General features: G+C 39.9%; 2 protein-coding genes, 1 long non-coding RNA gene and 2 pseudogenes across 7 annotated transcripts in view; 2 read left to right on the top strand and 3 right to left on the bottom strand.

Annotated features, from left to right (window-relative positions):
- Positions 1-18,156, bottom strand: part of Zic4 (Zic family zinc finger 4) — a 20,608-nt gene extending 2,452 nt beyond the window's left edge. The window contains exons 1-6 of one of the 4 annotated variants that reach the window (XM_085689534.2): positions 17,922-18,156; positions 17,168-17,420; positions 13,717-13,801; positions 7,221-7,838; positions 2,418-2,733; positions 1-276 (exon numbers count right to left, since the gene is read on the bottom strand). The exon at positions 1-276 is cut by the window's left edge and continues 2,452 nt beyond it. In XM_085689534.2, the coding sequence (XP_085545660.1) occupies position 276; positions 2,418-2,733; positions 7,221-7,838; positions 13,717-13,786 (1,005 nt within the window). In that variant the 5' untranslated portion in view covers positions 13,787-13,801; positions 17,168-17,420; positions 17,922-18,156 and the 3' untranslated portion in view covers positions 1-275. Of the gene's footprint in view, positions 277-307; positions 2,734-7,220; positions 7,930-13,716; positions 13,802-17,167; positions 17,421-17,500; positions 17,605-17,921 lie in introns of those variants that run through there. The other 3 variants (XM_085689535.2, XM_085689533.2, XM_085689532.2) reach the window with 3 other exon arrangements.
- LOC146894629 (uncharacterized) lies at positions 5,018-10,091 on the top strand. The gene is made up of 2 exons (XR_015001831.2): positions 5,018-7,054; positions 9,758-10,091. It is a non-coding gene; the product is annotated as an uncharacterized LOC146894629 (long non-coding RNA).
- A 2,279-nt stretch (positions 18,157-20,435) lies between the features above and the next one.
- On the top strand, positions 20,436-25,216 carry Zic1 (Zic family zinc finger 1). 2 transcript variants are annotated; one of them, XM_085689531.2, is made up of 4 exons: positions 20,436-20,537; positions 20,901-22,204; positions 23,634-23,797; positions 24,499-25,216. In XM_085689531.2, the coding sequence occupies exons 2-4, from the start codon at positions 21,223-21,225 to the stop codon at positions 24,694-24,696; spliced, it is 1,344 nt and encodes a 447-aa protein (XP_085545657.1). In that variant the 5' UTR covers positions 20,436-20,537; positions 20,901-21,222; the 3' UTR covers positions 24,697-25,216. The 2 variants fall into 2 exon arrangements, with proteins under 2 accessions (XP_085545657.1, XP_048308546.2); XM_048452589.3 differs by having other exon boundaries at positions 20,468-22,204.
- Positions 25,217-85,006: 59,790 nt separating this feature from the next.
- Positions 85,007-86,661, bottom strand: LOC125412041 (large ribosomal subunit protein P1 pseudogene; annotated as a pseudogene).
- Positions 86,662-96,073: 9,412 nt separating this feature from the next.
- Positions 96,074-118,217, bottom strand: LOC148122262 (methionine aminopeptidase 1 pseudogene; annotated as a pseudogene).
- Between the last annotated feature and the right edge of the window lie 25,962 nt (positions 118,218-144,179).

The raw sequence follows: 144,179 nt of genomic DNA, 5'->3' as shown, positions 1-144,179 counted from the left end.
GATTTAGTCCGCGTCAAACAAAAATATATACTTGTATACACAAGAAAAAAGGCCTGTTAGACGTAAATATTATGTCCTTAATGAAAAGCCTGGACGGGCTCCAGGCTCGGCCTTTCAGGATTTCAGTGAGACTTGCCCATTGCCATAGAAATCCTAACTTACCATGAAGATGCACCGTGGCGAAGAAACACTGCTTTGTGAGAAAGCCCTTTGATGTCGCAGGCGCAAGATGCGGGCGCTCAGCTGCGCAGGGCAAGATTACCTTGCAAGAAACATCTGTAACAAGCAAATGAAAAATTAAAGGCGATTAGTGATCAGCCAAATATTTTTATTTCATTTCGTTATTTTGGGCTGGGGTGGAAAGCAAAACGAAGTGTTTTGAAACAGGAGAGAAAGAAAGGAGTCCTTTGAGAGGAGGAGTAGCTTTAAAATATCAGCAGAGGCATCCAGTCCCACAAATGCTCTGTGGACCTTGGCAACGAAGTTAGTGCTTGCCCATGGGAACAAGTTCTTTGCCTCCACTGACTGTCCCAGGCTGCCTCTGGGCTAGGTTGTAACTCAACAACAGGTTCACTAGAGATACTTTGGAAATCACCCCATTTCAGTCAACGTGACTACTTTCCTGGACAGAAGTTGTGGGATCTGTGGAAACGGAGTGAGAATTTTTCCTGGATTCTGAGAAGGAAGGGATAGAGGACAATGCAGCCAGCCGGGTTCTTATGCTAAGAATTGTTTGTCCAGCTTTTATTGTATCCAATGTGCCTCTTTGGGGTGACACTGGGGATAATCCGAGAGCTTCATGGGAAGTGGTCAAGTCTCTATCACAGGGTTATATCCCCAGCCTCAGGACTCAAGTTGTAAAATTGAGTTCCCCCGGACCTTCCTTCCGGGCAGAAATACTTCCCCTCTCCCACATATTTATTTCACATTTGTAGATACCTAGACAAGTCTGCCTGTATTTCCCCTCTCTCCTTTAGCCACGGTTCTTTCCTTTGGGGTTTTTCTTTATTTCAGGTCTTAGCTAAGAGTTTGAGGCAGCTCCTTCTTCCCTACAGAGGGTAGCAGACTAGAAGCAAACCCCTGTGTTTCTCCCCCTTGACAACTGCAGAGCTCCTTGCTCTCTACCTCCACTAATACCTGATTTCCCCCCCCCCAGTACATCATAACCAGCACATCAAATACTTTGAACTCCTCAGACCCACTGGGTGTTCGCTGTATAATAATGTTGTTGTGCCTTGTTTCTCAAGTGCCCACAAACTTTTTAAATAAGGCTAACATTGTGTTGTTTCTGACAAAGGCTACTAGAATTGATGCTGTTCTTTAAGGTACATACACATCCCTGGTCGTGGAGACCTTGATTCAATGATGACATCCTTCTGCTCCATATCCCTTGCTCCAGTACCTATGAGGTTCTACAGCAGTGCCTAAACAGTTGGGGGTGGGAAAAGGAAGCCTGGACGCTTCACAACTGAGAATTCTTGAAAGCCTTCTAGAGTTCTTTTGTCCATGCTCCCTATTGTTTTGGGCTCACTCCCTACAGCAAGTATAAAATGTAAATCGAGTTTGAGGTCTGGCCGAACAGACTTATCTATGTGTTCTGACAGGCATTGGGATTTGAAGGTATGTGGCATTCCAAGAGAAGGGGAGAGCACCCCCACACACACACTTATCTGCCTTATAGAGGTGGCTGGAAAATGCAGGACTTCTCTGGTTCATTGTTTTTGCTATTTGCTTATTTTGTTGTTGTTGTTTTTCAAGATTAGCTGAGGAACAAAAAGGATATGGAGGCAAAGGAAAAGACAAATGGGCTGCAAGAAAATGGTTGTGGAATTCTGTCTGCCTCCTCCTGGGCTCTGAACTCCTCTGGTTGGGATTGATGGGTAAGGGGAGGGGAGGTAAAAGGAGTCTGTGACTGGGAGTTGGAGAGACAGTGGCCCAAGCCTCAAAGAAAATCTTTTCCACGCTTCCATACCAACTGGGAAAATTTATGCCTTTACTTTTGCCACCCGCAGTTGCCAGAATTATGAATAAATTCTAATAAGTTTTTGTTGTTGTTTGTATCTGTCTCTTTATCCCAGACATTGGGTTCATTGGCAAAGGAGAGTACAGGATGTGACCGTAGAATGACCACATTTATGTTTTTGTATACAGATCTAGTATCAGCATAATCAATGTCTTCCAATAACTTTCAGTGGTTGTCTATCTGCTTGCCTGCCCTTCTTCCCTTCCTTCCTTGCCTTCTCCTTGAAGCCTCAGGGGCCGGGCCTACTTTCGACATAAACCAAAGCAGCACGCTGGGAAGTAGCCCTGATACTGGAGGCGGTGGTGGCTGCGGCTAGGCCCAGAGGTGGCGTTAGGCTGGGGTGGGGGCGCTGCAGAGTCAGCCTCCACTGAGCCAGGAGCCCGAACACACGTACCATTCGCTCATGTCTGTGCCACGCACCGCCACCGCTGCTGTGCAGGCTATCGGGGGCTCACGGCCGCTTTCTAACGAGGGAGACGTGAGAGCAGACGGTATTGCTGAGTCGTAGCCAGAGCTGGGTGGCGGCGAGCGACCATGAACTTTCATGTGCTTTCGCAGAGAGCTGGGGTGCGTGTAGCACTTGTCACACCCGCGCACCTTGCACATATAAGGCTTGTCGCTGGTATGTACGTGCGAATGCTTCTTGCGGTCGCTGCTGTTGGCGAAACGCCGTTCACAGCCCTCGAACTCACATCTGAAGGGCTTCTCGCCTGGGGGAGGTAACGCAGAGACATTAGAAGGGTGTGGGCTGCGTCCCAGTGGTCCGGATTGTACCCCTCCCGTTGTTCTTTTGTTTTCAGAAAAAAAAAATCCACAAAAGATTTTCAGAAATTACTTTTCTCTGTGCTTTAGGTCTGACACCCTTCCCCCACCCAATGAGGAGACGCAGCCCACTCCCCCAGACTGCCACCCCTCCCCCTCTTCGTCCTATGCCTATGGGGGGGGGGGCGCCGGAGGAGGAGCGACTAGGACTCCATCATAGGCATTGCCATTCTAGAGAACCCTGATCCACACACGTTGTTGTCGTCCAACTTTTATCTGCGTGGGGGACAGAAGCACCTTCGTCCAAAGAATCTAGTTGATGGAGGAGTTCACCGTTTGCTGGACTCGAAGTTGCTGCTCAGGCCATCTGTCTCTGCCCTAGTGAGCCTACTCCAGCAATCCGCCGGACACACTCCATCCTCGTCCAAAGTGTTTTCTAAAGTAGGTTTTGTGCAAATGCCAAAGCAATGAGAAGATTTGAGATGATGAACCGTGGATACACAAGCGTATGCGTAGTGTGAGAATATTCTAAGCCATTATTCACCTCAGAGGTGAATCCATTTCCCAGGAAATAGAGCCCCCTTCTCCTCCCTTTTCCCCCTGACGGAAACGTACTGCAACATTCTTCAAATCTTAGAGCCGAATCCATCCGAAATCCCTCAAGATAATGTTTGCCGATTATAAGATTTTATTATACGGATTCGTCAGCATCGCCGGAGACCTTGTCAAGTGCAGCAGCCCCTTCTCAGTTCAAACTGACAATTCCAGGTTTATGGTCCTCCCCAGACCATCCCCGCCCGCCTGTTCCACCTCGCAGGCTGGAGAACCCAGAAACCAGTATAGGAAAGTAGGCTTAGGCCAAGGGAGATCTTTAAAGTCTCTGTTGAAATCACCGCCCTTGAGTGTGGCAAGCTTCCGGTGAGTGCCTGCCACCCTCTAGCCAGGTCCGGCTCCTCTGAGCACCAGGTATACCGCTGGTCTAGGTAGAACTGCAGGAAGGCTAGAAAATGCACAAAGCTTCGGGAATATTGGTTGGATCAAGCCTCATTCCAGGAGTTCCTTGCCGCCTGAAATTTGCTGCTCTATGGCATTTCAAATTTCTGGCTTAGCAGAGATTGTTTTGGAAAGGAAAGGGGGGGGGGAGGTGTCTGTGCTCTAAGCAGCTGAAGGTCCTGGGAGTGATCAGGGGTGCAAGAATCGCTCTAGCCACTGACTCGGAGAGCAAGATGCTCCGCTGTCGGTTTTGTGTTCTCTTCTCCCGCGGTTTACAGGCAAGATTTGCTGATAAAACCAACAAAGACCCCATTCCTCTGCGGCGTTGACGCTTAAGTTGAAACCGAGATTTACACGTAACCTGCCTTTGGCTCCGGCAAAGAGCGGTGAATCCGTCTCTCCCGCACTGCCTACCGATAGCGCTCACCCCTGCTGGAGTGCATCTGGCACGCTAGGGTCGTCTGGAAGATGTTGCCCGCTGCCATTTTCACAGGGCAAGGCAGTCTTACGGAAAAAGTGGAGGAAGTGTATAATGAACAAATCGGTGTCCCTATTTGTGCCTGTAGTACTCTCCTCTGATTCCACCAGCGTTTGCAAATCCCAAACTTTCTTCCCTCCCTCTCCAATCTTCTTCATAAAGTAACTTACAAAAAAATAAATTATTTGACGCCTATAAAAGAGAATAGGTTTTCCGGGTGTCTGTAGGGGTGGGGGTGGTAGAATTTAAGGTTAGAATTTAAGGATAGAATCCCCTCACCGGGGTGGGTTTGGGGAGAAAGAAAAAGTATTTGTATCTATTCATTCAGCTACACACATATCCCATTCCAACGTCTCGTCATGTAAAATAGAAAAGTAGTTCGCTCCAGACGAGAACCAGAGAGGAAGAAAAAGAAGTAGGTACTGAACCTCTTCAGTACCGGGGAGAGAGCAGGCCCCTGGGAGGCCAGGTGCAGTCGGGCCCTAGTGTTCCCCAGCTGCAGGAGGCGCCCTGGTCTCTGCGCTTGACAACCCTCCTACCCCCGCCACCTCGCCACCCCTGGCCCGTCCCCTCCCCCACGTCCCTGCGCGACGCCCTGGGTGGGAGGGTGGACCCTGCGGCGCCGTGCTGGGCCTGCCTTCCGCGGGACGACCTGAGTCCTGGCTGTGCCGCCTAGGCCGCGAATCTCCCGATCCCGTTTAGGGCCCTGGCCCCGGTACTCGGCCAGGGCTTCGGGGCGCGCAATGCCTCCTTCCGCGGGTGCAAAGTTCCTGGCCTACAGGACGCCCGGCCAGCGCCATTTTCTCGCACTTGTGGCTGGGTCGGTTTTAGCGATGACTCCGCCCCAGAGCGGCCGGGGCGCCGGCTTGTGGTCCCCCCCCACCCCCAGGGCTGACTGACTGCGGGGAAAGGTGGGGAGAGCCCAGGGCAGGGGTCCCGGGAGGCACGCCAGTTTGGGAGGTTGGCATCGCGCGCGCTCCGGGCCGGCGCCTCCCTCGCCGCCGCCGCACCATTGTTCCCGGGTCTCTGTCACAGCTACAGAGTGAAACCTTTCTTCACTCGCCGCCTCCAGAGCCAGGCCTGGGAGTCACATTCGGGACAATCTCAGCTAAGAAATCTGCTCCTGATCGCCGCTTCTGCGACTCGATGGAAATGAAACGCCATTAATATTTGAAAAGGCAATTATTTTCCTGTTGAATCGAAAACTGTCTTCATGAATAATTTGTAGAGAGTTCTATTGCCATTTGAGAAACATTTTGTTGCTGCTTTGCCTCCTCCTTTTCTTCCCATTACTTAGAAGATTTGAGCATTACTTAGGAGATTTGAGGGAGACCCCGGAACAGGGGTGGATCTGTGGGGTTTGTTTTGTTTTTCTCTATTTTTTTTTCCGTTTAACCCAATCAGAACTGAGACCGAAAATAACGCGTAGAATTCTGCCTTGACTCCATGCAAACCTGAGAGTCAGCCAGGCACACTTGGGCTTCTCTGATGTAGGTCGATTGCGCTAAGAATGTAACCATTTTCTGCATCCCAGACTTCAAACAGTGGGCCGGCAAAGAGCAGTATCAGTTTGTTTGCTTCAAGATCCCTGTTATTAAAGATGAGTTCTTTCTCCAGCCCCGGATTGTGCATCCACCTTCCAGGTGCTGGCAACCAGCCCCTGGAGCAGCAAATCTGAGGTTTGGAACCATGGTCTTACTCACCCCTTACTGTCCCTGCGAATATAACTTGGGGAAAGAGGAGCAGATGAATGTGAAAGATACCAGAGCGAGCTCTAGAAAACCGTACAAGATGTCTGCAGACATGCTAGGGGCGTAAAGAACGGGATCCAAAGTGGATTTTGGTCCTGTCTCAGTCTATGGCAATGTTCTACCCCTACACCTCACGGAGAAGCCAAAATGTAACAAGACTCAGCAAGCTTCCTCCCTCACACTGAACCCATTGGGGACTTTGACTCTTTTTAAATACTGTTGTTCTAAAAAAGAGTTGAAGAAAGCAAAGCTACTGCCTGGAGAACCGGGGTACCAAGCTGGAATTCTTCCGGTCTCTGCGTCCTTCTTCCCTTTTCCCGCCTCCAAGATGGGGGAGGGGAGAAGACGCTGACTTCTGAAACTTCAAGGGAGGGGGAGGAGGAGTAAGGAGAGTCAAAGGGTGGCTGCTAAACTAATTAATGTAACTTCACAGGCTGTTCTGAAAGTGTGAAAACTTCCTTCTTGCAATTGTATTAATTAGATGCTTCTGGCCAGAAGAGTTCAACTCCCAGCCTCCTTCACCGAGCTCCTTTTCTTTCTGTTAACTAGAGCTAACAGATGTGGTTGACACATGTCCCTATTTCACTTAACAGCTCGGTAAATGACATTTAAGGCAGTGGGTCCCGTTGGGTCTCTACTAAAATAAGAATGAGGGTTACCAAAAAAAAAAAAAAAGTCCCTTCCGCGGAGCCAACAATGCAAAAAGCAGGTCCAAAGTAGGCCCCCAAGGCTCATAAATCCTCAAGAAGGTATTAAGGATCTGATGACCCCCTCAGTCCAGGTGATGGCGAAGCTAAAACGGGAAAGAGTTTCCAAAAGTGACTTGCAAATGTGAGACAATACTTCCCATTTCCGTTAAGATGGGGGGGGCATGCTGTTTAAAAAAAAAAAAAAGTCTTAACACCAAATTCTAGGGACTGGGGATATAACTCAGTACCCAGGGCCCAATCTTCAGATCCTAAATCAAATCAAATCTAGGAGTGCCCGTTTATCAACAGGGATCCCAGAACTCTGGAACCACTTTACCCACACAGCCTCCGGAAAACGGTGAGTCTACAGGCAGAAGCTTTTACTTACTGCTTTATAAATCTGGCTCAAGGAAGCAAAACCAAAAATTATCTCCCTCCTCCCCTCGACTGGAACCTGAGGAAGTTCAGACCCAAGGGCCTGTGTTCCATGGGGTCACACTAGACAGACAGCACTGGGTACTGACCTGTATGTGTTCGTTTGTGTATTTTGAGATTTTCTGATCTAGCAAAGACTTTCCCACACCCTGGGAAAGGACAAGGGAAGGGCTTCTCGCCCGTGTGCACGCGGATGTGATTTACAAGTTTGTATTTGGCTTTGAAGGGCTTGCCCTCACGCGGACACTCCTCCCAGAAGCAAATGTGGTTAGCCTGCTCTGGGCCACCGACGTGCTCCACGGTGACGTGCGTGACCAGCTCGTGCATGGTGCTGAAAGTTTTGGAGCAGGGGCGCGGGGATGCAGGGCTGTCTTCGCCTAGCCACTTGCAGATAAGCTCCTGCTTGATCGGCTGACGCATATAGCGGAAAAAGGCTCCAGGGCCATGGGGTGCGGCGAGGTTCACGGTTAGATTCACGCCACCATAGCCATGCAGGGCTGTGGCTGTTGCCAAAGTGTCGCTGCGGGCCGTAGGCCCCGGTGCAAAGGATTCCGACCTCGCATACATGTCTCCAGGGAGCCCCAGACGCAGGAGTCCGTTCAAACGACGGGTGTGGGAAATCTGAGGAGGCTGCTCATGAAGGCCCGGAAATAGCGAGGGGCTCGAAGCGGCGGCGAGCTGGGGTCCATGGTGTCCACAGCTGCTACCTGTTGTCGAGACAAATAGCGTGTATGAGAACCGGTGGAGTGGGCTTCGCACTTTCCCCGGCCCCCGGGGACAAGCCCTGCCCAGACGCATCTAGGTTTCTGGCGTTGGTGCTGGGATCTTGAGCGAGTCGGTGCCAGCAGTGAACCTGGCGGACCAAGTCAAGCCAAAAAGCCTCCGCCTTCGTCCGGCTAGGCTGCAGTTCTGCCGTCCCCTGCCGCGCCATGAGCTGGAGAGGGGTAGTGATAATGGGGTAGGTGGGAGAGGCAAGAAGACTGAGTCTGTGGGTGCCTGGGGGCACGGCCTCTGCTGCAGAGGTGTAAGACCCGTATCTCAAGATTACTTTGTCCACCAACACCAAGGGGTGCTCCGGGCCAAAGAAGGAAGTGACAGGAGGGGTCATTTCGGAGGTGGTGAAGTTGGAAGTGGTAGTGATTTTGAAGCATCCTAGACGTATATATTAATTTCAGTGTCCCACTGGGCCTGGAAAGGACCTCCTGCTGAACCTCGGCCTGCCAGCCGCCGGTGCTACAGCAGCCTGGCAGTGCAGTGAAAAGACAACAGGAAAAAAAAAAAAGAAACAAAAAACAAACAAAAACTTATGCAAAGTGGTGGGGCTTTTTTTTGTTGTTTGTTTGTTTTTTCTTTAAGTTTTGGGTTTGCACACCCTCCCCCGCCGCCGCCCTTTTCCGTGTCTTTAATGTCTGTGTGAAATCCCAGGCACTGCAGAGACGGCAGCAGGGCGCTTAACGAAATGAATAGATTCGGGGCCACGGCCCCGGGCCACCGTGAGAACAATCGCCCAGGTCGCCCATTGGCCAGTGGCCTGCCCCGACGTCAGTGATGACAGGCCGGACTCTCTCTCTCTCTCTCTCTCTCTCTCTCTCTCTCTCTCTCTCTCTCTCTCTTCTCTCCCTTCGTTCTCTTCTCCTCTCTCGTTCTTCCTTCCCTCCCTCCCTCTCTCCCTCCCTCCCTTCCTCTCCTCCCTCAACCCCAATAGCATTTCACGCTTCTACTGCTCATGCGCTTTGATCCAGGCAGGAATCCTGTACACCTATCCCCCCCCCCCCCCCAATCCCTTCCAGAAAGCAGAGTTTTGCTACTGGGCTTCTGAAATTGATGAGGGTTAGGTTCTGCATCTATCCGTGAGGACTCCGAGAGAAGGAGCTAAGCATAGACCTAGGCATTTTAAAATACAGACCCCCGTCAAGGAACTTGGAAAGTTTGTCTTTGAGTGCAAAGGAGAGGGTCCGGGTCAACGCAGGAAAGTCTGCAGACTGCCTGGATCAGAGAAACTCCTAGCATAGCGAACCAGGAACCAGGGGCCGACTTTATTCTCTTTCGTTCTCTGGAATTTCCTCTCCCCCTTGTCTTTCTCCCCTTCATCCTCCTTCTCATTTCCCCCAAACCTAATCCACATCGACACCACACTTTGCCTTTCAGTTTTGTTTCTTTATTCACCCTCTTCTTCTACACTCTCTTCTCAATTAACCTTGCCTATGTTTCCCTCCTCTCGATGAACAGCACCCCGAAAGCAGAAACCCTAGAAACCCAGTCTGACTAGAGAGATTGCGCCAATGGACGGAATGAGGAGGGGAGAGGATGTCTTGTTTCAAACTCACTTTAGGCTGTCTCTTTTCATCATAACTCGTGTTTATTTACCTGAGAGTGTTCTGGGGGAGGCGGGAGAAAAGAAAAGAAAAAGAAAAAAAGGAAAAACAAAAAGACTCTGGACACACAAATACACAAATAGGAGGAACAGGTCTTTGCTCTGGAAGGTATGGGTCAGGGCGCTAATCTGGGGGTCCTGAACTCTGCAGTGATGCCAGACGATGTTTCTATGAATGGAGACTGGGATTACTCCCACGGGTCTGTGGCCACTTGTTGACAAAGCTTTAACCTTAGTGTTTGCTGTCTTTAGGATTCTGCAGAGGGGATACCATAGCTGACTGCATCCTTGGCCCTCAAGTCTAGAACTGCCATCACAGCTGGCCGAGGAAGACCAACTGAGGAAGATTCCAATTGTGGGACAATTGTCTGCCCCAGGTTCTGCTGCTTTCTTAGCCCAGGTTGCTGACTGCCTTGTATTTTTAAGGAAGAATTCCAAAGACTGAAAAACAACAACAGCAAAAACTTTAAGAGAAGTGAGAAGTTTGAAGAAATTACATAGAACACTAACAGAACTGATGGAAGTGCCCCTTCCCTGAGGATATTACATTCCAAGATTAGTGAATAAAGGGCTTTTGCTTTGTTTATTTTGCTTTATTTTGTTTTTGAGACAAGCTCTCATGTAGTCCAGGATGGTCTAGAACTTGAAAGGTTTGGAACTTCTGCTCCTGCTGCCACCATTCTGCAGGAGCTGGGTTCATAGATGCTCACCACCACCAATGAATTAATGTGGTGCTGCTAAAGGGACAGAGGACTCCATGCATGCTAAACAAGTCCTCTAGCAACTGAGCTACATTCCCACTCCATAAATAAGGCTTTAACATTTTTAATAATTGACTTATTTTCTAAAGCTTGGTACATTCTTCATTCATCCCTGCTTGGGGCAAGGGATTTAGCAAGGGATTAACTTCCACAATAATTTCTCTAGCTTTGAATAGCCTGTATCTCTCTGCTCTGCATTAGGAAGGACTTAGGCAATTACAAACAGATTCTGTGAGAGCACTCACGCACACACACACACACACACACACACACACACACAAACACACACACTAAGGAGAAGAGACATTTGATGTATGTTCCCTAAACCAAGACCTTTCAAGGCTATTTTAAAACTAGAATTCATCTCCTTTTCTGGCTTTCCCTCCCTCCCAATACTTCATTTGCTCCCCTTAAGTAAGCCCTTTAATGAGAGGTGCTTCTATTTGGTCCCTAGGCGGCTTCTTTTCCTTTTCCCTTCATCTTTGGACAGATGTAACCAAATTTCAGTGAATTTCAAGTATGACCTCTGAATTTCAAGTATGACCATGACACAAAATGAAGAATGTATTCAAGTGAGCCTGTCCTGAACCTCCAAAAGACTTAAAGCACAGCATACACGCTGAGCACAAAACTGTGTTCCTTACTATTTCTATCATCCAAACCTCAAAACTGAGATAGTAAACCTGAGTGTGGGGGCACTTGTACCATAGCCTAGAAATTAAAATTCCCCTTCTCTCACCTAAACCTAGGTGATATACAATTAATTGTTCAGGATGTGTCAAATTCTCAATCCATTTTAGTTTTTCTTAATTATTTTATTTAAACCAACATGGGTTCTTAATACTCATACTGTGATCCAATCCCCATTAGAAGCTTTGAATAACAATACAGACTGAACAGGGCATTTTTTTAAAAAAAGCATTTTCAGCTATTTTCAGAACCATTTGGAAACCTGGTGAGCATGCTGAACTCCCAACAGTCATGTGTTTGCTTCTCATTTTCACAGGAGAAGAAAATGTTAACTTTCCATTAGCAGGTTGTAGAGAGAATGATTTTTAAAAAATTCCAAGTTTACAGACCTCCTGAATTGTAAGTACTAACCTGTGTATCTGAAGACTAAGGAAATCCAGAGGTTTTATATACATATCTTGTTAGTATCCAGTCTGTCTGACTAACTTTGCCCTTGAAAAATTATGAAAATGTGTATGACTTTTTGTGCCAGCAGCAAAAGGGCAAACACATCTGATTCAGCCAAAAACACTGACAGTAGTCTGGCCCCATGGAGCTCCTTCCCAGATGCAGCCTTCTCTTCAAGCACTAAAAACATCTGGACCCATCCTGGATAGATGTTTCTTGAGTAGCCAGGGGTCAGGTGACCTGCAGGTCACAGAGGCTGCCTGATCCTTGCAAAGTTCTTGGAGCCATATGGTCCATACCTCGGTTGGCTAACCATAACAATGGGACTAGACATTCTTTTAAGGTCCATTTCCCCAGAGACAGAGATAAAGAGAAAACTATTTCTTGTGTCCATTTATATTTACTGACATAGAGCTATGATCAATTATAGAAGGAACTTCAAGGTGTATTTCAAAAATAAACTCAAAACAGTCCCAAGTTGATCAGAAATGACAAGATATAGAATACCAATGTTCAAGGGGTATATTTTCGTCTTTCCAAAGATATTTTTGATGTCTCAGAATACAGAGATCCCCAGTTTCAGAAACTGTCAATAGGTCAGAAGTGCTAATCTTCACTGTGGCTGTTTGCTTTCAGGAACTTCTTGCTTGATTTGAAAAAAAGGGGGGGGGAGGTGTTTTGGCAAATGCCACCCCCCTGCACTAAAGCTTTCAGGAGGGCTTATATGGAGAAGATTCTGTCAGTAGCCCTGCAACATCCTTCACCCTCTGAAATTCTCTGAAAAATTAATGCCCAGAATCATAAGTTGAGTATTTTTGCACACAATAGGCACTCATCAATGGCGTAAACAAATTATTTCTAGTTTACTTTCTAGAAATAGAGCAGTTGGTCCATCTGTTGGGACTCCTAACATCACTAGTTGAAATGTTTAACCTCTCTTCTTCGGAGGATGCAGATTATGCACCAATAGCTCGGTTATTTTTCCATCTTGATCTTTGAAACAATACAAAATTATGATTATCTCTTAACTCGACGGTCCATGGCTCAGAGCCAGGCCAAGCAGCCTCTGTCATCTGAATATTCTGCTGCTAGATCTGCAGCCACTTCTTGAGTTCTTCCCCCCCCCCCATTTCTGACCACAGTGCCACTCAAAATTAGGTGTGTATTTCTGAAGAGGCTGTCCACCGATTTCAGGATTCCTGCAGTGGGCAGTATCTCAAGTCTTATGAAAAGAAACTATTTAAGCCCAGAAGCCTGCCATATGTCCAATCCCAAATTATGCAAATGAGATGAGGTCTGTCAGGTTTTTTTAGAAAAGGAAATTTTTGCTAATTATGGAAATTTGGGTTTTAATCATTATTAATGGATCTGAGAGTATCGAAGAAATACTTTGTTCTGCAAACTGTCTTATAAACAAAAGATTGGGGGAAGTTGCTAAAATCCCTTCCATGGTAGCATTAAGGAATCAAAATAACTGAATTTATATAATAATTGCATCTCTCTTTTAACTTCTGCCATAAAATTATCCCAAATAGTAGAAGAGAGTCATTTCCTAACTTTCTTAACTCTTGTTTAGAAGCTTGCCTTGCATACAAATAAGGGAACATCTTTAGAGTAAACATGTAGCTGTACAGTTGAAATGAGAAAATTTAGATGCCTGTAAGGGGGGAAAAGCCAACCCTAAATCCTATGCTTATTCTAAATGGAATATGAAATTAAATTCTTCACAATGAAGGTATTTCTGACAGAGTGGCTGTCAGTCACTCTTGGCTCACACACCACATTGTGGGAACATAGTCTCTGCCACATTGCAGAAGGCTGGTGCCCCTGGTAAAGAGGATGCATATCATGTAAACCCCATCACCAAGATCAAAGTCCGCTTCTTTCATGAAAGCCAATACATGTCAAACCTCATCCCAATCAAATTGTCTGGAAATGAATTCAAGATGAATATGTCATAGAATAATGTGACAGTGGAATTGCAGAAGGTCAAGGGTGGTTGTTTCAATGATCGAGTACTCAAATATTAATTCTAGAACGTCCAGATGAGTAGGCATTGAGGGCTAATCCTCAGGCTGCTGGTGGTATGTTTGTGTCACTGATTTGTGTGCAAATGCATCAAACACCAAGGTGTTATTCTAAGTTTCGTTAGAACTCTAGAGATGTGCCCAAACTCACATCTCAGTGTAACAAAATAGAAACAAATACGATTTATACGTAAAACACAAACAAGTAGAAAAAGTGCCCAATCTTCAGTAAATCTCTATTCATAATAAGACTTTTTCATTTATTTATTTATTTATTTATACTTACTTGATTCTTTCAGGGTGTTTCTGTAAAGCCGTAATCGTTTCCTCATCACCAAGGAAGTCTTGTATTTCATTTTCTGAGTTTGAGCCTGCTTGAGAAGAAAAGGATTGAGTAAACCACTACCATACATGTCTCTGTGGCAAAAATCTGTGGCCTGAGTGTATGAAAGAAAGATGTTAGTCTGAGAACAATTTTTTAGCCTTTCTTTGATCATTTTAAAATTTGGAAACACAAGGGGAAAAAAGATTTCTAGGAACTGCTCACATTTCTTTTAAAATGAAATGGGTTGGTAATAAAAACATTGAAAAAAAACTTAATTTCACAGTTAGACCTTTTATCATTCATTGCTCTGCCTTGTAGGTAGAAGCATTCATAGAATGTCCAAAAATCCTTGGCTTCTAGAATTTGAAATTTTGTTTCAGAAAACTCCATTATTTCTTCAGGTTAGTTACTTACATTTGGTGAGGTGTGGCAGGGAGGGCCCTCTGTTCTCTAGGGGTGTGCAATTATGCCTAGTTATATTGTTGGAGTGAAGAAATTTGCAGATTTTCAAATCTTGCTCTGTCTGAAGCAGTGAACAATTCTTTATCCTTGCATGTTCCAGACCTACTTGAGAGCAGTCACTGACTCATTTTTTAAAGCTAATATTAAATCCACCAGATTAAAAATGCATTTTCTTGTTGTTGTTGTTGTTATTTGACGCCAAGTTGTCCCTTTTGTAGTTGAAAAGTTTAGAACAATGCCTCCCTCTCAAGATTGTTTGTCAGTGGCTGGAGCTCCCAGGCATTCGGCAACCATAAATCCTAGAAAGCATTCTGAGGACCTGTGTATCCACCAGACAAGGCTGAAGGCACTGGGGCAGTCAAACAGGCAATCTACCAAGCGTTGACCCTAAATTTGGTGAGGAAGGACAAACAGTCATTGAAAAAGGTCTCAGGCTGGGCAAACACAGCGAGACCTCAGTCAATGGGACGTCTGCCTGTCTTGACACTCTAGCCCACAGGACAAGTGGCTATTTAACTTTTTGACCCACAGGCTAAATCCAAGTGGGGCTGCAGCATCATATTCGGTCTCTGATCTCTTATGTTCCCCTCACCTCTAACTCAGACCCAAACTACCTTAAGATTCTCAATCCTTTCTTTTTCTTTCCCAGTCATGGGCCTGAGTATACTCACCATTCCCCCAGAGGAAACTGTTTTCATTCGTTCTAATAAACAACAAACAACAAAATCCTTGCATAAAGGTAACAAGCTCCTTCTAGCATAGACTAGGAGAGAAAGGAGGCCCAACTTTGCTTTCTTACAGAAGGGCAACGAGCTGGGTGTCCTTACTCTGAATGTCCTCATGGCGGGATATCTGGCACCACAGTTCCTGGTTGGTTGGCAATAATAGAATTTACTTGTTTGCTTCTGAGGAAAAGGGGTGTAAGTTTTCCGAGAAACTCCTGTCCACCCACAATGCTGGCACAACCCAATTTCTAGGAGGTCTGTGGCTGGTACCCTTACCCCCTACGATCATGTCCTTTAGGCATTACAAATGATTCCACAGACATGCAAGCAAATATTTCAAAGGTTGGACCAATGCAAACACGAGGACTCTTAAGTAGTTCTGTAGAAGCCTTGTGCAGGCAAATAGGGCAAACACCTTTGGTCCAAATTGGATACCACTTAGCCAGTAGGCTTTCTGAAAGAATAGACTGAGAAGACAATTTGAACATTGTCCCTGGACCCCTGAATCTGAGGTCCCCAGGGTAAGAGATCTGCAAAGCTCTTCAATTTCTCCAAAACTCTTGCTCCTGAGGTGACTACCAACTCAGTAAGGAGTACCACCAGGGTATATCCGAATCTTCCTTTATCGTGCACCTTGGGAGGGGAGGAAAGCGGTGCCAGGGAGCCTCACTGATGATAGAGGAAGAACATGGGATGGTTCATACAAGCAAAGGATGCAATTTTATTTGAGGAATCACAGAGACTGCCGGTTGTGAAGCGGATTTAGTCCACACAGGCCTGTTTAAGGTCAGAGGTCAACTAGAGCTAGTGACTTCAGTTCCACACTGATTAACTATCAGGTGTGAGTGAATACTTGCCGGCAAAGCTCGGCCCTGGCAGACTCAGAGCTACCAAGCCAAAGATGAAAGCGGCTGCTGGCCTTTGCTAGGATCGACCGCCAGCTGCATGCCCACCTCCCTGGCTACCTTCTACCAGCCCTGAAGCACCAGAAAAAGGAGTTGAGTGCTGGGTTGTAGCACCCCTTTTCTTACCCTTGTCCTCGAGAGGGTAGAGACCAGTTTCCCCTTGCTCTAGGCAGAAGGCTGACAACTGCGAATCACGTTTAAACTAGTGGGATCACCTGCAGATATGAATCTATCCTGGGCACTTAAGCCTTACTTTGAACATAGGAAGGGAAAAACACAGTGCCCCAATAACAGAGGTTGGAAATCAACGGCGAAGCCTTGACATCCAACGGTGGTTTCTGTAGACAGCTAATGCCCAGGACTTTAAGCGGTCCTTCCACACTCTCTCTGCATGTCTCCCTCCTGACCCTGTGAACCAACCATTCATCAACTCCAAGCTTTCAGATTGAACCAGGTAGCTAACTAACTCTTTAACATCCAAATCTGTTCCTTTCTCTTTTGCAAGTAATTTGATACATGCTCCTGGGTATAGGGTGCAGGCCTGCTCCCCAGACCTAACCGCAGCCCCGATTCACATCCGGGAGAAAGAAAGCCCAGTCGCGAACCCATGGCTCGTGGCGCGTACAGAGTAAATCCTAGAGTTAGGGTCCTGAGACAGAACCAAGTATGAGGGCGAGCAGGCAGCCGGCCCAGACAGCATCCTCAATGAGTATCCGGAGAAGAAGTTCTGTGATGTAGCCGCCCCGCCGTACTAACTTGACCCTGGCGGGGCAAACCGAAACCCTTCCTGTCATCCTTGCCGGAGGCAAACACAGAAAGGCTGCCTGCCAGGACTCCTTCATCAGCACCCTCTCGGTTCCCACCACGATCAAAAAGGGCAAAGCTTGGTCAGTATTGCCCTTCTTGTGCCCACGGTGGACACATCCAGGCAATTTACAAAAAAGAGGAGGGAAGACGGGCGGGCAACAAGCTGTTTTTGGTGCCATTGCCAGTAGGAGCCCCATCTGTCTTTCTTGCACCCACTCCTCCCGGGAGGAAAGAAAGGACTCATCTTCAACGCTGCCCTCGGCAGAAGGGCTCCTCCCCACCCCCTTTAAAATCAGTGGGGTGGGGCCTGTACCCGCGGTGGCCGTGTGTGTGTGTGTGTGTGTGTGTGTGTGTGTGTGTGTGTGTGTGTTAAGGTAGAGATGGAGAAAGAGTCTGACTGGGCCTATCTGCCCAGCAGGGTTTGGGTGCCTATGGCCCCCATAAGAGCACTTGCTAAAAGGCCGCAGGGGTATGGGTCTTCCCGGTATTACCCCCCTGGTTTCAAGCACTTACCCTGCTCCACCTGTTGCCCGGATCACCTCATTTCTGCACATCACTTTGGGGTGATGAGGGGGGGACTACACATCCCTCTAAGCCTCTTTTGTGGTTCCACCGAGGCGGTCATCCTTCATTTCTCCTTCTCCAGCTTTCGGGAAGGCAGTTAGGGAATGTATGATGAAGCAGAAACGAGCCGTCAGGATGATATTTTAATGGCTTATATGTCACGTTGGTGCATGTGGCTTTGAACCGGAGCCGCTCACGTTTCCTGCAGAGAGCGCCGCAAATCCCACTTGATAAGTTCTACAACCCACAACTTTTTATTCGCCTTCTCATGTTTACTCTTACCTTGTATGTTTGGGGGGGTTTCCTAAAAGTGCCCTCTGTCAACGTCCTCAGTGAATTTTCCACAGACTGCAGGAGAGAAACCTGATTTTCTTCTTTTTTTGAAGAATTATTTTCCCTCCCCTCTCCCAACAGCCACCCTTCCCTCAGGTCCCCTCCCTATTTTTTTTTTTTAAACAGTCAAGGTGCGTTCAATATTTGTTCTCCCTAGTGAAAGACCAGCACAGCCTCTAGAGGAAACACCTCCTTGAATACACGATTTTCATAATTCTAGGATCCAACTTCCCCTTGAAAGAGCAAAAAGAACTGAATTGTTCTGGTATCTTTTTCCCCAAACAAAATATATGCTAGGTCCAAGAGAAATTCCTACCACCTTCTTCTCCAGCCCTTTCTGTCACTCATTGCTTGAATCCACTCAGATTACCTGAGAAGTGCTGAGGCCCTGGACACAGACTTGTTGCTGGGGGCAGAACATTCTTTATTCTTTCTTTTCCTGGAATTTCTGTTTTTAAGTCTCACAAACACAGATGATTAACGCAATCTCTTAGACACAGGGAAACCATCCTTAGCCACAATCTGACTTCAGAGCCAGAGATGGTGTGTGTGTGTGTGTGTGTGTGTGTGTGTGTGTGTGTGTGTGTGTACAGCCTAATTCCAGTTCACCGTGCCCAAACCAGAGTCTGGGAAGAAAATTGAGAAAACAGAAAGGAGGTTAGAAGTAACCAGTGCTGACCGTTTTTCCTCCAGCCCTAGGAAGCTAGCTGGCAAAGTGGAGAGAGAGAGAGAGAGAGAGAGAGAGAGAGAGAGAGAGAGAGAGAGAGAGAGATCATTTCATTTTTCTTGGAGAACTGGTAAGTTTTTCTAACCGGACATCACGTGAAAGGATGAGTTGAAGGTCCCTTTGTCTGGAAAAGAGTTTAGAGTCTTGATTCAGCCGCAAAGAAGCCAAATGAAGTTAGAAACAAAGGGCAAATTGAAGGATTCCGACTCTTGGCTTTTTGTGTTTTCCTTACTAGAAAATAATTAGACCTAATGAATATGCAGGCGCTAAGGCTAAATCCTGGGCCAAGCTGATGGGCTTAAAACTGAGCTAAGGAGAAATGCTACCTCTATCGCCCCCGGCTCCACATCCTCGTGCATTTTTTGAAATGTATAAATGTCGCTCGGTTTAATTGATTGAGTTACAGGGATTTTCCCCTGCTTTTACGTGCCATACTCCTCTACCTTTCAACAATCATTTTAATATATAGTCAATGGTTCTTTGTGGATGGGACAAAAAGCAACTACGCGCAGTTGTTGAATAGACTTTGCGCTGGGCAAAGACAGGTTAATCGAGGGCCGCATCGCGAAAACAAGCGAGTGTTGTATGTTTGCACGGAATCCAAATGTCTGCATTTTCCTAACTAAATCAAAGGGAGTGTTATTTCTTTTTCTGCTCACTCATCTGAAGGTAAGTAAATTTTCTCTGGCGATCAAAAGCCTGGTCGGCAACAAAGACCGCGCCCGCTTTTTCCACCGTCTTGTTGTGGCAAGTTGCGGAATTTCAATAACTGTGACAAGGGTGACTGATTTGTGAACTGGAAAAGGTTTGAATGTCACAAAATTTACATTGGTCCTATCTATCGGGGATTTAAATACCAAAAAAGTATTCCGGGATCTCTAGGGAGCTTTGGGAGATCCAGATGAACAATGGCGCGTTGGGAAATTTACAGTTTTACCTGAATGAAAGGGGCCCTGGATGGGAATTAGAGGACAGAGTGAGCGGGTTGGGGGTGGGGGCAAATCAGACAACGGACGGGACCAGAGAAAAGAGAAAAATGAGGGAAGAGGGAAATCGGTTACAGCGTTTCCAAAGTGCCCTAAAAAAAAAAAAAAAAAAAAAAAAAAAAAAAAAAAAAAAAAAAAAAAAAAAAAAAACCAACCAACCAAACAAAAACAACCAAACAAAACCCAACCCGACAAACCTCAGGAACCGGGAAAAGTTTAAGAGCTCCGTCCACCTGTGTTTGGGGGTGAGTGGGCACGCAGGAAGGAAGCCTGGAAAACTGAGGCTACAGGAGACACTGAGAGAAATCTCGTTTCTAGGAAAGAGAGTGGAGTGCCCTGGCGCTCTCGAATCTTAAATTATAAACGGGAGAGGGGCCTGGCAAAAAGGAAGCAAACTTCAAAAGGAGCAAATAACAAAAGCCTCCTTTGCTGCCCTTAAAGGGGGGGGGGGGTGAGAGAAGAGGAGGGAGGAAGAAAAGAAAGTTGCTGAATCGGGGAATTCTGGAAGTGCCTTTGGGGTGTTTATCAGCTGGTCCCCAACTGCTGCTCTAGGAGACTCCGGGGGTCTCTAGTCTACAATCGCTAAATGGAGGTCTGAAGGAGAGTAGCAGAGGGGTGAGGAGGGGAAGGGGGAGGGGAGAGGTGGGGGAAGGGGGAAAGGAAAGAAAGGAAAGAAAGTGGGAGGGGAGAAAGAGAAAGAGGGAGAGAAAAGAGGGGGAGAATTTAAAAGAGGGGGAAACCAAGAGAGGGAGGGGTAGGAGGCAGAGCGGGGGAGGAAAGAGGGAGGGAGGGAGGGGGAGAGAGAGAGAGAGAGAGAGAGAGAGAGAGAGAGGAAAAGAGAGAGAGAGAGAGAGAGAGAGAGAGAGAGAGAGAGAGAGAGACTATGAGAGGGGAAAGGAATCGTGACATTTTTTTCTTTTCCGTGAGAAGAGGGGGAAAAATTTGCTAGAAAAAAAAAAAAGTTGCTACTCCTGGCAGCCCTGTTAGTCAAAAGGGGATGTCAAGCGCTTTACAATACCTGGGATTGATGAGGCGGGCGGGCCAATGAGCAGCGCGCGGCGCCACCGCGCGCCCTTCGTTGGCGCGGCGGCCGCGGGAGGGGTGTGTGGGGGGATTGCCACCTCACCAATCGTCGCCGGCGTCGGTCGCACGTGACGCCTCCCCCTGCTCCCATTCATCAAGGGGGGGGGGACGACGGTGTCGTCCTTTCAATTCATTTATCTGCAGGAATGATTGCTGCTATCAGTCTCGCGCTCACCGCCCGGCTGAGGAGGTGAAAGTTTCTCCCCAGGAAGATAAACCGCAAAAGACAATATTGTGCATGATTTGCGCCTTTTCTTTGCTTTTTCTCCCCCCGCCTTTTTTTTTTTTTCAAAAATAAGAGAGGGGGAAAAAGGGAGAGTGAAGGAGCGAGGACGAGAGCCTGAAAGGAGAGAGAGAGAGAGAGAGAGAGAGAGAGAGAGAGAGAGAGAGAGAGAGAGACTCTAGTGAAGAAGTGAGTGAGAGGAGGGGCGCGCTGCGCGAGAAGGAGACAGGGCGAGCAGTGGCGGCTCTTGCGCTCACATTCCTCTATGCCACAAATCCGGGAAGAAGTTTTATTGGGGGGCTGAGATGTTCTATGCCTTTCCCCGGGCAGCCTTGATTCGAGGCCCTCTCGGCAGAGACTGAGCGGCGAGAAAGTGCGAGCCCGCCGGCGCGGTTGGAGCGGCGAGCGCCGGAGCCCGCCTTCTACCGGCCGGCAGTCGTCCGGCTTGCCTGCCTTTGGCCCGGCGGGCGCCGGCTTGCGCCTGGCCACTGCCTGCTGGCTAAGACTTCGTTAGGTGGGTCGACTCCCCCTCCCTCCTCCTCTTCTTCCTCCTCTTCCTCCGCCTCCCGTTCCTCCTCCTCCTGATCTTCCCTCCTTGGCGGGCGAGGGTGGGGGGGGCGGGGGAGGCCGGGGCTTGCCCCGTGCAGCCACGATGCTCCTGGACGCCGGCCCCCAGTATCCCGCGATCGGTGTGACCACCTTTGGTGCATCCCGGCACCACTCGGCAGGCGACGTGGCCGAGCGAGACGTGGGCCTGGGTATCAACCCGTTCGCCGACGGCATGGGCGCCTTCAAGCTCAACCCCAGTTCGCACGAACTGGCCTCGGCGGGCCAGACAGCCTTCACGTCGCAGGCGCCCGGCTACGCTGCTGCAGCGGCCCTGGGCCACCATCACCACCCGGGCCACGTCGGCTCCTACTCCAGCGCAGCTTTCAATTCTACGCGGGACTTTCTGTTCCGCAACCGAGGCTTCGGCGACGCGGCGGCGGCAGCTAGCGCCCAGCACAGCCTCTTCGCTGCTTCAGCCGGCGGATTCGGGGGCCCACACGGCCATACGGACGCCGCGGGTCACCTACTTTTCTCCGGGCTTCACGAGCAGGCGGCGGGCCACGCGTCGCCCAACGTGGTCAACGGGCAGATGAGGCTAGGCTTCTCTGGGGACATGTACCCGCGGCCGGAGCAGTACGGCCAGGTGACCAGCCCGCGATCTGAGCACTATGCCGCGCCGCAGCTTCACGGCTACGGGCCCATGAACGTGAACATGGCTGCACACCACGGCGCTGGCGCCTTCTTCCGTTATATGCGCCAACCCATCAAGCAAGAGCTTATCTGTAAATGGATCGAGCCGGAGCAGCTGGCCAACCCCAAAAAGTCGTGCAACAAAACTTTCAGCACCATGCACGAGCTGGTCACGCACGTCACGGTGGAGCACGTCGGCGGCCCAGAGCAGAGCAACCACATATGCTTCTGGGAGGAGTGTCCGCGTGAGGGCAAGCCCTTCAAAGCCAAATACAAACTGGTCAACCACATCCGCGTGCACACGGGCGAAAAGCCTTTTCCCTGTCCATTCCCTGGCTGCGGCAAGGTTTTCGCGCGTTCAGAGAACCTCAAGATCCACAAAAGGACGCACACAGGTATGGAAATTAATGTAAACCACTCTACCTCTCACCCGGTCGTGATTCCTGAGGCACAAACCCAGCCTTACTGGGGTCTGGGCCTCATGTTTCAGGAGTCAGGCAGATCTGATTTTTAGTCCGGGTCTTGAAAATATGGTCAGACAGAGAGCGTGGACGAGAAAGATCTAAGCATACAGGTTTTAAAATAAGGAATAAAAAAAAAATAATAAAACCCGGGAAGTCGAGACTGGCTTGACCCAGCTCTCGACAAGCTCCAATCCCGGAGAGGTGGCGCGTTCAGAGCAGCCGTGGAGGAGTCAGTTGCTCCAGCTACAAACAAATCTAAACTCTTGCTGGTGGCTACCCTCTCTGGCACTTTGCTGAGTCCTTTGGAAAAGGTGGAGGAAGTTGAGGTTGAATTAAAGGATGTAGAAACAGGAAGAAACAGCCGATGAGTGTAGTTGGACTAGGAAGTATAATTGGGATCTGAGGAGGACATCAAGTTTAAGTATATAAGACATAAATTTTACAAATGACGAGTTGGGATTGAGGAGTGAGACAGTCGGTGGAAGGTGCAGAAATCCTACTTGTCAATTACACAGCATAGAGACTGTTCTTAAAATGCGGGGCTCGAGAGTTGGCCTTTAAAAATACCGACAAGTCGAAAGCTTGAAAAAAGAAACAAAACAACAGCAACAATAAGAAAACAGTTTCAAGCAACTCAGGGTTTCAGGCGCCCGCGGAGTGGGTGGGGGTGACAGGCTGGAAATTATGGGTCGCTTGGGCCCAAGAGTCAGGGGATCTGATTTGAACATTGTCTGGTGGAAGAAAACCCGACTTGAACTCTAGGTTTAATGGCCCAGTCAAGTAAGAACTGTAGGTGTGGAAACGCCTTTCCCTCTTTCCAGACTACACCATAAAATGTAATATTTGTGGGGGGTGGAGTGGAGTTGGGTGGAAGAGGCAATGGTGGGGGGGGGTGTATAGAGTCTGAGAGGGCAAAGAGGGAGGGGGAAGAGCAGAACAGGAGGAGAATTGACCAGGTCCTGAAAATTATAAAGAGCTAAGTAGAAGCCGCTGGGCGACCTTTGCAAAAACCTGGGCAGAAAACCCAAGGTCCAGAGCCACCGCTATTCTGGATAGAAACAAACAACAGCAATAACAACAACAACAACAAAAACTTGTTCGTGCTACCTCTGTTGCTACTACTACCATCGCTACAAAGTAAAAATAAAATGTACATATAGCTGTCTTGGCTGTTAAAACATAGTTAAAATATTCATAGTTACACTACAGACACATGGATTTATTCAAACCCCAGATTTCAAGTTCGAGAAGGCTACCTCTAAGCTAATATTTTATTTATTAAGAATTATCTACTAAACTTTGAAAACAGCTACTGCTTTATTTTAAATAAGACCCATCTCTTTCTCAACTTTTACATCAGGGGAGAAGCCCTTCAAGTGCGAGTTCGAAGGCTGCGACCGGCGCTTCGCCAACAGCAGCGACCGCAAGAAGCACATGCATGTGCACACTAGCGACAAGCCCTACCTTTGCAAGATGTGCGACAAGTCCTACACGCACCCCAGCTCTCTGCGCAAACACATGAAGGTAACGCTGCGGTCTGGCCATTCGCCTTGGAGCAGGAGCCCTTTCTGCGCTCCGGCCGGGGCCAGCCACTCTGGAGCGGCTTCGGCAGGGCAGCAGGAGCCGCAGGAGGCGGAAAAGCAAACGGTTTCACTCGGTTGAGAGGAGCTGGGCAGAAGGAGCAGGGGCGGGCAAGATAGCAGAACCAGAGGCCCATTAAACGGACTGTTTCATAATGAAAGTAAAAATAAGTGAGGAGACTCCGAGGCCGCGCTGTCAGAGCTGTGACTTCGGAGGCTGCTGCGGTAAGCGCCGCCATCGCTCCTGGTAACCGGGAGAAGGCGAGGACGCGTTCCTGAGCTCAGCTCTCAGCGTCTGCTCTCCTCCAAGTGGGCAGGCAAACTTCAGGAAGTGAACTTTGCTAGACTCTGGCCTGGGAAGCAGCCTCCCCCTTCCTAGTCCCCCTCCCCTTTTTTTCTTTTGTGAGTACCTCGGGCACGGTCTCCTCCGTGAGCGTGGCAACGCCGGGCCGAGCCCGGAGAACCAAGCCCAAGTCCCATTGACCCTGCCAACAGAGAGTCTGAGAGATCCCTAGCTTTGAAAGTAGCAGGGAGGGTTAGGGGAGGGGGCGCTCGGCAGGGGGAGGGAGAGCACAACCTTCATAGTCTTGGATAGCCTCTGGGCCCACTCTTTATCTGTGTTAAAATGCAACTTTATTCTCTCAGGTTCACGAGTCCTCTTCTCAGGGCTCACAGCCTTCTCCCGCCGCCAGCTCTGGGTACGAGTCGTCCACGCCACCCACCATCGTGTCTCCCACCACAGACAACCCGACCACCAGCTCCATGTCGCCCTCCTCCTCCGCGGTCCACCACACAGCCGGCCACAGCGCGCTCTCTTCCAATTTTAACGAATGGTACGTTTAAAAATCAGAAACAAAACATGCCAAACCCTATTTAAGAGACTGAACACACACGTACACACAATATAATTGAAAGAATCCTGAATATCCAAACACCCCTCGTACCGATCCCGCAAACGTTTGTTTCTTTTTGTTTTTAAATCCGCCGGTAAATCCAGGACTGAGTAAGACAGAGGAAACAGTAAGCCTTTAATTTTTTTTTAATTTTCATTTTCTTTCTTTTCTTTTTTCTTTCTTTTTCTTTTTTTTCTTTTTACTTTTTTTTTGGAAAAGGCTTGGTGTCTGAAGGGCGGGAGGGGGTGGAAGAGGAGGCGGCTGCCTGACCGAACACCGCCAAAGGCCCTGAGGGCCAATTTCTTGTTGGATCAGAACAAGCTCTCTGGGGCTGCAGCTTTTCTTTAGCTTCTTGTTTTACTTTCTTGTAAATACAGAATTATTAGCTTAAATCTGTTCTGTTGGATTCTGTATATAGCTACACCTCGGTTGAAGTGGGTGGGTGGGATCGTGGCGTGGTGGTCTTTGCATTGGGGAGGGGAGGGTGGGCGGGAGGGGGGAGGGGGAGGGGCGGGCGGCCGAAAGCCAACTGTTTGTACCGAATGGCGAGAATGTTCTAGTAAATGTGTACCAAAATGTGAACTACTTTGTACGATTACAGTCTCCACGTCGACCTAACAGAATATTATTGATATTAATGTGCTTTTTTTTGTATAAAGTGCAAACATTTCGTCCCAAAGTCTGAGTACTTTAGTGCAGTAAAATGTTGTTTCATGTCCTGTCAACAATTCGTATAGTATGAGCCTGGATCTACGTGTCAAATTGTTTCATTTGTTTATGTAAAGTGATATTAAAAAAGATATAAACTATAGCTGTCCATTGCTTTTTGGCAAAATATACAACCACACAATGTATATAATTCCTAGTTTCCATATTTATCCGCATGTAAAGGGCCCGGTTTACCCATGTTACAGCTATTCAATATTTATGGCTAGAAAAAAAAAAACCTCGTATGTACACTTTAGTTTCCAGAACTGTTTGGTAATCTTTCGTACCTTATTAAAGATTCTTAAATCTCAGTGATTGTGGTAGGAATTTCTTCTTCACACCCTCTCCCCTCCCCCGCCCCCCCCCAGCAACCTGTGCCAGCCTTACTGGATCTTCGGAAAGCTCTCCAGCCTTTCTTGCCTTCTTTTCTGTCATTGCAGGTCATATAAACTTGATAAATGAACGCTACCCTGCTGGCTCTCCGAGAGGGTGTAATTAGTATTTATATCAAAATTTATGAAACAAATTTTCGGCCTCAGTATAATTTAAATGACCTTTGCAGACATAGAATAACAACCATAAAAATAACGGAAATAGATTGCACAGGCAACATCAATATTAATGTAAGCGAATTGTGAGAAGCTCGGGGGCTATCTCTGTAGCCTTAAAAATGAACTTGCAGTCATTCAAGAGTTCAGCTGCCCCCCTCCCCAATTAAATTCCCTGGTCTGAAACTGGATTGCAGATTTACAATATTATATTTTAAATTGCTGTCTTCAATTAAACCATTATGGCCATAACTAATTTTCAGGATGCCGATGCATGCTTTTCCAGGCCTTCCATCTTTGTACAAAAGTAAATGTCCATAAAGCGTTTCACTTATATTTTTCAAACATGATGCTAATTTAAATTAATTACTTCTTATGATATATTATTATTTCTATAATTTTGCTACTGTCATTAGTTCTCTCAAAAATACATCTAGAAAAGAGAATTATTTTATGTAATGTGATTATCTTTCTATCTCTTTTATTTATTTCTCATTTACTTAAGAAATTCGTTCCATTGGCTGGCGTTGATACAGTAAATTTGTAAATGAGGAGACAATATAAAAAATCTAAATTACTTGTGCTTAATGACTGTGGCAGAACGCCTTTTCTCTAAATCAGATTGTCTTTCTTGCAGTTTAGTTTGATAGATTTGCAAGCTATGCTGCTTTGGTGAAGTTAGGTTCTCTGGTAGGGACGCTGGTTTCTTTGTCTCTGGTTGTCGCTTGCATGATCGCCCCATTAGGCAGACAACGTAGCTAGAACTCACAAATCAGGCCCTTGGCTATGCCTGCAAGGGTGTGGATGTGTTAGAAGTCAGGGGAAGCATGTTTTGCTTCTCAACTGTCCTCTGTATGTCCGGGAAGTTACAAGCCTAAGAACAAGAACCTCTTAAGAGCTTAACATGTGTCTCACAGCAATAGCAACTTAAGAAATATCAATGGCTAATTATAAAATAAAAATGGTATACTCTTTAAAGCCACTTCTTGCTATTTGTACTTCTGATGTTTAGTCAACAAAGTCTTGTTTACTAATAAAAGGCTTTGCTGCATTTAATATGCCACATTTTTTTTAATAGAAAAAGGTAGGAATATTGATGCTTAACTGTAAAGAAACATTGTTCTGTTTATTGGCCTTTCATGAAAAGAGCGCCACCTTGCAAAATTTGTTGAGATTTTAAAAAGTTGAATACCTAAGCAAGAGTTGCTGTTAACTCTAAACATTGGTGAGATCAAAACCCTGGTCTTGGTAGCTTCGGAAGTTTCAGATTGATTAACAGTGCAGTATTTAAAATGACAGCAGACACTGAGCCCAACATTAAATTCAGAAGGAAGGGTAGAAATAATTCATCTTCCTAGGAAAAGCAAAAACTCCATTAATAACTTCTTCCCCTTTCTGTTGAATATGAGGTTTTCTGGGACCCTGATGTGAATATGATGATAGTTTTGCCAGCAGTTTTGTGATTTTTCTCAGAGTATTTGAGAAGACAGCTTATTTGAGTATGTCTAAATTAAGTTTACTTCCAATGTGAAATTCTGTCTGATTGCTATGTACCCAATGGCCTTTTGCTTTACTATCATAGTGTGATAATTAAATATTGCACGATGACAGATGATTTATATAGAATATTTAAAAATACAGTTTAGAAATATGTGTTTTCTTTTTCCAAGTTTCAAATATTCTCATAGATTTTTAAGGTCAAATAATTTTATTACCACTTGAGAAGCCCTCTGTATGTATTTATGAATAATCTCACAGCAAAGGAACTTTTATAATAGATGACAACATTTATGTCAATCCCCTCTTTGCATTGTTTCCTCCAATGCCCACTACAAAGAAAAAGTCATTAATGATGTAAGTCACCAAAATAATGCTTTAAACTTAAATGTAGTCTATTATTTTCCTTGCACCTTTAATGTCTGCTTCTTGAGATGTATTCTTCATACTTTTCTTCATGGGCTATTAGGTTTTGAAATACATGAATGTGAACAGAGAAATATATTGTTAGACTCTATTTAGCAGGAGCCGAGGATGCTGCAAATGGCTGGTTTCTATGTGTAGTTGTGGATTTTGATCGAGGCAGAAGGCCATACTGGTTCATGTTGCACACTGCTTTGTATTCTGGATACTATCAAATGATTAGGACAGCTAACAAGTTATTAAAATGTTATTTTGTGTCAACAGAAGATGCCTGAGTACAAGCATTCTTTTGAGAAATGAAGAGGAATGAGTTTGGTGTGTGTGTGTGTGTGTGTGTGTGTGTGTGTGTGTGTTGCATTCAAAGAGCAAGCATACAAACCCACAAGCACCATTTATATGGGGGCTATGTAATTCTCAAATTTTCAGATCCTTTGTTTTCTTCTTCAAAAGCTACCCCCAGCTGCTTTAAGCATTTGCAGCTGATGATTTTGATTTTTTAAAGTCAAGCATTCAAGTTAACCTTTAAGAAGCAAACCACCTCTAAAAGAAAGATGTAACCTTTCAATTGCCTTATTTATTTATTTATTCATATATTTTTTTATTTAGCTTTAACTGACAATGAAAATAGCACTAACCTTCTTTCCTGATGGGCTTGGCATTTAGATATTTTTATTTGTTGATTGTGAAGTTTTCTCAGAACTTTGAAAGGCTTATCAACAACAGTACACTGCCCAAAGTCTTACCCACCTCCTCAAATGTTTTGAAGCACCAGTTTGGAGGCCAAGGTGTAATTAGTGCACAGGACCCATTGCTGGTAGACTTGGTACCTGAACAAAGTCTCCAAGAAGTGACTTTGAGAAAACCTTGAATCTTAAAGATGGATTGAGTGTAAGTTCACTTTGAGAGGTAACTGCATGTGGCCTGGCATACTTAAGGGGAGGCACTGGGTTTATTCCCTTAGCTAGTCTAGATGTGGAGATGTGTTTATTCCTTAGTTGGTCTAGATGTGAAAACATCAGATTTCACACTTCTACTTCTCCAACTTAAAATGCTAACCACTCACATTTGGTATAGAGGTCTAAATCCCAGTAACATCAGTTGTAGTTTTCGGAACTGTGTTCTCACACCAAGAAGAAAAGGTGTTTTTATAAAGATGCTCAGACGTGGTATCATCTTGTACTTTTTGAGTTATTGAAAATAGAGTAGCAATGGAATGATTGGTCCTGTCTTACCAGTCCAGACACTAAAGGCCTACCTAACCCATAATATTTTTCTTTTAAATGTTAAAGAGAAAAATGTTACCCCACGGGCTGTAACATGTGCCCATTTAAACATAATTGTAGAATATAAATTTTTTTTGGAGGGGCTGGTGATCATATAGCATTCTATTTTCAATAGATAGTTACTAAGAAAATTTAGACAAGCAATAGCAATGTTGAATTATAGCTTATATTCAAGACTTTCAAAGTCTATTGAAAATATAATGTTCTATGCACACAAAATATGAGTAACGCTGGCCTTCACTCTATCAGGGGTTGATCGGTTTAGTATCTCTCCCCCAGCAATAGGAAATACATGATGTGAACTGGGGCTGCTTTATCCTACAAGGTGGAATGGTCATCAGCTCCTCGTTAGAGTCTCTAAATGATGAATTAGAATGGGGTTCTCAGGGTTGGGAATTTAGCAATTTAGTACAGAAACTATGCTTGCTAATGGTGGTGTGACAGTCTATACATTGAATTCTGATTGCTTCCAGTAGCCGAAAGATTTTTCTGTAGCTGGCTCAGGAGAATATACAAGTTGTGGAAACTACAGAGAGACCCAGCCACATGCAGCACAAACCCAAGTCAACTACTGAACGTGATGAACACACTGTAACCATATCTTCAACAACAAACTCGCTGTAAAGCATTAGGCCTGAGCAAATATATAAACATATATATATACACACACACACACATATATATATATATATGTATATATATATAGTTTGTGCGTGTGTGTGTGTGTGTGTGTAACTATTTCCAATATAAACCTCAAAAAATCTGAACATAAACCTTGAGTAAAGCTCAGATTACAATCTTTACTTTTTTTTTTTTTAAACCTTGTCTAACCGGGAAATTTTTAGCCTCTGACAAAGAAATTGAAGTTGCAAAAGAGAAGAAAACCAAGATTAAAAGATGGGATAGTATTTGTTGACAGAGACATTTTTTTTTTCTAGGAAGATATTTTGAAAGTATGGTATCAGGCCTGAGGAGTGAGTGTTGAGGATACTCGAGGATACTCGGGTTAGCCTCTCTCCCAGCCCTGGCTGGAAGGTATGGCCACACTTGGCCTACTGAGTAACCTAAGGGGCCTGCTGAGCCTCCGCCAGCTGGGACGTGTTTCCAGGTCCCCCAGGCCTCCAGCCGGACCAGCAGCGCGCATGCGCGGCAAGCGGCCCAGGGCTCCACGTGCTAATGAATATGCATAGTGCCCCCGCCCTCGGCGAGCAGAGGAGGGAATCGCGGAAGCTCCCGCCTGTGAAAGTCTCTGGCCTGACTCCCAAAATAGTGCGGCGGGGAAACCGCACGTGTTTGTTTTCAAACCGCGCTGGTTTAAGTGAGTTCACAATGCCAGCAGAGGCTCGGGTAACCTGCGGTCGCCACTATAAGAACTGAGTGGCGGAGCGGTGCAGGGTTCTCCCGTTTGCTAAGGGCCGGGAAGCAGGGTTGGTTGGCTCCAGTGGGCCAAACATTCTGTGGCCGGACTCCTGGCTTACTTACAAGTCCACGCAGGGTTCCCCTATGCACTATTCCTTCTAATGCGGGTTCTAGCACCCTGGAGGTCCTCAGACACACGTCTTTTCCTTGTTCCTCGGACAAAATGTCCTGTGGACTCAGTTGGTCCCAAGGGCCCAGGACCGGCCTTTCAAGGGCCTGGCGACAGGAGGTTTGTACCGGCTTTCCGCTTCCCTCATTTAGAGCCCAGTCTTGGAGTGTGCCTATCTCTGTGTCCCGCTCCGACCGTTCCTCTAGCCACCCCTCCGCCCCATTTCTGCCTGGATGCTGTTTGCTTGAACAACTACCCTAGGGTCTTTCATGAACCACTACCAAATACTGGTCGGTTTGCTGCTGCTGCGACCTGGAATGGTCCGATTGAGCTCAAACGCGCTCATCCTGAGGATTAGGGCACAGAACTGCCTTGACCCAGAAAACAGGAAGTGCGAACTTCAGACGTTTGGGGTAATGTTTTTTTTTTTTTCCCTCCTGGTGACATTTGTGGAGTTCTTTACATTTCGTGGTATTTTAAGGCCTATGAATTATTTTCAGATCAGTTGTATAACCTGTCCGTCGGAGTGGCCAGCATTTCCTCACAAAGAAGTGGGTGGGTGGGTGAAGGGTGTCTGAGTCAACTCTTTCCTTTCATGGACTTGTAGAACTACTCGTTTTAGGTTTTTTAATTAAAATTTTGTCCAGTGATGGCAGAAATGGTCTCCAATACTACCTCGCTTTTAGATGAACAGGTCGGGACATTTTGTGAAGCTCACACGCTGTCAACAGTGAAAGCCTGGGTCACCGTCCAGTTCACGCAGCAACTCTGCTCTAGGGCCAGCACAACGCCTGGCCTGCCAGTTCTTTTCACCTGGCGCCATCATGGGCCAGGTACTCTTCTGCATTTCACTTGACGATGGAAAGGTTTTGTACGCGTCATTGCTGGGACAAGGCCTTTCTTCCTAGATAGCATGGTAGCTCAATGGCATTGTCACTCAGCCACTGTAATAACGCAATAACCGAAGTTTCTCTGAAGAGAACATTTGCTGTAGGCTCTTTGCATGGCTCACTCTTACTTGCTCACCGAGGGTTAGGCCCATGAGGAAGCCTAGTCAAAGTCACCTATCCTGTACACTCATGTTAGTGTTTAGCCACAAAGGTTCAGTTCCTCCTTACCGAGGTGAACTTATAGTCGGTGCAGAATCACCAAAACAGAAGTCACCCAGAAAGACGTCTGAATTTTAAGACCCCGCCAGTAGCGACCAAGACTCCGAATTTAAGCTATTGATGAGGTCTGTGAGGGGATTCCTGAGAAGAAAACTCAAAGCCAGGGTGTGTTTCCTCGTCTTTCCTTAAAGACCAAGGCCCAAAGAAGCCTTCTCATTGCGTACAGAAAGAAAGGGAGGGGAGGGGTAGGATGGAGTTGGGGTCAGAACACTGTGGTGTGTAGGGGGTTCCTCGCTCAGCAGCTCGACTCAGCTCGGCCCACGCCGCCTCGGAGCCAGCGCTCCTCTCTGGGCCAGAGGAGTGGCGGCATTGGAGACAGACCCCCAGAGACTCAAATTTAAGAGGGGCGAGTGGCTCCACGCCAGGTCAAGTTCAGTCTTCACCGGCAGCAGTTTGCGGCAGTGGGAGCTAGGGAAAGGGAGCCCGACCTGCTTTCTGCTTTCTTTCCCTGAGTTTTGTACACTAGCCCTTGCCCAAATTGCTCGTCTCCGGTAGGAATGACTCTATTTACTCCGCCTCAATCGGCTGCCAAACCTATCTGAAATCTAAACCCCACATCTGGTAAGTCCAGTTCTTCCCAAAGCCCTCAGACAGGTGAATTCACGGTTGTGTGTGTGTGTGTGTGTGTGTGTGTGTGTGTGTGTGTGTGTCTGTGTGTCTGTGTGTCTGTGTGTGCGCGCGCGTAAACCTAGGCTCACAACACTATGTTGTACTGTTTGGAGAAAGCCCGTGCAGCATCGTAGAGCTGTCTCCCAGATTAGCCCCAAGGGGACTGACCTTCACAATGAGATGCAAGTGTCAGCTTCCTGAGTCTTGGTCCTCTTTGGCCCAGAAGTCACCACAGAGAGAAAGAGAGAGAGAGAGAGAGAGAGAGAGAGAGAGAGAGAGAGAGAGAGAGAGAGAGAGAGAAAGTTAGGATAGCAAGCTTTCTTCGTATTTCTTAAGGAGGGGGCAATGGGGCAGATAGGAGACTTGCCTGATTCCTCCTAGGCAGTTTTAATCACAAAGGTTTCCAAGAAAAATTATTCATGTTTTTTCAAAATTGGGAATCAGTAAATTATCATTATTACTGTTTTAACATTTAACATGTATGTCACTCCTAGCTTCTCAAGTATACACGCCTCTTGGGAACTTGTTAACAATTGCTTCGTCCACCAATACTGATCCCTTTCTACAGGAAATAAAATTTTAAAAATCAGCTGCACTAGGACATACATTTGACTGTAGTGAAGATTGAAGGGAGGGGAGAAACACACACACACACACACACACACACACACACACACACACACGGTAGAACAGCCATGATAGTTCTAGTTGGAGTTCTTGTGTGCACTATTATTGAAATCTGAGAGATGGATGATCAGGGTGCTGGATGGAAGAGGCCTTTTGAACTACTCTGTCCTGTTGCACAGGCCTGACCTTTGGCTGACACGGCCACGGAGCAGGCCGTTCGTTAACAAGGATTTGATACATTAGACATTCCAGCTGGGCATGTAAACCCACACTCTGAATCCAGATTTTGCTTAAATGAGTGTTCTAAGAAATGTTCTTTCTAAGTCTTGAGGCTTAACGGAGTGTCAGGCAGGACCCTGAAAAGGGTAACGAGGGATACTGGGTAAAAGGCACATTCCTAGTTCCTTACATAAATAAATAACAAGAAGTAAAACAAAATAAAACATTTTGAATAATTCCTGAAATCCTCCAGGGGTACACTTTGAGGCAAGGACTTATAAATCAGGCTGAACACATTCTAATGTATTTTGGTCTGAGAAATTTTACCAGGCAATGTTGTGAAGGCAGTTACAGTTATGTGTGTGTGTGTGTGTGTATGTGTGTGTGTGTGTATATATATATATATATATATATATATATATATATATATATATATATATATATATATATGAATAGGATATGAATAGGATATGAATAGGCTAGGGGATACTAGAATGTAGTTATATATTCTCAGGAGATACTAGAGTGTAACCCAGACAGCTAGATGCTCCTGCAGAGAAAGTGACCACCGTTCACAGAAGTCCTTTTTAAGTTGCACTCTCTGTAATTTGGTTCAACAACTTATGCCAAAACTCTGGAACCCAGTTAGGACAGATTGGCCACGACGTCCCAAAGAACCCTGCACCTAACATACTGAGCCGGTAACTGGAGACTTCGCAGGCAGGATAGCAGGGCCACTTGCTTGGTGGGCACCGAGTCTCTCTAACACTTACAGACCAGCTCGACAAAGGGGTCCTTTCATTTCACAAGAGTCTCATCTAGGAGACGCGTTTCCTCCCCAACTTCCGTCAGCAGATCCCGCAAACGGATATCAATAGTTGGGGGAAGAAATTCGCTCCTGCCATAGTTCACGGGTGGGAGCCGGTTGAGGCTGGGAAACAAAGTCGCGCTCTGAGTTCTCTTCTGCAGCTGAAACGCTGCAGAGCGCAGCTCAGCGCAAGCTCTCCGCACCGGAGCGCTGTCTTTCTCCGCCAGGTTTTGCTGGAGCAGCTCAGGGCTGATTTCAGAGACCCGAACTTACTAGTGGAGAGAACTACCGTACGCTGTGTTCGGCTTCACATCTGTTCTACCTCTATTCCTTTCAGTCCTCTGGGTGTAGATGAAAAGAAGAAATTAAACGACAGCAGCAACTACTATTATTAAGTATAAAACAATAAAAAACTTTAAAAGCAAGAACTTCAGAGAGAGGTGCCATTCTTTAAAAAAAAAAAAATGTGAGTTAAGAAATCCAATCAGGACTGGCCTGAGAAAAATTCAGGATTTGTTTCGGCTTCAGTTCTGTAGACTCAGACATCGGTCTTGGACTGATGGCAGCCCATTGGGTCCTCCGGCCTTATGATATGCCGGCGTTAAAGACACTTTTCTGTACCACACAGGCTAAGGTTCCTCTGGATAAATCAACATTTTCTATTTTCTTTAGAAGTTGGCAGCTTTAGGGTCTCACAAAACCTGGCCTAGAGACTAGACGAGCAAGGAAGGAGGAAAGCAAGCTATGGGCTAGTGGAGTTCATTTCCCTCAGAGATGGATCCCAGCCACTTCTTCCAGTTTACGACTCCAGTCCGAAGTGCACCTTCAAGTTCTTTTCTTTTCGGCCCACGTTTTTTGGAGTCAGTACAAACTAACGTTGACTCCAGGCAGAATAGAAGGAAGGAAAGTTGCGGCGTTCCTGGTCCGATTTTCTAAGCCCCCATCCCATTGTGGCCAGGAAGGCTACCTCACTTTTTTGTTTCTAGACTTGGTAGCAGTCTGAGAGCCCCTGGGAATAGCCAAATTTAACTTTAACTTTTTGGGGGGAGCCATAAGCTAAAGCCCCCTTCCTCCCTACCGGGGCAAAAGGGACCTTAGCCCAGGGCTTCCTCTTCTAGATCCCAGTTCCAGCCAGCCACCGCCCCCACGAGGGGGTGGGGACGGCTGCTGGGGACCTGACGCAGGCAGAGTGACCACTGACGTCAGGGGCTGCTGGCCGCGGGACCCTCGCCTGTCCGCAGGCTTCCTGCTGGGGCTTCGTTAATTTCCCTTCCCGCACTGGGCGTAGCAAAGAAAGCAGACTGCTCTGGCTGCCTGTTCTACCCACCTTTTCTTTGGGGAAAGAAAAGAGAAAGAGACTCGGTTTTTCAAAGCCTGGAAAGTTAACTTTTCCTCCCTGCACAAGTAGGTATGAAACTCACTTTCTACCTGTTTGCGGGGATACTGGGTGGAAGTACCAGTCTTTGTACATGTGGAAACCTCTTCGTTACCATGTCGCGATGGACCCAGCCTCGGGGACTTTAGCGCCCCTATAAACCCAGAATCTACTTCTTCACTCTGGGTCCAGCTTCTTTGCCAGTCAGTGCTTTAGCTGGAGCTCCTACACTGTTATGGTTGATCAATAAAAAGAATAGCTCCCCTCCTGTTTCTCCAGTCAAGGTTAACAGGCGAGCCGGGCTGTCCAGCTTCAGGAATAGAACTTTTTATTCACAACATCCAAAGTATTTTTTTAAAGCTTTTATAATAGCTAGAATAAAACAGAATCTTACACAAGTTAAGCAGTAATTTTAAAAATTCCACCCGTTCTGGTCCCAGGACCGGTACGTTTTCAGCTTTGCACAGGCAGTCACCGAGAGGTAGACTCTCTCTTGGGCTCTTTCCTCGGGTGAGAAGGGGAGGAAACCATACCATTCATTATGTAGTTCCACAGGTGACAGTGATGTGATTTTTTTTGAGAAGTAATTCACTTAAATTAGAATAAAATATAAAAACCTACACACACACATACAAATGAAAAGGAACAATTTGCAAATCCAAATGATTTGAATATTATTTCGCACAACGAATTTCTTTGAAATTAGATAAATGAATGTTAAACTCCTTTGGAAAACCTTGTATATAAAAAGACAACTTATATGAATCCTTATGTATAGCAGGAAACTAGCAATTCTTGACAACACAGTATTAGTCTCATAATTATGGACGTAAAATGTACTTATCCAGTACTCAGAATCAGAATACAAAACCACTGTAGTTATAGCAATACCCAGAAGAGTACCACGCCAGGAAAGTGATTCCAACAGAGACAATGGTCTCAGTTTTAATATTGTTGGGAAGCTTCCACAGCACTATACAATGATTTTCCTTTTCATGGTTTTATTGTGAAATACATGTTACTTAGCCAATAATTATATGGTAAACACACAGATTGATCTACAGAAATATGCAATAATTATTTTATAAAATAAGCAGAACAGAACCCGTACATGATTTATATATTTTTGGAGGAGAATTTTGTTGAGTTTAAGGGACCACATAAGTGGTCCTTAAATACACAAGGTTTTACAATCATGTTCCAAATGAAGTAAAGTCTGGAATTGTGTAATACAATAATACTTGAAATTAAAAAGAAGCTTGAAAAAAATTTATTTAGGACAAATAAAAATAATTGAGCAAAGACTCAAGATCAAAACTGCTTTCCTGTAAAGATTGTTGCATAATTTAATACCTTGTAATACCTAATACCTAGACTTTTAATTAACATTCCAAAGTCATGTTAACAGGATTGGAAAATACTTGGCATTGAGGATAGCAGTTCATCACCGTCAGTAACTCTGGGGCCGTGTTGCTATTTTATGTACTCCTTTTATGTTCCATAAGTCTTTCCAGAGGGCTTTACTATTTTTAGTGCAACTGGTTGAAATTTATGGGCCTAGGATATATTCCAGAATATGTGTGCTGCATTATAGCTCGGAAAAAAAAACTATGCTAAAAGCCAGCTAATGTTATTAGGAGATTTTTAATCAATAAGTATTACAGATATAAGAAAATAATTTTATGAAATTGCTAAATTTCAAAGTCATTATAAGTGCTTGTTGCTGTGTTCAAATAAGTGACCTATATTCAGTTTGGAGACAGTTCTTTGGAACCATGTGACTTTGGTGCTGTCTCAGTCAAGATATCTATCACTTCTGACCTGGCAAAGTCAGTTGGCTCAACTTTATCTCTCTCTCTCTCTCTCTCTCTCTCTCTCTCTCTCTCTCTCTCTGTGTGTGTGTGTGTATGTGTGTGTGTGTGTGTGTGTGTATGTGTGTGTGTTTGTGTGTGTGTGTAAACTTCAGTACCCTGGACAAGATGCTTTCTACATTTTTATATGTCGCTCAAAAGAGCAAGTTGGCTTACTATTGCTAAGTGAGTTAAAAGAAGAAAAATGTCCAGAGCTAGAATTTGATTTATGAAACAAACTAAGCAAGGTAAATGCTTAAATGATTCGAGCATAAATACAGCTAACTGGCATTTTCCATGTCACATGCTTTTGTTCATGTCCTTTTTTTCTGAGAGTCACGTTTCAGAAACATGCATGCCATTAAACATAGAAAGCCATCAAAAGATTGTTTCCTGGTTGGTAAATAAAATACCCTTCCAAAATGTTTTGTCATTATAAATTATAAAGCATGTTTTTGTAAATCAGGGGTAGAAATGGAAGGGTTATTAAACTCAGATCCTTAAGGATGCACATTGATCATTGAGCATTCATATAAAAACAGATGTAAAATGTATGCACTATAGCCACTGACATCTATACAAATCAGAGAGAGAGAGAGAGAGAGAGAGAGAGAGAGAGAGAGAAAGAGAGAAGCACAACAGCTTTGCTACATACTCTCCTTTCTGGGTTAGTGTGAAGAACTACATATACTGAGTGTATTATTCAGTTTACAGATTCTGCAACCATTTCTTATTACCCTCCTATCTGCTGACTATACCTGAATGGATCAATTAATTGGCTAATTAACAAAACAAACGAGCTTTAAAATAATTTGGTTAAAATGATAGTGACTATGGCATCTCAAAAATAATAAGTCCAAATACTTTCTTCCCTTCAGGAATATTATGGAACAGACAGACAGCTTAAAAGTATGGTACTTTCCGTAAGAAAATCATAAATAAAAACTGGTAACTCTTTTATTCTCTTTGGAAAATAAAGAATACCGCCTGTTTTTGTAGATAAAAAGAAGGTATGGCACCGACTTGTTCTTTTCTTCCTTTTGCTCACCTCCACCTTCTTCACCTTTATTTTACTCTGCACCCCTCTCCCTGTTTCTCATACTTGCACTGGAAATCCAAGCACTACACACTTTTGAAAAAGACCATTCTCAGGAGGGTGACAACGACTTAACCAGTTTGCCACCTGAATCTTTGCCAGAACATTGTCTATTGGGAGCAGGTTTTGTTGGAATGCCCAGGTGCAGTCAGTTGGCTAGCACAAGCTCCCATGGATGGACCTAAACTCTATAAATGTTAGATTCAGGGATGTTCTACGGCTTTCAGATCCCTGGATCCCATTTTCATGTTGAGTTGGACCAAGCAAAACCCTAATTCTGACAATTCCTAGCAAATATTTGTGAAAGGATATATCCATCAGTCACCGGGGCAGCTATACTTGCAGAACTATGCATAAATGCGCAACATTCTTCTCTTCCTTACTGCTTTTAGATCTAAATACAGATTCTTTTGTTACTAACAACAATTCCCTTTCTTGTTCTTATTATTTGTTTGTATCCATTTTAAAGTTTTTTTTTTTTTTTTTTTTTTTTTTTTGGTGAAAGTGTCAGCATATTGACCTTTTTGTGTGTGAATTTCCAATCTGCTCTGAGATAGTAAACCATGTTTTTCTTTTTCCCAAGACAGACTCAATTCTTTGGCAGTGTTTCCCAGAAAAAAATTTAAGCTCTTATGACATCCAGCAGTCACCCCATGAAATCAAGGAATAATTATTCATTGCTCATTGAAGCTGGCTGTACTTAATTCCTATGAAGTTCTAAAAAGTACTCACCTAGACCTAATACAAGAAGCAGAGAAAACCAGTTGACGTATTATCTAGATTCTTGTTTTCCCTTCTCTGCTGTGCTCTGAATTCACTGGAAGTGCTGCAGCCTGGACCAGTCTGATACTTACTTGATTGACAGCTCTTAGCATAAGAGGCTTCTAGCAGGTGCACCGTGGTTTTGAAGAGCTGATTTTGTGTGTGTTCTAAATTATTTACATGTGACTTTTCTCACTTATTTTTTTATTTTATTTATTTATATTTAATGTCATGTGCATATGAGCCGTTTATCTTGCAGGAATGCCTGTGCACCACATGTATGCCTGGTCCCGGATGACTGGAGTTACAGATGGGTGTGAGCTGCTGTGGGGGTGCTGGGAATCAAATCCAGGTTTTCTGCAAGATCAGCCAGTGCTCTTAACCCCCGAACCATTTCTACATTCCGCCTTCTCCTCTTTACTAAAAAAATATTCTGAACAATTTTCAACATATATGAAAGCAGAGAGCATAAGGTAATAAACTATCCTTCATTGGTAATATTCATCAGCTTCTGATCTGTGTAATGGAGTTGATAGTTCTAGTCAGTGCTCTCCTCGAAGATTATTTTGAATTACATAATTTTAAATACCACAGTGTTTAAAAGTAAATATTTACTACTTACCTAATAGGTGGTTAGGTAGGAAATGTAAAACAGAGATTTTTTGGGGGGGGTGATGGCAGCTAGTGTGTTTTACAGAAGCATTTCCAATTTAAGCTTCTGGATTCTCTCATTCTTTTTAAGCCAAGAACCACTTAGAGACCTTATTAGCCCTGAAATCAAGAGTCACTGTGCTGCTTCAGTAGAAAAGAATATTTCAGCTGATTATCATCATAATCAATGAAAATGGGAGTGTGGAGACTCCAATAATCCCCAGGGTCCAGTAGTAATAAAGGAATCAGAATTGTTCACCCAAAAGTTTTTGAGTTGGACACTAAGAATTTTCTTTTGAAATTGAACTTGTACTGATGTAGAAAGAACTATTGTATCTGGAAAAACCGTCATCGAAGAACCACTGGATTTTAGTATCAAAACACCTCTGGTAACCTGTAAATTACCAATACAATAATAAACTTGAATTTGTGTGATTCACACATAATTTATAATATTGTGGGGTTTTTGTTTATTTATTTCTGTGTGCATTGCCATGAGCATGCCATAGCACACATGTGAGGGGCTATGTGGATGAATATCACAGCATTATAAGAATTTATCTTAGTGCTTAATGTTATCATATTTGAAAGCTTGAGTCCCACCCTATCACAAGTAGCTTGTAGTAGTAATATTTGTGATTCCTTTTGGCTCAGCGAAGATTTCTTTCTCTTTTAGGTATGAGACTTGTATGAAGTGTGACTTGGCATTATAGGCTTTGAAGGGGTTTCTGGATTAGATATTTTCTCTTTTAGAAATGGTTTCTGTCTGCCTATACAAAGACAATGACACATATTGGCTAGTGGTACACATTTGCTGTGTTTGAGATCTTCACTTGTAGCATAGTCTTCTTTAAATTGAATTATCCAATCTATGTCAAGAAAATTAACACATCCAAAATATATCTAGAAATATAATTTGGTGATCATTTGACATATACCTTCTGTGGAAATATGTTAGCTATTTGTACACATAACAATGTAATTTACTGTGCCTTTCTCAGTACTGGAAAGTGACGACACCGCATGTGGTTTTATTTGAACACTGAAGCTTTCAACCTCTCATTCACTCTTAAAACACATATCTGTTAAGGCTTTCTACGTGTCAGCATCTCTTTTAGGATCAAGAGGCATGCAAAGTTTTTTATGCTGCTTGCCTTCCAGTGAGCAGATGAACTTTGGAAGGATAATAAGAAAGCAAACCTCAGGTAGCCCTAAGTCCTGGGTGAAAACTGAACACAGCCATGAGATAGAGAGGACCTCGGGGTGAGTGGGCTGACATTGACAGCAGTTGTCTTTGTGAATGCAGGGTGGTTAGCTGAGATTGAAGTCACCTGAAGAAATAAGACAGGAAAAGGCCAAGAGATGAATGAATCTAACCATGAAAAATAAATATAAAAACTCCAGGTTAAAAAAAATAGCTTGACATGCTTTAGTTAAATCATCAATTTATTAATCCAAACAAGTATTTCTGAGAGTCTGTTTTGTGCCAAGTGCCATATATTCAAAGATGATGACAAACAGTGAGCAAAAAACACACTTCAGGCTCCAGATATCATAGGGTTTATATTCTGATGATTCAAAATAGAGAATGGTGGTAGAGAGGGAGAAAGGGATGGAGAGAAAAAGGAAGAAAAAGGAGAAGGAGGAAAAAAGGAAGGTTATAAGGCAGGCAAAGTATTAGACAATGAGAAGCAACTAATTCCAAATGAGATCGAACAATATGATAGACATATTTTAGTGGGGTATCTGAACTTGACGGACTAGAGAGTGCCCTTCTGAATGATTGATCTGTACTGTAATAATAGGTTAACAACATGGGGCTTACAATACTTTGATAGTCCCAATTTTAGATTACAACTTAGCAAACTAGACCAACAAGAACACATGTGAAGCAGTCTGTGATCTTACCATTTTCCCTTGTGTATGTGAAGGCACATAACTATAGTTATTGGAATTTATAAATAAAGGAGATAACACATTTTATCATCAGTAGCATATATGTGTCTTTTTCCCACCCCAGTTTTGGAATATTGAGACTGAAAACAGCTGCTTTAGTTGGTGGGAATGTATGGCAGAATTAAAAGCTTCTACTTAATGTAGAATGGTTTAAACAACAATGAATCTTAAGATTAAATTATGAAACCGGGCGGTGGTGGCGCACGCTTTTAATCCCAGCACTTGGGAGGCAGAGGCAGGCGGATCTTTGTGAGTTCGAGGCCAGCCTGTCTACAAGAGCTAGTTCCAGGACAGGCACCAAAAACTACAGAGAAACCCTGTCTCAAAAATAAAAAAAGATTAAATTATGAAGCATACAAATTAATATGTATTTGAGCAATCGTACAATTGTCTTAGCTCTTTGTACCTTTTCATTAAAACCATGGATCCATTATGGAGCACATTTTATGGTATTTTGCAATTTAAAAAATATCACAATACTGGCTTACTTTATACAATGAGAAAATGCTAGTCAAGATTCTCATACTATAAAGAGTAGAATTCTATTAAAAGCAGTTCTATAGGATATGGTTTCTAAGTGTGAATGGTTCTGACATGAGAGGGCACACACATTGCTATCTCTGCATCTGTTCCATGGGAGCTACTCTCTCTCTCTCCTTCTCTCTCTCTTTCTCTCTCTCTCTCTCTCTTTTAAATAATTTTTTTCCTTTCTTAAAAAATATCTATTCATTAAGTATACAGGGTTCTTCCTGCATAAGTCCCTGCAGGCCAGAAGAGGGCACCAGATCTCATTACAGATGGTTGTGAGCCATCATGTGGTTGCCGGGAATTGAACTCAGGACCTTTGGAAGTGCAGCCAATGCTCTTAACCTCTGAGCCATCTCTCCAGCCTGGGAGCTTCTCTTTTCCTTTCAAATAGCTTTCTTTTCCTTACTCACAGTCCCTGGCTCACTTACTGTCAATCATAGCTCCCTTATCCTTTCCGTTCTCACTACTAAAATGAAACATGGTCTTGAGATACATACACACTGCATATAAAATACATGGTATTATAAGAATTAATCTCCTTATTTAATAAATATTAATTAAATTAATAGGAGATTAAATATTGAATAAAATGAGCAAAAGTTCTTGCTAATGTGGAAATTATACTCAAGGGGAACAGATATCAAACTAAGTAAGTTACATGTAACTTGATACTTAGGTAATCATAAGATCTATGTAGACAATTAATTGTGAAACTAATTAGGAAATAAATAAGAAACTCTAGGGAAAGCTCAATGTAGCAGGAACATTTGAGCTAACATTTATTTCTGAGAGGTCATTTAGAGAAAGGACTTTCTACACAGAAACAAGAGTTGTGTGAATCTGAAGAAGAATGAGCAAAGAACAGGGCAAGTCAGAAACATTGAGGGAGTTTTCAGGTTGGAAATAGTCTGGGTACAGAAATGGAATGTGCTATTCACTTTTTATGTTGGATCCTGGGTTTCCAGATAACGGCACTCTTCTGGGAGATGATTGGGGGAACTTTAGTAATGGAATCTGATGGAGACAGTAGGTTATTGGGAACATGCCTTTGACAAAAATGGTCACCTGTTCCTTTCTCAATACATTCTGGCTATTATGATGAGTAGCTGCTGTCACATGCTTTCACCACCAGGATGTTCTAGCTCATCACAGGCGCAGGATCAATGAAACAGGGACTATGGACCTCTGAAGTGATGAGTTATATATCCCATTCGTAAGATGTTCATGACAGGTATCTTGTCAAAACTGCAACATCTGATTAACATACGGAGAGAGTGTTGGTAAGTGGTCATTTAGGGTCTTCTTATCAGATGTAAGAATTTAGGGTTTCATTTATAGTGAGGCAGAAGATATCAGAGCGTTCAAATGAAGCAATTTAATTTATGATATTTCAGAGTAATCATCATGGCTTCTACCTTAAGATGAGTCTGAGAGAAGTGATAACAGGAAAGTGTTATTCTCTGCTCCTTGGTTAGTTGTGCGTTTTTTAGTTTTCATTTGTGTGTTTGTTTATTACCACATACTGAAAATACTCTGGTGAGTGTTGAGCGATGTGCTAATCTATGAGTACAATAGTAAATTCTTGGAAGTCAATTTTATACTATGTCCATTTACTAGAATAATAGTTGTGCGTTCTTTTGTAGGTCCTATGACCTGTCTAGCTATGAGTTCTTGATCCAGCAATGGTGTGGAGTGAAACTTAAATCCAATGAAGAAATGACTGATTACTCCTATGATGTTCAAGTAGCTACTCCATTAATGGGACTGTCTTTTCACGCTGCTGGTTATGTAGCTCACAGAGTTCAAAGCTGTGTAAGCCTGATGATTATGTTTCCCCTCTATTAGTGTGCACAACACCTTCCAGCACCGTGAGAGCTAGCCGGTAAGGATGAGGCTTCAGGTTAGTACTAACTTAATGTCTCCATATTCTATGACTCACATCCATGGTATCTTTAGCAATGGTATCTCATTGTCAAGTTCTTGAAGGTAATGAAGAGCACTGGCAACAATCTGTGTTTGAAAGTCTATAGAATATACAGGCCATTAACTTCAAAAAAGTTAACCTGCTCTTGGCACTGCACATTTTATTTTTTAGCCTGTGGAGTCTAGAAGAGATATTATTGTTCTATTGCTGGGTAACTACATAAAAATTTATTTTAGATTCGCTTATTTTATATGTACGGGTGTTTTACTTTCATGTGTGTATGTATACTATGTGTGTTCCTAGTGCCCAAAGATGTTAGAGGAAGGAATCAGAACTCCGGAAATTAGAGTTCTAAATACTTGTGAACTGCTACGTGCATACCATGAATTCAACATTGTCTGCCATAAGAGCAACAAGTGTCCTTATATACTGAGCAATGTGTCTATAACCTAAGTAATTACATTAATATATATGTATAATATATATGTATATATAATATATATTAGTGTAACTACAGTTTATATATTTCCGGAAGCTTCTGCAGTAGTAGGTGGGTTTCATATGACTTTTTCTAAGGATCTTTAGAGTTACTTATTCCTCCCTATACTCATCCTCTTTCCTTCACTTACATATCTGACTCCAATTTAGTTCTTTCTGCTTCATCATTCCGTTTTAACCATTAATACCACTGTTTTCTATCTTCTTCCCCTTGAAGTCTTATGTTTCCATTCCCCTTACTAATTTCCTGACTTCTACACATATTATAAAGAAACATAGCTATCTGAAGACTCAGAGCTAACACTTATAAATGAGAGAAAATATTCTACCCTTATCTTTCTGGTTCTATGTTACCTCACTCAAGCTGACTGCTTTCAACTCCATCTATTTACCTGAGAATATCATAATTATTTTCTTTATAGCTAAATAGTATTATATTGTGTAAATATATATTTTCATTGTCAATTTATCAGTTGATAGGCATCTAGGATGTTCCCATTTCCTGACTATTAGGAACAGAATGGCAATGAACATGGAAGAATGATGAACAGGCATCTCGGTAGCAGAACTTTAATATGTTTTGGATACATGCCTCAAAAAATAGTGTAGCTGTAACATGTGGTAAATATACTTTGAGTTTTGAGATAAACCTCTGCACTGATTTCCAAAGTGGTTGTACCAGTTTTAATTCTCACCAGCAGAAAGTAACTATTCCCATTTCCTCGCATACATGCCAGCATTTATTATTATTTGTTTTTTTTTTTAGTGGGGGATTCACTATTTTAACCAGATTAAAATTAAATCTCAAAGTACTTTTAATTTGCATTTTCATGATAGCTAGGAATGTTGAACATTAAAAAATACATTTAGGCCTTTATAAATGGACACTGCCCATTAGTTTCCAAGCCTCCAAGACCTGAATAATCACACAGAAACTAACTACAACACTGTTTAGCCTATGATTTAGGCATATACTAGCTAGCTCTTACATCTTAAATTAACCAACTTCTATTAATCTGTGAATCACCATGAGACTGTGGCCTACTAGTAAGGTTTCAGTGGTGTCTTTCTCCTTTGGCAGCTACATGGCATCTCTCTGACTTTGCCTAATCTCTCTCTCTATCTCTGTTAGCATTTCCTATCTGGCTTTATTCTGCCTGCCAAAGGTTGAAATAGCTTTTTTTTTAAAAAAAATTAACCAATGGTAATAAAACATATTCACAGCATATAGAGGGAAATCCCACATCATTTCCCCTTTTCTGTCTAAATAAAAAGGAAGGTTTTAACTTTAATGTAGTAAAATTACATATAGAAAACAGGTATCAAGCAAGAACTACATTTGCAATATTTACTCTATTTGTATCTGGAAAGTTTCATATTTAATTTATCTTTTATCATTACTAAGGAAAACTATAACTATCTGTCTATAACTCTTCAAAGACCACAGAAGGCTATAACATTACCTAAGTAAACAGGAAGCACATTGTAAGCAACTTCCAAAACTCTAGAATTGACAGAGCTATCTCACTGACTGGATAGTCGCCTAAAGTTCTTCTATAACATTGAGGTATCTATCTTTAACCTACCGTCCCATAATAGCTGGCAAACTTTTCAGTGAAGCAGGAAATTTGAAGATGTGCTCTGCCTTGTACTGGCAAAGTCTGTCAGTTGTTTTCTTCTGTATCCTGCAGAATGTCTGCCAGTTTCTTCTGTAAAGTAGGAACCCTGAAGGATCATTTTGCCTTTTGAAAAATTCATCAGTCACTTTTCTGTGGGTCCTGCATGTTCAGTTCATACAGCGTACCATCAAGTAGTCCAGGCAAGAACAGTTTCTTGCCCAAATGACTAGTCTTGTCAATTGAAGGCAAATTCCATGGGCATTTCTTCAATGTCCATGAACTTCTCTGAAGTAATTGTTGCTGCCGAAAGCAGATATGTCTCACTGTTTAGAAAAGTCTAAGTTCTTAAGATATTTTAATTGCCATATTCTGTAGGTCTTTGAAAGGTTTAAAGAACACCTATTCTTCTGAAAATCCTTCTGTGCATCTAGAAAACCTAACTAACATGACTACAAGTCTGACTATTATAGATGATTATCTATTAATCAATAATTTTTATTATACATTACCTTTTTAAATGAGCTATATAAACATAATATCTTAAACAAGAGTAGAAATAGACACATAACAAAATTGACCATAAATTTGTTTCAATAAACAAATGTACATGCCAATGTAAAGTATTCATCTTTATATCCTATCCCCTCCTTTTTTTTCTTTTTAAGAAAGACTTGAAGGGGAGGGGAAAGGCAGGGAGGGGAGAAGAGAAAAATGTAGAGCTCAATAAAAATCAATAAAAAATAAAATAAAATAAAAAATGCAAAAGAAAGACTTTGCTTGGGACCATTAACCAATTACAATCAACCCCCTTTAAATAAAGACAAACATTTATGAACAATCATTTGGGAATTTGAGCTTAGTTTTCTCCAAACTACTTCCTATTAGTTGGGTGAAGTAATTTTAGGGTTAATGGAGACCTTTTGGGGGCTCTTGTCCATCAAACTACATTAGCCTGGAAGAAATCCACAGGTTTTCATCTTCTATGGAAACAAAAGCAAAACCTCTTTTCCAAAGTAACATATTCTTAGATTCAAATTTGGAAGTTAAAATACCTTTAAAATATATATGTTGGTTTAACTTAGCAGCCTGTATAATGAAATGTTTCTCTGTAGTTAGCTCATTCACAGTCAAGAAATTCAAAGAAAACACAATAAAATACATAATTCAGATTCTCTGTATATATTCCATCTTTATATAGCTTATTTTTAACTCTTTTACTTTTTAACATTTATTATCTTTACTCCTTTAATCTATGACTTTCTGTACTCCCTTTTCTCTCTCATAAGTCTATGTACAGTTATCCAGCACTGTGACCCATTTAGAGGTCTTTATTGTCTGAATCTGTCTTTACTGTGTATCTGAAATCCTCTTCTGACAGGAAGTGATTTTTAAAAAAATGTTAAGCAGTGTTTGCTGCAACTCTGGATGCTGGCTCCACCTCTCATGACCTTACAACATGACAGAGACACATTTCCCACCAGCTCTGTGAGTCATGTTCACCACCTCAGTTCCAGGACACAGTGGGCCTATATAGCCACCATTAAGCAACTTGCCACATTATTCTCACAAACTTCAAAAGTGCAGGACCTCCCAAAAGAGCCAGAGCCAGCAGTCTCTTAAAGAAACCATGCAGTTCTCGCTGCTAATGCCGAGTCAGAAAGCCTTCTCTGAAAGGAATTGCGCCTCTGCTCACCACCAGCAAACAGAGCCTATCTGAAAAAAATGCAGATATAAGAAACTGTGCTAGGTTCCCATTTTTGTGGATCTAGAAGCCCCCTCAATCTCTTTTAGGTCTTATGTGGATTCATACCCCAGGTGTTGGGTGCCATGGGCATCATCTGTAAGCGGAGACTGCTCGTTAGTTTCATAGATTCCCAGACCCAAATGATCACACAGAAACTTTATTAATTGCAAGACTGTTTGGTCAATGATTTAGGCATATCCTAACTAGCTCATATATCTTAAATTAGCACATTTCTATTAATCTGTATATCACCATGAGGCTGTGGCCTACTGATAAGGTTTCAGCGGCATCTTTCTCTTTTAACAGCTACATGGCATTTCTCTGACTCTGCCTACTTTCTATATCTCTGTTTGGATTTTCCACCTAGCTTTATTCTGCCCTGCTATAGGTTGAAGCAGCTTCTTTATTAACCAATGGTAATAAAGCATATTCATAGCATATAGAGGGGAATCCTACATCAAGTCATTTATGTTTCATTTTGAGAATTCTCTGTTTAGTTTCCTGCATTAATGTTTTCTTGATATTTAGCTTTTTTAGTTCTTTGTATTTTCTAGAAACTAAACTTCTGTTAGACATTGCAGTTGATGAAGATATTCTTCCCATTATGTGGGCTGCCTTTTCACTCAAGAGATTGTGCCCTTTGATAATACAGAAGCTTTTCAGTCTTATGAATTCTCACTTATTAATTGTGGGTCTTTTGTCTGTACTACTGGTGTCATATTTAGACAGTTCTTTCTATGTTAGTAAGTTTAAGCAGACTATTTATTTTATTCTTTATCAGTTCCAAGAATTAAGGTCTAGGTTATATTATGAACTGAGTTTTCTAAATCTATTTATGATTTTTATTATATCTTGCTATCAACTGAGGTTGTATTTCTTTTCTTGTTTTTCTAAAATTTTGAGTTATATTAAGTCATTTATTTGGACTCTTTCTGGTTTATAATTGTAGGTAATTAGAGCCAAAAATTCCCCTTGTGAGGATATTTTTAACGTTTCCTAGAAGTTTTTTTATGTTATGTCTTCATTTAGTTTCAAGAAATTTTTCTATTACTTCTTTGATCCATTCTTAATTCAGTAATGAGTTTCTTAATATTAATGAGTCTATGTACTTATTAGATGATTTTTTTGCTGTAAACTTTAGTTTTCATTGCATTATATATAGAGAGGCTACACAGTTATTTTAATCTTCTTGAATTTGTAAAGATTTCAGGATGTGGTTTATTCTTGAGAAACTTCTATGTGCTGCTGAGTAGAACATACATTTTTTGACTTTTGTATGGTATATTAGATAGATATTTGGTAAGTTGTTTGATGTATAAAATAATTTAATTCTCATGTTTCTCTGTTTAGTTTTGTTCAGACGACCTGCCTAATGAAGAAATTAGGGTATTAGAAACATCTACCATTGATGGGTTGATGTTAGTATCTGTGTTTTATTCCTGCAGTGCATTTTTATGTGTGTAAATAAAACTAGGTGAAACATTTTTTGGTGCATACATGTTTAGAATAGCAATGTATTCTTGTTTAACTCCTCTTTTGTTCTTCTCCATCTCTTCTGATGAGTGCTAGTTTGAAGTCTATTTTGTCAGATATTAGGATAGTGGTGACTTACTGCCTGGTCCCATTAAACTAGAGTACTTTTGCACATTCTTTTAGTCTAAAGACTGTTTATTTATTATTATTGTTGTTGGAGGCTGCTCGTTTGTTTCTCAGCTGACAAGACTCCTGAAATAATTACATAGAAACTATATTATTTGCAATGCTGTTTGGCTAATAGCTTAAGCATATTGCTAGCTAACTCTTATATCAGTGGTTAACCGATTTCTATTAATCTGTTTATCTCCATGTGACTGTGGCTTAACAGGTAAAGTTCTAACCATCATCTGGCATCTGTCTCCAGTAAGGCACCTGGCTTCTCCTGACTCTGCCTTCTTTTTCTTTTAAAGACTTATTTGTTTATTTATTTATCTATTTATTATGTATAACATTCTGCCTCCATGTATACCCGCATGCCAGAAGAGGGTGCCAGACCTCATTACAGATGGTTGTGAACCACCATATGGTTGCTGGGAATTGAACTCAGGACTTCTGGAAGAGCAGCCAATGCTCTTAACCACTGAGCCATCTCTCCAGCCCCCCTGACTCTGCCTTCTTTCTCCCAGCATTCAGTTTAGTTTTCCCTGCCTAGCTTTACTCTACTCTATCACAGGCCAATGCAGATTCTTTATTCATTAACCAATAAAAGCAACACATATACAGAAGGACTTTCTACATCATCTCCCTTTTTCTGTCTAAATAAAAGGGAAGGTTTTAACTTTAACATAGTAAAATTACATATAACAAAACAGGTATGAAGTAAGAATTATAGTTGCAATATTATATCTATCTTTTATCACAACTAAGAAAAACTATAACTATTTATTCTTTAACTCCATCAAAGACTCCAGAAGGATATAATATTACCTAAATAAATAGGAAGTGCAGTGTAAGCTACTTCCAAAACTCTAGAATTGACAGAGACATCTTGCTGCCTGGATAGTCACCCAGAGTTCTTTTGTAAAGTTACAGGTACCCATCTTCAGTCTACTGGTATCCTGAAGACTATTCAATTAAGTAGGAAATTTCAAAGACAGTTCTACCTATATTAGAAGTTTTTCAGTCACTTTCTTCTGTATCCTAAAGAATGCCTGGAAGACTCATTCATGAAGCAGGAACTCTGAAGGACTGTCTCACCTTTTTTAGGCAACTTCAGCAGTCATTTTTCTGCATGTCGAGTTCATACAGCATAACATCAAGCAGTCCAGGCAAGAGCAGTTTCTTGCCCAAATGGTTAAAAAGCTCTATGAGGAACCTCTTCATTGCCCATCATCTTTTTGAAGTAGATTGGTGCTACCAAAAGCAGAAGTATCTCACTGTCATGAAAAGTCCTAAGTTATTAAAACATTTTAAGTGCCATTTTCTGTAGTCTTTGTAAGGTTTGAAGAATGCCTATCCATCTGAAATACATCTCTGTACATCTAGAAAACCTAAGTAACATGACTATAAGCTTGACTACTATAGATAAATATCTATTAACATGTATTTATTAATTATTCATTACATTTTAAAATGAGCTGCAAAGACATTATATCTTAATCAAGATCATAAATACATTATATCATAATCAAGATCATAAATACACGGTACAACAAAATTGACCTTAAATTTGTGTCATTAAATGAAGATTCATGCCAATGCAAAGTATTCACCTCTATAGAAATTATTATTATTGTTATTATTATTATTATTATTATTTTGCTTTTTTGAGACAGAGTTTCTTTATGCAACCCTTGCAATTTTGGTTTTTTGAGATAGAGTTACTATGTATAGCACTGACTCTATTAGAACTAACTCTGTAGACCAGGCTAGCTTCAAAGTCACAGAGATCCCCCGCCTCTGCCTTCCAAGTGCTGAGATTAAGGAAATGCTAACCTTAATTAACCACCCAGAAGCTGTGCCTTTTTTAAAAAAAAAAAATCCGTGTTTCTAATTTTTTTTCTTGTAGGCAGCAGACAGATGGGTTTTGTTTTGAGTCGTTCAGCCAACTTTTGTCTTTTTATTGGCAAACTGAGGTTGGTAATATTTAAAGTTATTACTGAAAAGTGTGTATTGATGTAGTCGTTGTGTTGTTGATCATTGGCGATGTTTGTGCTCTCAATGACATTGTGTTTTGGTAATTATAGCTTTGTAATTCTACAGTCTCTTGGCTATGCTCTTCAGTCCAAACAAAATATTGCCTCCAATATTTTCTTGAGGTTTGGTCTATTAGACAAAAATATTTTCCGGCATTTTATATCATTGAACATTTTTATTTCTCTTTTAATCACGGTAGATAGTTATATTGAATATATTAGTCCAGGTTTGATATAATGGTCTTTTAGAAACTAGAATGCATTGATTCTGCCTCTCTGGCTGTCAATACTTTTATTGAGTTACTCTGATGGGATTTTTCTTTTATATGGAATTATAACTTGTGTTTTTTCTCTTGTAACCTTATTCTGTTATTATATTATCTGAATTATAATCTGAATAATATTATCATTATTCTGTTATGTATAATCAGTGTTTTCACTATGATTGCTGTGGGGATTTTCTTTTCTGGTCTTTTCTATTTGGTAATCTGTGTACTTCTTGTAACTATATGAATGTATTTTCCTTAGTGTTTCAAGGGAAAATTTTCTTCTATAATCTTGTTGATGATTTGGTCTATGCCATTTATCTGAAAATTTTCTTCCTCATGTAGTCCTATAATTTGAAGATTTGGTCTTTTCCTTCTATTTTCCATTTCCTGTTCCTTCTTTTCCTATGTTTAAAAATCTCCTAATATTATTTGCTTATTTCACTGAGATCCACTACTTTATCTTCTAGCTATGATATTATCTCTGTAATTCTTTCCTTGGAGAGTTTTCAATAACATTGAATATTGGGTTTTTAAATTTCTTTTTCACTTCAGTTTGCATCCTTTTCAACGTTGTCTTTTTTTCTCATCTCTTTATTAAACTCCACCTCTCCCTTCTCTCTAGCCCTTTCCCCTTACTTACACCCCCCACCCCCTGTGCACCCAAGTTTGCCTGGCAATCTTGTCTACTTCCAATAACCAGGAGGATAACTATATGATTTTCTTCAGGGTCACCTTCTTATTTAGATTCTCTAGGATCACGAATTATAGGCTCAAAGAACTTTAATTAAGGCTAGAATCCACTTACGAGTGAGTACATACCATATTCCTCTTTTTTGGGTCTGGGTTACCTCACTCAGTAAAGCGTTTTCTATTTCCATCCATTTGCATGCAAAATTCAAGATGTCATTGTTTTTTACTGCTGAGTAAAACTCTAATGTGTATTTGTTCCACACCTTCTTTAACCATTCTTCTATTGAGGGGCACCTAGATTGTTTCCAGGTTCTGGCTATTACAAATAGTGCAGATATAAACATAGCTGGAACAAATGCTTTTGTGGTACGATAGGGCATCTCTTGGGTATATTCCCAAGAGTGGAATTGCTGGGTCCTGAGGGAGGTTGACTCCCAGTTTCCTGAGAAACCGCCACACTGATTTCCACAGTGGCTGCACAAGTTTGCATTCCCACCAACAATGGATGAGTGTTCCCCTCACTCCACATCCTCTCCAGCATAGACTATCATTGGTGTTTTTGAGTTTAGCTATTCTGACAGGTGTAAGATGTTTTCTCTGTATATTTTGGAGATCAGACCTTTGTCTGATGAGGGGTTGGTGAAGATCTTCTCCCAGTCAGAAGGTAGCCTTTTTGTCTTACTGACAATGTCCTTTGCTTTACAGAAGCTTCTCAGTTTCAGGAGGTCCCATTTATTCATTGATTCTCTTATTGTGTGTGCTACTGGGGTTCTACTTAGGAAGTGGTCTCCTGTGCCTATGTCTTGTAGACTACTTCCCACTTTCTCTTCTATCAGGTTCAAAGTGGTCAGATTAATGTTGAGGTCTTTAATCCATTTGGACTTGAGTTTTGTGCATGGTGATAGATATGGATCTACTTTCATTCTTCTACAGGTTGACATCCAGTTATGCCAGCACCATTTGTTAAAGATGCTTTCCTTCTTCCATTGTATACCTTTAGCTCCCTTGTCAAAAATTAGGTGTTCATAGGATTGTGGGCTAATATCCGGGTCTTCTATTCGATTCCATAGGTCGACTTCTCTGTTCTTATGCCAATACCAAGCTGTTTTCAATAAACTCCACTTTATTTTTTAAAAATATTTATTTATGTATTTATTTATTTATTTGTGGTTTTTTTAAGACAGGGTTTCTCTGTACCTTTGGAGTCTGTCTTGGAACTTGCTCTCTAGACCAGGCTGGCCTCAAACTCACAGAGACACCTGTATTTGCTTCCCGAGTGCTGGGATTAAAGGCCTGTGCCACCACTACCCAACTAAACTCTATTTAAAAATACTGTATTGGCTTCATCAGTTCCATCAGTCTTAGTGTTTTCTTGGGCATCCCTCAGGTCTTTATTCTCTTTATGTTCATTCTTTTTAAATTCATCAAACTCGTTTTTTGTGTTCTCTTTAAACTCCTTGAAGCCTTTGGTGAAGTTCATAATTGCTCTTTAAATCTTATGTCCTTAGTTTCACCTTGGTAATTCTCACTGGTAGATATTTCTATAGGACTGATGGATTTTGGGGAGTGTGGAGGAGATACTGTCTTGAACTTATAAAAAGATCCATGTGTGTGGGTCTCTTTTATTAGTTTTGTAATAATAATTATTACAAATTATGCCTAATAGAGGCATAGAAGTTTGGGACAAAAGAGGGATGTGTTGGTTGTATTGGATCTAGAGGCTGGGAATGACTTAGGTAGCATGAAGTGTCCACAAACCTTTGTTCAAACCTGGAATTTGGGGGTACCTGGGAGTTGTAAGGAGGGGGAGAATCAGACAAATTCACTTGCCTAAACCCTGGAGAAGGATATGCAATATCTTGGATAGATTTTTCTATTCTGATCATATTTTTTTCTGTATTATATATAAATATTTTTTACTTAATTTTGCATTTTTTGTACTGATAATTTCTATTCCTATTTTCTTCCCTTATTCTGTCTTTGCACTAACCCAGTTGAACTTCTTAAGTGCACGGCCTTGGCATGGATTAATGATGAAGACTATATTTACCCATTTTGAGTCTAAGTAAATTGTTAAATATATTATTACTGAACATATATCTACCATGTTTATGGTATATATATATATATATATATATATATATATATGAGAAGAGTATATCAAAAATCCTCTAGAGATGAGAATCCCAGCTTATCAGATCTACTTTATCAATGGATTGAGTATGGTAGATGACCCAGATTCTGATTTACTTAAAATCTTACATGAAATATGTTCATAGTGAGTGCCCAGACAGGATCCAAAGCTACCCAGAGAAACCCTGTCTCAAAAAAATCAAAAAAGAAAAGAAAAGAAATATGTTTAGAAATATTAGCAATAAATGTGTTAAGAACATTTTGAAACAGGTTTTTGTTTAGCATATATTTAATTTCCTTTGGGTAGTAGAATTGTTGGTTGGTATAACAAATACAGATTTAATTTGGCAGAGACATCAAAACCGGTGCCTTTTAAATACATTTTCTTCTTAATTATTAGAGCATTTTATTGCAAATCTTGGCTTTTAAATTGACACACGGGCCATGTGGGGTTGATAGTCGCAATCTGCCAATTTTCCCCCTTTAGAATTGTTTTATTTGTTATTTGAGGATTGCAAGGAAAAGCAAAAGAAAAAAAAAGAAAACAAGGCAGTGGTGGCACACATTCCAGCACACGGGAGACAGAGACAGGCAGATGTCTGCAAGTTCGAGGCCAGCATGGTCTACAGAGAGCGTTCCAGAGAGCCAGAGCTACATGGAAAAACCCCACCTCAAAAAAAAAAAAATCAAACAAAAAGAGAGAGAACTATAGATAAGATACATTTTTAAATATATTTTTTTATTGATTCTTTTGGAAATTCACATTATGTACCACAGTCCTTCTCACTTCCCAGTACCTCCCTATCTGCCCCTCACCCTACAACATCTCCCCCAAAGAACACCTCCTAAACTTATTCAAAACAAAACAAAATAAACAAAAAAGTCACCTCACTTCTCCATCCTTCCCTCCTCTCTAACATCTCTTCATTTGTCTTAGTGGCACTGGGAGCTATGGTGTGTCAGACAGACATAGAATTTTGACCCTTTCCTTTTCTCTACCTTAATGCTTTCCAGATCCTGCACTACTTCCCACTCACCCAACTTCACATTCTTCCTCTTTTAAAAAACATCCCCTAACACACACATACAAAACAAACAGAATCAAACTTTCTCCCATACTCAGAAAAAATATCAAGGACTCTGATTTACATTGAATATCTAGTCAGGAGAATGGGGACTGTCCTGGAGTGTGGTTCATATACCCAGAGTCACTCCATTGAAGAAAAATAATTTTCAATCATTAATTGTGAATTGCTTCCTAGCTAGGTTGAACTTTTGTGTCACTTGGCTTGAGCTTGTGTAGTTCTCATGCCTGCTTTCATAGCGTCTTTGAGTTTATATGTGTCTCTTGTATTTTGAAAACACTGTTTCCTTAAAATCATCTACCAACTCTGACTCTTATCTTCCTGAGTCCTGAGTTTTGAGGGGAGTATAAAAGTATCCCATTTAGGGCTGTGCACTTCAAATCTCCCCCTCTCTGCAAACTGTCCCATGGTGGATCTCCATCTCAATTATTATCTACTGAAAGAAGTAACTTCTCCCAGGAAAGACACACTGGTCTATGGGCAAAGCAACATGTCTTTAGGAGTTGTGTTATTTCTTTGTTCATTTAACAGAGTAATAGTAAGTTTTCCCCTAGGGCCCATAACTTATTTAGTTTCAAGTTCTTGGCCTCAACAACAGTGTCTGTTATGGCGTAAACTTGATACACATTTCTGTGAGTCTGACCTTTTATTTCCCCAAGTGATTTGAATTAGATACTTTAGTCTTCAATCACTCAGTCACAATTATTAGTCATAGACTGTGTCACAGCCAGTCAGCCTCAAGGGACGACCAAGTTCAAGTTCAGCTCATTAGTATCAGCCTACGACACAACTCTTGCTATAGTTCCCATAGTTGTGCAAGGAAAATAGAGAATTTAACTATTCAATTATCGAAAATCATTCTGGCCTGGGACTGCCTGCTTGTTTGTGTGCAAACATATCTAAAATTGCATATATTCTTTGTCCACCTATTTATTACTGAAAAACAGAGAATGGGTGTGACATCCAAACAATACAAGTCTAAGAAATGGAAATTAAGGGTTTTCCCTGGACTCAAGAGTTCACTCATTTTCCCCAAAGGCCATCACAAGTGACATTTTACAACACTATTCTTAAAATTTCTATTTAAAACAATCACATATTTGTTTTTGTGTATTGTGTTCTATTAAACAGCTTGGATGTATTTGATTTATTTTCACCTGAATGTATTCTTCTAAACAAGGCATAAAAGATCAGCTTTTTCTCAATGCTGCATTTCACTGTAGCATGGCCTTTGGTGTGGTTGTACACATTTTGATTTGTTCACAAGATTGCATTTGTTTAGTTTTAGCTTTCAACTTCATTATTTTTAGCTGACAGGTGAAAACTGTGTTAATGGTGGACACAAAGTGCTTTTACACACATATTGTGTTAGGATCTATTCAACCTAGTTAATGTATCTATAGTCTCATGTACTTACCTATAGATTTAAGAACAGTCACAATCTAATCTCTTAGAAATTTTCTAATAAATGTACATATTTTATAGTTTTTTGCTTACATAAGAATCCTCATTTTCAGTTAAAAATCATTTTTGCTATTAAAAATAGTATTGTGGTGATCATTCCCAGAAATATAAGATTGTAATTACTAATCATTAGAGACACCCCTACTGTGGATTGCTATTTCTAAGCATCCAAATTTTCATAGCTATTGTCTTTCCATGATGCTGCATCTACTTAATCTCCCGCAATTAATGTTTCAAAATGTCCAATTTCATATTACATGTTATCAAACTTTTAATCTTTGCAGTCAGTCTTTGCAAGCAATCTCTCTTCCTACTTCTACTCCTCAACTATCTGTAATTTTCTGTGTCTCAACATAGAACAAGACTTGGGAGCCTGTAACATATTAGGATTAGCCATAGGTTGCAAATGTTGACTGTGTAGCCCCTTCTTGTGAGGAAGAAAGAGGAGCTTCTCTGAGCCTGCTTTCAATTTCCATGCTTCAATCCCTCTTTGCTTTAACTCTGCCCACATGCTGGTATGTGGCAGTGTTAATTGGGTATTCTGCTTTTGGAATCTCATGTAGAATGTTCATCCAACTCATTTACCACAAAATTAAAAAAAATGAAGAGAGTGAACACAGCCATTAGAGTTGTTGTGAATAATTTGAGTTAAATGTAAATGCAGACAGAAAACAGGAAAACTACTATTAAGTACACCTTGCCCTCCACCATAAAATGCGATACATTTTTTTTACAAGGTTAATTATTCCCACCATCTATCTATCTATTTAAAAGCTGTGCAATTGAAATATGAATATGTCAGGTATTTAAATACTAACTTGCTTAAAATGTACTTTATTAAAATAGCATTATGCATATTTTAAAGTCAAAATTCTGTGCTCTGTAGATGTAGAGGTAAAAACTCCCATTTATTGTCCACTGAATGTGAGGAAAATTGGATTTGTCAGGAAGCTGATTGATATCTCGAAGTGTTTTGTTTTCAGTGACTGGCACTGCCGAGTTACAACCATCTATCATCTAACAGGTAATTAGTCAGATTTCTCATCATGAGCCTTCAGTCCTGCTGTTTTATTATTGAAATACCGCAAACCAGTAGGCAATTTGAATGCAGATAAAGTTCTCTGTCATGGTCTTAAGGACAAAGACAACATTTTGCAATTTAGGAGTACTGAGTTTGAATACAATTCACTGAAATGTAAGTTTGGGTCTTATACGAAAATAAATATCCTTCATTTAATTTGATACCTCATTTTTTCTTCACAGTGAAAACTAAAAAACTGGCTGTTGATAAAAGCAACCTAGTGTTAAACATAAACTTACCTTACTGTGACATTTTACAAGGAGAATGTTAAGTAGCAAGCACAGACCCCATGAAGAATAAACTTAGGCAAAATAAAAGAACTTGGCCTTTGATAGCTTTCATCCATTTTATAAGTTATTTTGAGGTGGTAGTAATTTGCAATTTACAGTAGCTAATAATATAAAAAACTTTACAGTTCAGCAAACTGTTTTCTAATAAGAAGTTCAGATATTAAAATAATCCAGACTTTGTTGGTAACTGTGTGCTCATTCTGGCACATTCTTCAGGCTTCTGGAGCTGAGCTCAGGCACTTTGAAATTCTCCCAGAGTTTATCTGATGTTAAACAAATCGTATTTATTTATTGATCTATTTATTTATTTATTAATCCAAATTCCCACTTCCTCCCCCTCCTCCTAGCCCTCTCTCTCTCCCTCCACAGACCCTTCCCCCTACCCCACCAACCCTAAGTGAGTGCCACACACCCCGCCCTGTGGAATGTCCAAGGCCCTCCCTACTACATCTAGGTTGAGCAAGGTTTACATTCAAAGAGAATAGGATCCCATGAAGCCACGGTATGTAAGTAGAGACACATCCCAGTGTCATAATCAGTGGCCCCTCAGTCTTCCCCAGCTGTCAACCCCCTTCAGAAGGTCTTGGTTGTTCCCATGCTCATTCATTCCCAGTCCATTGGAGTTGGTGAGCTCCCGTTAGCTCAAGCAAACTGTCTCAATGGATGACCCCCTCATGGTCTTGAATTCCTAAGCAAATCATTTTTATTTGTTCTGTTCCAAAAAACATAGTAACTTCCTTCCATCCAGTACTGTTTTCTTGGCTTAATTAAAAATCATTAATTATCTTCCAGAAAAATGGGTCTCAAAATAATTCACCTTTCTCAGTTACTCAGAACATTTACCCTCCAGTGGGTATAATATGTACCATTCTTTAAACTGATTTTATATGTGAACCAATATATTCACATTTTCTCAAATCTAAATTAAATAATAATTTTGCTTAATACTTCATATACAACATATATACTGTAAAATAAATTAGGATGAACTTTCTGTTGAGACAGAATTTCACTCTGTAGCCAAGGTAGTCTGGAAATCAATATAAAGTTCAGGCTGGCCTGAAACTCAGGGCGATATTGCTATGATAGTCTCCTTAGTTCTGTGATGACAAGCTTGAGCCACAGCAAAATCTATTTATTTAAAAAAATAAATGAAACCATGGTGTAAAATGAAAGCAATCAGTGGTAAGGATTTAAAAATAAAAAGAGTAATTTGGAACGATCAACACAGAGGAGGGCAGTGAAGAGAGCTGGGAAATCAGAAGCCCTACTGAACAGTTCAGCTCTTGTACTCACCCCTATTCCCCAAAAAAAGGAATTCTACATAGAATGGGGTCTAACAATGCAGCTGCCTAAAGTTGGGATGATGAAGTGACTCTGGCCACACATTGATAACACAGAGCTGACTGAATTTCTTTGCACATGCAATAGGGAAAACAATCTCTAAGATAATACCATTCAAAATTTCCACCTTCTCCCCTCCTCCCACTCTCCCACTTCCCCACTCCCCTCCCCCTCCAGTCCTAAGAGAGGGCAGGGTAGCCTGCCCTGTGGGAAGTCCAAGGCCCTCCCCGCTCCATCAAGGCTTAGGAAGGTGTGTATCCAAGCAGACTAGGATCCCAAAAAACCAGTACATGCAGTAGAATCAAATCCCAGTGCCAATATCATTGGCTTCTCAGTCAGCACCCATTGTCAGCCACATTCAGAGAGTCTGGTTTGGTCACATGCTTATTCAGTCCCAGTCCAGTTGGCCTCGGTGAGCTCCCTTAGATCAGTCACACCATCTCAGTGGATGGACAAACCCCTCGTGATCCTGACTTCCTTGCTCATTTTCTCCCTCTTTCTGCTTTTCAACTGAACCTTTCCTAGAAATACTTTTACTGTTTGAAAGCTTCATACATGTGAATAATGTGTTCTGATCAAGCCATCCTCCCATCCCCTCCCCTCAATTCATATTCGTATCCAGTTCAATCTCTTCCTCCTATATGGTGCTAGCATAACTGAATACCAACCTGTAGAAGAATGAATATATGTCCATATCTATCACCATGCACAAAACTCAAGTCCAAATAGATTAAAGGCCTCAATATAAATCCAACCACACTGAACCTGATAGAAGAGAAAGTGGGCACAGGAGATCACTTCCTACGTAGAACCCCAGTAGCACAGACAATAAGAGCAATAAATGAATAAATGGGACCTTCTGAAACTGAGACGCTTCTGTGAAGCAAAGGACACAGTCATTAAGACAAAAAGGCAACCCACTGAATGGGAGAAGATCTTCACCAACCCCACATCAGACAAAGGTCTGATCTCCAAAATATATAAAGAACTCAAGAAACTAGACATTAAAATTCTAAATAACCCAATTAAAAAATGGGGTACTGAACTGAACAGAGAATTCTCAACTTAAGGACATGTTCGACTTCCTTAGCTATCAAGGAAATGCAAATCAAAACAACTTTGAGATACCATCTTACACCTGTCAGAAGGACTAAAATCAAAAACACCAATGCTAACCTATGCTGGAGAGGATGTAGAGTAAGAGGAACATTCATCCATTGCTGATAGGAATGCAAACTTGTGCAGCCACTTTGGAAATCAATGTGGCGGTTTCTCAGAAAATTGGGAATCAACCTACCTCAGGATCCAGCAATACCACTCTTGAGAATATACCAAAGAGATGCCCAATCATACTACAAAAGCATTTGTTCAACTATGTTCACAACAGCATTATTTGTAACAATCAGAACCTGGAAACAACTTAGATGCCCCTCAATGAAAGAGTGGATAAACAAAGTGTGGCACATCTACACACTGGAGTACTATTCAGAGGAAAAAACAATGACATCTTGAATTTTGCATGCAAATGGATGGAAACAGAAAAGACTATCCTGTGTGAGATAACCCAGAACCCAAAATATGAAAATGGTTTGTACTCACTCATTAGTGAATTATAGCCATAAACAAAGGACATTTGAGTCTATAGTACGTGATCCTAGAGAAGCTAAGTAATAAGGTGAACCCAAAGAAAAACATGCATAGATCCTTCTGGAAATTGGAAGCAGACAAGATTGCCAGGCAAAAGTTGGGAGCATGGTGGTGGGGGTGGGATGGGGGAAGGGGAGAGGGGGAGAGAGAAGCAATAAACAGAGGGTTGGGGAGAGCTTGGGGGAGTGGGATGGTTGAGATGGAGGAAGGACAGATATGGGAGCAGGGAAGAAGATATCTTAAATAAGGGAGGCATTGTGGGGTTGGCAAGAGGCCTGACTCTAGATGTGCTCCCAGATGTCCAAGGGGATGTCCCCAGCTAGGACACTGGGCAGTGAAGGAGAAAGTGCCTGAACTGGCCTTGTCCCATAGCCAGACTGATGACTATCTTGAACCATAGAGCAGAAGGAGGGAGAATATAACCAAGGAAGTCAGGACCACGAGGGGTTGATCCACCCACTGAGACAGTGTACCTGAACTAATGGGAGCTCACCAAATCCAGCTGGACTGAGACTGAACAAGCATGGGAACAAACTGGACCCTCTGGAATGTGGCTGACAATTGGGACAGACTGAGAAGCCAAGGATAATGGCATTGGGATTTGTCTCTACTGCATGTACTGGCTTTTTGGGTACTAGTCTGTTTCGATGCATACCTTCCTAAGCCAGGATGAAGAGGGTAGGGCCTTGGACTTCTCACAGGGCAGGTTACCCTGCCCTCTCTTAGGACTGGAGGGGGAAGAGGGAGGGTGAGTGGGTGAGAGGGAGGGAAATGGGAGGAGGGGAAGAAGTGAAAATTTTGATTCCTATTATTTATAAAGTAATAAAAATTATCAGAGGAAAAAATACAATTAAAAAAAAAGAATGTAAGAGGCAGAGGTAAAGGAGAACAACAGAACCATTTTCTAGTCATGAAGTAGTGAATGAACTCACTGCAACTGTGGTTATGTTCATAAGACCTGAATAAAATTAGGTTCTTCCACACTTAATCATGGAAGGAGAAAGGACTCATAATACCCCACCACTCCTCAAAAAATACTGACTGCTAATGTTTGCTGGTGGAAGGGGTGTCCCTTTCTTCAATAGTGTATCCACGGATGAGGTGTCCATATTCAACTCTATCTAAATTTAACAATTCTCTCTCTCTCTCTCTCACACACACACACACACACACACACACACACACACACACTGATAGAGCTGCCATGAGAGTAGAAAAGAGAATCTTTGGAAAGAAGGGTTTCAAGCAGGAGAGAGAAGAATTTGACAAAATAATACTTCTGAAACCTGACAATTGACTTCCTTCCTTCTATCCTTTCTTATTCTGCACATAATTTTTAAAATTTATTTATTGATTTAATTTATTCAATTATTCTTATTATTATTTTATGATCATTTGTGTTTTGCTTGCATGTATATCTGTGTGAGGGTGTTGGATCCCCTGGAACTGGAGTTACAGACAACTGTGAGCAGCCATGTGGGTACTGGAACTTAAACTTGGGTCCTCTGGAAGAGCAACTCGTGCTCTTAACCACAGAGTCATCTCTTCAGGCCCCTTCAAAACACTTTTAATTTGAGTAATAACCATACATAGTTATGGGGCTCAGCGTGATGATTTACTACACACCAACATTGTGCAGTGCTCAGAGACCCTGAATAGCTTCATCTCCTTACTGTTTCTGTGTGTTTGGAGGCTTTGCGTGCCTTTCTTGTAGTTCTTTGTAAAATGTATAATTATTTTTCACAAACTACAGTCATCAGACTTTGCTGTCACATATCAGGGCCTGTTCCTCCTGTCTAACTGTCCTTCTGCTGACATTACTCTGCTTTCTTTTCTCCTAGCCTTTTCAGCCTTTAGATACCACTCTTCTGTAGAGTTAGAGTTTGAAAGATGGGGGGAATTTTACCAAGGAGAGGGTGGAAATTGATGCCAAAGGATTTTTCCCCATAACTTTTTACTAAAAAATTGCTTTTCATTTTACATACTTACCCCAGCTTCTCCTCATTTTCTTTCTCCCTCCCTCCATTTGCCTCCCCCTTACCACTCCATCCACTCCTAAAAGCTGGTAAGGCCTTCCTTGGAGAGTCAACAAGGTCTAGCATACCAAGTTGAGGCAGTACCAAGTCTCTTCCCACTGTATCAAGGCTGAGCAAGGTATCTCACCATAGGGAATGGGTTTCATAAAGCCAACTCATGTACCTGGGATAGGTCCTGGTGCCACTGCCAACACCTTCCCTGCCCCCGCCAACAAATCAAGCCACATAACTGTCACCCACATTCAGAGCATCTAGTTGGGGCCCCATACAGGTATCTCAGCTGTCTGTTAAGAGTCCATGAGCTCCCACTAGCTCGGATCAGCTTTCTCTGTGATTTTTCCCATCATGCTCTTGTGCCTCCATTCTCTTTGTTCATATGGTCCCTTCTCCCTCTCTTTAACTGAGCTCCAGGAGCTCAGCCCAGTGCTTGGCTGTGAGTCACTGCATCAGCTTCTTTAAGTTACTGGCTGTAGGTTCTATAATGATAATTAGGCTAATCACTAACCTGATTAAAGGGGAAAGCCCTTTTAGACTCCTCTCTACTATTGCTAGGAGTCTTACCTGGGGTCATACTTGTGGATTCCTGAGAATTTCTCTAACACCAGGTTTCTCCCTAACCCCATAATGACTCCCGCTATCAAGATATCTTTATTTGCTCTCCTGATCCTTTTCTCTCCTAACTGGGTCTTCTTAAAATGGCTGAAAAAAATTTAAGGAATTGCTTAACATCTGGTGCAGGAGAATTGTCTGTAATCTGTCAGTCATGTTTTAAATAAACGCTGATTAGTCAAGCAGGAAGTATAGGTGGGAAAACCAGACAGGAAGTAGAGGTGATGCAATGAGAACAGGAGAATTCTGGGAAGGAGGAAGCTGATTCCTCCCAGTCCTGTCCAGACCACTGAAGCAGCAGAATGTGAGCTGCCACTCTGAGAAAGGTACTGATCCGTGTGGCTAACATAGATAAAAATAATGGGTAACATAAGTTATAAGAGCTAATAAGTAGCCTGAGTTAATGGGCCAATCAGTTTTTAATCTTATGGAGTCCTTTGTGTGATTTTCTTTGGGGCTTTATGAATGTGGGGTACTGGGCAGGACAGAAACCTCAAAAAGCTGGCCTTCATGTTACAAGCATCTTTAACTATCAGGGAAATGCAAATCAAAACGACTCTGAGATACTACCTTACACATACCAAAATGGCTAAGATCAAAAGCACTGATGACAGCTTATGCTGGAGAGGACATGGAGTAAGGGGAACACTCCTCTATTGCTGGTGGAAGTACAAACTTGTACAGTCACCTTGGAAATCAGTATGATGGTTTCTCAAAAACTGGGAATCAATCTACCTAAAGATCCAGAAATATCACTCTTCAGCATATACCAGAAGGAAGTACAATCATACCACAAGTACATTTGCTCAGCTATGTTCATAACAACATTATTAGTAATAGCCAGAATTGGAAAGAACCTAGATTCCCATAAACTGTAGAATGGATAAAGAAACTGTGGTACATTTACATAATAGAGTATTACTCAGTAGTAAAAAAATAAGGACATCTTAAAATTTGCCAGCAAATAGGTAGAACTGGAAAGAAACCATCCTGAGTGAGGTAACCCACATCCAGAAAGACAGAACAGTATATATTCACTAACAGGTGAATATAAGATATGAAGCAAAGGAAAGCAAAGCTATAATCCACAATACAAGAGAAGCTAGGTGAGATGGGCAAACACTAAGAGGGACACACATGGAGGGCCCCAGAAAGGAAAATAGTTAAGATGTCCTGTGTAAACTGGGAGAGGGAGTAGGATGGGGGGAATGGAGGACGACAGAGGATCTTCTAAAGAAATGAAAACATAAATTAAAGGCTCAAGTGTGAAGTAGCGCAATCATGTGGTATTTGGAGAAAGAGCACATACAGAGGTCTCAAAATGAAAAGCCCCTTTGACTCATGACTTTAGGATATCAAGGGTCACACAGATCTCAAATCAAGTAAGTAACAATGATTACTTGGAAACAGGTTAGAGCGGCGTGACCTTATAGGTAGAATTTGCAGTTGTTTTTGCCTTTGTCTAATGTGGAGAAGGGTTTTACCAGAGTAATGACATGATTCGCTTTGTGCTTAATGGAATCAGTCATGCCGATGCTCTGTGGAGATCAGATTAAACGGACCAAGATAGTCAGTAATCACCTCTGAGCTCTGTGATAAGCAAATTGAGAATAAGTTTATCTGTGGTGAGAGGTAATGTGAGAAGAGGTTGCATGATGCATGCTAGACATATGTATGTGAAATATAGGATCCCAGAATTCCTGGAAAATGGGACAAGAAGATAGGCAGACAAGAGCAGAAGGAATATTGGAATATGAGAAAGGGAATTAGCATGAATCTTCCATGAGAGCTCTGAGCTCTGTAGTTTCATCTTAGGAGTGTAGAGTCATCAATTTTATACATAAACGAACCTAGAGTTTATAAAGAAGGTCCAGCCCAGAGATACAAATCTGAGAATCATCAGTTTGTGAACAGAATTTAAAATCATGAGATGAAAGAGATCTCCCAGGGTTACTGATGTCTATCAATTCTAGAAATTAAACAAAATATGTTGTAGTTAAGAACAAGGGTGAAATTAGTTTCTCTAACACTCAGAAATTAACATGGGTGGGTGTGTATACACACACACACACACACACACACACACATTCATTTCATGCCAGATATCACACTGTTCTTAAAGATTTACATTTGAATCTTTACAAAATTCTAATAGTGGCTATACCATTATAGTTATTACTTTTCTTGATTAAAAACAAGACTGGGAAGTAAAGTAACTTGCCTGGGGTCATAGGTTTCAAGGGAGAGAGTAAGGATGTCACTCTTGAGTGTCTGTTCTTAGTCACAGAGATTAGGTGAAACTTTCAAAATACTATTTTATTCATAACTTACAGTTACTTTATAACCAGGTGTGCTGGCCAGCCTCTATAATCGTAGCACTCAGAGTCTAAGGTGGAAGGTAAGGCTAAGGTTGAAAATAGCCTTGGCTATGTAGAGAGAATGTGCCTAGAAAAACAAAGTCCTAAAAGTCTATGATTTATAAAAACTGTGTTTGATGTTGCACCTCTGTCAGCCTAGTTCTTGGAGGGTGGGATCAGGGAAATCAGAAATGCAAGTAATTCTATATAACAAAACCACCCTGGGCTCTGTGAGAGCCTGTGTGAAAATAACCTATCATTTATTTTTATAAGTGAATAAGTAAATCATTGCAGAAAAATATTTGCATATATACATGACAAATAGGAACTCCAGAGTTAGTTCAACATTTTGGAAATCAAAACTCACTGAGGCATCCTCAGCTTTGATACCTAAGTAGTGCTCATTTCTACTTACTTCATCTTCCGTTAGCCTGAGTAGATTCTTACTTGAGATGGCTTCTCGGACAAGAATTAGAAAATAATAGCCAAAAATACTGCTTTAGGTCAGAAGGTGCTAATTCCATTAGGCCTCACTTTAATTTAATTTTACTTTAAGAAATTTCTCTTAAAGATTATTAGAGATTGACTTCAGCTTGTGTAAAGTACTAGGTTATTGCTTGCTTACTGTTCATTGATTTATATTGATGACTAAGTTATAAGTAATTTTTACAAAAAGAATTTTTGGATTTCACTTCAACATGCTGCAGTATACTAATAGCTTAAAAATGTTTTGAAGAAAAATGCTAATTCAATCAAAGGACATTGCATTGCTTCAAAAACCTTGCCCATGCAGATATCCTTGATTATTAATTCATTGACTCATAAATAAAATATAAGGTATATTAATTTTGACTTTGCATTCAGTTTCATCTTAAGGCCACATTCTGCCCTTTTGCATACCAGTTGGTGTTCCCAGAAAAGGTGTTTCCATAATCACCCTTGCAGGGACACACCTGCCAGACCTGAGCTGCACTGCCCGTGAGAGCCTACAAGATCCTGCTTTTCAAAAGTACCATCAACATCCTAAGTGATAAGGATGTGAAGGACAAAGGGAAAGGAGCAGACAAGAAGAAATGTTAAGAATGTTCAGATAAATTTGCAAATGACGGTATATAGAGTTGTGGGTCAACTAGTTATCTGACCACTGGGAAGACTTTGAAGAAAATCTCTTCTTATCAAAGTTTCTGTGAGAGTTGATACTTTCTGCATAAGGCTATAAATACTGGATGTTGTTTCTTGATATTTATTATTATTATTATTGTTGTTGCTATCTTATTTGATATGAATACTATGAATTATGTTATTGAGGATAAATAAGGTCAGATCTTTGCTGATAAAGTATGTACTCCCCAAGCCTAGTGGAGAGAAACTGTAAGAGACAGTTCTATGTCATGGATGATGTAAATATTCACCTAGCCTTTAAATGAGACAGGAAACTTCATATGGTAGTGGTAACCAGTTCTTTAGGTAGAAAGATCAGTTGGAAAAACTCATGAGGAAAGTGACACTTGAGGATATCAGGGTTCGAAGTCTAGGGGTGATAGGCCAGAGCTATGTTGGAAAGGGGCCTTTGATGCATGCATTGAGGAACTGGTGAGGTTGTGGAATTAATGTGTGGGGTTATTGTAATGATAGAGTCAAGGGAGGGTATGAGACTGAGTTTAGTCAATGAAAAGGAAGGTTCTGGAGATCTGGTCCCTGAGACAGGGAGAATAGTTGCAATAGAATTGGAGAAAGTAGTTCCCATTAGATCAGCCCCACCATCACAGTGGGTGGGCGCACCCCTCGTGGTCCTGACTTCCTTGCTCATGTTCTCTCTCCTTCTGCTCCTCATAAGGACCTTGGGAGCTCAGTCTAGGCTCCAATGTGAGTCTCTGTCTCTATCTCCATCCATCACCAGATGAGGGTTCTATGGTGATATGAAAGGTATTCATCAATGTGGCTATAGGATAGGGCCAGTTCAGGCACCCTCTCTTCAGCTGCTCAAGGAACAAGCTGGGGACATCTCCTTGGACACCTGGGAACCCCTCTAGAGTCCAGTCTCTTGCCAACCCTAAAATGGCTCCCTTAATTAAGATCTATACTTCCCCGCTCCCATATCCACTCTTCCTCCATCCCAACCGTCCCATTCCCCCAAGCTCTCCCCATCCTCCCCTTCTCACTTCTCTCTCCCTGGGACTGATGGAGCATGTGATCAAACCGGACTCTCTGAACGTGGATGACAAAGAAGGTTGACTGAGAAGCCAAGGACAATGGCACTGGGTTTTAATTCTACTACATGTACTGGCTTTGTGAGAACCTAGTCTGTTTGGATGCTCATCTTCCTAGAACTGGATGGAGGGAGGAGGACCTTGGACTTCTCACAGGGCAGGGAATCCTGACTGCTCTTTGGACTGGAGAAGGAGGGGGAGGGGGGAGGGGGGGAGGGGAAGAGATATGGGAGGAGGGGAGGAGGTGAAAATTTTAATAATAAGGATAATAATAATAAATAAAAGTTAAAAAAGAATTGGAGAAAGAAGAAAGGAGAATCGAGAAGGAGGGATTAAGGTTTTCTATCAGATTCTTAGTGTGGATGAGCAAGAGAGCTTGAAGGCATTAGAAGAAGTGGTTATGGGTTCAGGTTTTGGTTTGTAGAGTTTGGGTTTTCATTAGAGTTTTCAAGTGTAAATGCCCTTTTGGAAGTTCAAAGATGGGCCTGGAACTTAAAGGAAAAGCATCCATTTTGAAATTATTCACATTATTAGCACACCATCAGTGAGATGTCTCTTATTTCTGGTACTTGTTTCCCAGAAATTAGCTTTTAAAAAATTTAACTCAATAAGCTTCCTTTTTGTGGCAGTTACTCAAGTTCATAAAAATGTACTCTTCATAAAAAAGTAATAGTACTTACATTATGGGTTTCGGGGAAAAGATGATGAGTCACGGCTTGCGAGGTCTAGTGTTGAAGACTGCTGAGGCACCAGACCTACTTAGTTGTTACTGTTGCCGTTATTGTTACTGCACTTACTTGTTTAATAGCCATGACACTTGAGACTTAAGGACTGTCCATTTAAACCATTAATTCAATTTGCATAAGAAGTGAGAAATGAACAAACCTCAAAAGGAAAGTCTTTTTAGTCTTTTTGAAGTGCTAAGAGAAGCTCACACTATGAACATGCTCAGCAAGCACTGTAACAGAGAGCCACACCTCAAATCTCTTGTTTCTTGGAGATACAGTGTTACCATGTAGCTTAGGCTCCTGTATGTGTCTTCCTGCCTATGACTCCTGAGTATTGAATTTATGAGTTGGAAAATTCTTTCCCTTTGTGATTAAAGAATAGGCGTTATTTATAAATTTATGTAGATGAATGGTGAGATGGAAGACAGATGATTCCCCTCTACATGCTGTGAATATGTTTTATTATCACTGGATAATAAAAAAACTGCTTTGGCCTATGGTAGGTCAGAATATAGCCAGGCTGGAAGGGGTATATCTAGAGAGTAGGTAGAGACAGAGAGATACCATGTAGCTGCCAAAGGAGAAAAATGCCAGAACCTTGACTGGTAAGCCACAGCCTCGAGGCAGTACACAGATTAATAGAAATGGATTAATATAAGATATAAGTTAGTTAATAAGAAGTCTGATCTAATAAACTCAGTTGTAGTAGCAGTGTTGTAATTAATATATACTTTCTGTGTGATTATTCAGGTCTGAGTGGCTGGGAACAAACAAGTGGCTCGTTCTACAGATGAGAGCAGTTTTGAACCTAGAGTTTAGTTCTAAGTCCCACACCAGGAGGAGGGAGACATGTGTGCTCTGGGTTTTAAGGTCATGGTAAAGATTTAGAAATAGCTTCAGTGGGTAAAAGAGAAAAGGGTATTTCCCAAGTATCTCTTTTTTTTTCCTCACCAGTCTTTAAGATCCTACTGATTTTATAAGAACTTAGATCATTTTCTTCCATTAAGACCTTAGAGTAGTGCTATAATATGGGATTCCATGTGTATATCAAACTTCATACTTCAGTCTTCAAGTCTCTAAAGAGTCAACCAATTTATCTTTAAAATGTTATATTCTGCTAATTCTGTAGTGTAACATATCAAATGTTCCTCCTCATTCTCTATGAGAAGAAAACCTTATTGCTGTATCATGCATTTTTATTCTCATTCATCTTTTTCAGTATGGAATAGTTCAATAATCCTGAAATATCATTATGTAGACCGTATATGGTACTGGCCAAAAGAATAATTTTGAGAGTGAACGGGATGATCTTAATTATATTATAGCAACAGGGAAATTTGGTAGAATCTCTGATTGCTCACAGCTTTGTTATATAATTTATCCTTATTTAGTTTGGAAGATTCTGTTATCAATCCCATCCTTCCCCTGAAAAATTTCATCCTTCCTTTGATAGCAACTTTAGACACTGAGAGCCAAAATGAATTCGTCATTTAAAATCTCTCTTGATGGTCAGCTGGCTGTTTTTTTTTTTAACTTTTCTATTATCTTTATGGACACTTTTTCAATAACTTTGCCTGAAGCATGATCATATTATTCTCTAACACGCTTTCTTATGTCTGCTTAATTTCTGTTATCAGATCCTAAAGTCTAGAATAGTAATTACCCTTGGAATCTATTAAAGGATTTGGTACTTTGAATCATTCATAATAAAATTGTTTTCTTCCTTTGAATTACCTTTGTTGTCTGAGCCAATTTCATATTCTTCATAGTTTTTAATCTTTTAGTACTAGCCAACTGTTCAGCAGGTATAAGACTCAGAGTCATAATTGTTAAACACTGAAAAATTATATCTGAAGTTTCAGGTAATAGTATTTAATCTAAAGCTTTGTTCTAGGAGGGGTAGAGTATTTTTATAGGTCTCCCTATTTCTCCCTCTCTCCCTCCCTCTCTCTTCCTCTTGTTGTCTGGATTTTTGAGACAAGGTTCCTCTGTGTAGTCCAGGCTATCCTGGAGCTTGCTTTGTAGACCACACTGGCCTCAAACTAACAGAGATCCACCTGCTTTTTTTCACCCAAGTGTTGGGATTAAAGATGTGGATAAGAGGTTTCTTCATTAGACATCTTTCCACCTAAATTTCAAGGTTTTGTTTAACTTTCCAAAGATATATTTTGGGTATCAGTGATTTACTCATAACATTCTTAATGCTTGGATAAACGAATCTTTTTGATGGGAATTAAATTTAAATGTGATGATTCTTCTCATTTTTATTCTCTGATACATATATAAAAGTCTAAATCTGAGAACTGACTCATATTTTTAAGTTGAGATTTACTGCTGCAGCAGAGGAAGGCCATGTAGAGTTTACTATGAAGCAAGTGAGAAAATAGACAATTTCTGTCAGAAGAACAGATGCAGCTTTGCAAACAGCACACATACCAATCTCTCTCCAAAAACAGTCTTCCAAGAAGAAGCAGAAACCAGCATCTTCCTTTTGATGGATGGGATAGACTGTTCAGTTGTCTGCCTGTTTGTGAACTTCCAAATGTTCTCTGGTCGTGTTTGGGGAGTTTGCCTTTTAGCTTTTGTGCTTTTTGCTAGTTGTGGGATTCAGATAACATGAAGCACAAGAGGCAGGGTTTTGGTTTTGAAGTAGTGACTGTAGAATCTTCAAACTATTTAGACTAGTTGTCAAGTGACACTTTACCATTTGAAGTAACTGAAGCTGTCAAAGGCTGAAGTTGTTCCATCCACACGTAGTTCCCTCTCTGCAGTGTCAGAGACCAAGGGAACTGGGACTTTTTTTTTTATTGGTTTTATTTTTAGCTTGTGTCAGTTGGTCATGCTGACTGAGGGCTGACACTAAAGCCAGCATATAATGAGATGTCATGAGTTCTTACTTTAATGCATTCACCTTGGGACAGTCATTATACCAAGTGAACAGCTCACAGCTTCTCTTCCTGTGGCTCCTAGTGCCATCCCTGCTTCCTGTGGTTCCTTCAGTCATCTTTACCCAGCACTATCTCTAGCCAGGGATTTCTACCTCTATTGCTGAAAATTCCATATCCTCGGGACTCCACTCGTGTCTGAAGTGAAAGAGTGCTTTCTCATTGAAGTGCTTCACAGAGAGTGCCAAAGAGCTGTGCACAAAGTTAATAGGAAAAGATGCCTGGCCTTATGCACTGACACGCTTTTGCATTCACCTGCAGGCAACAGGTATAGTCCAGTAGAGCTGAGCCTAACAATACTCAATGAACAACAATGACCAGTGGTTTAACAAGTTCAGAGGCAGGATTAAAGAATGTTGCCTAGTTCTTGAAGTGACCATGCAATAATTGAAAGGATCATGCTCCTTAATGTGATCTTTAAAGGCTGTCAACCATGATTCAATTGAATTTATTTCTAGTCTGTATTTTGGACTTAGCAGGTTCTTAATAGTCTAATTGTTAATAAAAATTACTGTATTAGTAAAACAAGTATGAAAACACTAATGGATGTCTCTTATTCATCATAGCAGAACAAGTAAAAACAAAATGTGTCTGTGAAAATAATGTCGCCATAAAAATACCTGTTTCTGACTTTTAGTGACTAAGATATAAACATATTTCATAAATGGCTATGTATACCTTTTGTTGTTCATACACTTCAAAGTGATGTTGTTGAGTTTTAAGACATTTACATCTCAGTTTAAATCTACACTTTGCCTTTCCTTTAACTTTCCACTGTAAATAATTTATTATTTTGACATAGACTTTAAAACTAAATAGTTCATAGAATCATATGTAATAGTATGTAATAGTTCATAGAATCATTTTAATGCAGTTTAGTCAATTGTTTTCCTACCTTCCCGCGTTTTGGGTTATAATTTCAGAACTTCTTAGAAAAAGTGTATAATTTTAAAACTTCATTTTGGAAGTATCAGTTTGATTTCATTTATGGGATGCATTTCAGGAGAGACATTCTTAGCATGCATATGCACCTGCTTACTACTTTATTCGTGTGGCCTTGAGAGAGGTGCTATGCTTATGAAGAGTAAAAAGCAAGGCCTTAGGCTCTCAAGCTATCATCACTATGTGGCTGGGTCTGAAACATGCATGGTCTTCCCCTGTCTCAAGTTTAGATACTCTTGTGCTTATGATATTTTTCCTCCAACAACATATTCAGAGGTTGATTACTCCAGCATAAGATACAGATTTACTCCTCCCGACCTCCTTCTCTCATTTTAGGAGGGTGGTAGAACCCTACTAGGTGGCCCAAGGAGTCAGATTTTCATTTCTTCTACCTTAGCCTCCAAGTGCTTGGATCACACACAGGTCTGACTGCTCTGGCTCTTAATGGCATGTGTCATTTGAGTTTGCTGAATTATTAATTAACTTGCTACTTAATTAAATAATTATACTAATACCATTAAGATATAAATCGCCAATAAGCAAAACCCCAAATATCTTCTGCAGTTTTGTCTGAGGTTTCTGTAGGTGACATTTCTTTTGGTGGCAAGATTCATTTTCAGTAAACAGGACTTTATAAATTTCAAAACCACACAATGGCCCTAAACACCTATACCTATTCATCATTTTTCCCAGCAACTAGAATCTTCACTGTTTATTTCTTTCAACAAATGAGAGGACTAAAATTCTACTATATTATTCAATTAAACCAAAGAAACACAGCAAGAGGTACTGAAGACAGGATTGCTGTTCAGAGGCTTTCCTGGTTTCATGTACTGCTTATTAAGTCATGTTTCAATTAGGGCATCATTTCATATTCCCTGGTGCCTCATGCAAATGCAAAGTGCTTAAGTTAAGGAGATTAAGTTTTTAAGAACTCCAAATTGCTTTTGAACATAAATTCCAGGAAGCAGACTCACCTTCAGAATGAAGGAGCTTGTAAGGCGAGGATTGCACAGTTGTCTATTTATGCTTCAAACGAATGCATTTGGTCCTTCATTTAAACTTATTTAGAAGTGGGGCAGAGGCCCAAGCAATTCTCCTGCCTCAGTTTTCCAATACACAGCTCATTGCATGAGAAAATCAAGTTTGATAAAATAAGCCTAGAAGGTGCATCAGACTTAACAGTCACATTTTATTCTACTATTTCTTTTAAAAATATTTTTATTACATTTATTTATTTATTTGTGTGTGTGTGTGTGTGTGTGTGTGTGTGTATGTCAATGTGGAGGGGCAGTCTGTGGGAATCAGTTGTCTTCTTTTACCATGTGAGTCCCAGGGATTAAGCAAACACCTCTATGCGATGAGTCATCTGACAGGCCCTCCCTGTATTATTATTAATTTTTTGCCTTTGGTTTTTGGGACAGAGTTTCATTACACAGCTTCAGCTCTTCTCAAGCTCATGACCCTCCAGCTTCAGCCTCCTGACTGTTAAGAGGTCGACAGGTACATCTTATTTTCTGTGCTGTTTGTTGTGCTGTGTAGTGAGACGTCAACAGCCACAGAACCCAGGTAAGTGTAACATACACAACACACCTTAGATGTGCTGCATCCAATAAGCTCTTACTAAGCTTCTTGCTGATTTAAAGCTACTATATTTTAGGATTTCATGCTTTCAAATTCCACTGGTGATTTTGCTGTAAATAATTATAAAAAGCACAGTATATTCAGATAAATAACAACACTTAAATAAATAGACATGCATACTAAGCAGCTAATGGCTGACATGGTAATGTAAGCAAAATTAATAAAATGGCTGTAATAGCATTTTTAAAACTTCTTGTATTAAGAAGTACAAAGCAGTCGGGAGACAGTGGTACTTGCATTTAATCCCAGCATTAAGGAAGGCAGAAGCAGGCAGACTCTGTGAGTTCCAGGACAACCAGAGATATACAGAGAAATCTTGTCTTGAAAAGCCAAAAAAAAAAGTACAAAGCAGGACACGTAATAATAAAAAAGATTTCCTAATGCATCTGGATCGATGCATGTGCAGGAAATCATAAATATGAGATGAACACAGTTTGTTGGCCCTTGATTTCATTATTTGTTTGGTGCAGTGGTACTGTCACACCAGAAGGTAGTGCCGGGTCTTTGAGAGGCTGATGCAAGAGAATAGCTTGAGTCCAGAAATATGTGGATGACCATCCTGGACCATATAATGAGATCATGCCTCCAAAACCTAAAGTATGATGTTAAAAACAAACTCATAACAAAATTAATTTTCTTACTAATTATATAAAAGCAAGTACCCACACACGGTAGCTATTGCACATTGAATAATAAGATAATTTTTAGATTTTGGAGAGGAGAGAGAGGGAAATAGAGATACAAAGAGAATGAGAGCAGAAAGAACACATTTATTATTTATAATTATTGCTGTTGTTTTGTTTTTCTGAGACAAGGTCTCTCTACATAGCCTCGGCTGTCTTGGAACTAACTATGTAGACCAGGCTGGTCTGGAACTCACAGAAATCTGCCTCCCAAATGCTGATATTAAAGGTATACACCTCCACACCTTGCTAAGGACATTTTTAATAATTTTTTTTGAGACAGGGTTTCTCTGTGTAACAGTCCTAGCTGTCCTGGAATTAGCTCTTGTAGACTAGGCTGGCCTTGAACTCATAGAGGTCCACCTGCCTCTGCTTCCTGAGTACCAGGATTAAGATGTGGACCAACACTGCCTGTCTCACTAAGGTTATTTTTTTTAAAGACAAAAAGAAAACAATAGCAGTAACTAAGGAGTTTTGTTACTTTGTAAACTAATGAGATGCTTTTTAAATTGAAAACAAATCTTTTAATTGAGTGAGTTATATATTTTTGCTAATACAAAGATTTATTTGAACTTTCCTTTCTCCTGTGGGTAAAATAGTTTATTTAATGTCAAAATCTCGGCATTTGACCTAGGCTGATCTCAAATTCATGGCCCTCCTGTTTTAGCTCCCCCTGTACTGGGATTGCAGGGGGATATATTGGGATATATACATTGATATACTTAGCAGAAAAGAGTCAGTCATTAGTGAATTCTGCAAGTAAGATGTAGCAACTCAAATCCTTCAACTTAACCATGGTGACATATAATTTTCTTGGTGAAACTCACCTTGATTTAAACAGTTAATATTAGGACCTTGAAAGTCATTAGTTAGGGAGATGGTTGAGTCGGTAAAGTACTTGCCATGAAAGCTGAAGGACTGAGTTTGGATACCCAGCACAGGGCAAAAGCCATTGAAGACCACATTGCATAGGAATTGGAGACCGGCAGATACTGGAACTTATGTAACTGAATTAGTTGAGATGTGGGTTCAGTGAGCTCTATCTCAAAAAGGATGGAGAGCAGAAGAAGTAGATATGTGATATCCTCTGTCCTCTGTCCTCCATATGAACACACTCAAATTTGTGTGCACGCCCCCCCCAACACACACACACACATGAATAAAAGAAATGAGGTTGAGCTAGGCATGGTGGTTGTCTTAGTTAAGGTTACTATTGTTGAGATAAAATAGCATGGTCAGAAGCAAATCAGAGAGAAAAGCATTTATTTTATCCTATAGTTTATAAATTCATCACCTAAGGAAGTCAGGGAAGAAGTTTAAGACAGGAGCCAGTTACCAAATACTTTACAAAAAAAAAAAAAAAAAAAAAAAAAAAAAAAAAGACAGGAGCCAGAAGGCAGGAGCTGATGAGGAAGCCATAAAAATGGTACCTATTGCCTTGTTCTTCATAGATTGTTCATCCTGCTCTCTTATACCATCCAGGACCTCTGACCAGGGGATGGCACAACCCATAATGGGCTGGACCCTTCCATATCAATGAATAATTAATAATTTCACTTAATGCCTATCTGGTAGGGTGTAGTAATAGTTTGTTTGTGTTTTAATAAATAAAGCTTGACTGAGGATCAGAGTGCAGAGTTAAACTACCAGAGGCCAGGCAATGGCGGTACGCACCGTTAATCCCAGGACTCAAGACCACCCTGGAATTCATGAGATTCAATCTGTCTAAAAAGAGAAGCAGAAGTCACACAAAGGTGATCCCAGCACTTGTAATTCCATGCCTTTAATTCCAGCACTAGGGGATGAAGACAGGTGTGATATGGCTTGGCAGAGACGGGTACATAAGGAAGAGGAGACAAAAGCTCATTAGAGTCTGAGGTTTAGTGGAGACACAGTGCAGTCTAGACAGTCTGAAGATCAACCCTTCGGTCTGAGCATTGGGAGGTAAAGGTCTCTCCAGTGACTTACTGCTCTGCTTCTTTGATCTTCAGCTTCTACCCCTATATCTGTCTCTGGGTTTTGATTCATTTGTTCAACTAGAATTCGTGCTACAGTGGGGGTATTTTTTCAATTGAGGTTTTCCCTTCCAAAATGACTAACATGTGTCAAGTTGACATAAAAACCACAGCCAGTACAATGGTGCACACATATAAAGCCTCTATTTTGGATGCCGAGTCAGGAAAGCAGCAGATTCAAGGTCCTTCTGAGCTTCACAGTGAGTCTGTGTCCCCTTAAACAAAGGAAATATTTATGCCAGATTGAGTAGAGGCTGAGAATCTAGCAAGGAGCTCAAGAGAGTGGAAATAAAAAACTTAAGAGAAAAAAGTGAGGAGGGCAATAGAAGATTCCATAATGAGAGAGAAAGGAGGAACATAGCAGGTAGAAAGGTACAATGGAGACAAGGGGCAGGGAGTTTGGGGAAAGAAGAGTATGAGGGACCAATCCAAACAAAGTATGTATGAAATTTCTGTTAAAAACCTGATACTTTGTAAGCTAATTAGAGGTAACAACCACAGAAGAACATTCAGTGCAGGTGAGATTCACTCTTGATAAATACCAATACTCTCAAAAGGGTTTAATTTTCTCAAAATAATCAAGAAAATACTCGGTCAAAACAAAAAAAAGACACATGCATTATACATGTTTTATTAAAGATGATTATCTTATTGAATGAGACTTTTAGAAACAGAATATTTCTCCCATTAAGGCACTGGATATGATAACACTGGTGTGACTTTTAATATTTCAAAACTCACAAATGAAATAAGAATGAGTATTGTATTTTGTACCTATACATGCTACTAATTAATGAGCTATTTATAACATTACTAGGTTCATTCTAAATTTATAGAATTATGAAAGACATTAGTTCAGTCCAGTTCAAAGGAATGGACCCCACTGTGGCTAGTTTAAGCAGAGCAGGACTTATTACAGGATATGGAATGGTGGCTTTGGGAACTAGATTGCAGGCTGAACTTTGTAAGAGCCATGTTAAAGAACTGGTACTACAAGAACTGTTGTTGCTGCCATGACCAGGAAACTATCTGGTGACCTGGGAAGCTGCCTGAAACGCTCCAGCTCCTGTCTCCGAGCTGCCTCTCCTGCAACTTAGACAGTCAAGAACATGCCTGGTGTCACTTCTCTGTCATTTTCTCCAGATTCAAACTCTGGCAGAACTTGGAATTTTGAAAACTAACTGTAAGAAAACCAGAGAAGTTTTCTGTTTGCTTTATCTCTTTAACTCTCTAGGCTCTGCAGTATATTAAACGAGTGGACAATTCATATGATATACTATAGAAAAAAATAACATACAGGAATGCTAAGGTTAAAAATGTACTAAAGCTTAAATGATGGCATATGTAGGTTCATTAGTTTTCTAAGTTTAGATTTAAGACATACATTATTTTTCATAACTTGTTTAGTTGAAGTCCTAAATTCTCATTTTTGCAGTTTCCAAACATACTCTTTGCATAATCATTCAACATTTTACATAATCTTTTTGATTTCTCACTCATTTGCTTTAGTCCTCATATGTTCTATCTTCACACTTGCCACTTTTGTTCTTTTGGAAATGTTCTCTTGTTCATATTCTGAGCTCATTTGCTTCTGAGCCAGGTCTCAAGTGTCAACACTAAGTTGTAGTACTTCCATGAAGACATTACAAGCATCTATTTCACAATTATATTTTCTTAATTATTCTTATAGTTACATGAGTATTCTGTGGCCACGTTACCCTTCATTTCATATTGGTATTATCGACTTCTTGATTGTCAGTAAGATAAATTACTTATCTGTATGAAAGTTAAGATTTCAAAGAGTCGTTAAAATGATGAATAGATATTAAAAATCAGTTTACATAACAGTTGCTTCCATGATTACACTATGTGTGAGTGCCTTGAATGAACTAAAACAAGTTCACACTATGTAGGTCTGGTTGGCCTTGAACCTGTTTTGTAAATAAGGATGGCCTCAAACTCACAGAGATTGTCTGTCTCTGTCTCCCGAATGTATGCACCACCATATCAGATACACTGCTGTGAAATCTGACTTCAGTGATGTCCAAATTACATTCCACTCAATTCAGATTTGAGGCTTTGAGTGTGGATTAGTCTTTTCAAAGTCAAGTGCACTATAACTGCAGTACGAGGTAGAGCTAGTTGGTTTGCCTTATTTTCATGGTCACAACATTAAAGACCACATCTTGTTTTGCTTATGAGATGATGTCTTTCTTTCTTTCATTCTTAGGGCTGGAGAGATATAGCTTTGATATTTACATAACATGTGTGAGTCCTTGGACTCCGTCCCCAGGGCTTCTTGTGCCTCTCATAAAAATGAATTAGAAAGGGAGAGAATGCAAGACTAGAGAAAGTCTACCACACTTGCTATTGCAACCCATAGGTAGAACAATTAAGAGATTAACTTTTGTATTATTAACTTCTTTCTTTAAAATTATTTCGAGACAGGGTTTCTCTGTAGTTTTTGGTGCCTGTCCTGGAACTAGCTCTTGTAGACCAGGGTGGCCTCAAACTCACGGAGATCCACCTGCCTCTGCCTCCCGACTGCTGGCATTAAAGGCGTGTGCCACCACCACTAGGCACGCACTAACTTCTTTTTTTAATCTTCAGTTTCTATCCAGTTATCTTCTTTTACTGCCACACTTCATATTTTACTCATATTAAAGACTGACAGATAGCTGTCACCATTTTTGTTCTGTGACACCATTCCTGGAGAGATGTGAATAAATGTCTAGTCACCCTAGATGGAGAACTAATGGCAGACAGAAATACCGATACCATCCAAGTTCAACTTGGTGAACCAATGATAACCCCAATTATATTGGTGTTCTTTATAGGAATGTGAATGAATGATTATTCAGAGGACCAGACCTAACACAATGACAGCTGCATTACTCAAGCTCACTCCAACCAACATGGGTGGCAGTTCATAAAAGCCTGAAAACTGGAGTGCATTGCACAACTTCAGCTCAACAGGTTAGAAGTGTTCTTTCTGGGTAACTCAGTTGGTCTGAGTCTACTCCAGGCAACTCAGCTGTCTTTGCTTCTTCTGGTTAGCCCACCTTTTCTGAGAGAGCCTCTTAACAATTCTTACTGCTTATATATTCTTGGGGAGGGAGAGATAACCAGTGAATCTGGTCAGTTTCAGGGATTTCTGGAGCCACTGTGTTGTTTAGTTTCTAAGATTAATACATGTCTAATCAGGATGGAGTGTTTCACCTCCAATAACTCCCAAACATCCTAGAACATTGCCAAGCTATTGGTTACTCTCTGTAACCTGATAGTAAGGGCTCTCTGAAGAATCAACTCATGTCTTGAAACCTGGAAAATTGAGCTGGTGACCAACTAGCTTAACCTCTAACTGAGTAGTGTTCATGGGATGTCTTTACCAAACCCCTCTTCTCAAGGTTTATTGTAAGAACCAGAAGTGATGGATGATTTCAGGAAAACAGATCATATAGACAAAATAGTACTGATACACTCATGAATGCACAGAGACCTTGACACCATGCTCAAGACCTGCATAAGTTCAAACCAGACAAAATAACAGCATACAGAATGTGAAGTAGACTCCAAAGTCCCGCTTTCCACCAATAAGCTATTTTCAAATGAAACCTGCTAGTCAAAGAAAAACTGGTTGTCACCAATGGAGTGACACTGGGTCTATCAACCACACACCAAGGCGGCAGACTCCAATCCCATGAGTGGTTTAGCATATCTTAATTTGTTTAATTTTCAAATATTTTTTGAACACATTGTGATAGATAAACATCAGACACATGAAATAAAGCTCATTACTTCCAATTCAGTATATCCCACTTTCTTTTTTTCCTTTTATTTATTTATTAAAAATTTCAACCTCTTCCCCTCCTCCCATTTCTCTCCCACTCCCCCCACTCCCCCTCCCTCTCCTTCTCTAGTCTTAAGAGCAGTCAGGGTTCCCTGCCCCGTGGGAAGTCCAAGGTCCTCCCCGCTCCATACAGGTCTATAAAGGTGAGCATCCAAATAAACCAGGCTCCCACAAAGTCAGTCCATTCAGTAGAATCAAAACCCAGTGCCATTGTCCTTGGCTTCTCAGTCAGCCTTCATTGCTAACCATGTTCAGAGTGTCCATTTTGATCACATGTTTCATCACTCTCAGTCCAGCTGGCCTTGGTGAGCTCCCATTAGATCAGTCCCACCATCTCAGTGGGTGGACACACCCCTCATGATCCTGACTTCCTTGCTCACGTTCTCCCTACTTCTGCACCTCATTTGGACCTTGGGAGCTAAGTCCAGTGCTCCAATGTGAGTATCTGTCTCTATCTCCATCCATCACCAGATGAAGGTTCTATAGTGATATGCAAGACATTCATCAGTGTGGCTATGGGACAAGGCCAGTTCAGGCACCCTCTCCTCTGCTGCCCAAGGAACAATCTGGGACCTCTCCTTGGACCTGGGAACCCCTCTAGAATCAAGTCTCTTGCAAACCCTAAAATGGCTCCCTTAATTAAGATATTTACTTCCCTGCTCCCATATCCATCTTTCCTCCATCCCACTCATCCCATCCCCCCAAGGGGAACACTCATCCATTGTTGGTGGGAATGCATACTTGTGCAGCCACTTTGGAAATCAGTTTGGCGGTTTCACAGGAAACTGGGAGTAAACCTCCCTCAGGACCCAGCAATTCCACTCTTATGAATATACACAAGAGATGCCCTATCATACTTCAAAAACATTTGTTCAACTATGTTCATAGCAGCACTATTTGTAATAGCCAGAACCTGGAAACAACCTAGGTGCCCCTCAATAGAAGAATGGGTAAAGAAGGTGTGGAACATATACACATTAGAGTTTTACTTGGCGGTAAAAAACAATGACATCTTGAATTTTGCATGCAAATGGATGGAAATAGAAAATGCTATACTGAGTGAGGTAAGCCAGACCCAAAAAGAGGAATATGGTATGTACTCAACCATAAGTGGATTCTAGCTATAATTAAAAGTCTTTGAGCCTATAATTCATGATTCTAGAGAAGCTAAATAAGAAGGTAAATCTGAAGAAAATCATATAGTTATCCTCCTGGATATTGGAAGTAGACAAGACTGCCAGGCAAAACTTGGGTGCATGGGGTGGGGGTGGGGGGGATGGATGTAAGGGGAGATGGGTAGAGAGAAGGGAGAAGGGGAGGATTCGGGAAAGCTATCCCACTTTCTTACTAAAAAAACTACCTTTAATTTTCCCTCAAATTAAAAAAAATTCTCTTATGTTTATTTATTGATTTTGCACATATATGTATGCTCATGTGTGTGTGTATGTGTGTGTGTGTGTGTGTGTGTGTGTAAGAGAGAGAGAGAGAGAAAGAAAAAGAGAGGGGGTGTGTGTGTGTCAGAGAACAACTGGGGGAGTCAGTTCTTTCAGTTCTTTCCCTTTGCCATGCAGGTTCTGGGGCTTGAACTCAGGTCGTCGCACTTGGCTGTATGTGCCCTAATTCATGGAGTTGTCTTGAAGGCCTGATTGTATGATTGTTCTTCAAATCTTAGCTTCTTTCTATGATGAGAAGGCATAGACAGTGTTTGTTAATTACTGATGGTAATGTTTTTGGCTTTGTAACTGTACTGGATTGCTGAGGAATGTGGAGTGGTATGCATACGAATCAACCACTTTCCAACACCTTTTCAATAAATACCAAATGAAAACGTGACACTGGCCAACTCTTAGTGCACCTAAACGGGTAAGTCACATTTGTGTGCCTAACTCTGAATAGTTGGATATGATTTCTACTAGCTGGCATTAAACATCCACGAGGTTTAAGTATATACACAGTGCTTGCTCAGAGAATAGTCGGTCTGGGAGAAGAGTGACTGTGAGTGCCACCATTTTGCAGCCAAGGAAGAGGCAAAAACTGGTTGAGAAATTCTTCAGGGCACATCACAAATTAGGGAAAGAATTAGAATGAAAATCCACAAACACTGAAGTTCCAGTCTGTTGCTTAGTCACAGAATCTTTCTTTTATTCAGCCTTCAGTCATGGTCTTCTTTCAGATTGAAAGACAGATTCCCTTATGAAAGTTGGTGCATATATTGTGACGGGGGTATGAACACAGTGAGAGTCCAAGTGATGCTTCTAAATGTCGCCTTTGTTGACACTGCCAAATTTAGTCAATAAATATTTTATTCATTACTTTAGCTTATTCTTCATGCTTCTTCTTTTTTTTTTTAAAGAAAACAACCTGGCATTATAGTAAAGGAAGAGTTTCAATAAAAATTCAATGTTCTGCCACTTTTTTTCTTTGAAGGCATGTGCACTTATTAAAAACAGTGTTCATTATATTCTAATTTTGCCATTCTTTAAAGAATGTTTTGAGATTTCAAAAAAGTAATTATAGAAGAATATTTCACTAAATAGTAATTATTGCAAAATGAGAATTTAATGGGTGAAAATGTAAGTCTGAATACAACCTTGAAATTGAAAACGCAAAATGTGATATAAATTTGTAGATTACTTCCTAGCTATATAGAAGGCTAATATTTGTTTGTTGAAAAATGAATATATATGCTGAATAATGCATATGTAAATATATTAATTTATGTAATATATGTACTATGCATATTCTACATATAAAGAGAGGTTGAGAGAATGAAGTATTTTTTCTCTATATGTATACACATTCATAAGTGGCTCAATTAAATGGCAAGAGACCAGAGAAAATACTAAAGCTTTTACTGGAATTGATTTAGCTAATAATATTTTTTTAATATTAGCTACCAAATATTTTGTATCTATTTCATACACAATACTTAACAAATATATTTTTTTTCATACAACACCTAAAAAAGATATGTCTATCTCATTGCAAATGAAATAAATATGTTTGGATTCACTTAGAGAATTTAAGTGAATTCTTCAGAAATTACACAGGTTGTTAATAATTTAATTTGAAGCAAATTCTAAATTCTTTAATTCCTTTTTTAAAAAACAGGTTCATCTTTTTATTAGCCATGTTAACAAAACATTTAATGAAAAAGACCAAAGTCCTTGTCAGCATCGGACTCCTCAGATTCTTCCTTCTTTGCTTTCACTTTCTTCTCCTCAGTTTAGGCAGCAGCGGTAGGGGAGCAGGACCGCCTGCTGGTGTGGCTTCAGCTGCTGGGGCAGGCCCACCAGCCCCTATTTAGCACATGAGGCTCTCACTGTTGATTTTGGCCAGGGCATTTGTAAACAAGCCAGGTCAGAAATGTTCAACATTGGCAAAAACTGCTTTTCATTAGTATTAGTAGTATCCCAAATACATTAATAGAATTAAAAATCAATTGAACAACTCAAATAATGCAACAGATTAATAATCAATTACATGACATTTCATGACAGATAAAAGCCACAGTTGTTGCAAACTCACCAGACATGCTCCGGTCTTGTTCCTAGTGACAAATATAAATTAGTGATCGATTATAACATATTTTCCATTTTTTATTTAATTTTTTTCATTATATATAATCAACCTCAGTTCCTCCTCCTCCCTTCTTCCCACTCCCCATCTTCTTCCCCATCGCATAACACATCTACTCCTCAGAGAAGGTAGAGTCTCCCTTAGGGAGGCAATGAAATTTAGTATACCAAGTTGAGGCAGGACCAAGTGTCTCCCCCCATATCAAGGCTGAGCAAGGTATTCTCCCATAGGGAATGGAGTCCAAAAAGTCAGTTCATGCACCTGGGATAAGTCCTGGTCCCATTGCCAGGGTCTACCCCTCCAAACAGATCAAGCCACATAACTGTCACCCACATTCAGAGGGCCTAGTTCTGTCCCATGCAAGTTCCCCAGCTGTCAGTGCAGAGTCTGTGAGCTTCTACTAGCTTGGGTCAACTGTCTCTGTGGTTTCCCCCATCATGATCTTGACCCCCATTGATCAAATGATCCCTCTTTCTTCTTTTCAACTGAACTCCAGGATCTCAGTCTAGTGCTTGGCTATGGGTCACTGCATCTGCTTCCATCAGTTCCTGATTGTAGATTCCAGGATGACAATCAGAGTAGCCACTAATCTGATTACAGAGGCAGGCCAATTCAGACACCCACTATTGCTAGGCGTCTTACCTGGGGTCATCCTTGTGGATTCCTAGGAATTCCCCTAGCACCAGGTTTCTCCATAATACCATAATGGTTGCCTCTATCAAGATATTTGTTTCATTGCTCTCCCTCTCCATCCCTTCTCCAACTTGGCCTTCTCGAGCCCTCATGTTTCCATCCCCCATCCTCTCCCTTCTACCTCTCCTCCCAGTTTACCCAGGAGATCTAATGGATAAAGAAAATGTGGTACATTTAGACAATGGAGTATCACTCAGCAGCAGAAAACATCTTGAAATTTGCAGGCAAATCAACTGAACTAGAAAAAGCCATCCTGAGTGAACTATCCCAGACACAGAAAGACAAACAAGGTATGTACTCACTTTTAAGTGGATAGTCAAGCTTCAATCCACAACCCCAGAGAAGCAAGTTAAAAAGGAGCATCCTAAGAGGCACATGCATGGTTGGCCCCAAGAAGGGGAAATAGACACCAGCTGCTTTAATGATGGCATTGATCTTATCCTCCATGTCAGTCACCTAGTGCAGGATGAGGGTGGGGTAGATGCAGATGAACTCAGAGACAGGGGCCACATTCCGGTCTGCCCACATGGTGCTAATCCCTTGATTAAGTGAGGGTCTCACCCTAACATGGCCTTAGCTCCCTTGGAAGGACAGAGCACCTTGGCAGCAACTGAGGGGAGGGTCTAAATTCTTTAATTCTACAACCTTCCATCACGCATCAATATCTTTGATAAAAGAAAAAATTATCGGGGGGATGACATTAAATAAGGCTTATTTGATAAAATGCTTGTACTGCAAACTCAAGGACCTGAGTTCAGACCTGTAAAAGCCACATAAAAGCAGGCACAGTGGCAGGAATCTGTAACTTCAGAATGAGGGACATCAGATACAAGGAGCTCCTTGGCTAGCTAGTCTAGCCAAGTCAGTAAGGCCAGGTTCAATGACAAGCTTTGAATCAAAAACATTGGTGGAGTGCCACTGAGGGAAAACCCTCTGCTATGAGCCTTTAGAATCCACATGCATGTGCACGCAATGCGTGCATACACACATATACACATGTACACATGCACACATTCACACACACACACAAAGAACAAGTACACACATACATTACACACACTCTAACAGAATGAAAACAAATAAATTGAAATGATGCAAAGGTCACTTCCAAATAGGAGAGTCATGTATTTTCTTTAGTCTTTATTTTAAACTGCTGTAAACGAAGTATAAAAGCTGCTTTTTCTGAACCTTTCACAAAGTTATAGAGAGGAAAATAAGGAAGTCCCCACTGAGTTGGGAAATTCCTGGAGTGATCGCTCTGAGGACTGCTTTAGCAGGTGCAAGGCATAATAACACATTTTGATGTCTAGATCTGGATAGTTTCACAAAAGGATGGATGCAATTAAAAGCCCATAATGAGGCAAACTAGTCTCTAGACTTCAGAGAAACTCAGTGACCTACTGAGCCTGTAGATTTTTTCTTACATAAATTCATGACATAATGTTGCTGCTGTCTTTTATTATATATATATATATATATATATATATATTCTTTTAGGTAAATTGTCAATCAAATAAGGCCTAGTATTTTGAGATTTTTAGGTTGGAAATACACATTGGATGAACTACTCAGCTTTTCATGTCCCATAAAAGCATTTGACTCCAAATGGGTATCAATTTAATCCCAGGCTTTGGGAGGCTGAGAAAGGAAAATCTTTAATTTAAGGACAGCCTTCATCACTCAGAAAGAAAGCATATAATTTCACAAGTTTAGCATTAGCTAGATTCGTGTGTGTATGTGTGTGTGTGCATGTGTGTGTGTGTGTGTGTGTGTGTGTGGAGTAGGAGGGCCTTCTGCCTATGTGTTACTTTCATTGGTCAAATAAAGAAACTGCCTTGACCTTTTGATAGGACAGCAGCTTAGATAGGTGGAGTAGACTGAACAGAATGCTGGGAGAAAGAAAGCAGAGTCAGGTAGATGCCATGGCTCTTCTCTCAGAGACGGATACTGGTTGGACTCATGCCGGTAAACCACAGTCAAGTGGCAATACAGATTATTAGAAATGGGTTGAATCAATATGTGAGAGTTAGCCAATAAGAGGCTAGAACTAATGGATCAGGCAGTGTTTAAATGAATACAGTTTTCGTGTAATTATTTCGAGTGTAAAGCTAGCTGGGAGGTGGGCAGTGGGAGGCAGCCCGCTGCTTCTTTCACAACAGATTGGCGGCCCAATGTGATCAATTAAATCCACTTAAAAACCCAAGAGAGCTTAATTTTGTGTGTGTGTGTGTGTGTGTGTGTGTGTGTGTGTGTGTGTGTGTGTTTTCAAGACAAGGTTTCTCTGTGAAACTAACCCTGACTGTCCCGAAACTCACTCTGTAGACTAGGCTGGCCTTGCGCTCACAGGGATCCACCTATTTCTATTTCTCGAGTTCTGGGATTAAGATATTATACACCACCACTGCCTGGCTAGATATATTTTCTTAAACCCATTTCTACATGTCTGCTACTAGTAGTACTGCATCATTTTCTTTCTCTTCATCCTTTTTCTCTATCTCAAGGGGGCAATGGATCTGTATTCCACCAATTATATCATTTATACCTAAATTTATAAACATATAGCTTACATGCATTGTGTTGATATTTTAGATTTAATGTTGTTGCTTGAGCCAGGGTCTTACTAGCCTAAAACTCCCTCATGAACACTGGAGTTACAGCCACCATACTTGGTTTTATTATTTTATTGTTTGGAACCTTTCATGATAATTATATTCACTTTATCCAATGTTGCATATCAATAGTTCATCATCAGTGGTGCAGTGTTTTTTATTACTAAGTATATATATTGTATATATTCACAACAGTTTATCAGTGTACCTACTGACCAGAATTTAGGTTAATGCCATGGGTTCACTGCTGTATTGAATCTGCTGTAACTTTTCATACACATTACTGTATAGACAATGAATTTCTTTTTGGTAAACACTTAGGAATTGTATAGCTGGGGCGTATTGTGTATGTGTGCTTAGCTTGCTAATAAGCTACCAAGTACTGTGCAATGTTGAACTGTTTTGCAGTCTCACCAATTACATGCAAAGAACACCAATATTATTATTTTCCCCTCCAAGACAGGGATTTCTGTGTAGTCCTGACCATGCTGGAATTTGCTCTGCAAACCAGACTGGCCTTATACTCAGAGATCCACCTGCCTCCTTTGTGCTGGGATTAAGATCGTGCACTACCATGTCCAGCTAGCACCAGTATTCTTGTATGTTTTTGTTTATAAATAAAGATCTGTCCTTTTAACTTTAGATACTCTGATCTATTTATCATTTAAAAATAATATGGACAAGTTGAACAACGTGCTTTTTGGGGGGGAGTGTTACTATAAAAAGTGTCAATAGACTTTCTTGACTCTCATTTTATGATTCATCATTACATTATGTCTGATAATGCTATAATCATTTCTGTTTAGGTATTTACAGTTAAAATGACAATTTTAAGTAAAGAAAATGCTGGCTTATAGGAGATTTTATAGCTTAGTCACCCTTGATATCTTTCTTGTACAATTCTCTTATAATGTGTTAATCTGGTAGTAGGTGCTTTTTATAATACTTTTGCTGTCATAAACATATTTTTTTTATAAAAATTATTTATTTAGTATGTACACAGTGTTCAGTCTCCATGTATGCCTTCAGGCCAGAAGAGGGCACCAGACCTCATTACAGATGGTTGTGAGCCACCATGTGGTTGCTGGGAATTGAACTCAGGACCTCTGGAAGAGCAGTCAGAGCTCTTAACCTCTGAGCCATCTCTCCAGCCCTCATAAACATATTTTTAAAATATCATTTTTATATTTTTGTACCGAACGTTGTTGACTGCTGTGGGATATTTCTACACTGAATGAAGATGTATTTGCTGTGATTTGTATAATTAAAAAGCTGAATAGGCAATAGTAGGAAGGGTTTAAGTAGGACTTCTGAGACAGACAGAGAGGACTCTGAGAAGAGGAAATGTAGAGACACCAGGAGACGAGACATGGAGAAAGGAAACAGGAAGTACAAGATGGAAGAGAGGTAAATGCCACGTGGCAGAATATAGATTAAAAATATAGGTTAATTTAAGTTATAAGAGCTAGTTGAGACAAGCCTAAGCTAAAGGCCAAGCTTTCATAATTAATAATAATTCTCAGTGTCATAATTTGGGAGCTGACTGGCAGGATAGAAAAATAATCAATATTGGTTGTATAAATGAATCTGTTTCATTTTATGTTTAACTTTTTGATAACCTCATTTCTTTCTTTTTAAAAAAAACATAATTCCATTATTGATTCTTCAGGAATTTCACATCATGCACCCCAATTATGCTCATTTCTCTGTCCCCTCATATTGTCCCCTCAATTCTGTAGTATCCCCAAACTAAAATTTGACAACTCAAACCAAACCAAACCAAAGCAAGCAAACAAAACAACAACAAGAAAAAAAACAAAAAGAAAAACAAAAAAATCTTTGATTCTCTGTCTTTCCTACCTCTCCAACGCCTCTTTATTGTGGTGGCATTAGGAGTCATGATACATTACATAGTATACCTTTTTGTCCAATCAGCTTTACTAGCAAATGTTCATGGCAAAGAGTCATTGGTCTGGTTCAAGGCCTCTGGGTTCTGGTACACCATCATCACTAGATTCTCACTGAAATTTCTCTGGGATATAACATGGCTGCCCTGAGTCATGGAGATCCTAAGGGTATCAATCCTCAGGACCAATCACTCCATGAGTTCCAACAGGTCCTAGATAAGATAGATTTTAGGGTGGTGTGGGTGTAGGGGAGGTAGCTCTGCCCCCTTGCCTGAGGAGGGTGGGCCCCAGTGGCTCAGACTGACTAACTCAACTACCACCCAGGCCCACAGGTAGGCTGTGGGTTGGCCCAATTTTAATTCTTTTGATGCTTTATCTAGATTCATTTGAATTTTTAGTGCATGTGATCACATTTTCTGCAAATGACATCCTATACTTACTTTCTTTTTCATATCATAATGAATTGATTATAAATACTTTTTTCCAGAGAGAAACATTTTTAAAGCTCTCTCATTAGTGTTCAGTGTTAATCAAGCAATCATATGACATGATATTTTCCAAATACCAGAAGTCTAGTCTTAAATGTTTAATATGAGTATAAATGTGAGCAAGTAGTTTATTTGACTGAGTTCTACTTTTCTCATCTGAGAATAGAGATAATAAAAGTATTTAGTGACCCACTTTACTTGAAAGCTGTGAATGTCGAATTAAATAAAATATACAGAATAAGTTCTAAATGTTTTATGAATCAGAGATTAAATTATGTACTTTTATGGAAGATACATGTTATGATATTAGGTAGTATTGTTTTAAGGGAGCTATTTATTGAACATGCTTATAAATTACTAGTAGAGTGTATAAGAGCAGGTTTTTGTTCTGTGATATACTCAATCTGGTAGGAGAAAATGTAGCATTAAAAATTAATATAACAAAGAGAAAATTGTAACAGTTTCACCAGTGAAATGTAAAAAATTTAATAAAGTAAGTTATGCTTATATTATACTTCATCTCAGACAGAAGGTTCAGAAGCGATAAAGCTGTATTTATGAATGTATAACTATGTGTTAGGATGTTGAGAAAAATACATTGCCTTAGTTTAGAAATCAATTTACGTAAAAGCCTGAAATGCAAAGTCTTGTCACTACAAATGACCCGTAGAGCACACTGGTCACCATTGCACTTGTATTTTCATCATCTATAGAAATTCTAAGAAAGCCAGATAACATATCTGTGGTAGTTTTCTTTCTATTTCTTTTTTAAATAGAAGAACATACAGCTACACAGAGTTGCGTAGAACTGTGAATTATAGCAAGTTCTGAATTACTTATCAGACTAGTCATCAAGACTTGGTGATCTTTGAAGTAAGACTTGCATTCCGATCACTGATCATTCACTCCTCTTGATCAAAGGCAAACCAGTTATCAAAGGAAGAAAGAAAAAGAAGAAAGAAAAACTAGGTCAAAGGTGAAAAACATAATGAAGAACAAATTGAAAGAAAGCATCTCTCATCTTTTTTATTTGTTAGCTTATTGTGTACTGCCTAAAAAAAACATTGAAAATGTCTCACTATTGCAAAATTCCATGAGTTATACCAGTTTTTCATGTATATGGATCCACAAGGAGAATTTAAAGTGACTACATCAGTGAATAAAAATTTTTATTTCTCAGTTAAGTGGAAGATGTACTTCATAATAGAAAAGCAGGATATTTTCTGCACGAGTCACACTCAGAATCAGCAAATAAGTTTATTTTTTAACTACTGTTTTATGTTCATAAAACGTGAATAAACTAATTCAACAACAATTTCAAGGAAGAGAAGCCTATTGCCTGTGGAGAACAGAACTGTCAGCATCTGAGCTGTGCATTGTCATACGTACTGTGGCTTGGATGATGACTTCTCAAGCTTCTGGATCAGCTAGAACTTCATCTTTCTAAAGGAGGTTTAGAGATTCCTAAGTAAAGAATTAATGTAATCAGACTCTTCTATGTTATTTCTTCAAATTTAATGTAATTTGCTGCTTAGTCTTCATTTTACTTTTCTCCTGCTGTCTGCTGGTGTTTCTGTCTCACTGTTTGGTCCACTTTGGGTGGTGTTCAGGGTTCTTGTCTCTCCTTTCTCATCGGCATCTTTCTGCTGGGCACAGAAAACAGTGGGCTCAGATTTTTAGAATCGTTTCAGCTCTGTTAAGTTTAGCCCTCAGTTAGTTTCAACTACAGACCAACCACCACATGTGAATGTTTATGCCAACAACTTTTCTAATTATAATTTCTTGGACCCCTTCAGGCTGTCCCATACCCTTATGAAGATGTGTTGTCCTTTCATTATGACTTTTAGTCTTTTGACCTCTTAATGTTTCTTAGTGGTTTCTGTTCAATGCCTTTGTTAACACCAATCTTCCTGTTTTGAAATTTTTCTAGACCTTAAACTGTGAAAAACAATCATCCACAAACTGTCCTAGATAACATGGATTTGAACCCTCTTCATTTCTCTTCAGTTACAATTAAAAATTAAAATATTGTTATGTTTTCCTGTAATCAGTTTTGTTTTATTATCACAGTGTACCAATTCTATTGCTATTTCTTCCTTGTTACAGAACTTATCTGACAACCCAACAAGCCAGAAGCAAATTCTCGGAATTCACCTGGTATCTAATTTACAAACTTCTGTGACATTTAACACATAATGGTTTAGGATGAAGTTACTTTTACACCTGTATTTTTAAAATTTAAGGTAATGTCTTAATTTCTTTTAGAAGTCCAAGTGTCTGGGCCAGTTCCTTAAATACTGTTCAATATATATTTGTTGAATAGATGAACAAATTAATTAAAAGACACTACAAAAGGCTGAATGTTGGGAGCCAGAGTAAGGGTGCTGAGCAATATGGCTGACATAACACTATTTTTGTAAAACAATTGGAGCTTAAAGAGGGCAAAGGGTTTCTTGGGGTCACATCACAAATTAGGAACAGAATTAAAAGGGAAACACAGAGGCCCCGAGGTTCCACTCTGCTGCTTGGTCACCACAGCCTCCTTTCAGCTTTCAGTCATGGCTCTCCGCGATTGAAAGAAAGATTCACTTACGGAGAATGGTGCATTTAATGTGACAGGCAACGAGTATCTGGACCCGGAACATTTCCATATGCTCTCAACAAGATATGCTGTGCTCAGCATCTTTGTTTTTCATCTTTTCCCAGTCCACCTTTCAGCCTAAAATACAGCCCTCATTTCAATTTAGTCTCACAACCATGAGGGTGTTTGGAGATTACTGATGCAAAACACATCATATTCTACAAGTGCCACAAAAGAAAGGTGTTACAGAAACACAAAACATGATTATCTCCGCCACTAGCAACAGGACAAGGCTCTGACACACAGTTCACAGGCTGTGGAGCTTCCAGCAAATGATGTGCACTCCTGCCTGCCATCTACACGGGTTAAAGTGGGGAAGATTTCCCTTGGAATAGCTGGATCGTTTATTCCACTTAAGCGTTTTCTTTTGGGAGGTGTTAGAGAGAGAGGGTTTGAAGTGATATTAATTTTAGATTAAAACAAGCATAGGAAACTGAACAAGAAAATATGTATAAAGGGTTAAAATTAACAGAAAACTGTGCTCTTTTAGATCTTTTGCTCACATTTCTTTTGTGGCACAAAATTGTTTCCTGAAACGAAGTATTGGATCTGATTGGAGATAGTGGAATAAAGATTATGAGAGCTCATGAGAGAAGGGACTTCAGAGCTCATTTTAAGAAACATTTCAAATCAATCATACCTTTAATCTTTACACATTATTCACCTTTACACATCATATTTACATTCATATTGCAAGGCATTCCATTCAGAAACTAGTGTTCTTTTTTCTTTTAATTTTTCAAGACAGGTTTTCTCTATGTAACTTTGCTATACTGAAACTTGCTCTGTAGGCCTAGTTGGCCTTGAGCTCTCTGAGATCTGCCTGCCTCAATCTCCTGAGTGCTGGGATCAAAGGTGTGTGTCACCACCGCCAGGCACACTATAGCATTATAAAAATTTTACCCATAGTCACCAAGAAGTCTACATTAGATTTTTTATATTCTAATGATTCTAAATCATTAAAAAATTTAGGAACACATTATCATCATTGGTTTAAAGCAGTAATGTTTGAGGCTAGTATATGTCAATGGTATCATGGTATGTGTTAATTATATTACAAGAAAGTCCTCAGATATCCAGTTTCCAAGACAGTCTCATGAGGAATTCATGATCTCCACTGAATAAGCTCCCCTGCATATGCTTCTATTTGGACAACCACTGAGAAGCACAGATTCTGGGCATCTGCACCATTCCTGATGATGCTCTCAGCTATGTAAAAGTGAGGTGCATTTGCATTACACCATGGACAGCAGCATCTTCCCTGCACATTTACAGGACTGCAACAAATTTCCTTTTAACTACTGCAAGTGCACCAAATGCTAAGAACACCCATGCCACTCATGATGTGCTCATATCTGGAGACCTTTCAGAACTCTTTCACCATCATGTGCCAAGGGAAACTGCAACTCATTACTCTTACAGGTACCCTTAGAATAAAAGAGGAAAGACAAGGGGACTTTGTCCCTCAAATTTCTGAGCAAATAGAGGTCTAAGAGAACAGTTTCTTTTGAAGTTATTCTCTGTAGCAGCTAACCATCACCCCAATCACAGCTATTTTTTTTTCTACCATACACCAGATCTTAAAAAGCAATAACTTCTTTCCAACGTGATTCTTAGCATTTATTCACTGACATGCAGTCCACACTGGAGAGAAGTTTCTCAGTGAGCAATTTTATACAAAAAAATACAAGGGTAAATTATTAGCACGGGGGTGGGAGGAGGCCAGTTCCCAATTGGAAATTTTATCATACAAATTCCTGATCCTCTTAGGACAGCAAATAACCTATCAAAGCAGAATAAACCCAAACCAAAGGGCACACAATGTTTAGTAATCACAAATGTGGAACTTAAAATGTATGCGCATATATTTTCACACGTATTTACATGTAACAAAAAGTCTGGGTCAACACGTGTTTCTAAAGCTTCAAGATTTTTCACCTTCAACATTCTCCTGGAAGGCATCTGGCTCTTGGTTGAAGGTTTGTGGCAGTGATGAAAGCAATCAGAAGCAGGTTCGTGTGAAAGTGCTCAAGGGACAAATACGAACACAGGTACAGAGAACTGAGGGTGTGAGGCTGGGGATCGATAAGAATTGAATAACATTGCTTTATTTTTCTCCGCTTTTTCAGAACCACAACCAAACAAACCATACCAAACCAAAACAAAAACCCAAACCAAAACTGAAACCAACTCTACCAAACAAAACCTCTTGAGGACACACACCGTATGTTGTAATCCTTTCATAGCCACCGTCAAACCAAACAAAAGACAACACAGTCCTTTCTGTTTGTACTTTCAAAAAAATGCACAGTGCAACAAGAAGGTATTGAGCTGTGGCTTTTTGGGAGACGCTGGGATGTGAAATGAGGCCTCCAGCAGCTGAGTATCTGTGTGAGGTCTGCCCATGACCAGCAGGGTGTGCTCAAACTGAGCAGTTTGCTTTCAGTCTTCTGACCCCACAGTCCAACCTCTGTCATGATTCATCCTGTGACCCACCTCACAAATCATTGGTTCACTTGTAACTATGTGGCACCGCTTCACACAGCAACTCCTTCACATTTGGAAGAGGATGGTATGTTGAGGGCTGTGTGGAAAAACTCATGGATTCCATGCCCACATAGCTTTGAACTCCTGAAAATCTATTTTACTGGGAATGTTTCTAAACAGTGTTCCCCAGTTCTCTGTCGGAACACCATCAGGTTTCATTGCACTGATGGCTTGTACAAGGTATTTAGATGCAGCTTGAACTAGTTTTTGTGCTTCTTCATCTGCGACTCCAACCAAAACTTTCCATCCAGGTTACTGTGATAACCATTTTTATAGTGATATCAGGATGTCCACATTAACAATATTGATTTCTTGCAAAGGCTGTCTGTCTGTAATCCCATGGTAAACGATTTCATGCACTGAGGTACACAAGACTTTGGGAAAATATCATAATTCAGGGGAGAAGGATAATAATTTATGGCAATGCATGTTAAGTATACAGCACAGTTGATTTCTTCAGTAGTTATGTATGCCTGGAACCATTAACTGGGTGTGGTGGTTTGAATAAGAATGCCCCCCCCCATACGCTCATATAGTTGAATGCTTGGGCATTAGGGAGCAGTAGTGCTTAAAGGAAGTACTTGATGAGGAAGTGTGGCCTTGTTGGAATAGGCATGACTTTGCTGGAGGAAGTGTGTCACTTGGAGTAGGCTTTGGGATTTCAAATGCACAAGCCAAGTCTAGTTGTTCTCTCCAAATTTCTGTTTTCTTCTGATCCAGATGTAGAACATTAAGCTACCTCTCCAACACTGCGACTGCCTGCACGCCACCATGCTTCCTACCGTGATGATAATGGATTATAAATCTCTGACACTGTAAGCTAGTCCCAATTAGTTTTTTGTTTTTGTTTTCTTCAGTAAGAATTGCTGTGATCATGGTGTCTCTTCAAAGCAATAGAATATTGACTAAGACACCGAGCCAAGCACTCCTGGCTGGGCAGATCACAGGCCTTAGTGGAGACTTACTGCTAAGATTCTGTTAAGTGAGAGCAGTAATAAACTGCCTGATAAGTACTTATATGTATACCCATAGACTAATGCAGCACTCAAGTCTTATTAGGTCATCTATTTGCAGCAGATAGTGAGGAATACAGAGACCTACACAGGTCGACATGCTGATATTTACAGACTGTAGAGTGTTCATTTCCAAATGGGATGTCTATATTACTTACTCTCTTCTTCAAGGCTGAGAGACCATCATAGCTGTCAAAGCAGAAAGACTGTAAGAGTCAAGTAATGAATGAATGTATTTAACTGTTTTCTGGACATCACAGGGCTGTTGCACACATGGATACATAGTGATTGTAACTATGTGTTAAAACTTGTGTAAGATAAAGCCAGTTAAAATACCTGAATGAGAAAGGAGGGTTTCAGGAAGCCCCATCCCTCCTGACGTGCTATTGGCAGTTGGTGGACATTGGATGAGGGAATTAGTTTTCTCAGGGATGTGGCTCCTGAGAAGCTACCCATGCTCTAATTGATGTCCTTACACTCATGCACATGCAGACACTATCAACTGGACTAAGTGGGTTTAAAAACAAAGTGAATGAAGTTGGAAATGAAAATTGGTGATTGTGGTAATTGGAAAGGCATTGGAGGGGAAAGAATGAGGAATGGATTTGGTGAAAACATACTTTATGCATATATTACATTTTCAAACAATAACAAAGTAAGTAACATTCATTGATTTGTACCATTTGAGACTAAGTCTTACTCTATCACTCTGGAACATAGGCAGCAGTTTCTGTCTCAGTAGCAGCTTTCAAATAAACACACTGAGGCTTATAGTAATTACAAATATTTGGCCAATAGCTCAGGCTTATTACTAGCTGACTTTTACATGTAAATTAACCTATATTTTTTATCTATGCTCTGTCATGTAGCTTCGTACCTTTCTTCAGTACGACATTTTCATCTTTCTTCTCCCTACATCTGCTGATATCTCCTCTGACTCTACCCTTCTTAGTCCTAACATCCTTAGTTTGGTTGTCATGCCTATACTTCTTGCCTAGCTACCGGCTAGTCAATTCTTTATTAACAAATAAGAGTAATATATATTCATGGTATACAGAAGGATTATTCCACCACACTGGAACTCTGTGTAGGTTGTCCTGAAAGAACTATGCCTTCCTTTGTCTCTCAAGTGCCAGGATTAAAGTTATGCACCACTATGCCCAGAGAGGAAATATTATTTTTGAAATAATATTATATCTATGTGTGGGATGCTTTGAGTTTCTTTTTTGTATCTCTCAAGTCTAAAAGAAACGTGATTCTAGGATTTATGGATGATATAAACATTTAGTCATGAGTGAGATTGACTGATAATTTTTTGCTGTTGTTGGATGTTTAGTTTTGGAATCAGAGTAATCCTGGCTTCATAAAAAGTTTGGAAATATTCCCCCTTTTCTATTTTATGGGATGATTTGAAGAACATTGATATTAGTTCTTTGAAGATCTGGAAGGATTTATGCTGAATTCATCTGGGACTGAACTTATTTTTAGTTGGGAGATTTTACAATTACTGCCTTTATTTCATTGGTTGTTCTAGGTTGGCTTAAATTATTAATTTCATCTTGATTTTATTTTGATAGGCTATACATAATAAACAATTTCTTTTAGGCTTTTCAGTTTAGGGGAGTATAGACTTTTTTTTTAAGTATCTATGATTCTCTGAATCTCCTCAGTATCTGTTGTAATATTTCTTTTCATCATTGGTTTCATTGATTTGAATATTATCTCTTTCTTTTGGCTAATTTGTGTGTAAATTTTGTTAATCTTTTCAAATAACCAATTTTTGCTTTCATTAATTCTTTGTATTGCATTTTCTTTCTAACTTACTAATTTCAACATTGACTTTTACTGTCTCTCCTCACATACTATTTTTGTGTGTTTTTTCCATTTTTCAAGGTTTTCAGGGTAAGCATTAAGTTATTAAAATAGGACCTCTCTAGTCTTTCATGCAGGTGCTTAACATTATAAATTATTTTCTTATTACTGCCTTAATAATGTCATTTATATAAATATGCTGCATTTTCATTTTAATCCAATTCTTAGAATTTTCAAATTCCTTTCTTACTTTCTCCCTTGATGCAATTTTTATTCAGCAATGTGTTGTTTAGCTTTCATGATTTGGTGCGCTTTCTGTTGCAATATATATATATTTCCCTAGTCATCAGAAAGCATGTAGGATACTATATTTTCCTAAATTTGTTGAGGCTTGTTTTGTGTCCTGATATATGGTTATTTTGGGAGAAAGTTCCACAGGCTGCTGAAAAGAAAGTGTATTCTATAGTGCTTGGGTGGAACTTTCTGTAGATGTCTATTAGATCCATTTGATTTATGATGTTATTTAGCTCCTAGGTTTCTATTTTCTTTTTGCTTGGATGATATTTCTATTGATGATACTAGAGTATTGCAGTCATCCTCTATCACTGAATTGGCTTTAATATTAGGTCTAGATCTAATATTGTTTGTTTTATGAAACCAACTGTTCATGTAGTTGGAGCATAAATATTTAGAATTGTAAAATTCTCATGGGGGACTTTTCCTTTAATGAGTATTAAATATTTTCCCTCATATTCTGATTATTTTGGTTTGAAATCTATTTTTTTGTTTTTCAGTTTTATATATATTGATTTTATTTTTCTCTGCTCCCCTTCCTGTCTCTTCCTTCCTCTTCAATCCTCTCCCATGGTCCCCATGTTCCCAATTTACCCAGGAGATCTTATCTTCTACTGCCTATATAGAGTAGATCCTTGTATGTCTCTCTTAGGATCATCATTGTTGTTTAGGGTCTCTGGGATTGTGATTTATAGGCTGGTTTTCTTTGCTTTATGTTTAAAAAACACTTATGAGTGAGAATATTGATAATTCTCTTTCTCGGCTTGGGTTACCACACTCAATATGATGTTTTCTAGCTTAATTCATTTGCCTGGCAATTTCCAGATGTCGTTATTTTTTTCTGCTGTGTAGTACTCCATTGTATAAATGTACCACATTTTCCTTATTCATCCTTTGGTCAAGGGGCATTTAGATTGTTTACAGGCTCTGACTATGACAAATAATGCTGTTATGAACATAGTTGAGCACATGTCCTTGTAGCACGATTGAGAATCCTTTGGATGTATACCCAAAAGTGGTATAGCTGGGTATTTTTTTTATTAATTTATAAAAGTTTCCACTTCTGCCCCTCCTCCCAATACCCCCCCATTCCCCCCACTCCCTCTCCTCCTCCCTCTCCAGCCCTAAGAGCAGTCAGTGTTTCCTGCCCTGTGGGAAGCTCAAGTTCCTCCCCCCTCCCTTCAGGTCTAGGAAGGTGAGCATCCAAACTGACTAGGATCCCAAAAATCCAGAACATGCAGAGGAAACAAGTCCCAGTGCCATTAGCTGGGTCTTGAGAAAGGTTGTTTCCTAATTTTCTGAGAAATTGCCATACTGATATCCAAAGAGGCTGTAGCAGTTTGCACTCCCACCAGCAACTCAGGAGTGTTCTCTTTACCCCACAACCTCTTCAGCATAAGTTGTCATCAGTGTTTTTGATCTTGGCCATTCTTACAGGGGTAAGATGGAATCTCAGAGTTGTTTTGATTTACATTGAAATCTATTTTAAGCTATTTAAAATAGCTATATTTGTTTTATTCTGTGCTCCATTTGCTTAAAGTATTTTTCTTTTTTTCTATCCATCCTTTCTTCCTTCCTTTTTCTTCTTTTTTTCTTTCTTTTTTTTTGATTTTTCAAGATAAGGTTTCTCTGTGTAACCCTGGCTGTCCTGGAAAAAACTCTCTGTGATCAGGTTGACCTTGAACTTAAAGATCCTCCTGCCTCTACCTCCTGAGAGCTTGAATAAAAGGTGTGTGCCACTATAACCTGGTAGAATACTTTTTCTTATCCTTTTACAGTAAGTTGGTATCTGTCATTGATGGTGACATGTTTTTGGAGTTAGCAGAAAGATGGATTCTGTTTGTCAATACAATCTCTTCAATTGTGTCTTTTTCTTGGAGGAAATCAAGACAATATTTAGAATTACTATTAAATAATGATTATTATTAATTCCATTTATTTTGTTGTTGTAGTGGTACTATTTTATTAGATCTCTTTTTACTAACTATTCAGAGATTATTTATTCCTTGTCTCCTCTTGTGTCTTATCTTTCCTTCAGACTGAAACATACCTTCAAATGTGTTCTGTAGAGACAGAAAACCATTAAATTCCTTAAACCTGTTTTTAATTATAAAACTTTTCTATGTTGTTTTGATTATGACTCAGAGTTTTACTAAATACAGTAGTCTGAGCTGGCATCTGCAGTCTTTCAGAACCTGTAGAACATCTATCCGAGTTTTACTGGCTTTCAAGGCTCCAATACAGAGTTAGGCATTTTTCTAATAGGTCTGCCTTTATATTTGGCTTGGTCTTTTTCCCTTGCAGCTTTAATATCTTTACTTTGTTCTCTACATTTAGTGTTTTGACTATTATGTAATATAGGGATTGTGTTTTTTGTCCTGAATACATCCCTCTTGCATTTTAATAGGTATGTGTTTCTTTAGATCTGGGAAATTTTCTCCTGTGAATTTGTTGAAAATATTTTCATTGCCTTTCACCTGGATTTGTCCTTCTTTCATACCTATAATTCTTATGTTTGATATTTTCATTGTGTTTCAGATTTCCTAGATGCTTTGGTCCTTTGTTGTTTAGCATTTTATTTGGTAGACTCATTTCTTCTGCCTTGCCTTTGAGACCTGTTCTTTTCTCTTCCACTTCATTCAACCTTTTGGTGAGCCATTCCTTTGAGCTCTTCATTCAGTTTCTGAAGATTTTCATGTTGAATTTCATTTGTTTGGCTTTTCTCTAGATATTCTTTTAAATTAAATACTGTTATCATATCTTGAATTGTTTTCACTTTTTATCCAATTCTGTTTTCATGGTCTTCATTTGTACATTTATTCATATTGTCTTTTACCACTTTGACTTTATTTATAATTGCTATGTTGAAGTCCTTGTCTTGAGTATTAGCTAATTCACTTACCTCAGAGACTATTGTGGTGGTAATGCTAGTTTCTAGAGAAGATATATGGTCAGGGATTTTTCATGTTTTGCTGCTGTTGTTTGTTCTCTGATTTCATGATGTGATGTAGGTGTCTGGACTTAGGACATTTATTGTGCTTCTTGGTATGGATAACTGGTTTTACATTTGTTGAGTAGATGCTTGAATTTTTGCTGTTACCTTAACATCTCTGATGGATGTTTGGCTTTCAGTCTTGTGACTTCTCTAAGCTTCTGGGTTTAGACTCAAAGTGGTTCCATGTAGGGATGGTGGGTGGGGTTTCAGACAGTTGAGTAGACAAGGGAATGCACTGTCTCTGAGTGTTTCTAAATAGGGTTCCAGAATAAGACCCATGTGGTCCTTTGTTCCAGAAGTAGGAGTGGGAGCTGAAAGTTGGATAGGATGGTGGATTGATTCTTGGAATTCCTTTCTAGAGTTCTGGTTTGGATTCCATACAGTCCTAGGTCAACTCTTTGGTTGGGCTGGCTGCAAGCAAGTAGGTGGATGGGGATAGGACTGGTTCTGGAGGTCTTTAATCTAGGTCTTTAAATTTTGGTCGGATTCCATCTGTTCGTAGAGCCCAGTTCTGGTTGTAGTTGCTGTGGTTGCTGACAGTATGAAGAGTGGTTGAACTGGATCTGGACATTTCTACCTTATGTTCTGGTTCAGACTCCAGGTTTGAACTCCAAATGGTCCTAGATTGGCATAGTGTGGATGGGGCCTTATTTGTTTTAAAATTATACATGTGTATATATGTATTTGTGTATGGGAATGCAGACTTGGGTGCAGGGTGTCAGATCATCCAAGCTAGAGTTGTAGGCTGAAAAGTCCACCCTAGGTGAGTGCTGGGAACCAAACCAGCTCAGACCCTTTGGAAGTGCAACATACTCTTTAAGCACAGAGTTGTTTATCTAGCCCACCAATATGTAATCTTACAAATGAAACATGTCTTCTTATACTACTCATTAGTGATAGTATCTATAGCGACAATACTATTGAGAATATATAGCATTTTATATCACATTATTGAATCTTCTTAATGTAGCCACAGTGCAGAAAATTTTCTCATATATAGCTTTACCAAAATCTTGAATCATTCAAGGAAACTCCCAGCAAACTGCGTATTTAAGTACATTTTATTTCTGTAAAGGGTTGTTAGAAAGATCATTAATGTTGTTTACATGGGAGTTCCTTTAAAATTCAATTGACACATAGTATCTATACATATTAGTAGGATATACTATAACTATATGCATATATGTGATTTGAAACTTATATTTATTTTGAGACTTTTCTCACTTTTTATCAAATTTTTGAAAATTTTGCACAATATATTCTGGTCATAATCACTCCTCTCCCAGATCCACTTCCCTTTCTCTACTAACCCAACTTATCATATTTATTTTGCACTAATGTAGCAAAATTTATCTTTTCTCTAATATTCATTATTACATGTATGTGCATGTATTCATACAACAGAATATGTGATTTGAGTTATAATATACATGCTACTCAAGTTCAGCTATGAAACAATAAATGTTTGACAAGGAAGATGCCACAACTGAGTTGAGGACTTCAAATGCTTTGCCACTAAGTCTAATACCATATCCCCAGCTGAAAGCATTATTTTTGTAAAAAAAAAAAAAGCAACTTTGGGTTTAGTTCCTAAGAAAGTGCCTAATATGTTTTCTATTTGTAAATTCATCTTTTTAAATTTCTTTTTATAAAAAATTATACCTACCAAGTAACTGATAGTTATTATTTGATAACTGATAGTTATTATTTGAAAACATACTTAGAGTCAAGAAAGTCAAGAAAGAGTAAACTGCTTGCTAGAACCTACATAAAAAGCTAGATGTGCAGAACTTACATAAAAAGCCAGAGGTGGCATTGTGTATCTATAACTGCAGCCCTAGGGCTGGTGGCAGGTGTGCACAGAGACAGGAGGACACTGGTGCTCATTCACCAGCCAGACTAGCTAAACTGGTGAGCTCCTGGTTCAACAATAGGTTCAACATAAGCTGGAGAATGATTAAGAAAGACATACAATGTTGATCTTTCACACACACACACACACACACACACACACACACACACACACACAGGCACACATGCATACCTGAACTTGTAAAAACATGTGTACCACATACAAACACCACATCTACAGTCAAATTTCCCAGTTATTCTGCTGATTTTCAGTAAACAAAGGTTAATGCGTAGCATATAATTAATGAAACTTTCAAACTAGCTTCTTCATTTTACTATTGGTGTTGATTTTGGGGATCAGAGTCAGGTCTTTGGGCTTCCACAGCAAGCACTTTCCTAGTTATGCTATTTTCCTGGTACTTGAATAGTTTCTTTTTAAGAGAGGATTCCAAGAGATTCCTTATACTATTCTTTCAAGATTCATGGAAAGAGAGCCTATCAGATGTGTTTTATTAACGTCAAGTGAAAAGGATCTAGCTTAATGCCCGAAATAATTAGTGGAGAGCTGTATTCTGATTTGGAATCAGAAAATATTTCCATAGAAACAAAAGTAGTTGTGAAAATGATGTCTGAGGAAAAATAAAATGTTTAAGAAAGAAAATTTGAAACAAGTCAAGTGAGGCTAGGGAAAGAGTAGTTGGTAACAGAATTCTCAGGTATTGAATAAACATGTTAGAGCCAATGGTTTCCAGAAAGGAAACCTCTGATTCTCCATCATCATCTACTCCAAGTCTCAAGTCTCTTACCTTTTCACGGCCTATTGTCACAAGACATCCTCATATTCCCCATCGACGCTTGATGCTCTTCATATCTGTGACTTCGTGTGTACATGGGCCTTCTGCCCTTTATTTTTTCTCACTATTTAATAAAATTCATTATTAATTTTCAAACGAAAGTTTTTCTCCTCTAGGAAACATTTTTTTTTTGGCATTTTCAACACTGGAACTCGTTTTTCTAGAACATATTCAATGTTCAATAAATATTTTTTGGGAAAATCTTTGACTGTATGTCTTTGGAGATTTCTATATGTGTTCCTAGGGAGAAAAAACTTGGAGCAACTTTATAAAGACCCAATAGGGTCACAGTTTTATAACAGTTATGACCTGAAATGAAAAGCTTTTGATTATTGGGTTAGGCAAAGTTATTCCAGAAGGATAATGTAGAAGCTGCATAAAAGGCTCAGAAGTTAAGAACATTGGCTTCTCTCCCAGAGGACCTGGACTTGATTCCCAGCACCAATGTGGCAGCTTACAACGGACTGTAACTCCAGTTCCAGGGGATCCAACACCCTGTTCTGACCTCTGTGAACACAAGACACACAAGTGGTACAAAACCTCCCAACCTCGGGCTGGAGGGATGGCTCAGAGGTAAAGAGCACTGACTGCTCTACAGGAGGTCCTGAGTTCAATTCCCAGCAACCACATGGTGGCTCTCAGTCATCTGTAATGAGATCTGGTGCCCTCTTCTGGCCTGTAGGCATACATGAAGGCTGAACACTGTGTACATAATAAATAAATAAATCTTAAAAAAATCTCCCTTCTTCTTCTTCTTCTTCTTCTTCTTCTTCTTCTTCTTCTTCTTCTTCTTCTTCTTCTTCTTCTTCTTCTTCTTCTTCTTCTTCTTCTTCTTCTTTTTCTTCTTCTTCTTCTTCTTCTTCTTCTTCTTCTTCTTCTCTGTCTCGCTCTCTCATACACACACACACACACGCACACACACACACGCACACACACACACACACACACACAGAGAGAGAGAGAGAGAGAGAGAGAGAGAACCATCCATATACGTAACATATAAATGAAGAAGTTAGAATTGACATTGTAAGACATATTGAAGTGAGTGTTTTAATATAACAGCAATAAGATCTTAGGCTTACTGCAGTGAGGCATCAGTAATTTGGAATTTTATTTTATGTAATATATTTTAAAATTGTTTCTGTCATCTGTTTGGTCATCCATATATCTACTTTTAAGAACATACAATAAGCTATGAGAAAACATGAATAGTGATAATACGTATTGTGTTCTGAGGACTGTAGTCTGTTCAAAGGTACATAATTTCATAGCATGAAGACAATCCTACAGGGATGAAAACACTTGACTGAGGAGAATGTAACAGATTAAATGCAGAAAAATGGAAAAATAGGTGACCTTGGTTAACTCTGAAGACTGAGCTGTAAGGTGGCAAGGCAGAAGTTCTCAGAAAACATCAAGCTAATCAAATCATTTATTTTCCTGGAAAGGACTTCAGAAGGTATGAGAAGAGCACTGTAACAAACCACGGCTGACAGGGACTACCATGGTGTTAGTGAAAGGGTTATACTTCTTTATAACCTTAGGACACTGACATCAACTAAGTCTTGGTTTCCACATCTGTAAGGAGAGAATGGCAAAAGGAAATGTAAAACATAAAACCCTATGTAGACACAAAGGGAAGAATAAACGAGACACTGTTTTCTTCCTTAAAAACCATGACCATATTTTTAGCATGCTTTTATATTCTACAAACACTCTGGAATGATCAATTGTGGGATGTCTCTGACAGAGATCCTCTGGGATAGCCAGTCCTAGCAGAGACAGCTCAGGGAGACTGCATTGAGCTTGCTTTCCAACATTGCCTATCATTTCTGCATTTGTAACTTGCAGCTTTACCCTTTTATCTTCATAATGATGGTTTTATGTTTAATTTAACCGTAAATCACATTAACAGAGTTGTGACTGGTATGTCAGAGGGCTGAAAAACCAAGCTAATGTCACTCTAAGAGCAAAAGAGTTTATAAAGTCTGACATGTTTGTCAAGATGATCCAGTCAAGTATGGAGAGATTCTAGGGAGGTTATTTAAATTTCTTCAGGATCTGAAGGGTGGAAATTGATTTAGCAGAGAACATTTACTTTGTATTAGTTAAGATGAGGATTTATGACTGTTTAAAATGATATTAGCCAAGCAAAAATGTCTCTATAAAGGAATGAATTAAATATTATGCTTATGTTATTTTCTAAGGAATTTGTTTATGTGAGACTATGTCATAATTTACGAAGCAGAAGTGAAACTGTGTTTCCCCCACATTACACAAATGCATAATGGCAATGACAGACAGGCATTAACTTTTCTGTACTGGAAAAGGTAGCTTTAGAAGTCAATGAGTTCTTTTTTAAAAAAACACTAATAAAGAATTTGTTTTCTTAAAATGCCATTCTTACAAAATTAACATGTATTTAAACAAAAAAGTATAAAATAAAAAAAATTTACTAGTGCTACTGTTGACATTCTGATGTGTAGTTATTTTTATGATTTTATAAAAATTAGTTATCAGTTATGATACAGTAACTGTTGAAACATATACCATGAATGGTGTTGGTTAGAAAGCAGATGGCTTTTTGTCATTCAACATGGGCTCTAGGGGCTGGTGGGTGTGCATTGTTGCTCTGCCTCACGTGTCACTTGGCATCACTCAGCAGGGCGTGCACCTCCAATCTCCAGCCAAAGGAAATGAGGAGATAGGAATATGTGTTATATGGCAGATTACACTGGTGTTGGGAAATAGGATCTAGCTATGTGTTTTGCCTGCAGGAGAGAGATGTTTGTTGCGCATCTGACATTCTTTGCTATAGTAAATAAGCTTGGTATAGCTATGCATTTTGCTTTGTAATACATTTTTTTCTTGTAGTCTCACTGATACAGATATTTGTAGAAGAATTTTATTTTACAAAATGGAAATAAATTTAGTTTGGTTTTAGATTTATGTGTTACAGGTGTGCACAAAGAGTCGTTGATACATGTTAAAGATCTGAGTGTTATCACATAGATATAGGAACTGATTTTAAGAGTGGTTGTTGAATTCAGAAATCAAAGAGCTGAAGGAGAAGGCCAGGGGTGAAATAATTTCATACTTCCACCTATACCAGCTTCATTGCTAAGCACTTGATATTTTGCTACCTTTGAAAGTTGCAGAGTGAATTATAACTATTGATAAATTTTCTTATGACCATTCAAGGTTTGGGGTGATTCATGCAGATTCTCAAATTCCTAAATAAATATTATAAAACTCCTGGAGTGTAATATATATGAAAACTTTAGAGTGTCATTTTTGACAATATTTCTGATATTACCATTTTAGACAATGCTCTTTGCAAATATGCAAGGTGCACACACCTTAGAACCTAACAGGGGCTTAAAATGGAACAATATTACTATGGGACTGTGTGAGAACTACTGATTGATTATATCTAATCATAGGATGCTATTAAGTGATCATAGCACCAGAATCGAATAGAGTTGAGCTTGTGTGGTTTAGATCCAGGGCGGTCTGAAGGTCACGAAGGAGCAGATGATCTGAGAGTGAGGAAGCAAGCTGCCATTAGAGATGCGTGTCAGCAAACCTTCTCCAGGCAGGAGGATGTTCGTAAGGGGCACCCAGCAGCTGGGTTGTAAAGGGCTCTGCTAGAGCCGTGGAAGGAGAAACTGCAAAGGCCAGATGGCATAGGAATGCTGGTAAAACGAGGTGTGCCTTGCTCAAGACAGTAAGAGAGAAGCAGGAATAGCTGCAGAGTTTGGAGCTGACGAGCATACCAACCCCAGCTGCGGAAGAGCCCTGAATGAACAGTACAGGAACCACACACACTCGCACACGCACCCACGCACACACACACTCATGCACACATACACACACGCACGCACACATGTCTGGAGATCATAGGGACCAACGTTCGTGAATAATCAATGTGTTTAGGATGTAATGAGTGATCATCTTGAACAAGTAAGATTAAAATCTAAGGAGAGCTGTTTTGACAGTTATTTTTGACTATAGAAACACACTGTAAATCTACCTTAAGGCATGTTCAGCTCTCTGCACTTGATTAAGTCGGTTGTGGTCCGAGTTTGCAGTAACTAAAACACTCTGTGATCTATGTGCAGAGGCTGAAGAAAATCAGTTTAATCGCCTTACAAATAGTCCCAAACTTTGAGACTATTTCCATAATTTTAAGACATTTATCATAATTATAATGTACAGAACTCAGCTAACTTTCCCTTCATTGTGGATAATGAGCTTTTAAGACGCCACTGTTTGGTATAAGAATGCTTTTCCACCTTAGGGCCATTAGAGGTGCTGATGTGGATTTAAAGCAAAAGCATATTAGTTCTCTCAAAAGTCTTTTCATCAAATTATGTAGCATTTCTCTCTTTCTTTTTCATTTCTGCACAACATAATGTAGTCTGACAGAGAGTAAGTGTGATTTTAATTGTTAGACTGTTTATTCCAGAAAGCACTTACAGTAATTAACATATTTTCTCCAGTCTTCTCATTTTGTTAATGATATCTTTCTTATTGAAGGCACTGCAGTAATTACTGCCCACTGAGGTACATACACTGAAACAAATTAATGGCCAATGACCAATAATGATTACACTTGTAATTATCTATTGTGAAGTATAAGCAGAAAAAATGAAATTACAAACAATGTTCTTTGAAGATAAAATTAAACTGTTTTGTTGAACTGAGGACAATCATATTAATGACGCAACTGAGAAATAATATTCTATGGCTTTATCATTTCTGTCGGTTTTATAAAAATTATCAGAGTCTCTGCCTTTTCCAGTATTTTGCGTTTTCACCCTGGGGAACAAAAGTAACTGTGTTAAGAGTAAAATACACTTTATATTTACATTTATGTATTTTTATATACTTACGATATTTTACCTCAATGTCAGTGACTATGGGAGGTTAATTTCCCTTTTCAGTTTTGAGGAGGAATTTTTATCTCACCTATCCACTTTGGAGAAGTTCAAGAACACCTTATGTAGTGAGAGTAATTGTTAGGGCTCTATTTCACCCCATCGGTGTATCGGGATAGTAAGTAAATAGTGTTCTCTCTCCAGTACAGCAGGGGAGAGAGTGGGTGAGGAGACAGACTCTCAGGCTATCCGTGTGATACAGTTTGAATGTACTGCCAAATGGCTTGAAGCCCCTTTCACCCTATACTAATTAAACATGCACATTTTACGTGAGGAAAATAATTATTGCAAACTTTATCTGGGAATTAGTATGATGGCTTGTTGGCATTTACTGGACTGGACTGCAGAAGACCTGGGGCATAAATCTGTGTGCTCCTGCACTGGCTTCGTTGTCTTTGGAACTTGACTTTCTGCACTGAGGAATAGGAGCATGCGCATTCTAGAGGCTACTCTCGGGCTCTGCGCCCGAATCATGTTCAAACAGGGAACACAAAAGATCTTATTAGTAGCTAAACTTTTGTGAACAAGTGTCCTACTGAGATTTTCAGATGATTTAAATTCTTTGTAGTATAATTCACAGCCAAAATTTCTTATATATAATTATCAGATCTTATTAAATTCCTAGGATAAGAAATAGAATAATATATTTATTTTTCTCTGCATAGAAAAGCTGAAAATAGCTCTTAAATGTACATAAGTAGTTTCAATATATGTAATAAATTTACGATATTTCAAAACGTTGTTTTAGTAACAATAATTATCACCTTACTGCGTAATGACATTTAATTTCTTAAAAGAATTTGAGGTTCTATAAATTGTAATTGATATTTATGTATATTTTGCAACATGACTTATAAGTTTTCAATAATATTTTTGAAGGAAGATAAATGAATGTTAAAATGTATATTTTTTGTCATTTCATACACTGCTGTTGTTTTGAATGCAAAATATCTTGCTTCCAACAAATTTCATCGTACAATGAAGCAATTAAAACTTGTTTCTTTGATTTAAGTTTATTATCTGGATAGTAATATCACAATGGAATTGTTATGAGTTAAATAGCACATCCAAATTATAATTTTCAGATATAAAACTTGAATATGGTAAGAGTTAAATTGATAGTTTATTAATATCTAAATCTCAGGCCTAGAGATTTTAGTTTATCAACTAAAGTTTATTATTAATAAGTCTTATTTATGAGTTATTAATGAAAGATGAGAAAAGTGTCTGTGTCCACTTTGAAATATTTTAGGACTTCTGACTGAATTTAAATTTTCCTTTTAGTTTTTAAGAACTGATCTTTCAGGTCCGTGACCTTGATTTGGATTTTTTACAGTTTTTTTTTAATTTAGTTTGTTTCTGATTTTGGATGGTTTTCAAAATGGCCAGACCACTCATATCGTGTCTGAGTAAACACTGCCCTGTGATTTATTTCAAGTTTCCATGGTACCTCTAATTAATATTGTCAGTTTCTTCAGATTATCTTTATCTTGATAAAACAAGGCTTTCACATAAAGTTTGCTAGATAAGTTACTAGAAATTTTAAAAAGGAATGTTTAGGAGTAGATCTTGGTGGCAAATTCATTGTTTGGGAAAAATGGGAAGTGAGAGAACAAAGGTGTCTTCTCCTTTCTGCTATGAATCTCAAACGAAGTGGCTTTCTAGTTCCTCCACCCTAGCCTGACTCAGGAGGGCTGGCAAACTGAAACTGATGGGGCGTACACTTCACAGACAAGTAGCCTTACTGCTCTCAGGAAATTTTATTTATGTCCAACCTTGGTATAATATCATTAGCTATAAGTTTTAAGAGTCCAAGCAAGTCTTAAGAAAATTATTATCTAGAATTATGACGAGAAAAAATACCATTGTGTCTAGCACTGAAATGTCGATTTTCATCATTTGGTTTATTAAAGCCACTTAAAGAACGTTACTTGAGACACATAAGCAATTACACTTAAGTTTTCATATCCGAATGTTAGGAAATGGAGGTTGTGGAGAGGTCGATAAATGCTTTATCTGGCTGCTAAACGTTCTTGGGACCATCTGTAAGCAGATTGTCATCCAAAAGGTCTCTGTCTTCTACTGATGTACCGTTTGGGGCATCACTAAAGTCCTTCCAGGAAACATTTGCTGTCTACAGAGGGTAGTGTTAATGGCTCGGGTTATATCTGTATAGTTCTAAATTATAAGAATTATAGACATGGTCTCAATGTAAAAATATTTACTGTGTTATCCCTGAGCATGAAAAGAAATCTAAAGGAATAAATTCCTTTCCCTACTCCCCCCCACCACACACATATTCTGAAAACTTCTGTTCAAGTCATTTCCCTTAGTGACTGGAATTGTGTCCACAGTAATATCACTTTTATTATTGATAGTTTTGGAAACAGTTCAATATCTCTGTTCAAGGACTGGTTGGATCTTGTTTACACAGAATCTTCAAAGCATCTGCACTTAGCTACAGCTGAAAATGGGGCCTATGGTGCAGACATGGAGAATCCACCTAGAATTTGTTGAATTAAGTTCTTGCACCTGGACATAATTGTTGAGCTGCTGTGTTGGGGTTTTCTTAAGCTACCGGTAAAACAAATTAGTTCAATTTAAACTGGCATCCAGTAGAGAAGCAGCAACTCACTTCATATAATGTTTTCCAAATAATTATTTTTGTATTACCAGTTCTACCTCATGAATATTTTCCTGGGGCCCAAGCAAGAAAAAAAAATGTGGTTAAACAAGAGAAGTGATAAAATTCTGTCGAATTCGTAGCCTCTGATATTATTGTAGTGTAATTAAGATATGGGTGAGTATATGGGAGTAATTTCAGTTAAGGTGGATTTTTCTTTGCTAAACGTGACATAGATTCATGTATTTACTTGTGAGGTAAATTTGAAGAAATAATCTCATATCTTTATGTTGATTTCATAACTATTGCTATATTTTCTGTGGATGTAATGATGTAACTATTTTTGCAAGTTGATAAAAGCATGGAGGAATCACAATACCGAGGATACAATGTTTACTTGTCTTTGTCAGTAGACCTTGTGAATCTCATTTTGTTATGTGTTTTCAAGTTATTTATCCTTGGCAATAATTCGCAAGCTTCTGGAAATCCAACAACTTAAAGTCTTTAGTGATCAAGAAGAGTGGGGCTGAGCTTTATAGGGTTAGGAGGCCTGAACATATTTTCTGTGCATTCATGCTTAGCCACCTAATTCAAATTTCACGGACACCAAGTAGGTGTCAGGCAGGATTCTTAGCCTGGAGGACACAGCAGGAAAGCATGGGAAGTTTTTGGTTCCTTAATTTTTTATTTTAACTGGGGAGGAAAAGTCCTCCCAAAGAAAAGGAAACAAAAAAAGATTGTTATTTCAGTCAGAGGATTATGAAGAACATAATAGACTAGTTTAGAAGACACAGTTTAGTAGGAAGGCTTCTTGGAGCAAGCGTTTGTGATGATTTATGTGTCAATATGTATTTACGTTACCAATGTCCATGGAACTTTTTCTTGTTCTTTTGTACTCTGAATGCTTTGCCACTGCAGCATAAAACAGACAAACGAAAATGCTACACTTGGTTATAGATGGAAAGTACTTGAATTTACAAGGTCGTACATGGGTGGATGTCAATCATTAATCAAATATACAAAGCAGAAAATATCATCACTATAAAATAATTATGAATATTTGGGCATAAATTCTTACAAAAACTTTCATAATTATTTTTCTTCAAAATAATTTGTACATAATTTTTATTATATATTTTGTATTGCATTGACATTAGTAGTATACAATTTTTTTCTTTTGATTTTGCTTCCTGCCCTATCTTTTTCTTAATATTTTCAGCCTTACACCATGTCTATAAGCAAATCAAAGTGTTCTTCCTAGTGTGTAATAGAAGAGCTTTTCTTGCTCTTTAGCTTAAATGTTTAGAATCAATAACATGGTAAAATTTCACTTGTATGCTGATGTTCTGATGGAAATATGTATTTAAAGTGTCAGATGTGATCCTAAGTTCCAGGACTGCAGCTAGCCAACCCATGTTTACTGTTGGCAGCAAACTTTGCAGTCATGTGTGTTTGAAATACTGCTGCTGCTGCTGCTGCTGCTGCTGCTGGGAAGAATTACCATTTGCCAGTCCTATCTAAGATTATTAAGAGCATTGTTTCATCAGATACTGACAATGAGCCCATGACCTTAGAATGACAGTCACCATGCCTGCTTCCTTTATTGAACTATGCTATAATGGTATACTGCAGTCTACTTATGAAGTGTATGACATATATTAAAAATAACACAAAGTTTCAAACTAAAAATGTACTCCAAAGATGGCAAAAATGATCAGTATAAGAATCTGTTCAACATCACTGGTCAATAGGGAAACTGAAATCCAAGTCAGTTTGAGATATCTCCTCACATCTGTTAGGAGAACTGAAACAACAAACAGAAAGAATCAGCTTAGATCAGGAAAAAAGGAAATGTTATTTACTGTTGGTGGGAATGGTGATTGATGAAGTTATGGGTAGTGTATAGAAGTTACTAAAGAAAGTAAAAATAGCAGTGTCAAAAGTCAACCATCAGTGTTCTGGATATACAGCTAAAGGAAGCAAGATGATGTCATACAGGCAACTGAACCTCATGCTTGTTGCAACTCTAAAACACTATGTGTAATAGCCAAAATATGTGCTGACAAACTAGGTTTTCATCCCTGGCTAGAGAAAGAAACTGGACACACACGCCCATGCACACAAACACACACACACACACACACACACACACACACACACACACACACGAACATGTACATGTACTCACTCACACATATAACTGTAATTCTTACTTGATAACTGTATTGCATATGTATTTTTATTATGTTAAAGATAAACCTTCTTTTTTAATTAGATATAAAAGGGGAAACGATGTAGGGTGTCCTTCTGTATATGTGTTCCTTTTATTGGTTAACAAATAAAGTGGCTTTGGCATGTGGCAGGGCAGAATATAGTTAGGATGAGAGTAGGTGGAGTGAGGGAGAAGCCATGTAGCTGCCAAAGGAAAAAGATGCCAGCTACCAGTCAGAACCTTCCTGGTAGGCCACTGCCTCATGATCCTTCACAGATTAATAGAAATGAGTTAATTAAGATGCAAGAGCTAGCTAAATATGCCTAAGTCATTGGCCAAACAATGTTGTAAGTAATATAGTTTCTGCGTGATTATTTGGGTTTGAGTGGCAGGAAAATGAATGAGCAGTCTTTGCCTACAAAATTCAAACATGCACACACACACATGCATAACCACACATACACAGAGTGGAATGCTATTGAGTCTTACAAAAAAGAGGTCATCTTTATGCTTTACACTGAAAAATAAGTATTCTTGCTTATATGTAGAATCTAAAAAGCAACCCGACCTATAAATACGGACTAAAATAATGATTACCACGGATTAGGAGGTAGGAAATAGGTAGATGTTTTTCAAGCTATGTAACACAAAGGGTAAACAAGTTGAAAGATTACAGGTGTACTGTCAGAAAAAAATCAATAATATTTTGTTATATTCAGCATACTTTCTTTTTTTGAAAGATAACAATTATTTATTTAGGGCAACAAATCACACAAAATCCTTTCCATTTTATTTCTGTTTCTACTGATTCTTTGGGGACTCACTCGCTTCTTGATCACTGGGCTTCTCTTTGACTATATCCTAAACCCGCATGTCTAGAAGATCCCAGATACCTTTCTGAGATTTGAACAGTCTGGGCCATGAATGTCTGCCTGTAACTGTGGTAGCATCATAAATGAGATCAGAAAATGGTTGGATTGAGAGCAGAGCACTCAGATGAAGGAAACCTGGAAAGAACTGATGTCCAAAAGTAAGTTCACCAGGAATCCCTTAGTGTGCAACGTCCAGGAGATAGAACTGCGTGTAGGGAGAGAGCCACAGAAAAGCATTCAGAAGGCCATACCACATGGACTAAAGTCCACAATGGTTGGTGTGGAAAGGATGGGATTTGAGTTTTCTTCCTGTTCTGCCCCAGTCCTCCTTTTCCACACCATGAAGGGTCTGTGTACACTTGGTGAAACCATTAGAGTACTGTCAGTTCAGTGATGTCACTGATCTGGGAAATACCAGCATTCACCATACTGTAATAACTTTACACATGCCATCCTCCCATCAAGAACACGTCCCCCTCTCAAGAAACTGTGAGTACCATGTCCTTATGGACACCCCTCCATTCACAAACAAGGTGAACTTTCACTTCCCCTGTGCCACTTCTGTTTCTTATTGCCTAGAGCTGTCCTGCACTTAGCACTGTTCTGTAGTCATCCATTCATCCTTCCTCATTCATGCTGGGCCTTCTTCACCCTGTCTAATGTACCATTTTCCCTACATAAGTCTTCATACAGTTCAATGAGTCCTGATACAGTGAATAAGTCAATATGATGCCATGGTTTGCCTTCATAAGATACTTTCCACACAAAGATCTTTATTTTTTTTATTTCAAACTTTGTTTAATCTCTTTTAAATTTTTTTCTTTTATTGGAAGTAGATTATTTTCTTACATAATCTTTTTTTAATTTTTTTTCCTTATTTATTTATTTATTTATTTAAAGAATTTCCACTTCCTCCCCTCCTCCCAATACCTGATCGTGAGCAAGGAAAGCAGAACCAGAGGGAGCCTTCATCTGACGATGGATGGAGATAGAGACGGAGACCCACATTGGAGCACTGGACTGAGCCCCCAAGGTCCAAATGAAGAGCAGAAGGAAGGAGAACATGAAAAAGAAAGTCAGGACCGTGAAGGGTGCGTTCACCCACTGATACAAGGGGACTGATCGAATGAGAGCTCACCAAGGCCAGCTGGACTGGGACTGACTGAATGAGCATGTGATCAAACCGGATTCTCTGAATGTGGCTGACATGGGGGCTGACTGAGAAGCCATTGACAATGGCACTGGGTCTTGTTTTGTCTGCATGGACTGGTTTTTTGGGATCCTGGCCTGTTTGGATGCTCACCTTCCTGGACCTGAAGGGAGGGGGGAGGAACTTGGATTTCCCACAGGGCAGGAAACACTGACTGCTCTTAGGGCTGGAGAGGGAGGAGAAGAGGGAGTGGGGGGAGCGGGAGGGTATCAGCATACTTTCTAAATGAGCAGGTATGAGGAAAATATTTATTTATTCTACCACAATAAGCATGTTGTTATATTTGCCTCTATGATATTTCCTTTACCTTAAATACATGCAATAAAACTTATTTGCAAAATTATAATATGGCTGCTTTATAGATGTAATATATGTAATATATGTTCGTCGTAATAACATACTATTTTGAATGTTTATGAGGAAAAGGTATGTAGTGACAGGCTTTGAATTGACATGTACTCACAATAAATGCATGTCTTCATCTCCAGAAATGTCCTTCAGGGTTCCAGGTCCACAAAGCATTAACCTCTGTTTCCAAAGCACAGCTCCCTGTGAAGTACAGTATTTGCTAGATGTTTTCTAGAAACACTGAATATTTAACAGAGCAGCTCCATACATAGGGAAATCTATAGTATGAAAGCACCCAGTGTTTTTACTCTCATCAATTGTAGAAATAGCATACATAAAACGCAAACCAAAATGCCCATTTGTTCTTTTAAAAAATTTAATGGCACAATTCTTTATTAATTCTTTGGAGATTTCACACCATGCACCCCAATCCTGCTCATTTCCTAGTCTTTCCATATTCTTTCCTCACCCCTGCAACATCCCCCCAAAAGAATCATCCCCCCAAATCAATTAAACACACACACACACACACACACACACACACACAAATGCACGTTGCTCCTCCATCTTTCCAACACCTATTAATTCACCCTAGTGCCCTTGGGGGCTGTGGTGTGTCATGTAGAATTCCCTCTTTCCAATTATCCCCACCTACAAAATGTTCATAGCAATGAGTCATTGGTCTGGTTCAAGGCCTCTAGCACACCATCACTACTGGGCCCTCACCAAACTCCTCTTGGACATCTTTATGCTGCCCCATGGAGAGCCTGCTGTTATTGTTAAGCAGGACCAGTTTCTTCACAACTTCTGTCAGCTCATAGATGTGCAAGATGCTAGGGTGGGCCAACCCAAGGCCCAAGATGTGCATCTGGGTGGTAGCTGAGTTGGTCAGTCCTAGACACTCAGACCGTACCCCTCAGGTGAAGTGTGGAGCGAGTTCTCCTAGGTCCATGCCACTGGGGCTGTGTTTGCCGTGGCAATGGTGAGGGGTAGGGTCATCTGAGTTCAGGATTCCATTTCTCCATTAAGGGTGGGGCCATCTCTCCTGCTGCAATGTCCATCAAGGAGTAGGACCTGCCATCCTAGGGATAGTGAGGAGCAGGGCTGGCTCAGCATGGCCCTCAGAGTTCATCATGCATGAACCCACTGTGGCCACATGGGCCATGGCCATCATCACAGACCCCAGCTGCAGCACGTCCATGGACCCAGAGAGGGCCCTCAGCAGAAGCTCAAGCCCTGATGTCACTATGGCCTCAGTGGTAACACAGGTCACCCAGATCAGTATTGCCCCGGAGACAGCAAGGCTCTCAGACATCAACATGGTCTTGGGTGGTTGTCCAAACCTTGGGCATTCATGGAGCCCTTGGTGGCAATAAGAGCTATGGACATCAACCCAGAGCCAGGTCTGCTGGGCCATAGACCCAGACTAGACCTTAGGCCTAGGACTGAGCACACCATTGCTCTATATGGCAATGTAGGCAACCATTGTGGCAGTGTAGGCAACCGTGTGGCAGTTCAGGCAACCCCGATTGACATGGCCCTAGTGGTGGCATGGCCCTCAGACACCAACATGGCAACACATTGTGATCTAGACCCTGGGGGACATCTGTATGGCCTTTGGTGTCACCATGGGCTACATACATCAACACAGACCCACAGGCCAGACATGGTCTTTATCAGCAGCCTGTTCTGGATATCACCATGGCCCAGGTGATAGAACAGAGCAAATAGACCAGCATGACCCCTATAGCAGCATGCCTGTCAGATACCAACATGGCCAGAGGCAATAGTCCAGATTCCTGGTGTTGGCATGGCCTTTGATGGTATCAGGACCCACAGATATCACCACGGACCCTGGCCAAGGTGAGGCCAAGGACCCACACATGGCTGTCAGCAGTGGCCGTGGCCCAGATGACACAATAACCCCAGGTGACAGCACAGGCCCCTCGAGTTAGCATCACCCTGGTTGGAGGATGGTCCTCAGGCCTCAGCAAATCTCCAGGTGGGGGCCTCAACCCTGAGCATCCTCATGTCCCCATTTGGTAACAGGTACCATAGACATCAACACAGTCCCAGGCTGTGGTAGAGCAATGGCCAATGGCAGCAGCTAGGGCTGGTCAATACCGTGGTCACTGGAGGCAATACAGGATACATAGATTGTCACAGCCTTAGCCACTACACACCTTAACTGCCACCTTGGCCACAATTAGTGACCCAGAACCTGGGCACCAGTGTGGTGGCCCTTAGTGGTAACTTAAGCCATAGACATCATCACAGACCCTGGTTGCTGTATCATCACAGACTCAGACATAGTCCTTTGAAATAGCCCAGGCTTGATGGAACCATGGCTCTGGGTGGCAGAATAGGCCACTCCGGTCAGCATCACCTGGACTATGCCATAACACAGCCACAGATTGGGGCTCAGATCATGGGCATTCACAAGACCTCAGATGGTGACACAGGCTCCATGGACATTGACACAGTTGCTGGTTGCAGTAAGGTCATGGACCCACACGTGATTCCTAGCTACAGGTCAAGCCTGGACGACTCCATGACCATGAGTGACAGCCCAGGCCAACCAGATCAGGATATTCCCTACTATGGTGGCCCTTGGGTACCTACTTCACTATGTGTGTGAGCCTAACCCCAGGACTCCTCATGGCCCTTGGTGGTAACAGGGGCTAAAGACAGCTACACTACCAGGGCTGCAGTAGGTCCAGGGACCCAGACATGGCCATTGGCAGCAGCCCAGGACCTGATGACACCTTGTCCCGAGGTATAGAGGCATTTGAATTGTATTTTAATAAATAAAGACTGCCTGAAGATCAGTTTACTGAGAGTAAAACAGTACCTACCACTGGTTAGCCTTACAGACTGGGTTATAGTAACACACACCTTTAATCTTAGTAACCATAATGACACACACCTTTAATCCCAATAGCCAAACTAGTTGCCATAGAAAATGGGTGGTGTTTGCCTTTAATGACTGTGGTGCATTAAGATTAATTGCTAGGATTTCATTCTCACATGATCTTATCCTGGTTCTCTTGGTTACTTTGTGGCCCTTGCAACTTCTAGAGTTCAGCTATTACAGATGTCTACTTTGTTGAATGTGTTCCATAAAGTTCTCAGATGTGACTGGCAAAGCTCAGACTCCTTTGCATGGGAATGTATTGGGGTTTTTTCTTTGTTATAAACAACTCGGAACCAAGTCAGTCCATATACATTAAGATTTCCAATGTACTTTCAGCCATCTTGATCTTTTCTTGTTGTAGATCTTCTCAGGCACAGATTATCATTAGACCATAATTTTCTCCTTTATTTGTTTTATAACTACTGGCATTCACATTAGAAATGTATGGTACTCTACTTCTGCCTACTAGTTCTGTGGTAGTTGGTTTAAGGTGGTATCATAGTGACTGTAGATTAAATTCAGTATTTAATTTTCATCTTTCTCAGATCCATTTGCCCTCTCAGATTCATTCCGTACTATTGATGTCAGGCTCAGACAGAGTGTCTTTCATGTATGCAAATCATACTTTATTTCTAATAATAGCCATAATCATTTAGTTTATGGTTTGGTTCCTCTTCCTAAGAGTTCAAGATTATATTAGTTAGGCCAAATATATCCTATGAAATACAACACAGAAGATGAGTTTAAGCTGTCTTAAGTACACTTTTTTTGTATCTGCTATGTATCAGATAGGGTTTTAGAATGGTGCTATTTTTTGCTTCATAAAATTAAAGATTGAATTTCATTTAATAATATGCTTTCCTATTATTTATTTGAAATATAACTTAAGATACAAACATCAGACATTTAGAGAACATGAAATATAAAAAGTATTCAAGCAATATGGGACACTATAAAAAGACAATATGGATAATAATGCAAGAAACGAAGAAGCCCAGATCAAAGGCACAGAATATATTTTATATATGTTGAGGACATACACCAATAGTCATTTGATTGGTTCAGTCTAAGGTGAACGTTCTTTATTGGTAGTAGGAACATATCTGCAAAGCTTTTGTGAGTACATTAAAACACACATAAATCATAGGTGACACTATAAAAAGTCACCTCTGTCACCTGAAAGAGGACCTCTTCACATATGTCACCTTTAGGATTAGTGCAAGAGCATGTTACAGATGTGCAGCTGCCTGACAAATTCTCCCACCGTAAGGCAGCTCTAGGGAAACTCTACTACATGACTCTAATTTAGAGTCACTCTTTTTTGGCGTTACATAGTTTCAAGGCACTCCCACTTTGAAGTAATTCCAGGAGGTCTGCTGAATCCTAAAGGTTCCCTGGCAAATAGATGTGCTTGGGTAGAATAGTGAATCACCAACAAAGAAATTTCTTCAATTAATTAATATTTTTTTTGTCAGCATGATTAAAATTTTCCCTCTCTCCCTCCACTTCTCCAAGTCCCTCTCCCTAACCTCTCTTATTTCTCCCTCATCCACTCCTCCATTTCAGAAAAGGGCAGGCTTGTATCAGTCAGCCATGGCATATGAAGTTGCAGTGAGACTAGGCACCTCCTTTACTACTGAGGCTGACCTAGGCAACCCACTAGGAGGAAAGGGTCCCCAAAGCATGCAACAGAGTCAGAGACAGTTCCTGCTCCCACTGAAGAGTCCCACAAGAAGACCATGCTACACAAGTGCAACATATGTGCAGAGGGCCTAGGTCAGTCCCATGTAAGTTCTCTGGTTGGCGGTTCAGTCTCTGTGAGCCTTTATGAGCCCAGGTTAGTTGATTCTGTGGGTTCTCTTGTGGTGGCCTTGACCGTTCTGGCTCCCACACCAACAAAGACATTTAAGTTAAGGTTGGAGATTTTCCTTTCAGGTCAAGCTTGTGAGAGTGTAATTTCTAGCTGGCTGCATGAGTTTCTATGCAGAACCCCAGAGGTACCAGTTTTCTCATTTTTAGTCACACCGATAATAACAAGAGTGGTAATACATATACAAGTAAGTTCCCAGTAGAGTCATGATGATTAATTAACATACAGTCTAGCACTGAGTAAATCTTAGCTAAATGTTATTGGTGTTGCTGCTATCACTATTATATTGCTATTCTAAGTTTTAATAGATAATTGGTCCATAGTTGTGCAAATACTTGGATTTTCTAAATTGACTGTATACAAATTAACAGTGTAGTTATAATGATAAGTGCATTGACAAACAATTTGAAATGGCTATGGGGTTCTATTTAAAACACACATTTTACTTTTAAAGAGATAAAAATGTTGATGTTTAAGTCAATTTACTTCAACATTGAACAACACTTTCATTTCACTTAGATATAATATTTAAGAGCACCAATGCATACTTGAAGAAAGCAACTACTGAAGTGAACTATTACAAGTTATATTCTCTAAGGTAACTTCTTGCAAAAAATTAAATTAGGTAAAAAAATGCCTTAGTGTTACTTTAGCATTCTGTAACCCTTCTTATATAAAATACTAAATACAAACAAAAATCCTGTTCATCTCTTCTTTCAGTTCATAATTTTATTTCCTATATTCTATGCCTGATATAGAAAACTTTCAAACACACATCTAATAAGTAAAAATTCAGATGTGATTATTTTGAGTTAATATAAAATCTGACAAGAAATTTTACAAAAGCACTGAATATTATTTTCTATAATGACTTTTGATCCTATGTTTTATTTTCATTACTATTATAATTATAATTCACAGAAATGACAAATTTTTCCAGGCCAGAAAAATTGAACAAAAGCTAAGAAATGTTAGTTTATTTAAGAAATCTCCACTAGAAAGGCAGGAAGGTATTTATGTATTATATGCATTATTCACAGGTGCCATTTTTAACTGCTGACAACCCCAGTCATTCAAATAATTATTATTCTTAATTGTTTTTTCGTGGATTTGACCAAACTGAAACAAGGACGAGAGACCTGGAGACCAGCTATGTCTTTCAACCATCAAAGAGTGGGAAAGTTTGAAGTTTTTGGGGAACTCTGCAGGGGTTTAGTATCATCACTCAGTGGAAGGAAATGCTCTGAATAAATATGCCTTTGGCTTCTTGACCCAGAGGAAGTTATTTACCCTTCTCCGTGTCCTCTTGTGAATGAGAGAAGGACCTTCCTAAGCTTTTCTTCACAGAGAAGTGATGAGGACAAGGCTTGTAAAATGTCTGGTCAGTAAGTGTAAAGTGCCATTTCAGGTAGAGCTGTCATGGTAGTTCAAAGGATAACTCCACTTGGAATCCTGGTTCTCAAATGAGATTACTATTTCCATTCTTATTCTCTCAAAGTTGGTGAGAAAGAAATGCTACATATAAACCAGGAGGGATCACCTTGCCTGCCACAGTTTTTATTAGCTGAGGATTTTGTACAATATTTGATTGTATTTATTTCTCAATCCTTCTTAAAATACAGCCTCTTTCCCTACTCACTCAACTTTTTGTACCCCCTTTAAAAGTCATCAGTACAGTTGGTCCTAGCCATATACTTGTGGATTTGTGGCCTTCCTCTGGGTCGTAGACAAGTTGCTAGGGGGCACATCCTTAAAAATCCTGACTATTCTCCCTCCCAGTAACTGTCAGTTGCCATTATGGGTAGGAGTTAATACCAGCTTCCCTTCTTCATGCAGGTAGATTTTGTCTGGCTTGAGTTTAAACACATCTGTATGTATTGTTATAACTGTTGTATGTAACCTGATATGTATAACTTCCCTTGTATGCTTAGATAACACAGTTTCATTGTAGTCATCGTTGCCTCTGGTTCTTAAAATTTTTCTGCCCACTTTCTGTGATAGCCCCTGATCCTTGGGAGGGGGGATGTTGTATAGATGTGCTGTTTAAGGATAAGATTTACACAATCTCTTATTCTCTGCACCTTGATGAACTTCAGCCTTCTGTGTTAATCACTGTGTACTGCAAGAAGGAGCTTCTGAGATGTGGGTTGATGGTGTGGGAGGTCCTTCTGTCTATGTGTTGCTCTTATTGGTTAATGAATAAAGAAACTGCCTTGGCCTGTTGATGGGGCAGAACTTAGGTAGGCAGGAAAAACTGGACTGAATGCTGGGAGAAGCAGGAGGAGAGGGAGAAGCCATGGAGCCACCGCTGGAGACAGAAGTGCTGAAACTTTGCTGGTAGGTCACAACCTCCTGGTGATGCACAGATAAATGAAGATGGGTTAAATTAATATGTAAGAGTTAGCCAATAAGAAGCTAGAGCTAAAGGGCCAAGAAGTGATTTAATTAATTCAGTTCCTGTGTGATTATTTTGGGTCTAAGCTAGTAGGGTGGCAGGGAACCAACAAATTCACTCCCTCCAACAAATTGACGCCAATGAGGGCCAACTAAAATCCACTTAAAAACCTGAGGGAGATTGGAAAGGAATTCTAGACACAAAAATACAGAGTTTAACACAGTTTCTTGCTGTTTCCTGGTGGCATGCTGCAGCTCCTTTAAGAGAGGTCTTACTGATTCAGTGGTCGATAATTAGACAGTTAGATAATTCAGATTGGACTGCTCCCACAAGTCTCCTTTCCTTGGTGTTAGAAGAAATATGTTGTTTGCTTCCAATTTCCAGGCAAATCTATATATGTTTTTCTTTGGGTCCACCTTGTTATTTGGCTTTTCTAAGCTTGTGAACTATAGGCTTAATGTCCTTGGTTTATGGCTAGAGTCCACTAACGAGTGAGTACATATCATATTCATCTTTTTTGGTCTGGGTTATCTCATTCAGGATAGTGTTTTCTGTTTCCATTAATTTGAATGCAAAATTCAAGATGCCATTTTTTTTTCTGAGTAGTACTCTAATGTGTATATATTTTACACTTTCTTGATCCATTCTTCCATTGAGGGGCATTGAGATTGTTTCCAGGTTCTGGCTATTACTAATAATGTTGCTCTGGACATAGTTGAACAAATTCTTTTGTAGTATGATTGGGCATCTCTTGGGTATATTCCCAAGAGTGGTATTGCTAGATCCTGAGGTAGGTTGATTCCCAATTTTCTGAGAAACCACCACACTGATTTCCAAAGTGGTTGCACAAGTTTGCATTTCCACCAGCAATGGATGAGTGTTCCTGTTACTCCACATCCTTTCCAGCATAAGTTATCATTGGTGTTTTTGATTTTAGCCTTTCTGATGGGTGTAAGATGGTATCTCAAAATTGTTTTGATTTGCATTTCCCTGATCGCTAAGGAAATTGAACATGACCCTAAATATCTTTTTGGCCATTTGAACTTCTTCTGTTGAGAATTCTCTGTTCAGTTCAGTATCCCATTTTTTTTAATTGGGTTAATTAGAATTTTAAAGTCTAGTTTCTTGATTTTTTTATATATATATTTTGGAGATCAGACCTTTGTCTGATACAGGGTTGGTGAAGATCTTCTCCCATTCAGTAGGATGCCGTTTTGTTGTAATAATAGTTTCCTTTGCTTTACAGAATCTTCTCAGTTTCAGGAGGTCCCATTTATTCATTGTTGCTCTTATTGTCTGTGCTACTGGGGTTATATGTAGGAAGTGGTCTCCTGTGCCCATGTGTTGCATTCTATTTTCCACTTTCTCTTCTATCGGATTCAGTGTGGTCGGATTTATACTGAGGTCTTTAATCCATTTGGACTTGAGTTTTCTGTCAGGCAAAAGTTGGGAGCATGGGGGTGGGAGTAGGGAGGGCATAAGGTTGGGGGAAGGGGAGGGGGGAGGAAAGGGAGAAGGGAAAGACTGGTGAGAGCTTGGGGAAGTGGGAGGGTGGAGATGGAGGAAGGGCAGATATAGGAGCAGGGAAGAAGATATCTATTACATTAAGGGAGCCATTTTAGAATTGGCAAAAGACTTGACTCTAGGGGGGATCCAAGGTGTCTATGGGGATGTCCCCAGCTAGGTCCTTGGTCAGCAGAGGAGAGGGTGCCTGAACTGGCCTTGACCCACTATCACACTGATGATTATTTCGAATATCACCATAGAATCTTCGTCCGGTGATAAATAGAGATAGAGACAGAGACGCTCATCAGAGCAACAGACTGAGCTCCCAAGGTCCAGTTGAAGGGCAGAAGGAGGGAGAAGATGAGCAAGGAAGTCAGGACCGCGAAAGGTTGGTTCACCAACTGAGACAGCGTGCCTTTTCTAATGGGAGCTCACCAAATCCAGCTGGACTGGGACTGAAGGAGCATGTGATCAAATCAGACTCCCTGATTGTGGCTGACAATTGGGGCTGACTGAGAATCCATTGATAAAGGTACTGGAACTTGTTTTTATGGCATCTTCTGGCTTTTTGGGACCCTAGTCAATATGGAAGCACAGCTTCCTAGGCCTGCATGTAGGGGGAGGGCCTTGGACTTCCCACAGGGCAGGGTTCCCTGCCCTCTCTCAAGCAGAGAGGGGAAGGGAGGGGGTGAGTGGGGAAGCGGGAGGGGATTGGGAAGAGTGGAGGAAGTGTAAATTTTTGAATGGAAAAATTTAAAAAAAGAGATACACTGCAAACAGAGGTTTCTCTGTCCTGCCCCGTCCCACAGCCACTTCTAAATTATCACTCAAAGGCTTAATATTAATTACAGAATGTAATTAACTCTTACATGTAAATTAGCCAATTTCTATTAATCTATGTATTGCTGTGTGGCCATGGCATTACCAGTCTTCTGTCATCTTACTTCTTGTGTGTTTAACTTGTGTCTCCCTGACTGTGCCCTTCTTTCTCCCTGTGTGAATTTTTTTCTGCCTAGTTATATTCTATTTTGCTATAAGACAAAGCAGTTTTTATCAACCAATGAGAGTAACATATATTCACAGTGTACAGAGGATTATCCCACAGCATTTTATCCTTTCTGTCTAATCAAAAAGGAAGAATTCAACTTTAACATAGTAAAATTATAGACAATAAAACAGTTATCAGGTAACAATTACAGTTACAATATCTAGTCTATTTGTATTTGGCAAAATTAAAAATTTAATTATCTATCCTACCTTGGTGAGTTTAAAATCTTATATCTAATTTACTTTTTTCATAACTAAGAACAACTATAACTGTTAAATCTTCAACTCCATCAAAGATTTGAGAAGGAAAGAATATTATCCGAGTAAGCAGGAAGTGCAAGCAAGTGACTTTCAAAAGATGAGAAATGACAGAAACAGCTGGTGCCTGGGCAGTCACCCAAGGTTCTCTGAAACATTGATGCATCCATCTTTGGTCTACAGGTCTAGCATATCTGACAGACTTTTCTGTGAAGCAGGAAATTTGAAGGACTATCCTACTTTGTCTTGGCAAAGCTCAGTAGTCACCTTTCTTGTGTACTGCTGGTTCAGTTTGGACAGTAACTGTCAGTAATTTAAGCAAGGACACTTTCTTTCTTTGCCCACATGACTAGCTTTTGCCATGAAGAAAATAAACTCCATACAGAGTTTCTTTGATGACTATCATTTTTTCTGGAGCATGTTGATGTTGCCAGGAGCAGCCATATCTCACTGTCATGAAAAGTTTAAGTTATTAAAACATTTTAAATGCTGTATTCTGTAGGTTTTTGGAATGTTGGAAGAATACCTATATACCTGAAATATATTTTTGTATATCTAGCAAACTTAATTAACATGACTATAAGTGTGACTATTATAGATGACTGTGTTTTTGTACATTTTTATTTTTAAATTACACCTTGCATTTTAATCGAGCCTTATAAACACAATACCTTAAATAAGAGTAAAAATACACTTACAGTATAACAAAATTAGCCTAAATTTATATCAATACATTAAAATGCATACCAATGTAAAATGTTTTGAGATCAACAGTTGCATTTTAGATTAAAGTATATTCAACAATCTAGCCTTTTGTCCTATTTCTATATCATAGTTCCCCTTTTTCTAGAAAGAGATTGACTAAAACCAATAACAATTTATAATCAATCTACCTTAAATGAAAATAAACATTTATAAACAGTATTTTGAGAAATTGGGCATAGTTCTCTAGACTACTTCCTGATGAATGGGGGTTGCTTATAATCTTTAAGGAACCCTGAGAAAATCAGGATAATTGTTAAGTGTTGGTTGTAGCATTTTCTGAGGCTTTATCATCTTAGTCAGCAGCCTGGGAGCTGTTTTAGATGCTGGAACACCTGGGCCATCATTCCAATCAGAGATCTCCCAGAGGGGTTTTACTTGATCAAACCATATTAACATGGAAGGAATCTACAGCCTCTCACTTTCTACAAAAGCAGAACCTCTTTTTCAAAGCAACATATCCTTAGACCCAAATTTCAAAGTCAAGACAGCTTTAAAATATCCAGGCTGGTTTAACTTAGCAATCCCCGCAATCAAATATCTTTCAGCAGTTATCTCATTAACAATCAAAAAATTCAAAGAAAACACAATAATATATACCACCCAGACTGTGTAATTTTCATCTTTACATGACTTGGTGTAACTTCTTATTTCTCTATTCCATTTTCAAAAACCTCACTTTATTATCTTTGACTTACTCTTTTAATCTATTACTGTCTCTATCATTTTCCCTCTCTCCCAAGCCTATACACATTTTTTAAAATACACTGTGACCCATTTAGAGGTCTTCGTGTCTGAATCTGTCCTTATTGTGCATCTATATTGTTTTAACTCTCATGAGAAGCATCTTAAAATTGCCTTGTTAACTGTCTGTACTGCTCACTTTAGTGAACGGTGCTAGAATATGGCAGTTGGTTCCTCTCCCTTGGTTGGTTCTCAGAGTGTCTAGTTTCATGGGGCATATCAGTGAGAGTAACAATCACTGCCCCAACTCTGACAGCTCACAGCCACAAACTCCAATCAAGTGCTCTGTAGCATTACCTCCCCACAGAGCTATCAGTGTCACCAGTACAAATTGAAAGTTGCTTTTTAAAGGAGCCATTCCTCTGTAAATGGAACCTACCAGAGAGAAGACGGTTACCAAGAAACTGTGCCTGTCTCCATTTTTTTTGTGTGTGTGTGTTTCAAATCCTGTTTTAGGCTTTTTTTAGGTCTTATGTGAAAATTTCTGCCCAAAGGTGGGCTCCATATGTAATCAGAAGCTTTTTTGTCCTATCCTATCCTACAGCTGCTTCTAAATAATAATCACTCAGAGGCTTAATATTAATTACAGAATGTCAGAACTATAGTTCAGGCTTGTTACTAACTAGCTCTTACATGTAAATTCATTTCGATTAGTTTATGTATTGCCATGAAGCCATGGTGTTACTGGTCTGCTGGCGTCTTGCTTCTTGGGTATCTGGTTCGTGTCTCCCCCTACTCTATCCTTCTATCTCCCTGTCTTCAGTTTGGTTTTCCTGTCTAACTACATGCTGCCTTGCTATAGTTTAAAGTAGCTTTTCTTCCCAATCAATGAGAGAAACATATATTCACAGTGTAGAGAAGGGTTATCCCACAGCAAGATGCAGAAAACTAATACAAATATTTGTATTCATGAATACACACAAACATTTATTAATAGGATTGCACAATAAATAGCACAAATAGTTTCAGGAAGGCTATGAGTCTATAAATTCATTTGGTCATTTTTCTGTTTTTGTGAAGAATAGGTTTATTGCTGTTTTTATCAGCTGACTTATTCATTATTTAGTCTCAACTAATTATCATTTCCATTTAAAAGGATATTAGCATAACTTAAAGACAAATATTAAAACTGGCTTTAAATCTCTTCTGTATGATTAATTGTTCTGGAATCAATACTAATCACTTAAGTGAAATAAGTCAATAAATTTGTTAGATGAAACATACAGCACTTTGTCTATTTGTACTTTTATTATTCTTTTGGGTTATAAAATTATATCTATTGATTTTTTTTCTCTCAATAATTTGAATGTTTCTTATTGGTGACTAGAAGTCACCTAAAAAATTAGAAAGGCTAAGAATCTGTGAAAATCAGCCTCAAACTTAAGAATCAGGATTGCTAGAATATCTTCTTAATTGTTGTATCTGTTATAACTATTCAAGGCTAATGTAAGCAATGCAATATTCACTTCTAAAATTTTATACACGATTTATACACTTAAGTTAATCTTTGCTTACTTTATTTTTATAGAAAAGTACCATTACTTCTCTTATTTCTTTGCAGGATTTAGCTGATATTCATGTACTGGAGACACTGCAAACATTTTTACAACAATATACTTATGCAGGAACAATGTACATAACACTATCTTTTCTAAGAACAAATAAGTGGATTTAAGAAGAAAATGCCCCTTTGAAATCATATATATTCTATGTGGCTCAATTAAAAACAATGTAAAGGCTTATTTCAAAAATTTATGAAAGGTTAGCAATAATCTCTTGTCAAAGTGAATAAAAAAGGATTACAGTAAAAGCCCAAATGCTACATCAACTGGGACCCAATAAAACAAACAAAGAGGCCAATTCCCAGGAAGTTCTTGATTGCACATTTTCCCTTCTTTGCTCAAAGGTCAAAAACTGAGAATTATTCAGGAATAAGAATGGCAACTCTATGACCCGTTGCTTAACACGTGTTTCTAAACCGGCTTGTAATTACCAGATTAATCTCAGGATATATTAAAAACCTATTTGCACAATCCATGGGCATGTAGGCATGTAAAGAAGGGAGCAACGTGCTTTACCTGCGCTGGCACAAAGCATCGCATAACAAGTATTTGTTTTCACAGCTCTTGTAGCACGAGGAAGGAATAAATATAAACAGCAGGAAACACAAACAGTCATTGCGGTTAGAGGTTGTCAGGGAGCGGAAGATGAATTCTGCCAGAAATAAGCATTGTCTCTGTATGTGGAAAAGCATCCGTGCTGTCTCAGCGCTCTGAGCCATCCTCTCAGTGGGTTTATCCAGTGTTTACAGTAGTCTTTGTTTCCCAAACTTGAAGGCAACTTGCCCCTCCCCCCTTTTTTGCCATACTCTTGCATTAACTATTTAGGCATTAACTTTTTCATATATCTTTTTTTCTTTCAGGATCTTAGGGCTTTGGGCAAAAAATGTTGAGGAGATAGATGTCAAATGTCTTATATCTATAGACAACAAGAAAGAGTAACTGCTGATAATTTTATAAACTGAATCATTCCTGTTTTCCATAATTGATTTTTTGGTTTTGGTGCCCCTTTTGAAAATATATTAAGAACAAATTTTATTGTCATATAACTGGAACTCACTTAAAGTTTCCCAATATATTTCTCTACTTAAAAAGAGAGGCACTCTTTTTTTCCCCTTTGTTTTTGGAGGCTTGGCAGGCTTAATTCAACGTAGCTGTGGGAAGACTGGTGGTGGGAACACCACGGTCATGCCAAACCACACCCATCAAAATGTCAGAACAGCCGAGTGAGGAGGAATACGAGGCTGTATACTTCTGCCTCTAAATAAGACTGAGAGTACTGAAGTGTTTAACCACCATCGCGGCTTCTAATAGGAAAGTATATGAACACTTGTGATAATTCACTTATCCTGTAGCTACCACTGAAGACTGTTTTTGTTTAAGTAGCTTAGATTCTAGAAAATGTTATAAAGTCAGGATCCTATTATGAATAGGACTTCTGTGCAATCAAGTATAAAGACATTAGAAGTTCTTTTAGTATATCTCATTTGCACAGGCAGAGGGAGTTGTCCCATGGCTAAAGAAACAATAGCAATTGTTTTACGAGCACCGAGAAGGCAGTAAGCTGTGGATTTCTTATGCAAGTCCAAATGCAGCAGCTGGATTTGGCTTTATGAACCATGAAAAATAGTTCCCATCTGGAGGTTGGCGTTGAGTAAAGATGCCACAGTGAGACAGCGTTTTATACACGCCTAGCACAATCATTGATGCTTTCTAGTTCTAATTGGAAAATAATTATTGATGGTCCATGAATTTTAATATCAAATACTCAAAATGCTCTCAGCCTTTGTGTATGATTTGTTTTATTCATTTGAAATAAATCAGGCAAAAGCAAAAACCATCATTAAATTTCTTAATAGATAATTAGGCACTTAGTTATACAATTATAAGTACTTATCTTGAAATAAAATTCCTTTGTTAATAGTGGCAAATTATTTACCTCTTGAAAAAAATGTATGTAGATATGTACAATTCCTCATGATATAGCACATTACAAATTATGATTTCACCTTAATAAACCTCTATGACTACATAATCTTGGAAGTTATATACATGCATAGAATCTTCTAGGTTATTTTACTGTGTTTTTTTTTTTAAGAAAGCATATGCTTATATACAGAACAAATGTCTGACTATAACTCCAGTTTCACAAGATTAAGACAGTACACAGCAGCATGTTCCAGTCCTTTCTGAATTTGTTATGGAAATCAATCAAATTATTGCTTACTGTCAAGTTTTTAAGTAGAAGTTTTGCACTTAGCAAGGATAGAAATAACCCCCTCCCTTCGGTATTTTGTGGACATAATAAAATTGAAAAAAATTGAGCATATGAGTCTGGAAATATTTGTAGGTTGTCATGGACACTACATTATTTGAAATAAATGACTAGACTTCATTCAGTCAAGCACACCAGTATTATTGTTTAATGTCTGTGCTTACTGTTTCTTTAAGACTTTATTACTAAAGTTTTAGATTCTTTTTCTTTAAAACGTTCTTGTAAAATTTTCCTTAAAAAGGAATTTCAGTAAAAAAAGCCAACTTAAGTTTTAAATGACATTTGGTTTAAATAATGTCATATATGTGTCCTAAATTTACATCATTTCTCCCACTTTTCTTCCCCCAACTCCTTTGCATCATCACCTCTCAAATTTCTGAAATATTTGAAAAATTATTATTATTTTACACACACACACAAGCGCGCGCGCACACACACACACGAATATAAATAAAAATCTCTCAGTCCATTTAGTGTTGCTGCTATGCATATGTTTTGAGGGCTATTACTTGGGATTGGATAACCCATTAGGAAGATCATCTCTGGATAAGAAGGATTCTCCCTTTCTTAGCAGTCATCATTTCCTGTAGTGACTCATGAGTGGTAAGGTCTTATGAGATTTTCCCTCACCCTTGTGGGCTTCTCAACTGGTAGGAGCATTTTTTATTCAGGTTTGTTTAAGCAGCCATACTGTTGAGATTTCATGGGTGCAGCTTGTCTTATAAAGAATACACAATCTTGTAGCAGGCATCTTGGCTTTAATATTTTCACCACCACTTCAGCTGTGTTTCCTGAGTTTGAGATGTAGGGGTTCTGTTAGAGATGCATCAACTGAGCCTGGGCAATTTGTTCTCTGCATTTTGATCAATTCAGGTTCTCTGTAATGGTCTCTATATGATGCAAAAATAAGTTTTTTTTCTTTTTCTTTTTTTTCTGGTGACAGACGAGAACTACATGTACCTACGGGTATAAAAATAAGCACTAAGAATGCAGTTAGAAATCATATCTCACTTAGGAAAGTAACAATAGTGGGTTTTTGTCAAGGACCAGCCTCAACAAAAATACCTCTTGATAGGGTATAGGCGTGGGGATTTAGAAAATATTAGTAAAGAATGTGAAGATGTGAATGAAAATAATAAAACGGAGAAACATATAGGATAACATTGGGAGGTAATTTCAGTGAGTTATAAAATTCACCCTGTCTCTCCTTGCCTGGAGAGATGGCTCAGTAGTTAAGAGCATCACCTGCTCTTCCAAAGGTCCTGAGTTCAATTCCCAGCAACCACATGGTGACTCACAACCTGTGTCTAAAGTGTATCTTGTACAACTGTGATCAAACCTGAGGGTTAGGAATAGTGTAGGTAAGTCTGATCAGACATAGGTTAGTGTACAGAATGAGCAACTATAATTAGTCCTGGGGCTTGAGGAAAAACAAGAAGAAGCTCCAAAGCTAACTTTAAAATATTTTCAAATAAAAAAAAAACTCTTCTAGTGTCTTTTTAGTTATAATGAAAATAATGCCATATAATAAAGAAGACCAGAGGCAAAACAGAATATTAAAATAGACTAAACATTGAGTAAAATTTTATTTATGGTACAATTTGTAGAAGGAACAGAAGGCCACTTCCCTCCGCCTGGCTCGCGGCTAGCTTTACCCGAAAAAATTACATGGAAACTGTATTCATTTAAACACTGCCTGGCCCATTGCCTCCTGCCCCCTATTGGCTAACTCTCACATATTAATTAACCCATTTCTAATAATGTGTGTAGCACCACGTGGTCGTGGCTTACCGGGAAGATTCTAACCCACGTCCATCTTGGAGAGGAGAGCCATGGCGTCTGCCTCACTTCCCTTCTTCCTAGTATTCTGTTCTGTCTACTCTGCCTATCTAAGCTGTTGTCCTATCAACAATTTACTAGGTAATTTGCCTTGTACTGTGGTTTTCCTTAAATGTTTAGTTCTAAAACTAATTTTCTAACTTGAAGCCAGGCCACTGAATTTTAGAGTTGTGTTTTCATTATTTCAAACTAACTTTTCCTTTCTTGAAATTACGTTATATTTAAATTTACTTAAAATACCTCATGTTTCTACAGTGAGTAGAAGGTAGATAATATGCATGGTTGCAAGGGGTTTTATTTGATTTGCTTTTCTCTATTTGCCCCACTGTACAGTCACACAGCACATAATCGATCCATCTTTCATGTTCTTTTCCTGGCTACACCTTTGCAGCATCACTATTATTCTTAAGGACTGCTATAAAGATAAATAATGGCTAATGGAACTTAAGAGTTATAACACAAGGCTATGGACCTGATACAAGTTGTGACTGAGAGTTCAATGGTGTACATAATGACGATACCACCAGACTGGGGACTCAGGTTCTTAGTAGGATGGAGTAGAATGACTTGAAAATTATAACTTAAAAATCTTCTTTCTGAGCTCGGGGGACTGGGATGGGGGGGAGGGAGGAAGGATGGATATGGGATCAGGGAAGTATATATCTCAACTAAGGGAGTCATTTTAGGGTTTACAAGAGACTTGATTATAAAGGGGATCCCAGGTCCAAGGAGAGATCCCCAGATTGTTCTCTGGACAGAGGAGAGGGTGCCTGAACCGACTTGGCCCACAACCATACTGATGAATATTTTGCATTTCACCATAGAACCCTCATCTGGCGATGGATGGAGATAGAGACAGAGACCCACATTGGAACACTGGACTTAACTCCCTAGGTCCAAACGAGAAGCAGAAGGAAAGAGAACGTGAGCAAAGAAGGCAAGACCAGAGGGAACCTTCATCTGATGATGGATGGCGATACAGACGGAGACCCATATTGGAACACCGGACTGAGCCCCCCAAGGTCCAAATGAGGAGCAGAAGGAGGAAGAAAATGAAAAATGAAATCAGCCCGCGAGGGCTGCCATCACCCACTGATACAAGGGAACTAATCTAATGAGAGTTCACCAAGGCCAGTTGTACTGGGACTGAACGAGCACGTGATCCAACCAGATTCTCTGAATGTGGCCGGATTCTCGGAATGTGGCTGGCCCGAAGTCTTTCTGAAAAACCATTGACAATGACACTGGGACTTGTTTCCTCTGCATATACTGGATTTTTGGGATCCAGTCTATTTGGATACTCACCTTCCTGGACCTGGAGGGAGGGGGGAGGAACTTGAACTTCCCACAGGGCAGGAAACCCTGACTGCTCTTTGGGATGGAGAGGAAGGAGGAGAGGGAGTGGGGGGAGTGGGAGGGTGTTGGGAGGAGGGGCGGAAATGGAAACTTTTATAATTTAATAAACTTTGAATAAAAAAAAATTTGACAGAATAAAAAGAAAAAAATCTTCTTTCTGAAATTTCCTATTTAATGTTTTCAGGTTGAGATTAATCGTGAATAACTGGAGCTTGAAATCTGAAAGCATAAAGAAGCAGAGTTTACTTCATGTAGTGTTAAATTTTCATTATAACATACTTTTGCATGTTAATGGAAATGAATATACTATCTTTAAGTACATCAGTCTTTTTAAAAATTGAAACACAGTTTTCAGTTTTATGACTAGTGAGCCATACGCATATAACAATTACTGGTTTTTCCTTATGCTTAAGGAAGTACTGAGTCAGTAACTGTAATGGTCTGTCCTGTCCCTTTAAGAGACAAGCCCCACCACTACCCCCCCCCACTGAAGCAAGCAGATCTTCCTTCTACTTGCAGCCTAAGCTCCTTCCTTTCTGCCTGTCTCTTGAAGAGGCAGCTTCTGCCTTTCTCCCTACTCTCCACTTCTCCCCTTCCCCCTTCTCTCTTTCTGTCTCTGTTTCTCTCTCTCTCTCTCTCTCTCTCTCTCTCTCTCTCTCTCTCTGCCCTTCTCCTTTCTCTCTTCCCCCTTTCTCTCTTCCCCCTTTCTCTTTTCCCTCCATAGCCCACTCAATAAGTATCCAACCTCACTCTGCCTGGCGTGCCTAATAGGTCTCAATCTCTACCGCTTCTCAGCTCCCTGCCCAGGACAGGGTGCCTTTGTGACCCGCCATGGTCTTGTGCCTGCTAGCCACTGGGGAACCTGAAGCATTTTACCATAACAGTGACATTTGTCAGTGTTTGTAGACACTTGATTCCCAAAGAGAAGTAGGTAGAAGCCTCAGAAGCCTCAAGTGCCACACCAAACAGCCTGTCACAGCTCCAAGACAGTCCACTTGCCTTGTACATTCTCTTACATGAAGTGAGCAAACACTAATTCTTTCATCTATTTATTTCTTCTTCTGAGACTTTTAAGTCTTTTGCAAAAAAGAGACGAGCATTAAAAACAGTAAATCTTAAGACAGTGAAAAATTATACTAGCAATTAAATGCCAGAATGGGAAGGCCTGCTTTATATACTAGCAACAACATTAAACAAAAATCCAAAAGAAGCTTTGATGGTGACACCAAAAGTCTTTGTAAAAATTCAAACTTTAAAAATATTATTTTGGTATTGTTCATCTCTACTCCCTTCTCCTTTTGAATCAGCCCTCTCACCTTCCCAGGCTGTGCCCTCTCTTTGTTTTACCTATTTCTCTCCGCACATCACCTGTATTCTGCTATTCCTCTTCCAAGCCCTCCCTCCATGATCTTTTAAACTTTCATGCCAGGAGCTAGGAACCTCAAATGAGAAAGAACACGTGTTGTTTGTTTTATAGGTCTGAGTTTCCCCTCTCAATGTGGTTGTTTCTAGTCTTGTCTGTTAATTTGCAAATTTTGTGATTTCATTTTTCTTTAGAGTTGAATAGTATTACATCGTATATCTGTACCAAGTTTAAATTACTAGTTAGGAGTCTTACATTTTATATTTACCTAATCATACATCATACCAACAAAACCCCAGTACCAAGCATAAGAAATCTCCTTCGGAATGGTTTGTTGTGGTAGTCTAAGTGATTTTCAAAACAGTGCAGACTCTGGATGTTGTTCTTGGTTGCCGCCTCAGAGGTTTAAGGTAAGCCCCTATTGCAGAAGGCATCGCACACTTAGACACAGGATTCAGATTATTTGAGCTGGATCCAACCTCAAAGCTTGTTTCCTGTGGTATAGCTTCCACATCATCAGAAAGTACTATACAAGCTGACAAGGCAGGGAAACAATTGACAGTTCTTCCCAGGTATGACACCTACAAAACCCAACAGTGACCAGCATGACAAAATATTCACAACAATACAAGAAGTGGCACTTACACATTGGTTGTCTACTTAAATTTAAAGTCTACTCAACAAGCGGTAAAGCACGTTTGGTACTAGAAACCTTGTTACCTACTCAGGACCGGTGAGGTCATGGATTTTAGGAAAGAATCTACTATCACCACTTTGCTAGATTTCTTTTTCTTTTCAAAACAGGGTTTCTCCATGTAACAGCCCTGGCTGTCCCGGAACTTGCTTTGTAGACCAAAGGTTGCCCTCAAACTTGCATAGATGCACCCATCTCTGCCTTCTGAGTGCTGGGAATAAAGGTGCACCCCGCAACCCCTCTGGTTAGGTTCTAAATCTTATCCTTATTCCCACAGACAAGTGTAGCTACTGTCAGTCATTAGAGAAGCTTCTCTTTACAGCAGGTGGGTAGCATTGCAACAACTACAACTGGATACAATGTAGAGACCAATAGACTGTGGGTAGCCCTGGCTCAATGGATTCACCTATGTCATAGCTCCTATATCTACTGCTCAGGAAATATTATGGAGGAGGAGAGGAAAGATGATAAGAGCTAGAATACCAGGAAGAATGATGTGGAAAGTGTATCACAGAGATGACTTCATAAACAAGATGTGAACAATGACCATGTAAATAGATATGCTAATGTGGAATGGGAAAAATTCCACAGGGTCACAAGCCTGGACAGGAACTATAGGCAACTGGTGACTGCTTAGAGATGGAGAGTTAGCTTTTCCCAACTATATACACACATGAAGACACACAAATGTGCATATATATGTATATGTATGTGTGCACACACATGTAAGAGCATGTTAATCTGGGAATAAGGAACTATCAATTTGAGAGGTGTGGAGACATGGAAGAAGTTGGAAGAAGGGGTCTTGGAGGGGTTTGAGGGAGAAAATGAATTATATTTGAGTTTAAATGTATGAGAACATTTTGTTTGCTTATTGTGTGTATTATGTATGTGTGCACACACACGTGTGTGTATGACTGTTAGTACACCTGTGTCACGGCACATGTGAGGAATTCAGGGAACAACTTTTGAGAGTTGGTCCTCCTTTCCATGTGGTTTCTGGGGATAAAATACAGTTTATCAGACTTGTGTGGAAAGTGCTTTTATTCCCTGAAGGATCCCACTGGTTCACAAATCCAGATTATGAGTATCATGTGCGCGCGCGCGCGCGCACTCACACACACACACACACACACACAAACACACACACACATTTGTAAAAATGTAACTTTTCTTGCAGAATGTCAGCTACTAGCATGCTTTGCCTTCTTAAATTTATATTACTTTTTCATATGCAGGCTTCAGTGAGCTCACTTTTTATTATGTAGAGCAGATCAATCTGTCAAGTAGCATCCTCTTGATGAAAGTGAACACCTAGGCTTAAATAGAAGAGTCAAGAAACCATGTGATTTCACCAGTCAGAAAGAAAGCAGAACTCAAGTCATCCTTAACCTGCACAGTTTAGAGACCCGGCACGTTCACATTTTGCTTATTGCATCCAACTCCTCCTCCAGCGCATGATCTGGGCTGAGTACTTAGACGAATATTCTTGTGTTAGCTTCTTGACAAATGTGTATTAGAAACTCCATTCATTTGGACTGGATTTCTGCCAGCTATAAATTCCAGACTCTTCCCTTTGAATGTTTTTCTTCTCTGTGGAACTGCACATGTCTTGGGAATGGACATGTTAATCCCACCTAAGGACAGTGGTGGGCTGAGACTGCAGAGTGTGGTTTTGGACACAGAATAAAATTTTTATGCAACCATCCTTCCCACTGACCCTTTTTTCACCAGAATCCTGGTGGGGGATGTGACATAACTTTGGTCTGTAAAGAAAAGACTCATTTTTCTTCTTTAACAATAGTAGAGCAGGAAGCAGGGTGAAAAAAGGGACCCCCAAAACATACATACATACATACATACATACATACATACATATGTTTGTGAGTATTGGTAAATTATGTATTTCTTTGTAATATTCAATGATCCTTTATAATTTAAAATTTGTAAAATAATTTTTTGTGTGTAAAATAAAATGTGGACATACATGGGGCCTGGAGAGATGGCTCAGAAGTTAAAGTGTTTGTCTGTTCTTCTAGAGAACTTGGGTTCTATTTCTAGCACATTGCAGCTCCCAACTGCAATTGTTTCAGGGGATCTGGTACAGTCTTCTGGACTCTTCAGACATGGAGGTGTATAGATATACATTCATCTAAAACACTCATAGACATAAAATAAAATATGCAATTTTATAAAAGTGGAAGTATTGGAAACCAACATTTGAAGATCCTTAAAATATTTTACAGTATCTTTCACACATCTATAAAATGCTAATAGAAATTTTATTGCTAGTAATTTGTTGCCAAAGACCAGGCAAACACTGATGTTCACATGTTTTAAAACATCCTTATGTATTTTTTGTAGAATAAAAGCATGAAATTTGTAGTTTAGTAGGATAAGTATGTTATTTGCTTTGTATAATAACTTTAAATTCTAAGGCTTGTATTTTATCCTGGAACATTTTTATGTTCTTGTACTAGAAACCACTCTGTTGAACACACACTTTCCATTTCAAAATATAGACAACAACAATACTAGTAACAGTAATACATTTCAGCATAGTCTAGACAGCTCTTATCTTTAAGACAGTGTCAAAAACAAAGCACAGCCCCTTTTCAGGGCAGGAAGATGGCTCAGTTGATAAAGTGATCGCTTTTCCAAAGAAGCACAGCACCTGAGTTCTGATCCCTAGTACCCTTTACAAACTGGGCAGGAAGGCAAGCACCTTTAATCTCTGTGCCAGGATGGCAAGTCAGGAAGATTCCCTGGGGACTTCAAGGCCAGCCAGTTTAGCTGAACCCACAAGCTGAATCCATTTTACCTGAAGTTCTAGAAAACAGAGAGAAAGTAAGCCCCTGTGAGGATGATCTGAGAAGCCCTTACTCCAGTGATGTAAGGCAACTTAAAGAGGCAAATTTGTGTGCTACCTAAATTGTTCTATATCCTAATAGGTTCATACACCCCAACCACAAGACCTTCAACTCACGACCTGTTCCGCCTGAAAGATGAGCTGAAACAACAATGGCCCTGAGCTTGTGGGTGTGACCAGCCAAGGACTGCTCAAGAACGGCCACAAACTTGAGACCCTCTCTCAAAAATTAAGGTTGACAGAAAGTAAGACATCGATTGTTAACCTGTTGCCTCCATGTACATTGTTGTGTACATGAACCAACACACACTATACACATAGAAGCACATTCACATACACACGCAACAATATTTTTTAAGTATTCTTTAATTGCACTAAGGAAGAAAATATCTTTCTCTGATAGGCAATTTCAAATGAATTGTATTTGCTCAAACTTCAAACTTTTATGATAAGTTTTTACAGTTATTTTAAAAAAATTCTGCACTGTTCATTATTCTTTTTTTCAGGGTTTTATATTTGCTGAAAAACACCTAGGAATTACATTCCTAGGCTCCTGTGTACTATTAGATATCCTGTGTACTGTTAGATAACCGTTTTTTTCTCCTTTCTGCCTCTTTATTCCTGTAAAACTTGTATAATACTTAGAACTTTTTTGTTGCAAAATTCTTTCCAATAGCTTATTATCTCTTCTAATCTAATTTGTTATAAATGCATGCTAAGATGTTTGAAAAATGTTTATCTTAATTTTGTACTTGACAATTGCAGACACTTCAAAGTATATGGCTATAATTGATCGTTCTTTCTGGAGAATGGGGACGACTGTTAAATCACAAAAAGAAATACCTAATTTCTTGTACTCATGGAAATGATGGGCCATTTGCAAATTGTTGTTCCTCGTTAGTCTTGTTTGGCCTAGTCACATTAATGTGGAAAATAATGTGGACATATTTAATGCACAAAAATATGAGACCATCAAAACAATTAGGGATTGAGAGCACAGATGATTGAAAGAAGTAATGCTGTGGTCTGCATAAAACCCTGCAGAGAGTCTTGTCTTATTAAAGTAGATTACCAAAAATTATAAAACTAGGAAGAGATGAGCAGTAACTAATAGTTACTTGTTGTTTCTCCAAGAAATTAAAGACAAAGAGGTAATACTATAAATAATTTACATGAAGTTAACTCTAAAGTAATTTCTTGGCTGAAGTCACTTAGAGGAAATTTCTTCTTTATTACCACAGCCTGTGAATACCTGAGTATTGGGATTAAATTCCATTTTTCAAATGTGTATCATTTCCCCACAGCCGGCAAACCCCAAATAAAATCACACAGAGATCTCTGTAAGTTATAAAGCAGATTGGCCCATTAGGTCAGGCTACTTATTAGTTCTTATGACTTATCTTAACCCATTGTTTTGATTTATTTTAGCCATGTGGCTCCGTACCTTTTTCAGTGGGGCAGATCACATCCTGCTGCTTCAGTGATCTGGGCAGGAGTGGAAGAAATCAATTTCCCACTTCTCAGAATTCTCCTGTTCTCATTGCATCATTTCTACTTCCTGTCTGGTTTTCCCGCCTATACTTCCTGCCTGGTCAATCAGCATTTATTTAAAACATGACTGACAGAATGCATACAATTCTCCTGCACCTCTTCCCTCTCTTTAAAAAAAAACAAAAACAAAAACAAAACAAAACAAATAAACAAAAAAAAACAAAGGAAAATATCCATAGTCCATTTTTGGGATTGTTGGCGTAGTATTCCAGGCTACTTCCAGCAGTCATGGGGGCGACCCGTTCTTTCTAGAGGATCCTTTGAAAGTAAAATGATGGTAAAATTTCAAGATCAATGTCTTTTAAAATAGCAAACAGTCTCTGACTATTTTGTGGAGGTCTGGCCAGAATGTTGTACAAGATGTGCACCATTTCAGCTAACCAATGTGCAGCTGATACCCAAAACAGGACTTGTAGTAGCACTATCAGTATCATGACATCATATCAACCGAGTGGAGTTGTTGCTATGGGGGCCCCATCTTCTTCCTGGAATCTTCCAATGTCAGTGCAGGAAAAACTCATTGTTCATTGTGGAAAACTTAAACATTAATTATATAGACATATGCAGACATACATATATTCAATGAAAGGTATGATAGACATATTCAATGAAAAGTATGATAGATATGAAGAAAAGCAAAGATGTTTTCTAAACTCATATTTCTTTCTGTCTCATATCATGGCTCTTGACATAAGACAGAAACTCCAGAAACTCTGGGTTTTTCTCTTAACAGGCTTGGAATTAGAGAGGTACTGAGCCAAGAGTCCAACTCCAAAACCAGCTCTATAAATTCAGAAATATGATTTAGTATATTCCAGAGCTTCATGCTCACAGAACCTATTCAATTTTCTTGATAGTCCCTATTGAATAGTTATTTTTCCATCTGTCAGTATTCAAACATCCAGGGTCCCTTGAATTTTTCAAAGATGAGTGTTTTCCTGTGGAGATAAGAACAGAACCCTGCCCCCATTCTATGTTTTTCTTACCACCTGTATGGTTATCATCATTGTAGATGCTGTCATTTCTCCTTTCCAAGAGGTTTCTCCTCTTCAAATCTAACCTTTATTAATTTTGATGGTATACACAATTTTTCTTCTCCTGTGGAAACAAAAGCAAAACCCTTTCCCCAATGTAGCACATCTCCTGGCTTCCATTGAGAGGTCAGCACATCCTTGATATAAACTGGTTGATTTAGTTCAGCACACTTTTTCATTATCCAACGTCTTTCTGCGGGGGAATTTTCTGTATTCTGTCAATCATGTTTTAAATAAATACTAATTTGCCAGGCAGAAAGTATAGACAGGTAGTGGAAATGATGCAAGGAGAGCAGGAAAATTCTGGGGAGGAGGAAGTTGATTCCTCCCACTCCTGCCCAGACCACCGAAGCAGCGGGATGTGACTTGCCAGCTGAAAAGGGTACAGAGCCATATGACTAAAATAGATCAGAATAATGGGTTAATATAAGTTACAAGAACTAATAAGAAGCTTGACCTAATTGGCCAATCAGCTTTATAACTTATAGAGATCTCTGTGTGATTTTCTTTGGGACTTAAACAGCTGTGGAAACCAGGCAGGACAGAAAACACAAACAAGCAGGCCCTGCTCATGTTACACAAATGGATAAATAAAATGTGATACATTGACACAATGGAGTATTACTCAGCTGTAAAAAAAATAATGACATTGTGAAATTTGAATGAAAATGGATAGAACTAGAAAAATAAAATCCTGAATGAGGTAACCCAGACACAGAAAGACAAATATGGTTTGTACTCACTCCTAAGTGGATACTGGATGTAAAGTAAGGGAAAATAAGACTCAATCCACA

The sequence above is a fragment of the Myodes glareolus genome, chromosome 4, assembly GCF_982192425.1.
Source record: "Myodes glareolus chromosome 4, mMyoGla1.1, whole genome shotgun sequence".
NCBI lineage: Eukaryota > Metazoa > Chordata > Mammalia > Rodentia > Cricetidae > Myodes > Myodes glareolus.
Note: the sequence above shows the minus strand (reverse complement) of the source record. Positions and strands in the feature narration are given on the sequence as shown.

What these genes read in the sequence shown, in the direction of transcription:
- Zic1 (XM_085689531.2), top strand. Translation starts at nt 21,223, where the DNA reads ATGCTCCTGGACGCCGGCCCCCAGTATCCCGCGATCGGTGTGACCACC. An exon ending in CCACAAAAGGACGCACACAG is followed by an intron (nt 22,205 to 23,633) that starts GTATGGAAATTA and finishes CTTTTACATCAG; the next exon opens with GGGAGAAGCCCTTCAAGTGC. An exon ending in CTCTGCGCAAACACATGAAG is followed by an intron (nt 23,798 to 24,498) that starts GTAACGCTGCGG and finishes TTATTCTCTCAG; the next exon opens with GTTCACGAGTCCTCTTCTCA.